We start from the raw sequence: 144,179 nt of genomic DNA, 5'->3' as shown, positions 1-144,179 counted from the left end.
TGAATGGCTTATTTTCCTCATGAGATTTATTTGATCTAATAGAAGTTTCTTAATGCCAAAATTGTTACGAGTGTACTGATGTGTGTATGTGCAGTACCGGTCAAAAGTTTGGACACACCTACTCATTCTAGGGTTTTTCTTTATTTTTACTATTTTATACATTGTAGAATAATAGTGAAGACATCACAACCAAGAAATAACACATATGGAATCATGTAGTAACCAAAAAAGTGTTAAACAAATAAAAATGTAGCCACCCTTTGCCTTGATGACAGCTTTGACATTCTCTTAACCAGCTTCATGAGGAATGCTTTTCCAACAGTCTTGAAGAGTACCCACATATGCTGAGCACTTCACTCTGAAGGATGCTTTTCCTTCACTCTGCGGTCCAACTCAACCCAAACCATCTCAATTGGGTTGAAGTCGGGTGATTGTGGAGGCCAGGTCATCTGATGCAGCACTCCATCACTCTCCTTCTTGGTCAAATAGCCCTTATACAGCCTGGAGATGTGTTTTGGGTCATATTGTCCTGTTGAAAAACAAATGATAGTCCCACTAAGCGCAAACCAGATGGGATGGCGTATCGCTGCAGAATGCTGTGGTTGTCATGCTGGTTAAGTGTGCCTTGAATTCTAAATAAAGCACCGACAGTGTCACCAGAAAAGCACCATCACACCTCCTCCTCCATGCTTCACAGTGGGAACCACACATGCAGAGAATATCCGTTCACCTACTCTACGTCTCACAAAGACACGGCGGTTGGAACCAAAAATCTCAAATTTGCACTCATCAGACCAAAGGACATATTTCCACCTCTCTAATGTCCATTGCTCGTGTTTCTTGGCCCAAGCAAGTCTCTTCTTATTATTGGTGTCCTTTAGTAGTGGTTTCTTTGCAGCAATTCGACCATGAAGGACTGATTCTCCCCCGAAAGATGAGTCTGTTACTTGAACTATGTGAAGCATTTATTTGGGCTGTAATCTGAGGTGCAGTTAACTGTAATGAACTTATCCTCTGCAGCAGAGGTAACTGGTTCTTCCTTTCCTGTGGCAGTCCTCATGAGAGCCAGATTCATCATAGCGCTTGATGGTTTTTGCAAAAGCACTTGAAGAAAAGTTCAAAGTTCTTGAAATTTTCCGCATTAACTGACCTTCATGTCTTAAAGTAATGACGACTGTCGTTTCTCTTTGCTTATTTGAGCTGTTCTTGCCATAATATAGACTTGGTCTTTTACCAAATAGGGCTATCTTCTGTATTCATAACACCTTGTCATAACACAACTAATTGAATGAAACGCATTAAAAGGAAAGAAATTGAACAAATTAACTTCACAAGGCACACCTGTTAATTGAAATGCATTCCAGGTGACTACCTCATGAAGCTGGTTGAGAGAATGCCAAGAGTGTGCAAAGCTGTCATCCAGGCAAAGGGTGGCTACTTTGAAGAATCTCAAATATAAATATTTTTTGATTTGTTTAACACTTTTTTGGTTATTATATGATTCCATATGTGTTATTTCATAGTTTTGATGTCGTCACTATTATTCTACAATGTAGAAAATAGTCAAAATAAAGGAAAACCCTGGAATGAGTAGGTTTGTCCAATCTTTTGACGGGCACTGTATATATATACATGTCACGCCCTGACCGTAGAGATCCTTTTTTATGTCTATTTTTGGTTGGTCAGGGCGTGAGTTTGGGTGGGCATTCTATGTCTGGTGTTCTATGTTGTCCTTGTTTTGTATTTTTATGTGTTTGGCCAGGTATGGTTCTCAATCAGAGGCAGCTGTCTATCGTTGTCTCTGATTGAGAATCATACTTAGGTAGCCTGTTCCCACCTGTGTTTGTGGGTGGTTGTTTTCTGTTTTGTGTGTTCACCTTACAGGACTGTTTGTTTATCGTTTTTTCAAGTGTTTCATATTTTAATTAAAATAATGAACACTTACCGGTTGTTTATGACTTTGTGGCTATGGTAACTAGTGACAACCCCTTTACATTTCTTTAGACTGTGCCTCTTGCCAAAATCATGTAAAAGTTATGCCCAATATTGCCGGAGATATGTTTTTTTTCTTTCTGTCGTGAATTCATGAGCATGTCGTGGGCCGTTTTAAACTAGTCGCAAGACGGTATTTTTGGGTTTGATAATAAACATTGTTTATCTAGCTAGTCATGTTACCTAGCTAGCTAGAAACCTGATAACTTGACCACTGACTAGGCTATGCACAAATTTGGATGGCACAGGAAGAACTGAAAAGGAATAGGCTACTCAACAAAAAAAAGGGGGGTGGTTTATCGGGGTGGATGTATAACGCGAATGTCTAGCAGCCCAAAGGTTGTGAGTTCGAATCTCATCACGGACAACTTTAGCATTTTAGCTGATTAGCAACTTTAACTACTTACCACTTAGCATGTTAGCTAACCCTTCCTCTAACCCTTTTACCTAACCCTTTCACCTAACTCCTAAACTTAACCCTAACCAAGCTAATGTTAGTCACCTAGCTAGAATTCGTAACATATTGTACATTTTGAGAATTTGTAATATAATTCGTAAATTATATATACATATATATAATGCGAATTGTAATATGTAACATATTATACTAAAAGGGTGATGGACAACCACAAGTGAATACAGACCATACGAAATGTAACGTGTCATACTAAATGGAGTATCTTGGATTTACTTACAGAATAATATGAAATGCTCTGACACCAGGTTGGGCTACTCAAAGAGATGCTTCAAAGGTACAGTAGGCTGCATTTTCCAGAGTGGGGTGTGTATGATTGTGTGTGTGTGGTGTGAGAGGATGTGTGTGAAAGCTAGAGTAAGTGAGAGAGCGGGTGTGGGAGGGAGAGTGTAAGATTAAAATAATCGGAACAGTACAGATTGCTACAGAGTTTTCATAATATTGTTGGACAAGTTTAAAAGCTCCTTGTTCTTTTGTATCCATAGAGCAATTTATTTTTCCCCTATAGTCACACTCATTTAGAATGCCTAAAGCTTTAACAGTACTTAAGTGCCGTGCACAAGTGTTCAACTTCAAGAACATTGATAAGAGGAAGTAGGCCTACTTAAACATTGGGAGGATTAATAGCTGTATGTTACAGTGACATTTGTGTTGTTAATTGTAAAATTACATTAACATTTAGATGTAGATAATTCAGTTGTTCCGTCCATTACAGTCAAAACATAGTATGCCTGTAACTCAATGCACTGCTTTTTTTTAATGGAAAAAAAAACATTTTTTAGGGCCAAAGTTTAGCAAATTCTAAAATTGCGACTAACTAATGCCATTAACTCGACAACCCTAATTTTCTACAAACCGATATGATCTTGATATCGACTCGGAAAAATGCAACTGATATCGTTTTTTTCCTTCTCCATATCGGTGCCCATCACTCGTAAATACTTTACCCACTGAAGTTTTTTTCTTCAGAAAAATACTATCACTGGTATGTGCCTTGGTACCCAGGTGTACACACTAACCAACAGGTTTCTGTGCCTTTGCCTAAGGCTTAGGGCATACAAATGTTACTATGTAATGTTCAAGCTAATTCCATCGCTAAGGGCATACAAATGTTACTATGTAATGTACAAGCTAACTCCATCGCTTAGGGCATACAAATGTTACTATGTAATGTACAAGCTAACTCCATCACTGAGAGTAGGGAACTACCCTGAATTACACAACTACTAGGAATTTGACTCGTTCATTGTCGTGTCAACAAGAAGACCGAAGAGGTTGCAAACAACGAGAAAACCAACAACAACAAAAATCACCCACTTATTTAAGACTAAAGTATCTCTGATCTTTCCACTCAGCTCCTGTGATTCTGGAACCCAACACTGCCCACTCACAAATTGTCCTGTCTGATGATCTTCCCATTGGCACACACTTGGAGCACAGCATGCAGCTTCCTGACAAGCCAGAGAGGTTTGATAAATGGCCCTCGGTCCTGGGCTCTGAGGGCTTTGACTCAGGCTTACACACTTAGGATGTTGTGGTTGGGGAAAATGAAGAGTGGATGGTGGGTGTTCTATCAGAGTCTGCCCTGAGGAAGGTAGAAATAAAGACTAGAGACCAGTCCTGGGGTTTAACACACTTGTATGATACATACAAAGCTTTTTCCCCACCAAATGACCAAATCCTACTGTAGACTATACCAGGACAATTAGAGTGCAGCTGGACTGGGACAAAGGAACACTCATTCTCTAACCTTGATAATGCATATACACACGTCCACACACACTTTTACTGAGAGAGTCTCCGCATCTTGGTAATAACAGCAAATACCCTCTGACGATCTTACCTGGGGAGGTCACGTTAGTGATATCACCTGTCAAGTGTAAAGCCGATCCAGACTCTGACAATGAAAATGAATAGAAGAATGCTTCTTTGTCATTTTTAGATCACGAAAACTGGTGTCTTTTGATGTTTTTCAGTGGAACTGCAGTCAGAACCAGCTGATACCAGTGGCATTTGTTGTAAGCAAAATGCTCTGTTCATTTGGATTTTAGTTGATGTTTCATGTTGATATGTCACCAAGATAGATTTTCATTGTGCCATTTTTTTTGTCTTGAGAGAAGAGAATATTTTATGTAAAGGTTAATGAGTCCATTAAGACATGATTAAAACAATTCATTTTTAACTGGACACAAGTCACTCTTTATTAATATTATTCTGATAAATCTCTTCACGCTGCCATCTGGATCTGAGCTCAGCATAATACTGTTTGACTGTTTCATCAATGAAACTGTTTGTTTCCTGAAGAATGTCTGTTACGGTAGATGGCAGCAATGGACCAGTATTTGATTAGGCATGACTGCAAACTGCTGACTTAATTTGACTGTGAAATAGAAGCCATTCAGCCAGCCATGTTCACCAACATCAGCAAAAGGAGAACAGAAGATACTGACCCTACCGTTATGCTTTTTTAATGAGCTGCACTGTGGTCAGAATGCAATCATGGTTACATTATTAAGACACCGTGAAGCCTGGCGTGAGATATGGGTCGGAAAACGTACTTCAGTGTAGGAATGGGATATGCCTGTGTACTCAATGTTACCTTTATCCACACTGATACATCGAGAAGCTTGAAATACTGCTGGTTTTCCCGGAAACTGCCCTTTTTGTCCTTATGCTGGCTAACAGTAGCCACCTCAACCATTTTGGAACATTGTTCATTGCGACGTGCTATTCCATAATGGCTGCTGTGGCTACTGCTAGCTAGCAGTATTTCAATCTTCTGGATGGAGCAGTGTGGATACAGGGATAATTTTTTCGGAACATATCTGGTGCCGGCTCCACAGTGTCTTAATGTAACCATGATTGCGCTACGACCCAGTGCAGCTCAGTAAACAAGCATACTGGTAGGGTCGGTATCTTCTGTGCTGTAACATTTGGATACTCATTGATTTACCCATTTTATTTCTCTTCAGTTTTCTCTTGCTTGAGGCTATTTAGAACTTTCTTGGCGATAGCCTGTGGTCACCCTCCTCTTGTGACCAGGCTGCATCTAGATAGATTGGAAATCGCTTCCTTGTCTCCTTCTGAGAGAACTGAACAGATAAAGGTAAATTCATATTGGACTTCCTGTCCCATGTTTCCAGATCAGTGCAGATGAAGGAAATTAGAAAAGAAATGGTATTGGGATTGCGTCATCAAAGTAACAGTACATTGCTCATATAGAGATGACTATTTTGTTATATTTCATTGCCACTGTCTAATGCATTTAATAATTCCCCAAAGAATACTCCATGTAGCCCTCAAAATAACCCTACAATTATGATTCATTGATTAGCTGGCCAGTGATTGAGTATGTTTACATGCACACTAATAATTCAATATTAAACTGATTATGGCAGTAGGCAGAGCATGGCAATAGTCATTAAACCACTTTACTCTGCTTATCTTAATCGGCGTAAAAGGTCAGAAACAAAGCAAGCATACGCTGATTAAAACACCTGGTTTTCTGAGCAATCTTTAGAATTATTAGGACATGTAAACAGATGAATCAGCATTCTAGCTGTGTATTTGATCTGCGCATGTGCCAGCACCGGTAGTGCAAGCCTCCCTCTTATTAGCCTAAGCAGCCAGTAGTGGAGCTGCACTATTGTCTAGGATTTATTACCGGTATTAAATGTCCCCAGCACAAGGTGTACCTGTGTGATGATCATGCTGTTTAATCAGCTTCTTGATATGCCACACCTGTCAGGTGGATAGATTATATTGGCAAAGGAGAAACGCTCATTAATAGGGATGTAAACACATTTGTGAGAAATAAGCTTTTTGTGCCTATGGAAAATGGGGGAAAAAATTCAGCACATGAAACATGGAACCAACACTTTTATATTTTTGTTCCATGCATGTAATGAAGAATTTATCAAAATACAAAAGTACAATTAAAGGGCAAACAATTCACAAAATGAATGTGCAAGTGTCAGGGCTCTGTGCTGGCCAGTCAAGTTCTTCCAAACCGATCTGAACAAACCATTAACTTGTTTCTGTATGGACCTTGCTTTGTGCATGGGGGCATTGTCATCCATCTGAAACTGGAAAGGGCCTTCCCCAAACTGTTGCCACAAAGTTGAAAGCACGGAATCGTCTAGAATGTCATTGTATGCTGTAGCGTTAAGATTTCCCTTCACTGGAACTAAGGGGCCTAGCCCGAACCATGAAAAACAGCCCCAGTTGAACGTCACTTAGCTCTTCATTAAGGCCATTCTACTGCCAATGTTTGTTTGTGGATATTGTATGGCTGTGTGCGCGATTTTATACACCTGTCAGCAATGGGTGTGGCTGAAATAGCCAAATCCACTAATTTGAAGGGGTGTCCGACCTCCGAATCAAATAGGCTTTGCAAAAAATAGTCGCTGTGGTGGAATGTTTATTTTGATCAAGTGGTCTGATTTCAGATGTGTCCATGTAAACAGCACTATTAATAGGGAAATCCGTCTTCTTGCAAATCATGTACACGAACTATTATTTTAATCTGACAATCCAAAATAATTATATTATTCTGTACATGTAACCGTACGCATTGATGTTGATCACATTTTACAGGGGCAAGCAAAGCACACATCACTTCCGAGATCCTGCCATTTTGCTGCTGATGCTCAAAGCAAGCAGCGTCCAGACTAGCTGGTGCTGGCTGCAGCCATTGTTTTGAAGTACAGCTGATTTTTTTTTTTTAACGAGACTAAATCAGTTTTTAACAATTGAAGACGTCATCAAAGTAGAATGTCAGATTTCGACCACAACCCGTTCGCGGACCCTGAATTCAATAACCCTTTTCAGGTAAGTGAAATAACTAACTCACCGGTCTGTCATTTGGCTATGCTAATTTGTTAGCCTGCTAATGTCAGTTATGTTTAATTGAATTTAGCTAGCTTTCTAGCGATGACAGTGTCAAGTCGTTTCCTTTGGCATGACAGCAGTTACGCCAGCTGTGTAATCATTTGTCTAAACAGTTGTTTTTGCATTTAAAACGAGAGTTTATATTGAGATAATGCAGATAGATCCCTCCCGGTTTCGTTTACTTCGAAACGTTTTGTAACAGAAGCGGCGTAATGAATAACTTATGCCCCAACTAACTAGCTAACGTTCTTTATAAACTGCGTGGTTCGAGCCCTGAATGCTGATTGGCTGACAGCCGTGGTATATCCGACTGTATGACAAGTATTTTTACTGCTATAATTACGTTGGAAAGAAGTTTATGATAGCAGTAAGGCACATCGGGGGTTGGTGGTATATGGCAAATATACCACACCCCCCTCGTGCATTATTGCTTAACTGTAGCACTTGCGAACAAAGGTTTAACGTCAGCAAGTCGTTACTTTGAACAAAGAGAAAGTTGTATCAAGCAATTTATTTACAAACTATAGCTAACTAGCAAGCAAGCTAGATGATGACGTCGCTTATTGCCATTCAATTGTGGGTTATCACTTTGTGTCCTGTTCAGCCAGACATCATTTTTCTAGTTGCTACCTCTAGCAAACGTTAGCTATTTTATGACTTGCTACCCATCTCTTGGGGTGCGTCTTGACACCTGAAGTTTTTTAACATCTGATAGTTAACTAGGTAGACAGAGGCAGCGTATAGGGTTTGACATTACTCACACAAAGGTAACATTAACTGTTGCCTCATCTCTTGATGATTAATTCACTAATGTTTACATGTGAGTTTTTCCATTTAAGGAGTTCATTGACATTAAGGTTGGTAGGCAGCTAGCCCAGGGCCTACATGATGAGACTTCATCAGACCGAATTGTTGCTTGTAGTGAGTGGATTGTGTGGCACTGACAAATTGTATAGTTATGGGGCAACAATGTAGCTTTATACATGTCCAAAATACACCCTTTCCCGACTGACACAATGCAATGTAATCTTTAAAATCAAATTGTCACATGTTTTGTAAACAACAGGTGTAGACTAACAGTGGAATTCTTACTTACGGGCCCTTCCCATCAATGCATGGAGAAGAAAAATAGAAAAAATAATAACACAATTATTACACAATGAGTAAATATAACTTGGCTATAAACACGGTGTACCAGTACCGAGTTGATGTGCAGGGGTACAAGGTAATTGAGGTAGATATGTGCATATGGGTAGGGATAAAGTGACTGGGCAAGAGGATAGATAATAAACAGTAGCAGTATTGTATGTGATGAGTCAAAAGAGTTAAAAAAAGGATCAATGCAGATAGTTAAATAGTGTCACTGGACAGCTCGCGGCTGGGTTTCCCTTTGTAATACGTGATAGTTTGCAAGCCCTGCTACATCCGACGAGCGCCAGAGCCAGTGTAGTAGGATGCGTTCTTGGTCCTGTATTGACGCTTTGCATTTTTTTGTCGGAGGGCATAGCTGGATTTCTTATAAGCATCTGGATTAGTGTCCAGTTCCTTGAAAGCGGAAGCTCTAGCCTTTAGTTCAGTGCGGATGTTGCCTGTAATCCATGGCTTCTGGTTGGGATGTGTACGTACGGTCACTGTGGGGACGATGTCATTGATGCACTTATTAATGAAGCCGGTGACTGATGTGGTAAACTCCTCAAAGCCATCGGATGAATCCCAGAACATATTCCAGTCTGTGCTACCGAAAAAGTCCTGTAGCTTAGCATCTGCTTCATCGGACCACTTCCGTATTGAGCACGTCACTGGTACTTCCTGTTTTGAGTTTTTGAATGTAAGCAAGAATAAGAGCTATGGTCAGATTTACCAAATGGAGGGCGAGGGAAAGCTTTGTATGCATCTCTGTGTTTGGGTCTAGAGTTTTTTTCACCTCTAGAAATTCGGTAAAAACAGATTTCAATTTTCCTGTGTTAAAGTCACTGGCCACTAGGAGCGCCGCACCTTCGTGAGCGTTTTCTTGGTCGCTTGTGACCCTATACAGCTTGTTGAGTGCGGCCTCAGTGCCAGCATCGGTTTGTGGTAGTAAATAGACTGCTTCGAAAAATGTTGATAACTTTCTTGGTAAGTAGTATGGTCTACAGTTTATCATGAGGTATTCTAACTCAGGCATGCAGAACCTCAAGACTTCCTTAATATTAGAGTTCACTCACAATGTGGCCTGTCTGGGTCCCCGACGCCACCGTTCTGTGCTACGGATTCATATAGACAAACCAGCTAGATTTTTTATCTTTACCATGTTCATTTACCCTGTAAACAAGTTTACAGATTAGAAGTCTGAGCACAATCCTCATGCTATGGCAATGTGTGTGTGATTTATTTGAAATAAATAATCCAAGGGATTTGAAGAGCGGGTGAATGGAAGCATTGCGGGGAGGGGGGCTTTTGTTGTCAGTGGTTCTGGGAATGATAATCCCACTCTTTGGGACATCCATCGTCCCAGCTGTTGTCTTGGAATCCAGGACAGGCCACATTGTGATTGACAGGTGAAATACTCTATTCCAGTCTCAGCCATTTCTTCACATGGTGTGACGGATGCCTACAGTCATTTGATGTTCTGTCATAATGCCACATCATATTCTGTGATCCCACCACATTGTCTTTCCAGGAAATCACGCTTTGATACCGGCTGCTGTGGCGGTTGTAAGATGACATGATGCATTGCTTTCATTATGAAAATGGTATTACTTAGATGTGTCTTTGGAGACAGTGGCTCACCAGGGAGAAGCTATCTTTGATCCTCATAAGTTAAGCTCACCCCGTTTTGCTTTCTTTTGTTTAGGTTAAGCTACTTTCCAGGCTCGTTGGTGTTCCTTGTTTTAGACACAAGCTTCTTCCTTCCTTCATTCTCTCTTTATCCTTTATCTCTTTCTCGCTCTGTCTCTCTCTATATCAATTCAATTATAGTTCACTCACTGCAAGGTTGCTCGCTGGCTCTCGCCCTCTGACATGCACACTTTTGCCCTTTCTGGTCCTTTAATCATTGCTCTGTCACTCCAGGAAGCTGCAGAGTTGCCCTCAGGAAAATAGGTCCCCTCCTTGCTGTTTGGATGACGTGGCTCAGTCTGTAGGTTGATGTTTATGTGTAAGGAGTATCGATAATTGATTGTAAGCATGGGTTTTATTGTTAGTGAAGGAATGAATGGTGCACTTCCCACAGCTAGCCTAACTGTGCTGTATAGAAATGTGTGTGTAACTCAACATTAGAGCTGCCGCTGACCACCGCACCACGTAAACAGTAAATTATTTATCGGGCTATACATGATTAGTCCCTCTCTGTTATGTCTGTACTGCTGCAGGTCTCCGAGGAATCCTACGTGCGTGTGAACAAACAAGATTGGTCAGATATTAGAACAGTCAGGTTTCAGAGTTTGAAGGCTGTAGTGTAACCCTCTCAAGTCGTTCAGTCTGTTACTTCAGTCTCTTGAAAAAGGACATGGGTGTCTGCCTGACTCCGGTCCTAGTGGGTTGCTGTCCTGTTGTTTTTTTGGTTCCTCCCTGTCACTTCATGGATCAATGAATTACAGAGTGCACAGCGCACACCTAGTTTCTCTGAAAGTGATTGGAAGGCATGTATGAAAACCAGCAGGCACTGCAGTCCTCAATGACCGGATCTGTGTATCCCCTGTATTAGCCCTAGGCTAACCTATCAGGGGCAAAAATATATTTCTGAAACTGTCTGTTAAGTAGAGCCCTATAAAATCTGCAATGTGGACGGGGTCATGGAATCCAGACATTCAACAATATTCAAAAATGTATTGAACTTAGTAGGAAATCAACTAAATGTATTGAAGTTATTAGAAAATGAATATGCCCAAGATTATCATAAGACATTAACCAAATGCATCAGTGAATTGTATTTTTCTTAAACTTTCTGAAGACGCAACGCAGGAATGCCCATGTCTGTGTGTGAGCGATTGTCTACCACTTTGTGTAACCTAGCCGTTAGCGATGATGCTAATAATGATAAGCATCTTCCGGTAGTTTGAAAGGCTTTCCCAAATACCTTCTGAATGAAATGTTAACTACAAAGTAGCCTATGCCTACCTGGTATCATGATTATTTGCATAAATCCAGTGGCAATTTGTTTAGCAAACTGCTACATGTGTGCTACAGAAACACTGCTAACCAAACAAGTCTATTGCTAGTGCTCATGTGAATTGAATGGTATCTACACCAGAAAATGTATTACATTTTTTCCCCCAGACCGCAAACTTGGTCTCCTGATGTGGTTTAAGCATTTTTGGGACTTAGAACATCCAACTCTTGTTTTTCTTGTGTGATTTATGAGAGCGTAAACCTGAAAAAACGAACGAAATTTGGTAGATTTTTTTTATATATTTTTTTTAGGGCCCTAGTTATGGCATTGTTAGTTGACTCCCGGTTTCAGCCCTGCGGCCAGTAGCCTAATGATTCATGCCTTGCAACTCTGGGCTCTCTTCAATAGTTCATGAAATCATATGGTGCTGTCATGGCGACAGCTGGTGCTTAGTGTTACATTAGCCTCTTTCCCCTGACTTACTTTCTGTTCCTTCCTGGTAGTCTCTTATCAAATCAATTGCGCTCATAAAACCTACCGGACATTCAGTACATACAGAAGTGTCTGTGCCACAGTGGAATTGATGTGAAGGGAGAGAACTTGTAGGCCTATCTAACACACACACACACACACGTTTGTCTGTCAACGTTGCTGCTTTCGCTTTGCGAGACGCTTTTTCCCCCTCGAGAGCAATAGGCATACTAACAGCTTCTAGTGGAGGCCCCTCCTTTTATCTCTAATATTTAGAATTTTGTTGTGTTCACATAAATTCAACAGGTAGGCCTAGCGCATTTTTGGCCCAATTTATATTGTAATGTAGCCTGTGAACAGCAGTTGCCAATCCTGTAGTTGTGTAGTTCCGTGGGGTGTACTGAGCTTGTACGTGAGCACTGTGTGTCAATCTGGCTGTGCATCAGGACCATATTAAAGATGTATCACGATGCACTCTGAAGTATTGATGACATGCCTGTCCTCGAGACAAGGCACAGCCTGCCTCCTGTTACACACAGACATGAGACTCTCAGTCAGAACAGAACCTCACAGCCAAGGAGAGGAGAAGGGTTGGACTGGGACGGACTGACTGATACTGGAGCGTACTGGCTGTAACTGGACTATACTGGAGTTATTGGACAGGCCTTGGGCTGCACTGAACTGAAGTACCGTCTGAATTGACGCTGCATGCGCGAACTTGCCATGGTGAGCTAGCCACCTGAAATGCACCCTACACACACACACGTATCCATGTGCACAGTACCGCACACACAGCGATGATGGGCTACACCACTGCAAGCCGCACCGTATTCTCTGTTTCAGAGAGAACGGCATCACACACCTGAGACACCGTGGACACACACTAGTTAAACAATGCGTCAGTCCCGGAAGGTGCAGCTTTAGGTCTATACTTTCATGACTTTCAAATAGCTTACTCGTAGCCTCCCGGATTCACATGGAGATTGGAAAGTGGCCAATGAAACTGAGATTTGAACTCGCTGATACCAACCTAGAATCTGCATAGCTTGACTAAAGGTTGATTAAATAAAACAATTAGCCTAGACTGTGTCGGTTTCTGCACTACAGCACAGCATGCCAGTAACGTCAGCATACCGAGTCCTTCGTCTTAGCAGAGGAAAGTGTTCTCTTCTCGAACTCGTGGGCTCTGCTCTATTTATAGCTGTCTGTGTGGTGGGGAAAATGATTGGAATCATCTCGTCTTTGCCAGTTTCAGAGTATTAGGGCCTAATAAAATCCACGAAGCAGAGAACGCGGACGGAATCATGGGATCCAGACATTAATACGCATTTTAACAATATTAAGAAATGTATTGTACTTAGTAGAAAAACAACTAAATGTATTGAACTGATTAGAAAATGTATTAATATGCCCAAGATTATCATAAGACATTAACAAAATACATCAGTGATTCATATTTTCCTTCAACTCTGTAACTAAGGTCTAGCCATTAGCGATAATCAAATCAAACGTTATTTGTCACATGTGCCGAATACAACAGGTCTAGACCTTAAAGTGAGAAGCTTACTTACAAGCCATTAACCAACAATGCTATAAGACATTATGAAAAACGTGTTAGGTATAAAAAAAATTAAAGTAACAATTAAACAGCAGCAGTAAAATAGCAATAGTGAGTCGATATACAGGGGGTACCAGTACAGAGCCAATTTGCGGGGGCACCGGTTAGTCGAGGTAATTGTACATATAGGTAGAGTTATAAACAGAGAGTAGCAGCAGTGTAAAAGAGGGGTCTGGGTAGCCCTTTGATTAGCTGTTCAGGAGTCTTATGGCTTGACTTGGCGCTCCGGTACCGCTAGCCATGCGGTAGCAGAGAGAACAGTCTATGGGTAGGGTGGCTGGAGTCTTTGACAATTTTTAGGGCCTTCCTCTGACACCGCCTGGTATAGAGTTCCTGGATGGAAGGAAGCTTGGCCCAGTGATGTACTGCGCCGTACGCACTGCCGCCTGTAGTGCCTTGCAGTCGGAGGCCGGGCAGTTGCCATACCAGGCAGTGACGAAACCAGTCAGGATGCTCTCGATGGTTCAGCTGTAGAACCTTTTGAGTATCTGAGGACCCATGCCAAATCTTTTCAGTCTCCTGAGGGGGAATAGGCTTTGTTGTGCCCTCTTTACGACTGTCATGTTGTGCTTGGACCATGTTAGTTTGTTGGTGATGTGGACACCAAGGCACTTGAAGCTCTCAACCTGCTCCACTGCAGCCCTGTTGATGATAATGGGGGCGTGCTCCGTCTTTCTGTAGTCCACAATCATCTCCTTTGTCTTGATCACGTTGAGGGAGAGGTTGTCCTGGCACCACACAGCCAGGTCTCTGACCTCCCTATAGGATGCTAATAATGTTAAGTCTTCTGGTAGATGGAAAAGCTCTCCCAAAAATATTCTCAATTAAATGTTAACTACAAAGTATGCCTACCTGATATCATGATTATTTGCATCAATACATTGGCGATTTGTTTAGCAAACTGCAATAACATGTGTGCTACAGAAAGGCCCCGAACCAAATAAGTCTCTTGGTGGTGCTCAGTTCAACTTTTTTTTCCCTTTTCCCTTGTTGTGGACGTTTTGAAAAACAAAAAAAATCTGATGTTATAAAAAAATACAAAAGTTGTTTTTGAGAGTGAAAACCTGAAAAAACAGAAACCTTGGAAAACGGAATTCAGGGGAAAAAACACATTTTATCGGGCCCTAGATGACTGTGAAGGGTAGCCTGCTGTTAGGGTCTTTCTGTCTGTGGTATTCTCTTCTTCAGATGGAAAGTACTTGTCTGACTTCGTGTTGGCTTTTGAAAACCAGAGGCCGGGTTAGGCAAATGAGTCTCGTAGTGGTGCTGCCCTTGACTTTTGTTGCGCTTGATTCGTAAGCAGACGTCATAGAATGGCTTGAAAGAACTTGCTATATGCATGGAGGCTAGGCTAGCATTCACTACAGATCCGTTCAGGTCACACTGGACTGGCTTCCGAGTGCATTCATCACCGCGGCAACGCAGCATATAGGCTAGTCAATTTGAGTGTCTATTATTTTGACTTGGGTTACTACATTGGAGTGAAGCCTGTTGACGGACTCCCTTAAGGCTCCTCATCCTTACTGTAGAACGGTGTGGCATATGTGATGAAGACTGAGTTTCTCTCGTTCCCTCTCCTCTCAGGATCCGTCGGTGACCCAAGTAACACAGAATGCTCCTCCAGGGTTGGAAGAGTACAACCCCTTCACAGATGCCAAGCCGGTGAGTACAGTGTAGTAATATTTGGCGTGTGTGTATATAGGATACTGTAAAACCTCACATGCGACTCGTAATTAGCCTACTAAAATGTGTATCTGACGCCATAAAGAGGATTTTAGCAATATGGAAGAACACTAGGGTTGCGTTACAGTAATAGGCAATGGAAAAAATGTCTGAGAATGGAAGTCTAAATACAAGTGTATTTAATTACTTTGCTAAATGAATGGATTCGCATACAAGGCATAAAGCTTAACTTGCAAATCATTACAAGGCGTTATTCTAAGCATGATCAGAGAACGAATGCGAGGGACGACAAAACCCTGGCTTGAGAGCATTGGGCCAGTAACCGAAAGGTTGCTGGATCGAATCCCTGAGCTGACAAGGTAAAAATCTGTTAACCCACTGTTCCCCGGTAGGCCGTCCCACCCACCACCCACCACCACCACCAACACACATAAGAATTTGTTCTTAACTGACCTGCCTAGTTAAATAAAGGGTTAAATCAAATTTTAAAAAATTCTCATGGGAGAGAAAGGGATCTTACCACAGCAAGTCAGGAACATGTAATAGAAAGAACAATGAATCTAAGACCCTTTTTATAAGCATTTGAGTTGTTTGGATTCAATCTGAGTTATTGACCAGTAGCATTACTGTAAAGTTAACCTCCAATCAGATATCAGACCTACAGGCTGTAACCGCTGCTTCTCAGAGGTGAGACAATGGGGGTTGGTGAGATCAACACAGTGGAAAATCCTGCATACAGTTGATAAGTCACTTCGAGGGCTGCCCTACAACTGCACTGCACAGTGTGAGAGGAGAGGTGGCGTGTAGGTGTGAGAGACACCATTGATGAGAGCAGTCTATGTACAGACTCAGTGAGCATAGCCTTGCTATTGAGAAAGGCTGCCGTAGGCAGACCTGGCTCTCAAGAGAAGACACGCTATGTGCACACTGCTGACAAAATGAGGTGGAAACTGAGCTGCACTCCCTAACATCCTGCCAAATGTATGACCATATTAGAGACACATATTTCCCTCAGATTACACAGATCCACAAAGAATTAAAAAACAAACATGATTTTGATAAACTCCCATATGTACCGGCTGAAATACCACAGTGTGCCATCACAGCAGCAAGATTTGTGACCTGTTGCCACAAGGGCAACCAGTGAAGAACAAACAAATAAATATATATAAATAAATATAACCCATATTTATGCTTATTTATTTTCCCTTTTGTACTTTAACCATTTGTACATCATTACAACACCGTATATATACATAATATTCTTCTTTATTCTTGTGGAACTTCTGTGAGTGTAATGTTTACTGTTCATTTTTATTGTTTATTTCACTTTTGTAAATGATCTAGCTCACTTGCTTTGGCAATGTGAACACATGTTTCCCATGCCAATAAAGCCCCTTGAATTGAGAACAAAACAGAAGCACCGATAAGGACTGATGGTGACGTGGTTCCAGATGACAGGTGTTAATTCTGTTTTTACGTCCCGCCTCAAAAGCTTCTGTCCCGGAAGAACGGTTGAAGATGCTGATTCCGGGCAGTGTCTGCTTCGCTGTTGACACCCTATTCCCCCTTCAGTACACTACGTTGTTTTGACCCAAGCTACACATGTTTCTTGTCAAAAGTAGTGCACTACATAGGGAATAGGGTATGGTTTGAGACATTGCCAGTGTGGGATTGTTAAAAGATGTAGCTATTTTTGTCCCCCCCCTCCCAGGTCCACCCTGGCCCAGCGCCTAAAGTACCACCCCCACCCACCACCACCACCAACACACAACCAGCCATCATGAAGCCTACTGAAGAACCTCCTGCATACTCACAGTCACAGGTACCTCACACGTGCCTCACATCCTGTTCTACCCTTTCACTCCTTGCTATTCCACCCCTCTGAAGAAAGAGGGCTCAATGTAGCGTTGCATTTCCATAGAAACACTATGCACGCGCACGCACACGCACACACCCACACACACACACACACACACACCATGCTCTGGTGGGTTTGTCAGCAGCCTCTCCCACAGAGCGTGGCGTGCTCTAATAAAAGCTGTTTGTGACAGTGTGGAGATGCTTCTAAGCCACAGAGACACTTGATAAACATGAATGTGGGCTCCACGCCTCAGCTTTCCGAGGGACATGTGTAACTTCGTGTTTGCAGCTGAAAAGAGAGCGATAGAGAGACCTCAGCAGACAGGTAGCACAGGAAGACAATTCCTTATTCTACTTCCTCTTTTTCTACCTCTACTGACGCATATACCTTCTTTTATGTTTTGGCATACACACACACACACACACACACACAGATTATATCAGGATGCTGCAACCTAGATCAGATATACAGCTTAAGACGACGTCGTCACAAAGCAACGACGCCAGTCCCAGATAACTACCAGAGCCGCTGCGAGCTAGCATAGTTCCATTGTTGCAAAGAGTTATGGGATATTAGAATCGCGTTGTCTCAACCGTTGTCATCTTCAACCTAGGCTGCAACTAGGAAGTTGGCAATAAGGCATGTGACTACTATCTTGTCCCTTGCCCTATTGAAAAATCTTCCCGCCTTTTAACGATTGGGGCCTCCCGAGTGGCGGAGCGGTCTAAGCCACTGCAGGTCAGTGCTAGAGGCGTCACTGCAGACCCTGGTTCAATTCCAGGCTGTATCACAACTGGCCGTGATTGGGAGTCCCATAGGGCGACGCACAATTGGCCCAGCGTCGTCCGGGTTTGACCGGGGTAGGCCGTTGTTGTAAATAAGAATTTGTTCTTAACTGACTTTATTTATTTATTTACCGTTATTTTACCAGGTAAGTTGACTGAGAACACGTTCTCATTTGCAGCAACGACCTGGGGAATAGTTACAGTTAAATTGCCTAGTTAAATAAAATTAATGAATAAAAAAGTTGCATTGGGCAGCATTTTGTCAGTAGTTTGGCTAGTGACATCAAATACAGCCATTGCTTCCTGCAGTTGTTGCTTGCTAGAGTTGGGGCACACACACTAGCGAAGCCTGCATAGCGATTTGCCTTTAGTCGAATTAAAAGCGGAGTGTAAATTATTCTGAATCGCATGGAAAGAGAGGAGGTGGAGACGACTACTGGGACTGTGCTGTGTGCTGATACAGTAGTCTGCCGAACACACACACACACACACACACACACACACACACACACACACATTACTAAAACAAAAAGTCAGCTGCCTCGATGTCAGTTTCAAGTTGACTTGAAGTTCAATGTTTTCGGTCAAATCCAACTTGTCAGCCATGTGGAGTGTGATCTAGCCTGGATAACATCTCTCTGTACTGTATATCGCTTGTTTGTGTAGTGTTAGTGGGCACTGTTTGATGTGTGTGTGTGTGTGTGTGTGTGTGTGTAGGAGCAGGCGTGGGCGGCTACAGAGCTGCTGAGGAGACAGGAAGAGCTGGAGAGGAAGGCCGCCGAGCTAGATCGCCGCGAGAGAGAGATGCAGTCGCTCAGCACATCAGGAGGTTGGCACCAACCTTCACACAACATTCAACCAAGGGTCTTGCGCGCAAACTACCTAGAAGCTTTGTCAGGCCCAAACCTTCAGGCAACGTTTGGCAGAATCATTCAAGCGTTGCTCCTTTCTCTCTGGCTCAGGTAGGAAAAACAACTGGCCTCCTCTCCCGGAGAAGTTCCCCGTGGGCCCCTGTTTCTACCACGACATCACAGTGGACATCCCTGTGGAGTTCCAGAAGACTGTCAAGATCATGTACTACATCTGGATGTGTGAGTGACCTCTGCCCTCTTGTCAAGTCATCTGCCCCCCACCCTCACCCATCCCGCTCAGTGCTTGTAACGTCGGGAAACGAACACTAGTATGGTAAATGTAGAATTCTTTAGAATTGTTCTTTCAATATGCCTGAACCTCTGTCTGAGTTTTGTCGTCAGCTTCGGAAAAAAACTTATCTCCATTTTTATTTTATTTTTTAATATATATATTTTTTTTTGTTTGCTTGACAGCCAGTCTGTTAAATATGAAAAGGCCATTGAGCGGGATTATAAAAGAAAAGTATTAGACATGGGCCAATAGCACAGCTTGGAATTCCATCACCACATGGTTAGGTCATGTGGTTGGTTATGTGACTGGGTCAGGTGACCCGGGGGGGGGACACGGGGAGTTCCAACCTGTCTTGACGCCCTACCTTCTTTCTCTCTTATCTCTCACTCGTCCTCGCTCTACCCTCTTTGTGGCTCTCACTCACCCTCTCCTCTACCTACACGTTATGTATTCTCTCTCACCCAGAGTGTGAGTGTTAGATGCCTCAGCATGGTGCAGAGTCCTGCCGCTGTAGCTATATGCCAATGTGACTGTAGACTGCAGCACACCAGGCTCTCCACAATGCCCAGAGGCCTGGCATTATTATAGCCCCAAGGTAGAGTTCTGCTCAGTGTGTGAATTATTTAATTGACTGCGTACGCGCACCACCAGGCTCCGTAGTGTTCAATTATTGAGCAGCCATCTTTCCTTGTCCTCCTTTTCCTAACCTCCTGTTCTTCGTTAGCGTGACTTGGCAGGACCCTGACGTAGCCTATCAGGGCCTCCCTTTCAGATAGAGATGGAATGGGATGCGGCAGTGGACCTGTATCAAGTACTCTCTCTCTCACTTTCACATAGAAATGTAACAGAGAGCTGATGCACATCTCTATTCTACACAACTGGCATTTCTTTCTGCTCTGTTACATTTCTATCTGCAACGTTTTAATTTAAACTAATCAGAGGTATTGTGTTTGTCGTTCCCCTCAAGTCCACACGGGGACGCTGTTCGCCAACATGTTGGGCTGTCTGGCCTGGTTCTGTGTGGATGCGACCAAGGGAGTGGACTTTGGTCTGGCCATGCTCTGGTTCATGATCTTCACCCCCTGCTCCTTCGTCTGCTGGTACAGACCCCTCTATGGAGCTTTCAGGTGGGTGTAGAAACAAGCGCGCGCACACACACAGAGACACACAGACATACACACATGTACCCAAAATGCCCATATGTACACACACTCCGATGTCGTTCATTAAACGGCAGTGTCTTTCTCTCTCTCCAGGAGTGACAGCTCGTTCCGTTTCTTTGTATTCTTCTTCGTGTACATCTGTCAGTTTGGCGTTCACGTGATGCAGTCCATCGGCATCACCGGCTGGGGCGCCAGGTGAGGACAGTCACTGTCACAGACATTAACAGGAAGTGACATGGCCACACGGTTCTCTGACATCACCTGGAATGGATGTTATTCACCCTGTTTATGGATAGAGATTCAGTACCTAGTATCCTCTGGTTGTCCTTCTCTCCAACAGTGGGTGGATCTCTGCTCTGACTGGTCTGAATAAGAGCATCCCTGTTGGCATCATCATGATCCTCATCGCTGCTCTTTTCACCGCCCTGGCTGCAATGTCGCTCATCATGTTCAAAAAGGTACCCCCCCCCCCCCCCCCCCCCCCACACACACACACACACACACACACACACACAATCCCTCATCGTAATCATAAAGGTGTGAATGTGACTCGGCTGTTCACCAGGTTTGTGAAGATTAGACTCAACGGCATCAGAACATCCCGCACGTTCTTTGAGATGACGAACACTTGGGGTATTCATAGACCTCATTTCAATAATCGCCTCTCCTCCTCTCTCTTCGTTGCTCTCCCTCGTTCCCTCTCCTCTCCCTCTTATCCCTCCAGGTCCATGGCATGTACCGTACCACAGGGGCCAGCTTTGAGAAGGCCCAGGCCGAGTTTGCCACGGGCGTCATGGCCAACAAGACGGTCCAGACCGCCGCTGCCACCGCCGCCTCCAACGCCGCCAGCGGAGCCTTCAAGCAACAGATCTGATTGGCCCCTGGAGCCCGTCCTATTTCTTCACTCCGTCCAATCCAGCCCCGCCCCCCCTCGAGCCGAGCTCAAGCTTCCCTGCCCTCCTAACCTAGCTCTACTCGCATGACTAGGATGAGACCATAGAGAGAGGTAGAGGGCTCGTCTCTGCATCTGTGGCGTTTTAGTCGTCTGTGACAGCATGGGGCAGCGCCATTGAGGCTACAACCCATGAAAAACATACTGACCCAGTTGACTACTTTTTGATTTCTTTAACCCCCTTATGTCGATGTCCGCGCCCCCATGGAAATCTAATTAGCATTAACATAATAAGCATAACAAAACAATCCCCGTAACAATGTGTCAGTTTAAGCTCGGGAGATGGTGTATTGGATGCGTCTCAGTCCACCGCATGCGCCCATGCCACACTTCCTCATCCCAGTGAAAGGTGACGGAGCTAGAGCGGTGTTTGTCACACCAAGAGACGTTCTGCTCACAAAATCATCCGTAGCGTCCGAATGGTTTGACCTAGAAAACTGTCTATGGAAAGCTGGGACTCTCACGAACACAATGGTGTTTTGCTCTACGACCCCCCCCCACACACACACACACACACACAACCATCTTGGGACTCGTCTGAGGTCGGTACAGCCGATCTGTAAACTTCTGTCTGTAGTTTCCGACCAGTTTGGGCTACACACTAATACCTCTCTGTGGGAAAGCAGTAATCTCATGATCACAAACATGTTGGTTGTTTTTCTCTAGGACGCCCACAGGCCTCACAAGACTCATATAAAAGGTCCCCCGGTACAAGTTTAAAACATTTATGAAAGTATATATGGAGACTGTTTAGTGCCAGAAATAAGGGGTTAAATGCATGTAATGAAAAATAACATATGTCCTGATCTTTCTAATTTCTCTGATATAGGACAGACACAACAAACTTCCTTTAGATTTTTGGGGGGGGGGTACTGTTGTTCCATGTAGTGAATGATATTCAATGCGTTTGTATGGGCTAAGAGCACTAAGGCTCAATTTTTTTAAAATAAACATTATACTTCAAGGGGTCTTAAAAATCAAATAGCAAAATCATCCTTAGTATGACCTCTTAAAACAATTCCATATAGCTTAGTAAAACCCCTCTCCCCTGGCTTAAAATGGCGGAAGTACTCAATGGCGCTGCCCATGCTAAAATGGTCTTTTGGCCAATAGAGTTCTCTATCATTCTCTATGGATGACACCTAGAAGGATGAGCCCAATGATGTCATAGTAGATGAAAGCAGGAAGTAGACATGAGAGGCTTGTGTTTAAGTCGTTTCATTCAGTTCCGTCCAGCTCCCAGTGCAGATCTACATCCTGTGGAATCTAGAGGTTTATGACATCACCGTCTTATCCTTCTCGTCTCATCCACCAATCCCTGCCTCTCATCTTGCCCTGAGGGCTGTAACTCCGCTCACCGTAGTGGCTTTATTAAAACACTCCTGTCCTGTGTCTGTCTGACCCCACACCACTTAGTCATGTCACTATACAAGTGTTTGCAAACTTTCCTTGAAGTGTGTGTGTGTGTGTGTGCATATGAATATTAGTGTCTCTATATGTTAATGCCGAGGCCTATACATTGTGTACGTTCCACATCCAGTTTCTGTCACTCCCTCTGATGCAAGTCAATTCCCTTCACCAAGACTCTAATGGCTGTAGCTATCCATAAACGTACACGACTCATTTATTCACTGGATTTAACTAAGTACCTTTAGAAATGTTTAACACTTAATGAAAACGAAACACTTGTTTTGAACCCTGCGCCAGTCAGGCGGATATGGCCACCAGTTAGTGGTCAGTCTGCCCTCTGTTGGTGAGACCTGGTAGTGTTGATGAGTGCTGCGCATTCCACAGCGTTGTCACCTCGGGAATCGTCTAGACTGATTCATCTCAAGAAGCGAGTGTAAACCCATCAGTTTTCTAAACGAGGAAGTGTCTCTGAAATCAGGTTTGGTGTCTTGGTTAGATTTTTTTCACGTTCTGTCTCAGCCTTGTCGTATTAGTTTTTAAGCCTTGCCTTTTGATAAGATCTTTTGTTCTCAATAACACTTTATAATATAAACAAAGAGCCAGATGACAGCGACCTAAATGTCATAGCCTCTATCCTTGTCCCTTTGCTTTAGTGGTAACGTTGCACTTCACGTAGACATCGCATCACACACGCACGTCTGTATACATATCCACCCACACCCCCAAAAGCCCGATGCTTTCAAACCTGCAAATGTATGCTAGCTGAGCTGTATGCTAACAACTGACTCCAGTGAGAGAGAGCTAGCTCGTCTCCAGCCTTGGTTTTCTAGCGGGGATATATACAGTACCTCAGTTAGTGCTCTTTACGTGCATGACCAAGCTTGCTGATCTACAGGACACCGCTCTGGTCTAGGCCTCTCTGTATTATAGAAGTCTATGGTTTGTGAGTGAACTGAACTGTCTTGTTTTGAAGTTAAAATGCTGTGCATTAAGCTGAACCGGTCCAGGAATCCCTGTTTCTCCAAACGCTCCAAGAACAGGCGAAATCTCCCAGTAATATCATTTGTCTATGCTGCACGGATGTGTCGACGCTGATAGCCTAGTATTCATTGTATGATTGAGTGAAAGGAGCAGTTCCCCCACCCACCAACAAGTGTTTTAGGCCAGCAATTTTTTTATGCTCCTTTTTAAATATATATATATATATATCTTCCTGTTTTCCTTTTAGACTGATAGTCAGTCATCTCTCTGTGGTTTGTTAGTGTCTTGAGTTTATGCCTGTGAATGTTTGTGTGCCTGCGTGTGAGAGAATGTTTGTGTGCTGAGCTACTTTGTTGTTCTTCCTCTTAAATCTAAACAAATGGCACCTGAATGTTCCTGTTAGTAATTTGTTGGCTTGAAAACAATGGGGAGAAAAAATGCATCAACTGCTAAATGTGAGAGTCAGTCGGTGGAATTAAGCGACGTGAACTGTGCGTGTTTTGAGATAGACTGTGGCTTTAACTTGTACTTTTTGAATCAATGACACAAGTATGAAGTAGAAAACACTGAGAATGAAAATGAAATTGGTCTTGCTCATTTCTGACAATGGAATAAATTGAAGTTATTTAAAAGAAAGTGAGCAGTCTTTAAGGGATGTTTGTATATTTTGTAAAGTTTGACGACTGGTCGGCTGGTACCCTGAATTTCATTTTACTGTACAGAAGCTCTGTCTCTCCTTCAAGTTGCATGTTGAGTAGTTTGTTTTGTATATTGTATTAATGCTAAATAAAATTCTGAAGTCAACTCCACAGCCACCTTTGTTTGAATGGTGTTTCTCTGTAAAGGTGAACTGGAGGAGAGTTCTGAACGCAGTTTGTTGTGGATCATAATCCCAGAGTTTTATGGACATCTTTTTGATTGGCCGATTTATTTTTTTGTAATTTTTTGGGGTCTTTAACAGATGAGAGGTACAGACTTGTGGAAACAAGCAAAAGGACAGAGCGAGACTGGGACAGAGAATGACAAGCAAAAGGACAGAGCCAGACTGGGACAGAGAATGACAAGCAAAAGGGACAGAGCCAGACTGGGACAGAGAATGACAAGCAAAAGGACAGAGGCAGACTGGGACAGAGAATGACAAGCAAAAGGACAGAGCCAGACTGGGACAGAGAATGACAAGCATCTCAACTCTTCCACAGAGTTGATCGCAGACTGAACCAGTATCATCTGTACGTTAGAGACCTCTCTTAACGCCCAGAAAGCTGAGTCAATCTCACTCGCCAGCTCGGCCAGCGTTATAACAAAATACGTTAGTTGATCACCAAATATGGAGTTTCCCTAGGCAACTATCTTCATTTGTAATCCTGTTAGGGACTGAGCCTTATAATAAAGGATACCTGGAGAAAACCAGATTTTCTATTCAGTAAAATATATTTTTACCCGACCCTCCCCTATACCCAAAATAATAATGAAATCAAAGTGGATAGCAGAGAACCTACCGTTTTTACTTACTCCTAGGACAGACACTAGATATGCCGTTTTAGAAACTGTTATTCCTTTTATAAGCATTACAAGCCAAAGTAGCCAGAAAGTTGTGGATTTACAGACCACCACAGACAAGGGTAGAGGTGAAAAAAAATATGCATTATCATATACTGAATTGAAATAAATTCATTAGGCCCTAAGCTATGGATTTCACATGACTGGTAATACAGATATGCATCTGTTGGTAACAGATATCTTAAAATAAAAAAGAAGAAAGGTAGGGGTGTGGATCAGAGAGCCAGTCAGTATCTGGTGTGTGTGACCACCATTTGCCTCATGCAGCGCCGCACATTTCCTTCACATAGTTGATCCGGTTGTTGATTGTGGCCTGTGGATTGTTGTCCCACTCCTCTTCAAAGGCAGCACAACGTTGCTGGATATTGCCGAGAACTGGAACACGTCGTTGTACATGTCGATTCAGAGCATCCCAACATGCTCAATGTGTGGCATGGCCTGCATACTCACCAGACATCGAATTGTGTACAGATCCTTGCGACATGGGGCAGTGCATTATCATGCTGAAACATGAGGTGATGGAGGTGGATGAATGGCACGACAATGGACTTCAGGATCTCGTCACGGTGTCTCTGCATTCAAATTGCCATCGATAAAATGCAATCGTGTTAAATTGTGTTCATTGTCCGTAGCTTATGCCTGCCCATACCATAATACCACAGGCACCATGGGGCACTCTGTTCACAACATTGACATCAGAAAACCGATCGCCCCGCACAACGCAATGCATGTGGTCTGCGGTTGTGAGGCCGGTTAGACATACTGCCAAATTCTCTAAAATGACTTTGCAAGCAGCTTAGGGTAGAGAAATTAACATTACATTCTATTGCAACAGCTCTGGGGGACATCCCTGCAGTCAGCATGCCAACTGTACACTCCCTCAAAACTTGAGGTATCTGTGGCATTGTGTTGTGACAAAACTGAACATTTAAGACTGGCCTTTAATTGTCCCCAGCACGAGGTGCACCTGTGTAATGATTACGCTGTTTCATCAGCTTCTTGATATGCCACACCTGTCAGGTGGATGGATTATCGTGGCAAAGGAGAAATGCTCACTAACAGGGATGTAAACAAATTTTGTGCACAACATTTAAGAGAAATAAGCTTTTTGTGCGTATGTAACATTTCTCTGATCTTTTATTTCTGCTCATGAAACTTGGGACCAACACTTTACATGTTGCGTTTATAACATACTTCACAATAGGTTTCTTAAATTGCAGGCTACAGCCTTGAAATAATAATAATTCATTTTTGTTCCTTCTTGGCTACCTGGCTTGCTGATTTAAAGTTCGTATGCTGTTTAATAGCCTTTTGAAACATCTAACATCAATTGATTGTGACAGAATCCCACATTAGGCTACTTCCCAAGCAAAGTCAATGTTGTGTCCAAAGAAGGTCCAAAGAAGGCGCAGCCTCTGAATATCATACACATTTGCAGCTTGTTTTTAGCATGAAGCATTATGGACTAAAGCCTTGTTATAGATCAAAATCCTAAACTAACAAGGGGCCTATGACTTTATCCATGTTCTGTAACAAAATCCACACTACCCTCACATACCCCTTCAATTCGAGCTCTGATTTTTATCATAACACACCGAGCTCTTCACTGACACTGAGATATTTAAGGAGTGCATGGAGATTAGGGTTGAGTAGCGGAACTGGGTTACAGAGATTTACCAAGATTTCCCTCCCAAACCCACTCCCCTTTCCAGGGAAAAAAACAACTGAGAAACCGGTAAGTTATGATACATTATTTACATGAACAGCATGATATAAAACGGAACTGTTTAAATGATATGCATGTCTAAATCTGGCTCTTCTATGTCCTCCGCTATCTGCATGATCAATCATCAATGATCAGGCTGGGGACAGACGGAACATCTCAGTATGGAGCGCAGTTCACAATGCATGTTGACCTATCTCGTCATTGTAACTGTTTTTCTAGTGACAGGTAGGTCTACATTTTCTGCAGCATAGCCCATGACACAGTCGTATAAGGACTGAATGCAAGTCTAATTTACATACTGTATATCCATCTGGCTTTCGGGGGTCTCCTTATTTTTTAATTGTGATGATTATTATTTTAAATTGCAGCTGCAGAGTTTAAAAAAAAAACTTAGCGCTCAAATGTCATTGCTTTAAATCAGTGCACTTTCTCACAGCATTTCTTTCTCACCATCAATTCCACTCAAATGGCACCCTACTACAGTAGGTAATCCTGTTCAATTTTAATATATATATATATACACACAGTATATGTCCTCGACAACCTCTTTCAGGTAATAAATTCAATGCCGTATTAGCCTTATATTTAGCTAACGTAGTACAAAAGGGTAGCAAGAGGAGAGCAGGCCAAGGTTCATGGTTGAGAACGCCATTGCAGTGTGTAATGCAGTGTAGCCTATATATACCAAGTATTTTAGGGGGTAGATCAGCTTTAATAGTGCAGATAGATTGTAGCTTCCATCAATGTAATTGTCTGTATCATTTCCAATCCCCCATATTTTTGGGGTAAATATCTATATTTATTTATATACATACATACACACATACATAAAGTATGTGAACCCTTTGTAATTACCTGGATTTCTGCATTGGTCATCAAATTGTATCTGATCTTCATCTAAGTCACAACAATAGACAAACATAGTGTGCTTAAACTAATAACACACAAATGATTGTATTTTCCTTGTCTATATTGAATACATCATTTAAACATTCACAGTGTAGGTTGGGAAAAGTATGTGAACCCCGAGGCTAATGACTTCTTCAAAAGCTAATTGGAGTCAGGAGTCAGAAAACCTGGAGTCCAATCAATGAGACGAGATTGAAGATGATGGTTAGAGCTGCCTTGCCCTAGAAAAAACACTCACAAAATTTGAGTTTGCTATTCACAAGAAGCATTGCCTGATGTGAACCATGCCTCGAACAAAAGAGATCCCAGGAGACCTACGATTAAGAATTGTTGACTGGCATAAAGCTGGAAAGTGTTACAAAAGTATCTCTAAAGGCCTTGATGTTCATCAGTCCACATTAAGACAAACTGTCTATAAATGGAGAAAGTTCAGCACTGTTGCTACTCTCCCTAGGAGTGGCCATCCTGCAAAGATGACTGCAAGAGCACAGAGCAATGAGGTTAAGAAGAATCCTAGTGTCAGCTAAAATCTCTGGCCCAATGGCAAAAAGTGTAGAATTGCAGGAAATTAGCTTTAAAACTGCAACATTTCACACAAAATGTGTAGAACAGCATTATAAAACTGATTATAACCCTTGCATAGCTGGTGAATATGAATCAGCTTTCAGGGCGTTAGAGAGTTTTCTAACGCACAGATAATGGTTTAAGCCCGGACTAGAGTTTAAAGAAAAAAATGTTTTATGATCCTCGACTCATTTGACTTACTGTGCACAGATACTTCAAAAATCTCAAATCTTAAACACTCGCCGTGTAGTTGTGTTTGTCCTCTGTTGTTGCATTGCGTTGGTTGCTGAGATCCATACCTAAAACGGTAATCAAATAATGAAATACAACCACCAACTGTTTGCTCATTGCTGCTGCTCTAAAATGGCAACTCGGCGTTAAGGCGCACATGCCAATTTAATCTCAACAAGGAAACAGTCGGTGGTTGTATTTGATTAACGTTGTAAAAGTATTGATTTCAGCAAACAAAGAAAGGCACACAATGACAGAGCTACATGGTAAGGGTTTAAGAATTGACATTTTTTAAGTATTGACGCATATTGCCTTGAAGGGGTCAGAGGTTCATTAAAAAAAATTTAAGCGGTAGTCTGCACTCAACTCCTTGGAGGAGTTGAGGTACTTGGCAATGACAGCGATGAGAGAGAGACAAAGATGACCAGAGAGATCACATTGCCTCGTGCCAAACTGCATACAGGATTCCTGTTCCACCTCACAGTGATCATCTTGTGCTCCGTTTCTAACCAGTGGATGAATAAAGGTCATCTGGAGCCCATTAGGATGTGTGTCCTCTCTGTAAGCTATACACACATATACACACAGACACTCAAACATTCATGGCTCCTCTTTTACGGTTCTCGGGACCAGTTGTGCAAACACATCTTGTGTGGGAAGATAATCCGGGTAGAGAGTTTTATGTTTGTATGCCGTCTAACCTGTGCGCCTAGAAACAGAAATGTTACTTTATGTTCCTTTGGCGCCGCACGTGTGCGTTCTGTGACTCCTATCTCTGTCTGTAATTCTCTGAGTCTTAGAAGGCCTGATTTGACCTCCTAAACCACACCTACTGACCTACAGTACTGCGTCAGCAACACTCTGGGGTCAGGGGTCACCTAGTGTTACACTCATTATGGCTTATTAAGGAAGCAGAGCTGCCTTCACAAAACACACACACACACAATGTTGTTCAATTGCTTACAGCAGGTAACAGTTACGTTTAGACTGGGGATCTATGATCAAAGTTTGATCCTCAGTTGAGTTGGTCATTTTACCATTATCATGCACTTTGGAACTAGAATGTTCAGAGCCAAGCCTCAAGAACCAATCAGACTTTAATATCCAATAGTAATAAACTGGACTGAATGTTGCTGAATTGCTCAGAGTTGTTCAACAGTGTGATAATGCGGTTATAAATGATAATTACAGGAGTTCCATTGATAACTGTCTTCGTGTTATCTACACTTCTCTATTGGACATGCATGGAGGAGAGAGGCGTGATACAGAAGAGAACAATGACTTTATTTGAGGCTGTATCGGGTTTAGGTGAAAGTCTGTAGATTTCCTGTATAGGCCTGAGCTGCAGAGTATTCAACAAAAAGGTTGTGAATATATGTCTGTAAAATGTGTTTGTGTACAGTATATTTTTCATGAATAGTGAGGCAGTGTTGGATTTAAATCAACTATTTTTTATTCGGAAGTGGAGGACGTGAAGACCTGTAAAGGTCTGGAGAGATCTCAGTATATTCTAGTCTAAACTAGACACAACAACACTCCTGTTTTAAAACCATTAGGACTGGATGGTATAAAGGATTAGATGTGTGTATCTTTTTTGCTTGAGAACAATACATATAAAGTATCTGACGAATAAATGGTGGAACTGTGTAAATATAAATGCTTTCTCTTTTTATTGCTGGTAAAATGTTCAGAGTAAATAGTAAGACCATGCTAGAATTCATTTTGAGCTTTTTGTACACATTTCTTTGACAAATACTGAACCAATTATGTAAAGTGAAATGAGTTTGAGGTTTAATTTCTCTTTTATGTGTAAAAATGTCGTTGGATGAAATGTGCTTGTAAGGTCAGGAGTTGATGCTGCGTGCTCCACAGTGACCTTTCCCTCCAAACATTTACTTTCAATTCCCGTAGTAGTATTCACGTTCTGCTATCCTGTATTTATAATTTCCCTCAGATAAATATGTCTGCCTGGGATAGTGTGTTTGTTGTATTTTAGAGGTTAATATTGTCCCTGTCATTTTATGCCTTTTTTTTTTTGTTGCATGAATGTACTGATTATTTGTGTACCTGACAAAGATGATGACATTAAGCCAGAAATGTTTTCTCTCTCTCTCTGAACAGATGACTTTAAACTTACCACCGCTGGAGACAGTGAGAGGGTTGGTCCTGGTCATGATGTCACCCTCCACTGTCACCTCTCCCCCAAAACCAGTGCGGTTGTCATGACGATCCGGTGGTTTAAGGGGACAGAGTGTATTTACCTGTATAAGAATGGACAGGTGACAAAGAGCATTGGCTACAAGGGCAGAGTCAGTCTGATCACGCCGGAGCTGGAGAGAGGCAACGTGTCCCTGAGGCTGAGAGACTTCAGGAGGTCAGAAGTAGGACGGTACAGATGTCAGGTCATCCATGGAGAACAGAAGGAGGAGGCTGCAGTGGGTTTAGAGGTTGCTAGTGGTAAGGGCTCTGTAACTACAGTACATGTTAATATACACCTAAGCAACAATAACAACCAGTCTGTTTCCCTGTACAGCACACGGCTACTTCCTCATGTAGTTAGGAGTTCGTAGTAGGAGTTGGAGATTGGAGGGACTTGATGTCCTAACCCTAAAGCGTTTGAACCATTCCAGCGTAACTGGTCACGTCCCTTGATTCTGATTAGTAATGAATGTGATGAACACTCATAACCAATTTGATGCGTTTCACATCATCCTGGAATTTGATTGGATAATCAATGATTTGAAGGTACTGATAATAACTAATACGTTCACATTTTTTCATTATCATTACTCATGGCTCTCCATCTTGGATAATGAAGGATCACGATTGGACTTTGGTGAGTGATTACTTATTTGGCTGCTTTGATTATTGACAACCAATAAGACAAAACCGATAGTAGACCAGAGTGTTTCAATCTGATACCATACAAAAGTAGTGGCCTTGTAAACAGCAGTGAGTGCATAAATTCTTCAGGACTCCTGAGTACTCTACACTTATCAGCACTCTTCCCAATTGTTCCATTTGTGATCCATATCTAGATAAAGTGTCCTGCATTTACATAGCCCTGCCTCCTCCAACACAATCTCTGCCCTAGAACTCAACATTAAACACTTCAAAATGAATATAGAATCAGCTTGAATTTAGCTTGATGTCCTAGTATGAAGCATTTCAGTCACTCTAAGACTCCTCACCGTCGCACTGCTTACATCCCTTTCCCTTGATGCAAATTAGTAGTGAATTTGATGAACAGTCATTCCAATTTTATGCATGGTATTTGATCGAATGATGTAATACATCAGAAATTGAATTTAACGAGTGTAACAATGATAACTAATAGCCTGCATTCTGTTTTACATGATCATGTATTCATGGATCTCCATCTTGGATAACGGAATGATTAGCTAGGTTATATGGTGAGTAATAACGTATATATGTCTGTTCTGATTATTGATAACCATTAACACAAGACAAAGAACAGACCAGCGTTGCAGTATGATGCCATAGAGAAGTAGAGGCTTTGTGAAACATTCAGTCATTCTAAGACTGCTCACATCCCTTTCCCTTGATGTACACTATTAATAAACGTGATGAACACATTCCAATATGATGCAGGAGCGGCTTTGGGACAGGTCTCTGAAGTGGCCCAGCCAGAGCCCGGACTTGAACCCGATCCAACATCTCTGCAGGGACCTGAAAATAGCTGTGCAGCAACACTCCCCATCCAACCTGACAGAGCTTGAGAGAATCTGCAGAGAAGAATGGGAGAGACTCCCCAAATACAGGTGTGCCAAGCTTGTAGCGTCATTCCCAAGGAGACTCGAGGCTGTAATCGCTGCCAAAAGGTGGTTCAACAAAGTACCGAGTAAAGGGTCTGAATGCTTATGTAAATGTGATATTTCAGTTTTTTATTTTAATACATTTGCTAAAAATTCAAACAACCTGTTTTTGCTTTGTCGTTATGGGGTATTGTGTGTAGATTGATGAGGGGGGGGAAAAAACAATTTAATACATTTTAGAACAAGGCTGTAATATAACAACATTTTGAAAAAGTCAAGGGGTCTGAGTACTTTCTGAATGGACTGTAACCCAGCAAGTCAGAGAGAAAGAGAGACTACTGGAGGACAATACCAAAGAGGTGGAGAAGAGTAAGAGACAAGTGGATGCATTGGGAAAGGACCTGCAGGACTCCAACAGCCATTATTCCCTTCTATTTGCTTCCCTTCATCCCAGAGAGATGAAGGGACTGAGACCGACTGAGTGATCTTAGTGGGGATTTCTTTAGAAGAGGGCTACATAACTAGTCTGAGAAGTAGCTCACATTTATAGGGAAAGGTAGCAGGAGAAGAAGGAAGAGAGGGAGGGGAGGGTAACAGGAGGAAGGGTAGATTGGAAAAGACAACTCCTTTGTTAAAGGGGTTAAAGGAGAGACAATTTAGAGAGAATCACGTTGTATTTATCCCACGATGTTCATTGTAGATGTCTTACTGACCAGAGTCCTCCCATTGTTTTCAGTTAGTATATTTTCAGTAAAGGATTCATAAGTAATGCATGTTTATTGTACAGTGTTTGTTATGTGGAACCATTTGTAGTAAGAGATGTGAATGAAACGGTTGTCTTGTCTTTTGTTCATTCAAATGATAGGTCCAGTGCCATTTCCTGTCCCACCCAGTTGATTTGAATAATTTTCCTGCTGTTATTTATCCAGACGGCCAGAAGATGGCAGTGTTTATTCATCTGAACTGATTTAAACAAACTCAACGTTGTACAAATCCTCTTACAGATTTTGTGTGTGTGTGTGTGTGTGTGTGCGCGCGCGTGCGTGCGAACACGATGAGCGACATGGCAGCCAATAGGGATGCTCTTATTCAGACTACACACACACAGCTCCTCTTTCACTGTTCTCCTATCAAGACCAGTAGGGCAAACACATGATGTGTGGGAAGATCATTCGGGAAGAGAGTTTGTTTGTATGTTGTTGGCCTGTGTGTGTGTGTCATTTTGTTATTCTTATCGGTCTGCGATTCTCCAGGTCTTAGAAGGCCGTTTCTAAAGCTCCTATTCTAAACCCCACCTTCTGACCTACAGTACTGCGTCAGCAACACTCTGGGGTCAGGGGTCACCTTGTGTTACACTCATTATGGCTTAATAAGGAAGCAGAGCTGCCTTCATAACTCTGTTATCAGGTTACCTCCCCCACACAAAATTAAATAAGTATCGACTCTCTCGTTCTCTTTGTCTCAGTCAATAGAGGGGTAAGACCAGGCTAAGCTGACTTGCTGACAGTAGACGAGGGGCTTGGAGTCTCATACTGCAGCCCTCTGGAGGAACAGGGAAATTTGTCAAGTGACATGGAAACGCTGCCCAATCTGGAAGTCATCAACTGCTCTGTCTGTGTGTGTGTGTGTGTGTGTGTGTGTGTGTGTGTGTGTGTGTGTGTGTGTGTGTGTGTGTGTGTGTGTGTGTGTGCGTGCGGGGTGACTCATGCACATACACACTGGCGGTCTGGAGTGTGGTGAGGGGTAGGTTAGAGCTGGCGATAGTGAGTGAAGACTCTCACCACTTCTTTCCCTCCCTCCCTCCCTCCCTCCCTCCCTCCCTCCACACATTACATTAGAGAGAGCCCCACAGTAATGAACTTTGCTGGAGAAAAACTCATACCCAGAACACCTTTTCTTTTTCTTTCTGTTTTTATTGGTTTGGCAGAGAGACAGACTGAGGAGCTGTGAAAGTGGGATGAGCATACAACAACACACGTTTCAACAGTTTCTCTCCAGCGCTGTGGCTGGTGTTGCAGGAGTAACAGTCCTCCCCTGGTGTTGCAGGAATAACAGTCCTCCCCTGGTGTTGCCGGAATAACAGTCCTCCCTTGGTGTCGCAGGAATAAGTGTCCTCCCTGAAACAAGACACTCATATGAATACTTGTGTGTTGTTGTCCAAGTCTTTGTCCATAGATTATAGGGAGTCGACTGAGGAGGACCTCAACGAGAGCAGGCTAGGGTCATCAGAGATGGGGGGGGGGGTCCAGGCAAAATCATCTCAATATTTGAAAAAAAACACCAAGCACAGTCTCTCACACACGATAACAAACACACACACACACACACACACACACACACACACAAACACACCACAGCTCTCTCTTAGCAAGCTCATGCAGTCCGTGTGAACCATGGCTGGTGTAGCTGTCCCATCAATACATTTCAAGGGTCCAAGAAGACATACATTGGTCATTTCAATTGACAGTACATTCTGTAAGCTTTAAGGACATCATGATTCCATGCTAAACTAAGGCCATGTCTGAGAGTAGTTTACTGGTTCCCTTGTAGAGTTACTCACACCTGGCTTAAGTTGGCGCTGGTAGAAGTTCTCTCTAACCGCTGGTCCAGGGTCAGATATGATTTGATCCTCCCCATTAGGTTCAGGTTATGATTTGGGGTTGGGAAATCTGATCCTAGATCTGTGGCCAGGGGCAACTTCTATCTGGAATTTTAAGTTATTACAGAAGACTAGCACCAGGTAGGCGGATCTTCAGGTAGTGACATAATCACGCCAGGATTCAAGGCGAGAGTGACATCATTTAAAACACAGCCTGAACAGAGCTGAGAGGACCATCATTCTCAGATCATCATCACTATGTACAGTATATGCACACTTATTTACAATACAAACTTACTGGTGTCAGGGTAGCTGGTACTGGCACACATTACAAATAATAACACAGAACACAGACAGCACCTCTGGTGGCGGAGAGAGGAAATACACTGAAACACACGTTTGTGAAAAGCTTGGCACTGTAGATTTCTCCCAGATCAACAATAACAACAATACAGGGTCAAAGGTCAGAGAGTCAGTCTTAGTGGTAAACAATAGGGGGGGGGGGGCTCCATTTGATTGACAGCTGGGCCCCAGAGTGGCGACGAGGGGGGTAGGACATGACATTCCTCCCCGTCAGCCTCAGAGCAGGCAGATAAGGCTCTTGCCCTCCTCAATCTCCTCCTGCACCTTGTCTGAGGACGTGGCAATCTCGGCCTGGGCGGAGAACACAGCACAGACGAAGGTGAGCACGGTGCCCCCCATGGCTGTGTAGAAGGCCCAGCCCATGGTGCACAGCCCCGACCGGTAGGGAGCCGCGTCCTGACCACAGTACAGCTGCACCTTGTCTGAACCCCAGCCTGCAGGGTATAGCATCAGACCCAGGATCAGAAACAGACCTGGACCAGAGAGAGAGCCAGCGTTAGTTCATCAGTAACAATATAAAGCATTAAATAGACCTAGAACTAGCAAACATATGTGTGTGACTGATTAAATGTGTGCTTTAAATGTAGCTGCAGAGAAGCGTGGAATGACAACAGCACATTCTCCAAAGTCCATCCACAGAACAGCTAACAGCTACATTCTCTGGTATCAAAACACTTCCTGTTTCAATAACACGTTAGCATTCTGATTTCCCGTTGGTCAAAAATATATATATACTGGGCTAAAATGATTTCCTTCACCATCCCTTTCAGATGGGACTCCTACTCCATTCTAACAGTACACCTGGCCAGTGTCAACTCTCATTGCAACAAAAAGGCCTGATGCCCATCTTTCCCCAAACATGCCCCCCGCATCGCGACCCTGAGGTTACAGCACAATGTAACCCTGGAGTTATGGCACAATATGACCCTGCTGTCTGCTCTGGTTCCCCGGGGGGGGGGGTATGTTTGGGTTTACAGCAGGAACAACAGGAAAAGGTAGCCAGAGGGGTTTCCTCCCGCCAAGTCACAGAAGTGACCGACCGACTAACCCTGTCTCAGATTCCTGTATCTCTCGCTGCTGGAGGATGGAGCCACTTCCTGTGGGGGCGGGACCTACTTCTAACACCACACCGATTCGGTTACAATACCCCTGCACTGTACAATATTCCACTGTTAACAGAACATGGATTCTGTTACAACACCCCTGTACAACACCAGAACCTAGAGGAGAGCCTAAGAGAAGCCTGGTCTGAAGTAGCAGTTGAAACGTTTGCCCAAATCCCACACTTGACCGGTGAAGTTGAGACAGTGCAGGCCCCTGTAGTGTCTTGTGTTCAATATCTCTGTATCCTAGCGCAGACCATCTCCATACTCCAGAATGACGTTGTAGGAAAAGACAGTGATCCTGTTACTGGCTCCCCGGCTTTGACACACACCAGGAGATGTTCCGTCACGCTGTTGGCAGCTGGGACTGGAACTACAATATCAGAAGTCTACTACTGGAAGTCTACTACTAGAAGTCTACTACTGGGAGTCTACTACTGGGAGTCTACTACTGGGAGTCTACTACTGGGAGTCTACTACTGGGAGTCTACTACTGGGAGTCTACTACTGGGAGTCTACTACTGGGAGTCTACTACTAGAAGTCTACTACTGGGAGTCTACTACTGGGAGTCTACTACTGGGAGTCTACTACTGGGAGTCTACTACTGGGAGTCTACTACTGGGAGTCTACTACTAGAAGTCTACTACTGGGAGTCTACTACTGGGAGTCTACTACTGGGAGTCTACTACTGGGAATCTACTACTGGGAGTCTACTACTGGGAGTCTACTACTGGGAGTCTACTACTTGGAGTCTACTACTAGAAGTCTACTACTGGAAGTCTACTACTAGGAGTCTACTACTGGGAGTCTACTACTGGGAGTCTACTACTGGGAGTCTACTACTGGGAGTCTACTACCGGGAGTCTACTACCGGGAGTCTACTACCGGAAGTCTACTACCGGAAGTCTACTACCGGAAGTCTACTACCGGAAGTCTACTACCGGAAGTCTACTACCGGAAGTCTACTACCGGAAGTCTACTACCGGAAGTCTACTACCGGAAGTCTACTACCGGAAGTCTACTACCGGAAGTCTACTACCGGAAGTCTACTACTGGAAGTCTACTACTGGAAGTCTACTACTGGGAGCTTTGTTAATAGAACTGCAATAGTAATGCTGGATGTCCACTCGAGTCTAGATTGGGAACGATGTAACTACGATATGTCTACAGGCACATATCACTACCGTACGGCCACTAGTGCAGAGATTTTAAGACTTGTCCTGCATGCCTCTTCTGCTCCTCTCCCTTCCCTACCGTGGGAGTGGATCACTCAGGCAGCCTGAGGGTTCTGCAGCCGTCTGCATCTCAGTAGGAAACAGTTAGAATAATACGATTAAAATGAAAGGCCAGAGAGAGAGTGATGGAGAGAGAAGGGTATGGAGAGAGATAAAAAGAGAGAGGGGCCATAAATGGACCTCTATATCAGACCAGCACTCTAAGCCTCCTTCTCTGCCTCACTCCCTCCCTCTGTCTGCCCCAGTCACTCGCTTCGCCAGGAGATGAAAAAAAGTGCATTGCCGACACCAGCTTTCCTCTGTCTCTCTTTCTCCATCTCCCTCAGAGCAGACCGAAATCGTATTAAATGCGGAAATGAAAAGTAGGTCATAAATTGCTTCCACATGTTGCTGCGTTGCCTTGACAGCCAGAGCAGCTCTGGTGACGGACTGGAGGTATGGTTTCAATTCTACTACCCCCTAACCCCACACTACCCCCCTAACCCCACACTACCCCCCCCTAACCCCACACTACCCCCCCTAACCCCACACTACCCCCCTAACCCCACACTACCCCCCTAACCCCACACTACCCCCCCTACCCCCACACTACCCCACACTACCCCACACTACCCCACACTACCCCCACACTACCCCCTAACCCCACACTACCCCCCCTAACCTCACACTACCCCCCTACCCCCACACTACCCCCTAACCCCACACTACCCCCCCTAACCCCACACTACCCCCCCTAACCCCACACTACCCCCCCTAACCCCACACTACCCCCCCTAACCCCACACTACCCCCCCTAACCCCACACTACCCCCACACTACCCCCACACTACCCCCCTAACCCCACACTACCCCCCTAACCCCACACTACCCCCCTAACCCCACACTACCCCCCTAACCCCACACTACCCCCCTAACCCCACACTACCCCCCTACCCCCAACCCCACACTACCCCCCTAACCCCACACTACCCCCCTAACCCCACACTACCCCCACACTACCCCCTAACCCCACACTACCCCCCTAAGGGAGAGATGCAAGAGTTTGTGTAGTCTTTCTCATATTTCTTGCCTCTCCACACATTTAACTCTCCACAGATATTAGAGTGTAGCTTTCCAGGAAAAAGGGAAGAAAAGGGAGAGAGGGAAGGAGGAGTTCGGGACTCTTACTGGAAACTTCCAGGCTGCTGTGATTGCCAGGTAGAACTGTGAGCCAAGAGTGTGAAGAGCTGGGTCTCCTCACTCTCCTAAAGACACTCTCTTCAATAACTACACTGACTTTACTCATCCGCTGCTCCTCGGGAACCTTCGTCAGCTGAATCAGGTGTCTTAGAGCAGTGCTGGATCAAAAGCCTGCATACCTAGTATCCCCTGCAGGAGGACGGTTGGCCACCGTTGCCTGCTAGAGTTAAGAAAATGGTTTCAGCAGTTAGACATGTGTTTTTTCTGTGGGAAACCTGGGGGAGTTTTGTGTTTCTCTGTGTTTTCGCTCCACTGCTCCACTGAGGACTGTAGTGTAATAGGAGAACAGGCAATAATAGGGACAGATATGATATCCTGATTCTTTCCACACAGTCATACTAGAGCTGTTACTGTTCCGTTGGTAGGAAGGCCTGATTCAGGATTACAGTCATATGCACCGTGACCGTCAACCGGACCTTCCATTCATGTCTATCAGCCTTTATCTACAACACACTTCCTTTCACCTGACTCTCCCCCTCTATCTCGTTCCCCCTCCCTCTCGCTTCCTCTCGCCCACACGTCTGTTGTAAACTCGCTCTCTATCTCCCTCCCCCTCCCCCTCCCCCTCTCTTCCTCGCACCCAAACAGCTCTTTTGTAAACACTGCTCGTGATCGATCGACATCTCAGACATTTGATTGGGTAATGAGATTTAAGTTCCAGCCAGTCCGGGCCAGTATTGTACTTTGGCTTTCTCTGTTTGCTCAACAGTAGAAACATCTAGACTAGTCGTCATGATCAGCCTGTTCCAATACAGTCATTATCATCTGACCTGAAACAGTCAGTCACACTGTACCATGTTGTATTTCCTCGTTCGTTTACAAGGGGTCAACGTCACAATTCCCATCAGCCATCACTCAGACCAACCCAGGTCAAAGGTCACCTGTGTGACAGTACTATACCGTTGAAAGTATTTCTTAGAATTAAAACTTTTAAAACTTTTTAAGCAAATACCTGCAGTCAACTTGTGCAATACGTTAGGAGATAAAGAAGATCACGTTCCTCATTTCACTGGATTTCCCCAAGTCACATGGTGTTTGTTTACAAGCACACAACTACAGGAGCCTTGTGAGTCCCTCACTGTAGTGCAGCACACGCCAAGTGATCTAGTTATAGTGTGGAATTCACAACTAAATGTTTACCAGCTAGATATTTTATAACTATTAAGTGAACTGTCTAAAATGTGCTACATGCTCTGCATTTGTGCATTTGGTTTCCTAATTTAGTAGCTAGTTAGTTAGCTATCTAGCTAAATGGTTAGCTTCTTCCAAAATCAAGCTTCGCTAGGTAACGGCAGAGAATCCCCTCCTGGATCAATAACTTTGCTGTCTAATATTTGTTTTCTGCGTGCAGCAAACTGCGAGTAGCATTTTCCTGTTACTTGTATACCTTTATGAGCTGGGATGTCTGTCCTGCAAGGACTTTCATTTTTGCTAGCATTGCTAACCTTCGAAATACAGAGGATCAGTGGGGTTTGAAAATAGCGCCCCCTTGTGTTCAGTGCCAGTATTACTGAACATCCCGTTATGGAACAAGGTCGGTATGAAGGTCTGACAATCTCGGCCAAGCCTTTCTAGTTATGTTGCATCTCCAATAGATTTCGATCAGAGACACACAACCTTCCCAGGATGACATCAGTGTGTGTGTAAATGAGGTGAGTAGAGTCAGGACCAGTCTAGTGACTCCAGGTGGGATGACGTGACCACCGCTGGCTACACAACCACAATCTCACAATCTGAGGTCAAGCCTTTCATCAAAAAACATCTGCCACCTGATCCCAGTCTTAGTCACATTACGGTACGGTCGGTCTGCACACTTAGTGGAAATAATGATTGGAGGAAAGTCAAACTGGTGGAAAGGAGAGACAGAGAGAGAGATATATATAGAGAGAGTGAGAGAGAGAGATACAGAGAGAGAGATACAGAGAGAGAGATATACAGAGAGAGATATACAGAGAGAGAGAGATATGTCTATATATATAGAGAGAGATATATCTATATATATATAGAGAGAGAGAGAGATATACAGAGAGGGATATACAGAGAGAGAGAGATATCTCTCTATATATAGAGAGAGAGATATACAGAGAGAGAGAGATAGATACAGAGAGAGATATACAGAGAGAGAGATATCTATATATATAGAGACAGAGATATACAGAGAGAGATATACAGAGAGAGATATATCTATATATATATATAGAGAGAGATATACAGAGAGAGATATACAGAGAGAGATATATCTATATATATATATAGAGAGAGAGATATACAGAGAGAGAGAGAGAGAGAAGTCAAACTGGTGGAAAGGAGAGACAGAGATATATATATATATATATATAGAGAGAGTGAGAGAGAGAGATACAGAGATATCCAGAGAGAGATACAGAGATAGAGATACAGAGATATTGAGAGAGAGAGATACAGAGAGAGACAGAGAGAGAGAGATACAGAGAGATATATATACAGAGAGAGAAAGAGAGAGAGAGATAATGAGAGAGAGATACAGAGAGATACACAGAGAGAGATATATATACAGAGAGAGAGAGAGAGATATACACAGAGAGAGAGAGAGAGATATACACAGAGAGAGAGAGACGATAAAGTGATATCACAGAATGCTGGCTGGCTGAGAAATTACAGAGTTTTCCATCCCTCTGGTCTAAAACACATGTGGAGGTATCACTGTCAATAGGAAAGACATCTGAAGGAAAAACACCAACAGAAAAACACCATCTTCCACAGCCACGTCAACACAGACCGACTGCTTGATATGGTGTTGCTGTGTGTTTTGGTCCTTATCTCTTCCTGTAGCCAGGGCATTAAAGGAAAAATCCACCCAAAACCACCTATAATTTACAGTGTTAAATAACACTAACATGTGATAACAATATTTTCGGTGAATATATGTTTCATTTTGTCGTTATAATAATAAGGTTTGTAGCAACATGTTAAAATCATTGGGGAACTCTGTTGCAGCTCAAAACCCACAATGCAATGCTCTCTCTATGGGCTATCTAGCGCGGTAGAACACTTAGCTACACACAATAATACCAAAGACAACATCAACATGTGAAGTAGCTAGTTGGCTGTAAAATCCCCTAAACAAACTGTACTATCAATTTAGCAGTCTACAATCTCACCATGTTCAACCTGCAGACCGAATGGGGTGTTACGTTCACAACGACCATGCAATGGCACTATGTAATGCACCCTGGACTGTCGAGGCAGACAAATAGGAGAAATGTAGTGGACCCTCTGCTTAATTACACATTTCTCAATGTAGGAGTATCGCAAAAATATGATCAATGGCTCATTCGAGAGAAGATGACATTGGCCAGTATTGAAATCTGACATGTATGATGGACGTTTTCCTAAACTAAAGGCTGTATTTCCTTTTCACTTCCAGTGTAGTGAGCAATTCTAGCTCACACTGGCTGTATTTCTACCTGCTTGAACAGCAATAACTCAGATACACATGAAAACATGAAATGACCCCGGGAATCGATAGAACATCACTCAGAGATGCACAAAAACAATATAACCTTCAAAATGGATTCATCTTTCCTTTGTGTTAATGACCTATAGTCAACTCAGACAGCGGGCTGAGGGCTGGGGGCATGAAGGAAACGTCTCCCTGTTATTTCTGGTTTTCCCCATCGCCCCCTTTCCTCTTCCTTATCCTCTTCCTCCCAAGCGACCCACAGACCCATGACGAGCAGCTCTGCTTTTCTAATCAGTCCAGCTGTGGAAGTCCTCTGACTACGGCTCAATAACAACTATTTGACACTTTCACGAGGTCTGAATGTGGGCTACATTGTTAGGTGGTAACCGTCCACCGGTGTAGCAATCAGCTCAATTAATTTCGTGCCAGATTGTTGTCATCATACCCAAATTCTAACCTTAACAAATAGTGGGGAAACGACATCAAATTGATCTTACAGTAGTGTCTGTAGGGCGACTTCACCCTGACCTACTCGGTCCCCTGTCATCACACCGTCCCTGACCGTCTAAGGAACAAGTACAGAGGAGGATAGGAGAGAGGGATGAACGCTCAGAGAGATCCAGTCGGAATGACCTCACTCTCTCCTATGACTGCCTCCCATAATTCACCGCAGCAGGTCACAGTGACTCCGAGATTCATACAGATACAAACACACACACACACACAGGTCACATGACGTCACCCCCAGCTAACTCAAGATGACAAATATTTGGTTTTGTCGCTCATGGCAACGACCTCAAGAGGGGTTCGGTTGCTGTGGTTCCCGGATACCCGGATACCCGACCTATAGGGTTAATGGTCACCTAGAGCACACAGAGAGCCAGCTGGGAGTAATAGTTAATACACTCTCGGGGGCCTGTGTGTGTGTGTGTGTACGCGTGGGTGTGTGTGTGTGGTCAGCGGGGTCTGATTGCTCTAGTAAATGTTTCAACTCTGAAGGTTAGAGACGGGGACAGCAGCACTAAAGGTTAAATAGATGGGGCTGAATGTTGGCTGGTCAAACGGCACCCACCCCTTCACAAGCCCCTCTCTCCCTACATTCCAGGGGTTCAACAGTCAGCCAGCTGTGTCTAACTACTACACTGCCCAGTGATAACTACAACCAACCCACAGACAATGCAGCCCCTCACACAGCAACACTGGAACAAGAGGGCCTGTGCGTTTGCTGTGTGAGGTGCATGTCAATAAGTGTCTCCCTCCGTCTCACCTGCGATGGCCTGCAGCAGTCCACACACGTTGAAGATGCTCTTCTTCATGATGCTCTGGAAGCACATGGTGAAGACGGAGATGAAGGCCACGGCACACAGCAGCAGGATCCCCGCCGCCAGGAAGATGGACGCCGCCTGCCAGAACCCGCTGGCAATCTCCCCAAAGTGCACGGCGTACGGCCCGCACAGCACGCCGCGCTGCAGGTGGGGCAGCTTGATGCAGCGGCCGTAGATGCCCAGGGTGGGCCGGTAGGCCTCGCCGGCTGCAGTGGCGCCGTGAGGGCCGAAGACGGCGTCCGGTGTCCGGGGGAAGCCCACCAGCCAATCGGTGCTCATGAAGGCGATGAGCTCGCCGAAGGCGACCACGATGCTGAGTAGAGTCCACAGCATGGAGCGACAGGTCACGATCACGTGACACATGGTGGTGGGGACGTTTGCAGTGCTTCTGAAGTGTTCCTGGTGTTGTCTGTTCAGTTAAGTTCGATGGGGTTGGTTCCGGGAGAGGTGGACTGTCATCCAGGAGTCACACAGGTGGGGTCAAAGGTGAAGGTTCAATTCTTCAGGGGTCTTCAGGAAGAGGGAAAAGGGTGGAGGGAGATAGTAAAGAATGGGTTCCTGTTGTGACAGAGGTGTGGGAGAGAGTGAACAGTTCCAACACAGGGAAAGGAGGAAGGAGGAGGAGGGCGGAAGAGGCTGGTTTGGAGGCAGGGCCTGAGGTCAATGATTCACAGTGGCCCTCTCTTTCTCTGCTCTTATCTCCTCCTGCTGTTGTTCTTGTTCCTTCTTTCTGCTCTGTCACTCCATCTTTTCTTTCCGTCCTTCCCACTGTCTTACTCACCCGCTTTCACTTGCTCTCTCTCTGTCTTGTGCGTAGCGTGTAAACAGTATCACTTTCGTCTTTTTCTCTCTCTCGTTCTCTCTCTTATGGACTCTACATCGTAGTGAAGGAGTGTCTCCAGGGCCAGCCAGCTGTCTTCTCACCAACTACACACCTAGAGAGAGAGAGAGAGAGAGGGAGAGAGAGAGAGAGAGAGAGAGAGGGAGAGCAAGAGAAGGGAAAAGAACGTGAGGACGTGATCATAATTTATGACAGACCATGGTAAAACTTATAGCTGTGACAAGCTGTATTAACAATGTGTTGTGTTTACCCCCTCCCGACTCGCATAAAATGTAACTTTAATCAGAAAACACAAAACGTTGTCATTGACCAACGCAGCAGTTTTAAACAACCACCCATACTCCAAGACATGTTGTGTCAAACACAAGGCCTGCGCAACGATTTGGGTTGTCAATTCACTTTGGCCCGCTCCCATACAGCCCGCGAGGCGCTGCACTACAAGTCACAGCAAGCGCTGCCAACGTGCTGCACGCCAAACGGCAGTGTATTGCCACACACCCACCCCTCCTCCCAGACACACACACAAACACACAACTCAGGCAGTGCACTGGATAATATCATCACTAATGGCATCGACTGAATCTTCTACCAGACCGAAAGTTTAAATGTGTTGTAGGCTAATTGGCCATGCCAAATTTCAGTACCAACAGGTCATTGGTGTATTCTACAGAACATGTCATCTTGATTATCAAAACGTTTTAAGATAAAGGATTCACACGCCGGTATAAATTACTACCAAAGGACAATAGGACACACAAGCGAGTATAAAAGAGTCGACAGTTGAATCATCTACTTCATGAAATGACAGCCTGATGTGATCGCACGGGTGAATTCAACGTCAATTAAGCTGCGTTCGTGTGTGGGGTTAACCGTGCGCAGCGGAGGAGAAGTGAACACAGGCACATGCCACCGTCCTAGCTAGGACACTAAAATGTTGCGACAAATCACCATGCAAAGGAGAAGCATGTAGGCCTCTTACAGCAACATTTGATCAGTAGCCTAGGCTGGCTACTCCACTACAAGACCTTTAGATTGCACCATACAGCAACGCTGCATTCAACCGTACTGGCGATGCAGTGAGAAACTAAAATGAAAAAGAGGTTTTAAGTTTAAATGTTACAACAACCTAGCCACGTTTTTGTTATTTGGAGTTAAATACCTCTCGATTCGGGTCGCAGTATATTTTGCATACCTGCAAGCATAGCAGCAAAGGCTGGACAAAATATCATTGATCTCTTCTTTTGTTTTAATATGTATTTAAAAAATGCTACATACAGAATCCTATTGTAAAGGGATATATATTTTTTCTAATAAAACAACGGCCAGTTTGGGTCGCAGTTTGTGGACACGTTTTTTTTTTAGGCTATGTCTGGCCCACCAATTGTTTTTTTTTTCTTCCAATATGGCCCTGGCACTGATTGAGTTTGACACCCCTGCTCTAAGAGTCAGTGGCGTAGCGCAGCCATGGTGAACGAGAATAACGGTGAATAAAACTTGGGCTTGTTTTAAATGAGTCACCAACCTCCTTGTCAGGCTTAAACCGAGCCAGACCTGGAGAGGAAGAGAGGAGGAGAGGAGGAGGAAGAGACGGAGGAGGTCAAGAGAGAGGAGGCCTGGTCACACAGATGTCTAGATGCATGTCAGTGTTCGTTTGAAGTGGGGGCCTCCTCTCCTTTCTGAGTGTCTTCATGTCTGAGAGCCAGGAGGAACCCGGCTGCTCTGTTTTGGTTTCCCCCGCAGAGCTCCGTGACTCACGGGGTCAGAAAGGAGAGATGTGGAAAGAAGGGATGACGGATTCTTTGACAAATGGATGCAGACGGAGGGAAAAAACAAACGGCAGTCTCAGATGAAACAGCCCGCGCCGCTGACCTGCGGTCAGTTACCAGCTGATAGCTCCGCGGTGGTTGGAAAGCCAGGCTGCTAACACATAACAGATCTAGAGTCAGCCTGCTTGAGATAAGCCTGCTGACACAGCCATTTTATAAACACCAGCACTACAGGACTCACAAAACCCCAGTGTCACCATCACTTAAAAGCTACAAAAACACTACCAGCATATATCCCAGTGACATGAACATGTCATAAGCTCTATCAATGTCGGGAGGGGGGGGGGGGGGGGGGGGGGGGGTAACCCTATCTATCTCACAACAACACCGTCATCTCACAGAGTCTGTCACTCGCTGGAGAGTTGAAGAGATAACCTAGTGACACTCTGACTCCATCTAACAACGCACCATTCACTACCATCACTAGAAGGCTGTGGGATAACAAGCCGTGACGACATTTCACAACTCGGCCATTCCACACACCATCTCGAAACAGGAACCAGATAGCTGACCCACATGGCTTGGTTTCACAGCAAAACAAATAGACAATAAATAAAGCATGCCAATAGACTAGAGCTGATTTGTGTTTTTTGAGGTCGGTTCTGTTTTGGGTTTGATTATTTACAGCATTATGTGGGTTGAATGCTGAAACAACACTGAATAAAACAATAACAACATTAAACAAGTCCCATGATGGTAGTGACTGCCCCTTTCTGCGTATCACTTATTAACTATAATGTATTCACATTACTTTACTTTAATAAAATATAGGTTTTTATTTGATGATTTTATTAGTTCAGTCCAAGTCATCATCTCATGCCTATTGAGCTGCTGCCTGTGCTGTCTGCCAAAAATCACTATTTTAGTAGTTCTTCAAAGTAAATAAGACATACTTTTATGACTGCTGAATACAAAACTATCAATCACTTAGATCATGTATATTTCAGGCTCGTGAAGCAACTGCTCGCCATCACTCTCTCCTCAGTCTCCTTGTCTGCTCCTCACAGACCGGACAAGTTTAAGTGGGTGCGCAATGGATTATGGTCATTGTAGTTAATTACCACGTTTTCTGCAGAATATTGACCTGTTGGAAACTACAACTTCCCATTACATCACACAGTTCAGGCTTGACGTGATTTATCTCTACAGAAAAGCACACAGGGAAAAAAAAAACTGGATGGAATAAACCGACGTTGGTCAATTAGTTGTTTAAAACCGACAAATAACCAACATTTCGGTTAATCACTACAACAGACGTTGGAGAGATAACCCGGAGAAACATCAGTCAGAGGAAAAAATAAACCCAATCCCACTGGCATTACTTCAAAAGCCAGGCCTTTTCACAAACATTTATCTTCTTTTATCTAACTGTTAGTTTACCTAAAAACACATTTTAATTTACAGTCCAACATGGCACATAGACACTAACATAAGGCAGCTTAGCAGTCCATGTGAACCACCATATTCATGTAATAAAGCACAGCAAGGAGATCATGCTACAGAACACCAACGCAGCAGTAAATTACTGGAATGTAAAAGCTGCTGGCTTAGAAACCACAAGTTGTATTAAACAGTTGATGAGACCAACGGCAAGGCAGTCACGTGTTGATGGCTTCATTCTCAGGTCAGGCTGAGGTTGTGTCTCTCACTGGGTCTCTGGATCTCAATGAAGTATCTGGGTCTACTGGGAATCACTCACTCTCTCACTCTCTCATAACTCATCTGACAGCTGAGTGGATCCTTCCAGGTGACATTTCGGCCTTTCCCAGGAGCGAATATGGGAATGTTGGATCTGGAGCAAGAGCTGAGTTCACAAATTTATCTGTGTGGAACTTTTAAAGGGTCAGAGGAGGACGCACCTTATTACACACGCACACACGCACACGCGCACACACACACACACACACCTGGAAGGACAGGGATTTTTATTTTATTTTGAAGTCGTAAACTTTCCTGAGTGTGCTGAAAAGGACACCACTTACATAAGGTTCTACCTTCTCAGCAGGCTCACTAACTAGCGCTGCGTTTTCCATCAAACAACTCCAGTCATGAGTGCAGACTCCTGAGCACATCAGTGAGTAGTAAAACTGTGTCTGGTATCGTGAAGCACTGTGACCGGAGAGATGGTTACACAGCTCTTTTTCCTCTGTTCTCTGAACCACTACCTTCCCTCTCTCCCTCCCTCCCTTGCTTCCAACTTCCCTCCCTCACCAGCTCATGGGAATCCCTCAGCCCGTTCCTGGACAGTGTGTGGGGTGTGGGAGGGAGGGCCGGTGTGGGAGAGTCTGGGGGGGACATGGGGCCAGGCAGTCATCCAGTCTGGGGAGCAGGGTAAGGAGCGAGGCGGCTCGTGGAGCGGCCTGGAGCAGAGCCAGGGGCCGGTGGTAACTAGGGCTGTTGCGGTGACCGTATTACTGCCACACTCATGTAGGCAGTCAAATTCCACGTGACCGTTTAGTCATGGTAATTAAGCTTCTCCAAGCTCTGATGCTGCTGATGGTCATTAGTAGCCAACCAAACTTGCTAACTGCCTGGTACTCAGCACTCTATTGTCCCTCTAATCACTCTGGCATCAATGCAAATGTCATCTAAAATCTAATCAAACACTTCATGACAGCCCATGAGCTCATATTGCGCAACATTTCTATAGGCTATGCAATTGCGCAAGAAAATAGAGTGATGGCCTCTATTAAAAAGAGGAGGATCCCATCAGCTTTCTATAGGCTAGGCCTCCTATATTTATTTCTCAACTGAAGCAAATATTAAGCACATTGCTTATCTTTACAACAGGAGTATAGCCTACCTGGCTGGTATGAACATGAATCACGGGAAAAGCGTCCTCCATTTGCTATTTAAGTACATAGATGACAGGTTTATGATAATAGTCCATGCTAAATCCTAACAAATTTCACACATGTATTATGTAAAGACAAGATTAAATCAAGAATAGTGTGATGGGTGACAATATTAGCCTATCACTTATATATATATATATATATATATATATATATATATATATATATATATATATATATATATATATATATATATATATTATCACTTGTGAATGATGCCCAGCCAAGGCAAGAAACAATGTATTTTTCCCCTTTTTCCCCCGAATAGTCGCTCGCCTCATGTAGCCTAGCACATAGGCCTATATGTTTTGATAAGGTTTGTATCACAACTAAAGTGGCCAAATAACTAGTAGGCTATGTGTGGAAGCCAGGAGAAGCCAAGAGATGCTAAATGTGTTTATGTTAATTAACGATCAATTACCGTGAGACCGACAGTTATTTGCTTGACAATCACCGGCTGACGAAATTTCGTGACCGCCACAGCCCTAGTGGTGACGCGTGTTCTGCCGAAGCTCTCTACCTCCTGGTCGTTTCGGTCACACGGCCCCCATGGAGAGGGTTAGTCTGCTCTGCTATGAGGTCACACTCCCTTTAGGGGGGCTTAGTGTGTGTGTTTAATTCATTATGTGTGAGCTAGGGAGATGATACAATGACAGCATACTGACATTTTGACCTCTGTTATCCTGTTGAAATATCAACAGCCCCCTGCCTTTCCTCCCTCAGTTTCATTCTCCTCTCTTCTTCCACTGAAGAGACAGAACGTCCCAGATCTGTGGGTGGCTAGCGACTGTGTGTCGCGTGGTGTGTTTCCAAGTCTGGTGAGGTCATAAGAACAGGCGTAGGATTAGAATGACTTTTATTAAATCACAAATGTGCCTATTAACTAAACACATGCAAACAGGCCCGACGACCTCAACCGGACAGGATTAGTCACTGTCTTGATCCAAAACAACTTTTCCAGTAACTCTTTCTACTTTTCAACACACACACACACACGCCAGGTCGTTCTAGTTCCTAGTTGAGTCAGTCTCTTGAAACAAGAACCTGTAGATGTCCTGACACCTGTGATGTTCCACAGACTCCAGTTCAAACAGCGACAAGAGGAATGATTCTGGCTCAGTCATGTGCACCGAGACACTCTGGGACAGAGGTCAAACGTTTGCCGGCCAGTTGCAAAGACTAATTCCTCATTGACACACACACACACACACACACACACACACACACACACACACACACACACACACACACACACACACACACACACACACACACACACACACACACACACACACACACACACACACACACACACACGGATGTTGTTTAAAAACACTTAGCAAGCAGAAAGGATCTGAAGCAGCTGGAGGTAGGTACACAGAGCAGGATCAACTGACCTGCTTTGAAGCTTAGGCCACTTGGCCTTTGACTCCAACCGGCAGGGGTGCCTGATTGCAGTGTGTGCGTGTTTGTGTGTTTGTTGGAGGGGATAGATAGAAGAGACAGATAGCGCATTGAATTGACAGAGACAGGGAGACAGAGGGACAGAGAGAGAAACAGAGAGACATATGGACAGAGGGTCAGAGAGAAACAGAAACAGACAGAAAAGTGATGAGAGGAGAAGTGGACAAGTCTGGGCATGTCTAGTTTAGGGATGGGCATGAGTATGTCAAAACTCGATCTTTAACCAGAGATCAAATATTTTTCAAATACTGTCAGACTATTTGGTGGAATGTGCTTTGTGGCTGCCCGAATGGGCAATTGCAAATGTGTCCCGATTAAATTAGTAAAAAATGAAGACAACGTGAATTTGCTTCGACTCTAGTGTTCCGTTTTTCCATGTGCATTTGCGGGTCACAACAGAAAAGAAACCAAGCCAAGCGTCACACAGTTAGTTCTCCTCCCTAAGTTCCAACCGCTCCCTCTACTCACTGTTCCAAAATGTGATTTTTACGCAACAGGACAGTTAACCTGCGCTGCCCTCAAACCAAGACACATGCCTTCTGCTAATTATCTATAGGCTAATATCAACTTGTGGATTTGAAATCATTTTCAAACAAGTTTTATTTTCTAACAACAGTTTGAATTGAGGTGTGGACCGCCTCCTCATTAATTCACATAGAAGCAGCCCATTTCACTGTTGCGGACAATTTTCAGTATTCAGACCCCTTTACTTGTTCACATTTTGTTATGTTACAGCCTTATTCTGAAATGGATTACATAGTTTTTTCACCTCATCAATCTACACACAATACACCATAATGACGAAGCAAAAACAAGTTTTTAGACATTTTTGCAAGTTTATAAAAAATAAATACATTTAAATATTGACATTTACATAAGTATTCACATATTTTACGCACTACCTTTGGCAGTGATTACAGCCTTGAGTCTTCTTGGGTATGACACTACAAGCTTGGTATTTGGGGAGTCTCTCCCATTCTTCTCTGTAGATCCTCTTAAGCTCGGTCAGGTTGGATGGGGAGCGTTGCTGCACAGCTATTTTCAGGTCTCTCCAGCAATGCTCAATCGGGTTCAAATCCGGGCTCTGGCTGGGATACTCAAGGACATTCAGAGACTTGTCCCGAAGCCACTCCTACGTTGTCTTGGCTGTGTGCTTAGGGTCGTTGTCCTGTTGGAAGGTGAACCTTCGGCCCAGTCTGAGGCCCTGAGCGCTCTGGAGTAGGTTTTCATCAAGGACCTCTCTGTACTTTGCTCCGTTCACCTTTCCCTTGATCCTGGCTTGTCTCCCAGTCCCTGCCGCTGAAAAACATTGCCACAGCATGATGCTGCCACCACTATTCTTCACCGTAGGGATGGCACCAGGTTTCCTCCAGACTTTGATGCTTGGCATTCAGGCCAAAGAGTTCAAGCTTGGTTTCATCAGAGCAGAGAATCTTGTTTCTCATGGTCTGAGAGTCTTTAACCTGTTTTGGAGACTGGTTTTTGTTCGGAATTTCAGATGACTGACATGCCCAAAGTAAACTGCCTGTTACTCAGGCCCAGAAGCTAGGATATGTATATACCTAGCATTGGATAGAAAACACTCTGAAGTTTCTAAAACTGTTAAAATAATGTCTGTGAGTATAACATAACTGATATGGCAGGCGAAAACCCGAGAAAAATCCATCCGTATTTCTTTTGGAGGTCACAGGCCATTTCAGTGCTAGCCTATGGGAAATACCCAGATTGCAGTTCCTATGGCTTCCACTAAATGTCAACAGTCTTTAGAAAGGGTTTCAGGCTTGTTTTTTGAAAAATTAGCAGGTAGTTGGAAAAACTACAAGGTGTCTCATTAGAAAAGTATGTCTTGTTGGTGCGTGAATGAGGTGCGTGCTCTTCGTTATTTATCTTCCCTACTGAACATACTATTCTCCGTCTTAAATAGATTGTTTATTTAGATATTAGTACCTGAGGATTAATTAGAAACATCGTTTGACTTGTTTGGACGAACTTTACCAGTAACTTTTTGGATTTGTTTGAATGCATGTTGAATGAGTGGATTACTGAGATCATTGGCGCCAACTAAACATACTTTTTTGGATATAAAGAAGGACTTTATCGAGCAAAACGACCATTCATTGTGTAGCTGGGACCCTTGGGATTGCAACCAGAGGAAGATCTTCAAAGGTAAGTGATTTATTTAATCGCTATTTGTGATTTTGTGACGCCTGTGCTGATTGAAAAAGTATTTTGGTGTGGTGCACTGTCCTCAGATAATCACATGGTATGCTTTCGCAGTAAAGCCTTTTTGAAATCTGACAACGCGGTTGGATTAACAAGAAGTTCATCTTTTAAATGATGTATGACACTTGTATTTTTATGAATGTTTAATATTACGATTTTTGTATTTTGAATTTCGCGCTCTGCAATTTCACGGGATGTTGTCGTAATTGTCCCGCTAGTGGTTCATGTGCCAAAAGAGGTTTTAAGTAACTTTTGGCAAACTCCAAGCGGGCTGTCATGTGCCTTTTACTGAGGAGTGGCTTCCGTCTGGCCACTCTACCATACAGGCCTGATTCATGGAGTGCTGCAGAGATGGTTGTTCTTCTGGAAGGCTCTCCCATCTCCAAAGAGGAACTCTGGAGCTCTGTCAGAGTAACCATTGGGTTCTTGGTCACATCCCTGACCAAGGCCCTTCTCCACCGATTGCAAAGTTTGGCTGGGCGACCAGCTCTAGGAAGAGTCTTGGTGGTTCCAGACTTCTTTCATTTAAGGATGATGGAAGCCACTGTGTTCTTGGGGACCTGCAATGCTGCACACAGTTTTTGGACATTTTTCTCCAGATCTGTGCCTCGACATAATCCTGTCTCTGAGCTCTACGGACAATTCCTTCAACCTCATGGATTGTTTTTTGCTCTGACATGCACTGTTAACTGTGATACCTTATATGGACTCCCAAGTGGTGCAGCGATCTAAGGCACTGCATCTCAGTGCTAGAGGCGTCACTACAGACACCCTTGTTCGAATCCAGGCTGTATCACAACCGGCCGTGATTGGGAGAACCCACAGGGCAGCGCACAATTGGCCTAGCATCGTCCGGGTTTGGCCGGTGTAGGCCGTCATTGTAAATAAGGATAAGAATTTGTTCTTAACTGACTTCCCTAGCTAAATAAAGATTATATTTAGACAAAATATAGACAGGTGTGTGCCTTTCCAAATCATGTCCAATCAATTGAATTTACCACAGATGGACTCCAATGAAGTTGTAGAAATATCTCAAGGATGATCAATGGAAACAGGATGCACCTGAGCTCAATTTCAAGTTTCATAGCAAAGGGTCTGAATAGTTATGTAAATAAGGTATTTCTGTTTTTTTTATTTTATACATTTACAATTTTTTTCTAAAAACCTGTTTTCCCTTTGTCATTTTGGGGTATTGTGTGTAGATTGATAATGGAAAAAAAAGTATTAATCAATTTAGAATAAGGCTGTAACATAACAAAATGTGGAAAAAGGGAAGGGGTCTGAATACTTTCCGAATGCAATGAATGTTTGAGGCTTTACTGAACCGGACAAACTTAACTCTTCGATGAAAGCCCAACCACCCCCCCTGTGTTTCCTCAGATAAAGTATGCATATATTTGCGCAGTCTAGCACAAGCTTTTCCCCCCTGGCACATTTTCTGGCTGGCGCTTGCAAGGCCTACATTGTTGTTTTCCTGACTGTTGTTTTCCTGACTGTTGCGTCAATCGCAACTGGGTGTTCTAAATAAGCATTCTAATCACACCGGTCTGAGCGTACGCTGCAGGGACCACTGTAGAATGATCCTACCTGTGTGTTGGTACGCGTCAAAGGGTTAAGGCAAGTCTTTCAGGTCCTGAGGCAACAAAGATTCCCAGGCCATCACACTACCACCACCATGCTTGACCATTAGTATGAGGTTTTGACAGCGGAATGCAGTGTTCAGTTTTCGCCAGACATAATGTGACCAATGTCATCCAAAAAGTTGACTCAGGTTTGCCGAAAAGCACCTGGATGATCATCAAGACTCATGGAAGAATGTTCTATGGACAGATGAGTCAAAAGTAGAACTTTTTGGACGAGTGCCACTGCTGAGGTTACTGCCTTTTGAAGATTGTGTTCCATGATATAATATCACCAGTTGATTTTCCAATTTCAATAAATCAATCTTAAATATCACTTTTTTTATTGAATGAATACACACTACCGTTCAAAAGTTTGGGGTCACTTAGAAATGTCCTTGTTTTTAAAAAAAGAAGCCCATTTTGTCCATTAAAATAACAGTAAATTGATCATAAATACAGTGTAGACATTGTTAATGTTGTAAATGACTATTGTAGCTGTAAATGGCTGTTTTTTGTGGAATATCTACATAGGTGTACAGAGGCTCATTGTCTGCAACCATCACTCCTGTGTTCCAATGGCACGTTGTGTTAGCTTATCCAAGTTTATCATTTTAAAAAGCCTTAATTTCTCAGAACAAGAATAGACTGCCGAGTTTCAGAAGAAAGTTTCTGGCCATTTTGAGCCTGTAATCGAACCCACAAATGCTGATGCTCCAGATACTCAACTAGTCTAAAGAAGGTCAGTTTTTTTATTCCTTCTTTAATCAGCACGACAGCTTTCAGATGTGCTAACATAATTGCAAAAGGAGTTTCTAATGATCAATTAGCCTTTCAAAATGATAAACTTCAAATACTTAACACAAAACACAACTGGTATTTATTTTTTGTATTCGAGTACTCAAGTACTCAAAATGAAGAACATGCGAGTACTGGAATAGTCAAAATTTCAATGTCTGGTCAAGCGGAGTATCTGTAACTAAGATAAAACTGTAATATTTGCTTACAGTCGACATATCTACTAGTGTATCATAAGGCAGTGTATAGTGTGTGTAGGAAGGTAATGTTAGGAAAAAGCCTACTTCGATATTCCCCCTAGAGACAGATCAGATAAACCAGACAGGCAGAGCTTCAAGTCGTTAGCTATCATGAGCAAAACTTTCCCAGCAGTGTGACTCATGGCAGTGACTGGATTTATGATGTCTGTTACCCTCTTTCAGAAGACAGATGTAGGCTACGATTATTTAGGGATCATATTATTACACACACACACACACACACACACACACACACACACACACACACACACACACACACACACACTTGTGCTGAGCGATTAGTGCCTTTTGAGGTAGGTTCTGTTTTGGGTTGAATTCAGAATTAAACAATTAATACAATAAGTTCCATGATGGTAGTGACTGCCCATTACTGCATATCACTTATTGACCATCGTTTATTCACATTACTTTACTTTCATAAAATATTTGAATATGTGTATATTACATTGGTTTTATTTGATGACTTTTATTTAATTCCAAGTCACCAAGTCAGCTGCTGCCTACGCTGTCTGACAAAATCACTATTTTAGTTGTTCTTCAAAGTAAATAAAGCATACTTATAAGACAGCTGAATACCAACATTCAGTCACTTAGATCATGTATTTTCAGGTAGAGATACCTCGCGAAACAACTGCTCTCTATCCCTCTCCATTGTGCTTTCTTCTCTCCCTCTCCGTGTCCGCCCCACACTAACCTGACGTAGCAGACATAAAATAAATACATAGACCGGACAGATAGGCACGCAATTAATTATGGTCATTGTAGTTAATTACCACATTTTCTGTGCTAAACTATGTAGAATATTGGCCTGTTGGAAACTACAACTCCCTACTACATCGCACAGTTCAGGCTTGATCTGACTTAAACCTAAATAATTGAACAGACTTTGGTCAATTAGTTGTTTAAAAAACGGAAAATAACTGATGTTTCGGTTAATCGCTCAGCAATAACACACACATACAGATAAGACTCCCTGCAGGCTGCACTGAACCTGTGACCCTAGACTTACAAACCCTAGGGTGTGTCTGTGTGTGTGTACACAATACCACCCCCACTACACTTCATCTGCACTACAGAGGACACAAATCTGCCTGAGTCACAGTGTGACACAGTCTCAACAGCAGGGAGTCCCTCAGCACACTACCATTGACAGGAAACGATCTGCATATCTATGGAAATGCCACGGCTACGGTAAGCATCTCCCGGACGACGAAGTGGTTCATTCTGGGTGGTGGATGGTGCATGGTGGTCTCTCAATCGCATCTCTCTCCCTCCCTCCCTGTTTCTCTCTCCCTTCCTAGTCTCTCTCCCACTCCCTGGGGATAACTGTAGGTCAAACACTCATACATACACATACTGATGCTATTGATGGAAGGACTATACAGTTAGATCCACACATCAGGTTTTCATTAGGAAGACCCAGATAACGTCTTCCGTCCATCAACTCAGGGCAGGCAGGGGAACAACAGTATGTGTGTTTCTAGACATCCCCTAAATGCTGGCCCAGGGTCAGATTTCTTCAGATCCACTTAATGGTTAAGGTTATGATTTGGGGTTAGGCTTCTAACTATCCGTTCTTCTTGGACCACAGCAGGGCCTTTGGCATTGCAACTTTGGCTAGTTTATGCTTTTTGCAAATGACAGGGTCTTCACTCTCCACTCCTGTCCTGAAAACCACTTCCAGCTGCTATTGTACTGCAAAGCAACTTCTGAAACACGTGTTGCCTCTTCAAAAACATAAACCATTACAATAGTATAACATTCCCATGGCCTACTATAGACCTACTGAAAAACAACTTGGAGTCATCAGTGTGAGTCAGGATGAGGAAGAGACCCTCTTCACCTCTGGCATAAACACAAGATCAGAGGACACACACAGATGTATACACATACACACTTGCAAGCACATATTACCCCACCCCCCCACACACACACACACAACCTAGTCCTCTGGTAATAAAGTATGACTTAACAATGGTAGTAGTGTCAGTGTTTTGTGACAAATGTCTGTAGTGCTCAACATTTCCGTTGTGAGAATGCCAACCTTTGCCGGGGCTACTGTGTAACCTGCTCAACACTGCAGTTACATTACGATTCAGAAGAGGAACATAATATTTACATCCTATAGCATTTGTCACCCCCTTTGTTAGACTTGGGAAGCATTGCCAATCAGGAAAAATAACACTTGAAACTGTCTTCTAAACACTACGAGGTAGAGGTGAGTGTGGAGCGCTCTCATTGGCTAAGCTAAGCTAAACATTACAACAAGTAATGTTTGTATATACTCTGATGAGAGAACAGCTGGCACAAAACCAAACAGAAGATTCGAAAAACAAAATGGTTCAATCTGTTTGCCATATTCTCCTCCCTCAGTGCAGCTCTGCTGTAGATGTGTACTGGTGGTTCTATCACTGGTCCCCACACACAACTAACCACTCACTATCACTTGAGACGCCAGTCAGTAACTCCTCCCGTAACTCCTCCCGCTGGACTCTCAGGAGCCACAGCCTTGAGAGGGTCCACTTTAAAAGGTCTCCACAGGTCCAACAGGCCCTAAATTCCGAGATCCAACCTGGGACCTGATCGGATCCGGGTCCTAAATTCTGACTTTTGTCTCGGATCTGGGTCAGGTCTGATACAATTGCCAACTGGACCGGATTGGACCTGTCTTCTGTTAATTTACTGTTTGTGTGATGAGAACTGTGCAAGCTTGTTATCTGTGTCAGCCAATTGCAACTCAATAAAATGTATAGCTTAAATCCAGCTGAAACTGGCTCCGGTTGCTCACCACACTTGCGCCTGCTGCTGAGGTCAGAGAGAGAGAGAGAGAGAGAAAGAGAGAGAGAGAGCGAGAGAGAGTAAGAGAGAGAGAGCGAGAAAGAGTAAGAGAGAGAGAGTAAGAGAGAGAGTAAGAGAGAGAGAGAAAGAGAGAGCGCGCGAGAGAGAGAGAGCGCGAGAGAGAGAGAGCGCGAGAGAGTAAGAGAGCGAGAGAGAAAGAAAGAAAGAAAGAAAGAAAGAGAGAGAGAGAGAAAGAGAGGGTAAAGTTAAAGGAGAAAGTGTATAGTGAAAAGTAGCCGACAAGGGGAATGTCGTCGGGAATAAGTTGTAATATTGGAGTGGACAAAGATGAGAAGAATGTTGCCGAGGCCAAATGGACTGTGGTGCAACTCGCTATTCAGGTCTGATGCAATTTTCTACCTTTCATTTATTTATTTTCGTATTTCCTTTCAATTGTTTCGCCATTTATAATAACAATAATAATTATGGGCCTTTTGTAAAATAAATAGCATAATCCTATTGCTGTGATCTGTTGGGTAGCCCTATGGTAGGCAAACACTTTTCATTCTGTTGAGCCATTTTCGTTGGGCAAACGAAGTTCCAGCTGTAATGCTGTGTTTGACGATATATAATGTCATTACCGGTGGCCTACTATGCTACTTTCACTCAAACCATGACTTTTAATGCCGCAATATAATAACCTGTTCATATTTTCCCTATAAACAATGACGTGACTTACTTTTGATATTACCCTAATAAAGTTCAACAACTTGTGTGAAGGTTTGGTGTGGTATGGTTATTATTAGGCTTCGATACAGCAGCCCCGGCGTGCTCCAACTGACTCCGACAATTGAGGTGAGGAAGAATGTTTTTTACACCGACCAGAGTTACTTCTTTAATCAAAGGTATCTGGACATCCCTTCTAATTAGTGGATAAAGGTAGAACGTTGTGTGTTGGTGTCTGGTGGGCCCCTTTTCAGCCAGCCTGATGTTCCAACGGGTGGACATCAAAGCAAAAGCTTTTCCTATTGGCCAGTTTTAGAGGCGCATCCTTCATGAGGATGATGTCAGGCCAGTGGTTCTTCAAATCCACCTAAAATATTTAAACCTATCACATGAAAAAAACAGACACGTGGTTCTTTGTGAAAGGAGTGGAGAAGGGTTAGAGAAACCATGCATCGATCCACTTGAGATAGCAGAGCCGCAGAACACTTCACAATGTCTGCGACTATAATCCATCTGCTTTCATCTTCAGCCCAATATAGAGACTCCTCCGTGACCCTGGGTCTATAAATGCTACAAACAGAACTCTATCTGTCTACTGCTTGTGTGTGTGTGTGTGTGTGTGTGTGTGTGTGTGTGTGTGTGTGTGTGTGTTAAAGAGAGGTTAATGGTCTGTTTAAGGCCATACAGTGTGGTCTCAGTCTATAGTACCACACCAATGCTGATCTGGTTTTAATGCTGTTCTCAGCAGAAAAGAGATCATTCTAAAAGCCTCTTCAAATTCCTCCTCCGCTTTTTTCTTTTTAGCTTGCTGCCATTAAAATGCCCATCAAATGTTGCTGTACCGACAACCCTTATAGCTTTGTGTAGCTGCCACTTGTGTAATTTGGTTGGGGTGAGCTGAGCCTGACACTGACAGACAGCCAGACACACACACACACGTCTGACACGGTGTATCATTTTACCGATGGAGTGTGTATGGCAGGGCCACTCGGTGCTCTAAGGGTGATTCCTCTTGGCAGATTGTGGGTCTCCGACACAGAGCAGGCCTTCACATCAAAGACTGGAAGGATCAGAGGAGACAGCACAGACAGAAATACCCTTAGCTCTGAACATAGAAGCACACACACACACACACACACACACACACACACACACACACACACACACACTGCATCCCGTCTGCGCTAGCACGGAGCTCAAAGTACAGACTCACTGTACACGCGCACCCACACCCACACACACACACACAGACGGTGGGTCGTTTGTCTTCCTTGACACAGATCAATCAACAGCATACCATAGAGCTAAACAGAGTATGAGAGAGGGATGAGCTCTTAAAGAAGAGAAAGACAAAAAGAGAAAACAGGTTTGCTGACGACAGGCTGACCAGATCAATTTAGTTTGCTGACTTTGCTCCCTTGAATCAAGGTGCAGATAAAAAAAAACAGCTATTGTGACAGCAATATAGTGAATGCCTACATATACCGTACAAACAAACAAAGAAAACAGCCATTACAGACTATTGGGATGAAGGAGGAGATGAGGAGAGACCCCATATATACTATTGGGATGGAATGCACTTGAGTCCATTTTGTCTTGACTTAGGAGCCAGATCTCCAGACGTGCTTCACACAATATGATTCCAAGCAGTTAATACACGTCCATGTGTGTTTTAGATCAGTACTGTGCCTGTGTGTGTGTGTGTGTGTGTGTGTGTGTGTGTGTGTGTGTGTGTGTGTGTGTGTGTGTGTGTGTGTGTGTGTGTGTGTGTGTGTGTGTGTGTGTGTGTGTGTGTGTGTGTGTGTGTGTGTGTGTGTGTGTGTGTGTGTGTGTGTGTGTGTGTGTGTGTACGCGTTCTAAATCACCCCAGTCTCCAGCCATCGTCGAAGAGGTTATCCAGAGTCCCCTCATAAAATCCCAGTGGAAACTGATGGACGGACAAATGGAAAGAAGATGGAAAGACAACTCACTGTGATTCCTGATGAGTCTATTGAGTTTCCAGTCAGGGAAAAAAGCTACTAACGACAGGCCACTCTGCTCTGAGACTATTCCTGTTACACTGTCACAACACTGTGGTCCGGACCAGTTGAGACATCTCCAACACTTATAGAGGCAGCCTATACAGTACAGCAGTGGTTCTCAAACCTCTCCCCTGGGAGCTCCGGCCCTTCCATGTTTTTGATCTATTCCAGAGCTAGCACCTGATTGAACTAATCATCAAGCCTTTTGTCGCATTCATAACCATGTGGCGAGGTGGTAAGAAAAATCCAGTTGAACGGCCCCTCCAACTGGTAATTACTAGTGGGAAACTCGTCTATCATCCCTGAGCTCTGACTTCTTCCACATTGTGACCTCTGATGTCATCTACTAAGGAAATTGCCTTATTTTTGGCAGTTAAATGTACCAACAAAACATTAATTATAAAAAGCAATCTATCAATATGGTTTATGAATACTATAATTTGTTTACAAGCATGATTATGTTTATGGTTGACGCAGCTTGTTGGCCATTATTTATGACATCACAACTGGTAATTTCCACCATTCCACGTTCGCTCCTAGTTCAGGGCTACGACTAAACTGTGAAACATCTTGTGGTCCCCAAGGAGAGGTTTGAGAAGCACTCCAGTACAGTATACCGCAGGCCATTCCACGCCTGCATATCTGAGTCTACATACAGATGGTAAAGATACGTAATATGGTAAAGATACACACACACACTGTCATAAAGCTTACCTGACTGACCACCTTACACTATACATTCCTGCTTTACACAACGACAGCGTTGAAAAGCCACTGGAATGTCAAAACTTCCCCTGAAAAATAAACCGTCCATCCGTCCATCCATTTGGCACCTCTTAGGTGCTCTTCATTCCTGCGTGTAATGAAATGCTATTGGACTGACAAGACAAGCTGAAGCACTCTCAACTTCAGCAGTCAGCAACTCCATTAGCACCTATGTCAGAGTGAGGGGTCGTTCCACCTCAAAAAGCACAAGAAAGAGGATTTCGACATCCACCACCTCAGATTGTTCTGAAATTGTTTCTGTAGCTAGAAACAGATGAGATTATTATTCCTACAACATTATTTGTTGAAATATAATTTGATCTCTGATAAATTAAGCTAATTGATTGCATCCAAATTGTCAATTTTAATTCAAATAATATTCAATATATAGTACCTACCATCCGATTTTGACCAAACTTTTTTCTAACAATGAGTTAGACACGAAGAATCCAAAGGAATGGTCAAAGGAATGGTCAGAAGCCACTGACACCCCATACAATTCCCACCCCAACTGGCAAGTAGCATGGAGCTGCGGCTTTGAGTATTGTTTCTCTGTAATGTATCTCCAGTGAATTTGGTGATGTATTTCTCCCTGTTCAGAAAAATTAGTTATTGAAGTTAATGTCTCATCCTACATCCTGATATTACCAGGTTCTGACCACTAGATGGTGCTGTTTTGGGTGTTTTATTGACCATTTATTTGGATTTCTTATGCCTTACTCATTGTTGGAAAAAAGTTTTGTCCAAATCAGATGTTAGGTACTATATTTACTGAATATTATATGAATCCTATAAATGAAAATGCCCAATATGGATGATCAAATTATATTCCAACAAAATAATGTTGAAAGAATGCTAATCTTATCTGTTTCTAACTACAGAAACGATTACAGGACTGAGATTGTGGGTGTCATGGCTTGCTGAAATGACATGGAATGACCCTGTAGTGAATGTCTAGTACTGCTATTAGCAGATATCGTGGTTGTATACTGTATCTTTTCATGTAGTAGGGACTGAGGAGGTGTAAACACAGTGCTGTGTTGAAGGTGAGAAAAAAGAGAAAAGATAAGGAGGAAAGAGAAGGACAGCTCAGCTGAGGGGCTGTGGTTGGATCCACCCGTCACAGATGTCTCAATGCCTTTCCTTTTCTCTTCTCTTCCTCCACATTCTTTCCTTCCTCGTGTGTATGTTCGTATATGTGTTTGAATTTTGTGAGGGTGGGGGTATTGGGCCTCGATACTCAAGCCTATTACAGAAAGAGACTTGGACGGGGGTCCAGGTGTGTGTGTTAGTTTAAGTGTGTGCGTCTTCTTCTTCTTCTCACATTGATATGGCCCTTTAAAACTTGCGATGCGGAGAACACGGACGCAATCACAGAATCCAGACATTAATATTTGGAACAATATTCAGAAATGTATTGAACTTAGTAAGGATTCAAGTAAATGTATTGAAAATGAATTAATTTGCCTAAGTTTATCATAATATATGAACAGAATGCATGAGTGATTCGTATTTCCTGCAACTTTCTGAAGAGCAATGAGAATTCCCCGTCTGTGTACATCGACCACCTTGTGTAGCCGTTAGCATGATGCTAATTAAAAGTCTTCTGGTAAGATGGAAAGGCTTTCCCAAAAACCTTAATTAAATGTTAAATACAAAGCAGTGCATTCGGAAAGTATTCAGACCCCTTGACTTTTCCCACATTTTGGTACATTACAGCCTTATTCTAAAATGTACGGTATTTGTTTTGCAAACTCTACCATCACATGAACACTGCTAAACAGCCTCTGCTAGGTGGGCACTGGTATTAATTAAAGGGTAACTACACCCAAAAATGTCAATTTCTATTTTTTCCCAGACCTCAAAAGTGGTCTCCTAATGTGGTTTAAGCATTGTTGTGGACTTACATCTAATTTAGCTGTTTATTTTAATTTTAAAAAGTGTTATTTTGACAGCGAAAACCTGAAGAAACAGGGGGAAACTGAAACTTGGAGAAAAAAAACCTGGAGAAAATGAAATTTGGAGAAAAAAATTGATGGAATCAGGCAAAAAATAAAACAGATTTTATACAGACCTAAATTGACTGGCCTATGGAGCCCAGCGCCTCTGAGGTTAAGAGGATGTTGGAAAAAAAATGACCATCTGACATATCAGAGTCTGCCGTTGTCTTAGTGGGTGGCCAACCAGCAACGCCCCCAGAGAGAGACAGACCGCCAGGCCACACCAAGGGGAGTGGAGTAGGGTTGTTTTGGACAGTCATATTGTGGAAAGATCTCTGTTTGCTGTTTCAGTGGCACCGCAACAGGACGTTTTTCCCCAGTTCCTCTGTTTGTGATCTCTGAGCAGTTAGACTACACTGCTATGATGTCATGCCTCCTTGGAGATATTTGAAAGACACACACACACACACACACACACACACACACACACACACACACACACACACACACACACACACACACACACACACACACACACACACACACACACACAAAAGAAGAAAAGCAACCAAACAAACCCAGATAATATGCTCAGCAGTATACAGCAGCTCTCACAAAGACTAGGAGAAATCAGAAAACTATTCAACAACATAACAGACTGACAAGAAAAAGACTGCTTTTTCATTAAGGTCTTAAAACCCTACTTCCCACTGACCAACAGGCTCTCTAGGCCTTAACACTGGTCCCATTATACTTAACCATTTCCAGCCCTCCTTAACCCTTCACATGACCCCAGAATGAAAAGGGGGAGAGGAAAGTCCTTACACCCCCAATCCTCAGCCAAACCCTCTGTGAATGCTTCTGTTTTCCTAACAGGGAGTCAGTAATGTTCTGTAGGGGCTGTGTCCTGACCAGGGGATGACAGCAGTTTGATTTCAAACTAACTGACCGGAGGGTAACTGCAGAACCTCCCACTGAGCTCCCCAGTACAGAACACTATAGACCTGCTGCTAGCTGGAAATCTGTCTTAATGCTTTAGACCAATGACCCTCAGGGCAGACCAGGGACTGTGTGTGTGTGTGTGTGTGTGTGTGTGTGTGTGTGTGTGTGTGTGTGTGTGTGTGTGTGTGTGTGTGTGTGTGTGTGTGTGTGTGTGTTATATAGGCCCCTGATACTATGCTCCAATCAACAACAGTAAGCACTCCCTGGTCCACAGAGGTGTGGGGGAGTTGTACACTGGCTCAGAATCTCAGCCTTCCTGTAATAATAAGAGCATCAAATGATATTGCGTCTGGTACCTGCTCGCAGCTAAACAAAATAAAGGTCCAATGCAGATGTTTTTTTTCTTTTTCTTTTTCTAAAAAATATAATTTCTGGGTAATAATTAAGTACCTTACTTATTTTTTTCAATAAAAATGGTTCAAAAGAAACAACATTTCTCAAGCAAGATTTTTGCTAGGACTGTCTGTGAGTGGTCTGAGTGGTCTGAGTGGGGAGGGGAAAACTGAAAACTAGCTGTTATTGGCAGAGAGGTTTGGAACTCCCTTTCTTATTGGTCTATTAACTGATTTACCATCATCAGGCAGGCCAAAATTCCATCCCACCAAAACAGGCTGACATTTCAGGCGGTCTTTTCAAACAGCTCTTACACTAAAAGGGCATTATCATAATTTTCACAATTTCACAGTATTATTCCAACTTCATAGTGTGGAAATATAAAACACAGAAGAAACAGGTTTTTGACTGCACTGGGCCATTACGAGAGTGTGTGGGGGTGGAGATGGTGAAAGATGAGGAGAGAGGTAGACAGGGAATAGGAAACTGAGGAGAGAAAGACAAGGTGAGAAAGTGAGAGATGTGGACGTGTGTAGGTATTGTCTGGCTGGTTTCGGGGGTAAGTTAGATGTGACATGGCTTTCAACTGGAGACAAAGAGAACGGTGTTACAGACATTCACGCTCCAGGGAGAATACCTCTACTGCTCTCACTCTACTGTCTGACACACACCACACACACCACACACCACACACACACACACACACACACACACACACACACAATTTGATGTCATCGCTAAAAATCTCACAGATAATAACTGAAACTAAAAAGATAACTGCCTTCTGAACCTGAGCGATAACATTCCTCAGATCTACAGGCTGTGTGCTTAATACTGTACACAGAGAGACAGGAAGTGAGCACCAAAACAGGTTCCAGATAACAGGAACTGAACCCCTGACACCCTCAGAAACCCCCTTATCCTATCCTCTGTATTCTCTCTGCTCAGGCCGGTGACAATCAGCAGTGATTATTGTGTTTATTGTTTCAGGGGCTTTCCTCGTTGAGATGACTTTCCCAGATGGTCTCAGCCAGCCAGGCAGGCAGGCCAGAGCAGAGCAGTATCACTCACACCATTGTTTTCCCACCATATTGGAAAAACGTGGTCTTCCTCATTCCTGCCGGTTCCACATAATAAACAGACTGGACTGATCTTCTGTGTCAGGGGGGGAGATAATGGATACAGCCCGTGAACTTGGTGAGAGGATGAGGGGGGTTAGGAGGATGTCAGTGTTCCCCCTATATACATTTAGCAGAGGCGCACTGCAAAACTGTGGACACCTGCTTGTCAAACATCTCATTCCAAAATCATGGGCATTAATATGGAGCTGGTCCCCCCCTTTGCTGCTATAACAGCCTCCACTCTCTGGGAAGACTTTTCACTAGATGTTGGAACATTGTTGCGGGCACTTCCATTCAGCCACAAGAGCAATAGTGAGGTCGGGCACTGATGTTGGGTGCTTAGGCCTTGCTTGCAGTTGGCATTCCAATTCATCCCAAAGGTGTTTGATTGGGTTAAGGTCAGGGCTCTGTGCAGGCCAGTCAAGTTCTTCCACACCGATCTCCCCAATTTCATGATATCCAATTGGTAGTTACAGTCTTGTCCCATCGCTGCAACTCCTGTACTGACTCGGGAGAGGCGAATGTCAAGAGCCATGTGTCCTCCAAAAACACGACCCTGCCAAGCCGCACTGCTTCTTGACACACTGCTCACTTAACCCAGAAGCACCAATGTGTCGGAGGAAACACCGTACAACTGGCGACTGAAGTCAGCTTGCAGGCGCCCGGCCACAAGGAGTCGCTAGAGCATGATGGGACAAGGACATCCCGGCCGGCCAAACCCTCCCCTAACCCGGACGATGCTGGGCCAATTTTGCACCGCCTCATGGGTCTCCCGGTCACAGTCTGTGATCGAACCCGGGTCTGTAGTGATGCCTCAAGCACTGCGATGCAGTGCTTTAGACCGCTGCCCCACTCAGGAGGCCTTCGACAAACCATTTCTGTATGGACGTCGCTTTGTGCATAGGGGCATTGTTATGCTGAAACAGGAAAGGGCCTTCCCCAAACTGCTGCCACGAAGTTGGAATTGTCTAGAATGTCATTGTAAGCTGTAGCGTTAAGATTTCCCTTCACTGGAACTAAGGGGCCTAGCACAAACCATGAAAAACAGCCCCAGACCATTTTTCCTCCACTACCAAACTTGTCACTACATTTGGCACTATGCATTCGGGGAGGTAGTGTTCTCCTGGCATCCGCCAAACCCAGATTCATCCATTGGACTGCCAGATGGTGAAGCGTGATTCATCACTCCAGAGAACGCTTTTACACTATTCCAGAGCCCAATGGCGGCGAGCTTTACACCACTCCAGCCGACACTTGGCATTGTGCATGGTGATCTTATGCTTGTGTGCGGCTGCTCAGCCATGGAAACCCATTTTGAAAAGCTCCCGACCAACAGTTCTTGTGCTGACGTTGCTTCCAGAGGCAGTTTGGAACTCGGTAGTGAGTGTTACAACCGAGGACAGACGATTTTTATGAGCTACGTGCTTCAGCACTCAGTGGTTCCGTTCTGTGAGCTTGTGTGGCCAACTACTTCGCAGCTGAGCCGCTGTTGCTCCTAGACGTTTCCACTTCACAATAACAGCACTTACTGTAAAATTGACCAGGGCAGCTCTAGCAGGGCAGAAATTTGATGAACTGACTTGTTGGAAATCAAATCAAATTTTATTGGTCACATACACATGGTTAGCAGATGTTAATGCGAGTGTAGCAAAATGCTTGTGCTTCTAGTTCCGACCGTGCAGTAATATCCAACAAGTAATCTAACAATTTCACAACAACTACCTTATACACTCAAGTGATGAAGGAATGAATAAGAATATGTACATATAAATATATGGATGAGCGATAGCCGTGTGGTATAGGCAAGATTCAGTATATGGTATAGAGTACAGTACACACATATGAGATGAGTAATGTAGGGTATGTAAACATTATATAAAGTGGCACTGTTTAAAGTGACTAGTGACACATTTTTTATTATTAATGTGGCTAAAACTTTCCACCTTCTCCACTACTGTCCCGTCAATATGGATAGGGGGGTGCTCCCTCTGCTGTTTCCTGAAGTCCACGATCATCTCTTCTGTTTTATTGACGTTGAGTGTGAGGTTATCTTACTGACACCACACTCAGAGCAATGATCCAGAATGCTACCAGCCCGGATCGCACATTCGAAATGCTGATAAAATTTATGGATCTATGTTTCCAGATTAGCCTTGTTAAAATCCCCAGCTACAATAAATGCAGCCTTAAGACATATGGTTTCCAGTTTACATAGAGTCCAATGAAGTTCTCTCAGGGCCGTCGAGGTGTCTGCTTGGGGGAGGATATACAAGGCTGTGATTATAATCGAAGAGAATTCTCTTGGTAGATGATGCGGTCGGCATTTGATTGTAAGGAATTCTAGGTCAGGTGAACAAAAGGACTTGAGTTCCTGTATGTTGTTATGATCACACCACAACTCGTTAATCACAAGGCATACACCCCCACCGTTCTTCTTACCAGAGAGATGTTTGTTTCTGTCGGCGCGATGCATGAAGAAGCCGGGTGGCTGTACCGACTCTGACAACATATCCTGGGTGAGCCATGTTTTCGTGAAACAGATTATGTTACAATCTCTGATGTCTCTCTGGAAGGCAACCCTTGCTCGAATTTCGACTACCTTGTTGTCAAGAGACTGGACATTGGCGAGTAGTATACTCAGGAGCGGTGGGCGATGTGCCCGTCTACGGAGCCTGACCAGAAGACCGCTCCGTCTGCCCCTTCTGCGGCGCCGCTGTTTTAGGTCGCCTACTGGGACCCGATCCATTGTCCTGGGTGGTGGTCCAAACAGAGGATCCGCTTCGGGAAAGTCGTATTCCTGGTCGTAATGCTGTTAAGTTGACATTGCTCTTATATTCAATAGTTCTTCTCGGCTGTATGTAATAAGACTTAAGATTTCCTGGGGTAACAACGTAAGAAATAATACATAAAAAAACGTAATACTGCATAGTTTCCTAAGAACGCGAATCGAGGCGAACATCTCTGTCGGCGCCAGTGTCATCCTAGGACGGTACCACATTGAAAGTTGCTGAGCTCTTCAGTAAGGCCATTCTACTGCCAATGTTTGTCTATGGAGTTTGCATGGCTGTGTGTTCGATTATATACACCTGTCAGCAACGGGTGTGGCTGAAATAGCCGAATCCACTAATTTCAAGGGGTGTCCACATACTTTTGTGTATATAGTGTATGTAGAAAATATAATGGAGCAATATATTTCATAAGATCATCTATGAGAATTTACAATCACCAAAATAAAAACTAGACAGTCTGAAATTCAAAAAATGTCATGGCATGGGGTCCCCACTGATTTTATTATAATGTTTGAATTCCTCAGATAACATAAGAAAAAGGCAAAAGCCATGGCAAAATGTGAATAATTGCAAGAAATTTAATTTAAAACTGAAAATTACCTCAACCCCATGGAAAAATGTGTAGAATTGCAGGAAATTTGTTTCGAAACTAAACATTTTCTCTCAGCCCCATGGCAAATGTGTAGAATTGCAGTAAACTAGCATAAAAGGGTCAAATGTTTGCTTTGCCCCATAGTAAAATGTGTAGAATTGCAGGAAATTTGCTTTAAAACAGCAACATTTTGTCTCAGCGGTAAGACCCCACCATTGGCCAAGCCCACTAACTTTGCCACCGCTGCTGAAACAAATCCTAGGGGAAACACTGGATGTTGCTGGGGTTTGGAGGTGTCATTGTCTTTGTGTTTATGGGGGTTATGGGGGTTATAGTGGTTCAACCAGCTATCACTACAGTACTAAAGCACAGAGAACTAAAGTATTAGTATTGTAAACATACTATCCCTAGGGCTGGAGTGCATTAGGCTACAGTATGTCTTGGCTTGAAAACTGGGGTTATGATCCCCTAGCATATGTAACATTCACATGAAGATGATTCTTGTCTGAGACCTGAAGACCCCAAGTTAATGCCTATAGGTTTTAGTTCAGAGGGCTGACACAGTCCTGTGGCACTCAGACAAGCTGGGTTCAAATCAGCTGACACATGCTTACAGTTGAACAACAGGACCTTGGGGACAAGGCTGTCGTTCCATCAGGTTAGGACAGGTGCCAGGAACCCAATACAATAGCAACAAAGACAGGAAACCATGGCTCTGTTTGTTTGAGTGGACAAGGTTAGCTACGCAGTTGGGTATTATTATTATTATAATGATGATGCAACAGGTATTATTAGTTCTCCTAATCTGATTTGTTAAAAATACAATGGGAAAAGCAGCACGTGGCAGGCTATGCAAGTTATGTATGTTAAAGGGACAGTTCAGGATTTTGGCAATGAGTCAGATGAACTCATGGACACCATTTTTATGCCTCTGCGTCCAGTATGAAGGAAGTTAGCGGTAGTCATTGCACTAACGCCTCGTTAGCAACTTCCTTTGAACCGAACAGATACATAAAAATGGTATCCATGAGTTCATCTGACTCTGGGGAACTAGATAAAGGGCTTAATTGCCAAAATCCCAAACTATCCCTTTACGTTTCAGAATTAGGTTCTCCATGAGGTCAATACATCTATCCTGGAATCAGAATCGGACTCAGAATGATGTCAGATCTACTGTTTCCTATATTTCAGACCACGCCGTGTACAGAATGTACTAACCTTTTGTGTGGAGTCTTGAGGACGAGTCAGAGACAGGTTCACTTCAGACCTGGTTACGCAAGTCTTCTCTTCAGAACCTGTAGAGGCAGCAGAGATGATGCATTACAGGGTGACACACACGCTCTCGCGCTTGTGCACATGCCAACTGCTTATATTATGAAACCACTGGTTAACCAGTCAGGAGCTCCGTCAGTTTCGGCTCAGTTTTGGCTCCCTGACAAAATGAGATGCTATTTTATTTTCCACTCAACCTGAGGAGTCTGAGGAGGAGGTTTAGAGAGAGAGCCATAACACCTGGAGAGATAGGGAAACTGTTCGACAGAGCGTACCCTTTAATAAAAGGGTCTGCATCCCTCATTATCCAAAGCTGCAGCAAGATCGCATAATATAGGTTATGCTAGAAACATTAGCATAACGTTAAGCAAGGGAAGTTCCATTTCAACATATACTTGGGGCGGCAAGTAGCCTAGTGGTTAGAGCGTTGGACTGGAAACCGAAAGGTTGCAAGATCGAATCCCTGAGCTGACAAGGTAAAAATCTGTCGTTCTGCCCCTGAACAAGGCAGTCATTGAAAATAAGAACTTGTTCTTAACTGACTTGCCTAGTTAAATAAAGATAATTTTGGTTGAAGGATCTACAATCACGCCTGACAAGACCAATGAAAACCACGCTTTGCTGGAAGCCCCGCCTTCCACAGGTGATGAGTGTGGGGCTCGGATTCATTCCTTCAATTATTCCTCTCTTCACCTCGGTGTGAACAGGAACGATTCACGCTACTTCAACAAACAATTGGAACACGAGACTGTCTTACATGAGTCACCCCTTGGGACGACATGTGCTGAAGTCTGTATGGTTCTCATAAGTTTCCTAATTTACATATTTTTTTTTTCTTCAAACAATACAAAATGTACACATACAAAAGACAACATACAGAAGCACACAAACATCCACAACATCAGAACTGCCCCCCTATCTCCAGTGCCTGCACTACTCTTTTTCAAGATAATTGACGGGAAGAGTATCGTCCATCCCGGGACGTGGAGATGGTTTGGGTTTTGGTCAGGTCAAATGTCCCCCGGCTCCTGTGTGCTCTGTCGCCAGTTACGTGAGGCTACTCGAAGAGAGAAGGTGATCAGGTTTTGTTCTGAGCGCAAAAGGAGGGGGTGCAACTCGATATTAGGAAGGTGTTCTTAATGTTTGGTACACAACCATCTTCCCAAAGACAGTGCTTCTGTTTGCTTTTTGGGGTTAGTGATGAAACAGGAGGACGAAGAGCTGTATTAATAGCTTTCTCCACTCTGAATGTGAGTAGCCTACTACGAAGACATACGTTTCAGAACACACCACTTTAATTGGAGAGAACAATCAACTCTGTTAATGGCTGGTTCAATAACCTCCGCCTAACATCCGATTCAAAAGAACACTGCTGTGTTCAGCCATCAGCTACAAAATGGCCAACTTAAAGTAGGAGCACTCTACTTAATGTCCAGTTCAATAATCAATATCCTGCAATAAACCTCTCATTGGCTACAGTATATCATGATCTCAGCTTCCGGAGGAAAAGGAACGATCCATAAACAACCGTTTTTTCCCTATAGTTATTTTTTGTCCAGCTCCTGATCCCAACGAGATAATGTTTGTTGTGTGTTAGGTCTGCTATTGTGACAGTGAGGAAGTAACGTTATCTATGGGCTTTCTGAGAGGATAAGAGCCAGAGGAGAACTAGACGTTCCCAGAAAGATGACTGACATCCGACACCATGGGGGGAGTGCTTGTTTGGGGCGGTCTGAGAGCCTTATTATCCTTTACTGGATCCAGCTGCTCTTGTGATAACATCTGACCAACAACAGCTCTCAGCCAATCAGGTGAGTGAACAGCCTAATAGGTTTATCAGTGGGATATCTCCCACCCCTTTGGGTTATCAAGGTTATCAGTAGATTGCCCTCGGAGAGCACTCGGGACTTCTTAAAACACTTGACATCTGCCTTGGCCCTGGGCCACTAGAACACAGGCTACCATTGTCAGTTGGAAAGGAAGGTGCAATTCACCCCTTCAACTCAGATTTACTGAAGCAAAGTCAGGGCATCAGTCACCAACCCTACTGGCACCACCTCCACCCAGAGTACCGTATGCCAAGTAGAGTGAGACATCATGTTCTTATCATCATACCGTAATGTCTTATGTCCAGTCAGCTGGGCTGATACAGTTATGCCCGTCAGCAACTCAGGGTGTACACATACACTTCACACGTCCCCCCTGAAGGCTTTCTAGGTTTCCATTGTGTGTATGTGTCCGAGTGTGTGTTCGTGTGCGTGCGTGTGCCATTTGACATCGCTACTCAGCTGAACCCGAACAGTGTAGATTCGAGGTTCTTTCAGAGTATTTTCCAATAACAGAGCTGAACACTCAGGTTACAGTAAATGACCCTGGCCAAGGGGCTTTTCTCCACTTTTACAACCCCGTTACCCAGTCACACAGTTACTACAAGCTCGGTCAAATCGTACACTGTTTCTCTCCCGATAGTGGTGCATAGAAGTGTGTGGCTGCGTAACATAGTATAGGGAATGAGATGTCATTTGAGATTTCCTATATAATATGTCCACTGTGGCCAACCCCACCACAATGGGGTCTCTCTTACAGCCGTTAGGGGGTTCGGGGAAGAGGTGGGCTGTTTGGGGAAGTGAAGTGATGGAGTGGGGAAGGGGGGGGCTACTGGGGAACTCTCTCTGGTCCTAAACGTTTCTCAAGCTGTGATTGAATCGCTGAATGACAGAAGTGATGGTCAGTACTGCTTTACTCTCTTTCCCTCTCGCTCTCACACGCACACCTCACTTGGCTATATGTGTGTTTGAAAGACCAAGGGGGTGAGAGAGAAAGTGAAAGGAGGCGGTAGGGATCAAAATGTAGAGAAAAGGCGGAGAGTTAAAGAGCAAAATATCACAGAAACAGAACGCTTCCTCGGAAGACGCTTTCTGTATCATATCTCTCCATCTGTTACACACTGTCACTCCTCTGCTCACTCTCAGTGCTTTCCTGTGTATCAGATGAACGCTTACAGTAAACTGAACTGGAAAAACTGTGTTGTCCAACGTTTTTTCATAGCACCTTGAGAGAGCTCTGTATCTGAGTGTATAGATACACAGTACGTATTGTCACTGTAAGTAGTGTTAAATGTTCCATTAAATCTACAGGACATCACAGCTGCTGGTGACTATTTACACCAAACACCAAACACATAGTTGGTCGTCTTGACCAATAGTCACCCTTTATGTACAGTATGTGTCCATGTTTAAGTCTTGGACACACTGGCAATATCCATGGTAATTCATTGACTGTTTATTCCAAGTATGTGCTATACATTCATTGCACTGAAGACATACATACACTGTGAAGAATGTTTACACATGACTCCATTAGGGTTGTGTAAAATGTGTTGCTATCGCTAATTGCGATACGTGTGAAATGGGCTTTAAATAAAGTTTGATTCGATTTGTTTATTCTGACTACACTATAAGAAACGCCTGCAGACATTGCCAGCAGCATACCACCCTGCATCCCACTGCTGGCTTGCCTCTGAAGCTAAGCAGGGTCGGTCCTGGTCGATCTCTTGATGGGAGACCAGATGCTGTTGGAGGGCCACTAGGGGGCACTCTTCCTTCCAGTCTAAGAAGATCCTAATCCCCCAGGGCAGTGAAGGGGGCACTGCTCTGCGCAGTGTGCTGTCTTTTGGCTGGGACGTTAAATGGTTGTCCTGACTCTCTGTGGTCACAAAACATCCCATGGCACTTATCGCAAGAGTAGGGGTGTTAACCCTGGATACGACTGTATATTATAAGAGACATTTTGAAATACTGAGATGACAAACACAACCAATTCTATTTCTGCAGAATAATAACCAAGCTATAAACGCTGTTCTGTTCCTACTCTGCTGGCCAGATGTCTTACATTTAACACACATTACATTGGGAGACCAGAGAGGAGACCAGGGCCTTTGAAAGCCTTGCCAGGAGCTCTTCAAAGAGACGAGAAGAGGAAAAGGAAAAGGAAAAACCTTTGGATTTGTGGTGCCGCTGAGCTTCCGTTTGGGGTCAGGCTAGCTGCCTCAGAGAGAGAAGGAGAGAGAGAGAAGGAGAGAGAGAGAGAGAGAGAGAGAGAGAGAGAATGAGCAACTGAGGCAACATCGCTCTTTACTCTTAACTCAGGATGTGTGCTTTACATTTAGGCTACTGTACAGAAGAACATCTACTGTCGCTACCTCATAGGGCTGGGCGATGTAGCCAAATTATCACATCACAATATTTTTTACATTTTTGACGGTATGATTTTGTTTTTTAATAATAAAATGTCTAAATATTCTTCATGAGTAAAGCATGATCCTAGGGTGGCAACAGGTATATGCTAAGTGTTTTAATGGGGCTTTCTCTCTTCTAATTGATTTATAATGTTCAATCAAACTTCAACATGAAAATCATTTTCAGCATTTTCCTCAATTTCTGCATTTCCTTCACTAATTGGTTTTCATTTCCACACTGTAAAACATTTATTTTGTCTTTGTATGCCTATTCCTTTGTATCACTATTCCTTTATTAATTATGATCCTATAGAACCCTGTATTTTCAATGGATTCAATGGCAGTTCTTACTTTAGCCACAAGGGGCATTGTGCCGATTTCTAAGGTGCTTTTTGGCACCTGCACTGCCACAAAGGCAAGATTCATGGCAAAAAAAGTATATGTCCACACCTTTTGCACCAACATTGCCTTACAGGCACTATTCATGGCATAGAATGACATGTGCGCAGTACGAACCCAAAGCTCTTGCTCGCAAATTAGCATTTCTCAACCATTAGCAGTCTCTTACTGGCGGGAAGAACGGACGACTGACATACTTTTTTTTGAGTTTCATCACACAGTTATTACATATATAAAACATCTAACAAACCAAACATTGCAATACCGTTATCTAAGGTAAAGTAGACATCCAAACTGGTCAGTGCATCAATACTGGTATATAGTACAATGTGGTTTACTGTCCAGCCATACAGCCTCGCTGCCCCAACCAAGAGGCATAGACTCACATGCTGACCAGACCGGACACGTCGCGTGCGCGGCAAAATACATTTAGAAATCCATGTTATTCAATTATTGCACCCACACTGCTTGCGCGACAACGAGCGTCTGCGTTACCAAGGGCTAAAATAGAAGTCATTCCTATTTCTGACGCAGATCGCACTGAAAGTCCTGCCTCTCCCATCTCCTCATTGGTTTATAGAAGCAGGTACCCACGTGCCATCTCCTCATTGGTTATACCCACGTGGGTGATTGAAAGACGAACTTTGTTGCCGGTTGTCGTGGTAATACTATGAAAGTTTAGATGCGATCACCATATAAGTTCAATGATGAAAAAGCCTGGAAGGAGGAGAGATGACTAGAAACGATTCGGTTGGCCATTTTATGTGTGGATTAATTTGTCGGAGTAGAGGACCTTGTGCAGTTCAGGTAAAATAACAACTCAATGTTTATTGAGGACAAATTAGCTAGAAACAGCAAGCTAGCTAAATAGGACAAATTAGCTAGCAAGTGCAAGCTAACTAGCTAAATTGCTATACATGTTTAATGCTTTTCGACCTGTCCCCAAATGAATGTCATTGGTTCAGAGTTTGTTTTGATATTTTAACCTGCGTGTCGTGATCGCGTTCGGTGTAGGGGGACAAAATAAATGTATGCACGATAGCGCACGGTGGCGCATGCGCGCAGCCGGTTTGGGTTCCGTGTAAGGAACAAACTGGATGTGTGAGAGAAGTGCAACAGAAACTGAAGTACAGATCCAAGCAAAACAGTCCCTTTTTAATGACATCATCACTTCCAAGAGCATTTATTTGCAAAATCATCCTTGTTCGCCTGAATACACTCAAACTTTCCCTTCACTGCTGTGCAACTTGGGCCATTTAGACAGGACACCAACTGTAATGTTGAAATACAGTATTCTTATCGGAAGACTCAACAGCCTTTGTGCAAACCACCCTTAAAAAATATGCACGTTGTTGATTACAGACTTTGAGCAAACATAATGATTAGGCTAAACACACACTAATTTCCTCTGTCTTCATGATGGTGTGTGTATGTTGTATGTGTGTAAGTTGTATGTATGCCTTCCTTCATGTGTTGTAGGTGTGTGTATTTTGTGTATGGTGCACTGTGCTTGCATGTGTGTGTCAAATCAAATTTTTATTTGTCACATACACATGGTTAGCAGATGTTAATGCGAGTGTAGCGAAATGCTTGTGCTTCTAGTTCTGACAATGCAGTAATAACCAACGAGTAATCTAACCTAACAATTTCACAACAGCTACCTTATACACACAAGTGTAAAGGGATGAAGAATATGTACATATAAATATATGAATGAGTGATGGTACAGAACGGCATAGGCAAGATGCAGTAGATGGTATAGAGTACAGTATATACATATGAGATGAGTAATGTAGGGTATGTAAACATTATATTAAGTGGTATTGTTTAAAGTGGCTAGTGATACATGTATTACATAAAGATGGCGAGATGCAGTAGATGGTACAGAGTACAGTATATACATATGAGATGAGTAATGTAGGGTATGTAAACATTATATTAAGTGGTATTGTTTAAAGTGGCTAGTGATATATTTTTACATACATTTTTCCATTTTTAAGGTGGCTGGAGTTGAGTCAGTATGTTGGCAGCGGCCGCTAAATGTTAGTGGTGGCTGTTTAACAGTCTGATGGCCTTGAGATAAAAGCTGTTTTTCAGTCTCTCGGTCCCTGCTTTGATGCACCTGTACTGACCTCGCCTTCTGGATGATAGCGGGGTAAACAGGCAGTGGCTCGGGTGGTTGTTGTCGTTGATGATCTTTATGGCCTTCCTGTGACATTGGGTGGTGTAGGTGTCCTGGAGGGCAGGTAGTTTGCCCCCGGTGATGCGTTGCGCAGACCTCACTACCCTCTGGAGAGCCTTACGGTTGTGGGCGGAGCAGTTGCCGTACCAGGCGGTTATACAGCCCGACAGGATGCTCTCGATTGTGCATCTGTAAAAGTTTGTGAGTGCTTTTGGTGACAAGCCGAATTCCTTCAGCCTCCTGAGGTTGAAGAGGCGCTGCTGGGCCTTCTTCACCACGCTGTCTGTGTGGGTGGACCAATTCAGTTTGTCCGTGATGTGTACGCCGAGGCACTTAAAACTTACTACCCTCTCCACTACTGTCCCATCGATGTGGATAGGGGGGTGCTCCCTCTGCTGTTCCCTGAAGTCCACGATCATCTCCTTTGTTTTGTTGACGTTGAGTGTGATGTTATTTTCCTGACACCACACTCCGAGGGCCCTCACCTCCTCCCTGTAGGCCGTCTCGTCGTTGTTGGTAATCAAGCCTACCACTGTAGTGTCGTCTGCAAACTTGATGATTGAGTTGGAGGCGTGCATGGCCACGCAGTCGTGGGTGAACAGGGAGTACAAGAGAGGGCTCAGAACGCACCCTTGTGGGGCCCCAGTGTTGAGGATCAGTGGGGTGGAGATGTTGTTACCTACCCTCACCACCTGAGGGCGGCCCATTAGGAAGTCTAGTACCCAGTTGCACAGGGCGGGGTCGAGACCCAGGCTCTCGAGCTTGATGACGAGTTTGGAGGGTACTATGGTGTTAAATGCTGAGCTGTAGTCAATGAACAGCATTCTCACATAGGTATTCCTCTTGACCAGATGGGTTAGCGCAGTGTGCAGTGTGGTTGCGATTGCGTCGTCTGTGGACCTATTGGGGCGGTAAGCAAATTGGAGTGAGTCTAGGGTGTCAGGTAGGGAGGGTGGAGGTGATATGGTCCTTGACTAGTCTCTCAAAGCACTTCATGATGACGGAAGTGAGTGCTACGGGGCGGTAGTCGTTTAGCTCAGTTACCTTAGCTTTCTTGGGAACAGGAACAATGGTGGCCCTCTTGAAGCATGTGGGAACAGCAGACTGGGATAAGGATTGATTGAATATGTCCGTAAACACACCAGCCAGCTGGTCTGCGCATGGTCTGAGGACGCGGCTGGGCATGCCGTCTGGGCCTGCAGCCTTGCGAGGGTTAACACGTTTAAATGTTTTACTCACGTTGGCTGCAGTGAAGTAGAGTCCACAGGTTTTGGTAGCGGGCCATGTCAGTGGCACTGCATTGTCCTCAAAGCGAGCAAAGAAGTTGTTTAGTCTGTCTGGGAGCAAGACATCCTGGTCCGCGACGGGGCTGGTTTTCTTTTTGTAATCCGTGATTGACTGTAGACCCTGCCACATACCTCTTGTGTCTGAGCCGTTGAGTTGCGACTCTACTTTGTCTCTATACTGACGCTTAGCTTGTTTGATTGCCTTGCGGAGGGAATAGCTACACTGTTTGTATTCGGTCATGTTTCCGGTCACCTTGTCCTGGTTAAAAGCAGTGGTTCGCGCTTTCAGTTTCGCGCGAATGCTGACATCAATCCACGGTTTCTGGTTTGGGAATGTTTTAATAGTTGGTGTCGGTACGACATCGCCGATGCACTTGCTAATGAACTCGCTCACCGAATCAGCGTATTCGTCAATGTTGTTGTTTTACGCAGTGTGGAACATATCCCAATCCACGTGATCGAAGCAATCTTGAAGCGTGGAATCAGATTGGTCGGACCAGCGTTGAACAGACCTGAGCGCGGGAGCTTCCTGTTTTAGTCTCTGTCTATAGGCTGGGAGCAACAAAATGGAGTCGTGGTCAGCTTTTCCGAAAGGAGGGTGGGGGAGGGCCTTAAATGCGTCGCGGAAGTTAGAATAACAATGATCCAGGGTTTTACCAGCCCTGGTAGCACAATCGATATGCTGATAGAATTTAGGGAGTCTTGTATTCAGATTAGCCTTGTTAAAATCCCCAGCTACAATGAATGCAGCCTCAGGATATGTGGTTTCTAGTTTACATAGAGTCAAATAAAGTTTGTTCAGGGCCGTCGATGTGTCTGCTCGGGGGGGAATATATATGGCTGTGATTATAATCAAAGACAATTCTCTTGGTAGATAATGCGGTCGACATTTGATTGTGAGGAATTCTAAGTCAGGTGAACAGAAGGACTTGAGTTCCTGTATGTTGTTATGATCACACCAAGAGTGCTGTGTGTGTCTGTGCGTGCGCGTGTGTGTTGCCCACAAGCGACCACACACAGAGACAGATTACATCAGCTTGCAATGATGACTCTAATAGCTGAGCAGAGTAGAGTAGAGTAGAGGCTGTGGAGTTGCACAGATGGCTGGGCAGCATCAGCCTAACAATGAGGACCTGTCTCTCTCCCTGCTAGGCCAGCTACTGCCTGATGGAAAATATCTGACCACAAACACATCTGTAACAAAGACACAGTACCTTCCAGCAGCACACTACTCTACTTGCCAGGATAGGAGAGGAGAGGGTGGTTATGAACTCAATGACTGGGGGGCTTCTGGCTTGTGTGCTGCTTAGTTGACTTCATTGTTCCAACTGAGAGAATGAGCTGACTTTCCTGATTGCATGCAGCCAAGGCAGGAGAACAGAGCATAAATATGCAACACAATACGACAGCAGAGGCAGAGACACACACACACACACACACACACACACACACACACACACACACACACACACACCTAGTGAATACATTTGGCTTGCAGATTTAAAGAGTGCTGTGAATATGGGTCCCTGATGCCTGGAGTCAGGGAGAGACTAAAGCATGAACCAAGAATCTCACTGCCGATAGACTGCTGATAGGTTCCTATCAAAGTGGGAGGCCGTTCCTTCTCTTGCTAGAACAAAAGCGATACCTGCTGCGTGCCGATCCAGTAGCCGTTTCTACATGTAGAATTGCAATGCTTGTCTATGGCCAACAACTTGACAACAAAAAGGAAAAAAAGAGGGCATTTTCTCCGTACATCCACGGCTAAATGTCATGAGCCAGTCACATGTCATATGCAATTTGCATATACTCCAGAATGTTATGAAGAAGGACCAGATGAATTGCAATTAATTGCAAATTCCCTCTTTGCTATGCAAATGAACTGAATCCCCCAGAAACATTTCCACTGCATTTCAGCTCTGCCACAAAAGGACCAGCTGACATCATGTCAGTGATTCTTTCGTTAACACAGGTGTAAGTGTTGACGACGACAAGGCTGGAGATCACTCTGTCATGCTGATTGAGTTCGAATAACAGACTGGAAGCTTTAAAAGGAGGGTGGTGCTTGGAATTATTGTTCTTCCTCTGTCAACCATGGTTACCTGCAAGGAAACACGTGCCATCATCATTGCTTTGCACAAATAGGGCTTCACAGGCAAGGATATTGCTGCCAGTAAGATTACACCTAAATCAACGATTTATCAGATCATCAAGAACTTCAAGGAGAGTGGTTCAATTGTTGTGAAGAAGGCTTCAGGGCGCCCAAGAAAGTCCAGCAAGCGCCAGGACCGTCTCCTAAAGTTGATTCAGCTGCGGGATCGGGGCACCACCAGTACAGAGCTTGCTCAGGAATGGCAGTAGGCAGGTATGAGTGCATCTGCACGCACAGTGAGGAGAAGACTTTTGGAGGATGGCCTGGTGTCAAGAAGGGCAGCAAAGAAGCCACTTCTCTCCAGGAAAAACATCAGGGACAGACTGATATTCTGCAAAAGGTACAGGGATTGGACTGCTGAGGACTGGGGTAAAGTCATTTTCTCTGATGAATCCCCTTTCCGATTGTTTGGGGCATCCGGAAAAAAGCTTGTCCGGAGAAGACAAGATGAGCGCTACCATCAATCCTGTGTCATGCCAACAGTAAAGCATCCTGAGACCATTCATGTGTGGGGTTGCTTCTCAGCCACGGGAGTGGGCTCACTCACAATTTTGCCTAAGAACACAGAATAAATGAATAAAGTATGGTACCAACACATCCTTAGAGAGCAACTTCTCCCAACCATCCAGGAACAGTTTGGTGACGAACAATGCCTTTTCCAGCATGATGGAGCACCTTGCCATAAGGCAAAGTGATAACTAAGTGGCTCGGGGAACAAAACATCGATATTTTGGGTCCATGGCCAGGAAACTCCCCAGACCTTAATCCCATTGAGAACTTGTGGTCAATCCTCAAGAGGTGGGTGGACAAACAAAAACCCACAAATTCTGACAAACTGCATTGATTATGCAAGAATGGGCTGTCATCAGTCAGGATGTGGCCCAAAAGTTAATTGACAGCATGCCAGGGTGGATTGCAGAGGTCTTGAAAAAGAAGGGTCAACACTGCAAATATTGACTCTTTGCATCAACCTCATATAATTGTCAATAAAAGCCTTAGATAGATAATAATAAAATAAGGAAATCAATTCAAATAGTCCGGGTACCCATTTGATTAACTGTTCAGCAGTCTTACTGCTTCAAAGTAGAATCTGTTAAGGATTTTGCCTGTGCTTAACTCTATTGCGTTTAATTTCCCCTTCAAAAAAACTCCCTAGTCCTTGCCGATGACAAGCATACCCATAACATGATGCAGCCACCACCATGCTTAAAAATATGAAGAGTGGTACTCAGTGATGCGTCGTGATTTGCCCGAAACATAACGCTTTGTATTAATTTCTTTCCCAATTTCTTCCCCATTTTTTTTTTGCAGTTTTGCTTTACTGCCTTATTGCAAACAGGATGCATGTTTTGGAATATGTCACTAGTTAAATCCACTTCACGCAGTGTAGATGAAGGGGAGGAGATTAAAGAAGGATTTTTAAGCCTTGAGACATCTGAAACATTGATTGTGTATGTGTGCCATTCAGAGGGTGAATTGGCAAGACAAAATATTTAAGTGCCTTTGAACGGAGTATGGTAGTAGGTGCCATGCGCACCGGTTTGTGTCAAGAACTGCAACGCTGCTGGGTTTGTCACCCTCAACAGTTTTACAATGTGTATCAAGAATGGTCTACCACCCAAAGGACATCCAGACAACTTGATACAACTGTGGGAAGCATTAGAGTCAACATGGGCCAGCATCTCTATGGAACGCTTTCGACACCTTGTGGAGTCCATGCCCTGAAGAATTGAGGCTGTTCAGAGGGGAAAAGGGGGGGGGTGCAACTCAATATTAGGAAGGTGTCCTTAATGTTTTGTACACTCAGTGTATGTGTGGGGTACAGAGATGAGGTAGTCATTTAAAAATCATGTTAAACACTATGAGTTCATGCAACTTATGAGGCCTGTTAAGCAAATGTGTACTTCTTAATTTATTTAGGCTTGCCATAACAAAGGGTTTGAATACTCATTGACTCAAGACATTTCAGCTTTTCATTTTTTGTAAACTTTTAAAAAATTTCAAAAACATAATTCACCTTTATGGGATACTGTGTGTAGGCCAGTGACACAAAATCACAATTTAATCAATTTTAAATTCAGGCTGTAACACAACAAAATGTGGAAAAAGTTAAGGGGTGTGAATACTTTCTGAAGGCACTGTACTACTGTAGCCTCACAGGACAGGAGACATTTTGTCATTTTTATTAGGATCCCCATTAGCTAACGCCGTAATGCTAGCTAATCTTCCTGGGGTCCAACACCAAATAACAAGACATTACAAACGACCACAAATCAAGACTTCACAAACATTCAACAAGTAGACAATACAGATAATTAAAATACCTGACAGGAAACACATTTAACATTCAGTTGATACTTTCTATTTCCTGTCCAGTCATATGGTCTATCACATTAGATGTTCTTTTATTTTTTTCTTGAAGGTGGATTTACTTTTTGCCTGAGAAATATTGATTGGTAAAAAGTTCCATTCAGCTATGGCTCTATATAAAACTGTAGATTTAAGGAGATTTGTCCTTGGCTTGGGTTGTCTTAGCTGCCCTGAATTTGCCTGTCTGGTTTGGTGGTTATGCGTGTTGCTAGTATGTACTAACTGGCCTGAAAAGTTACTGTGTTTTTTGGAAAAATATAAAATTCCTAAAGAAAATCAGAAGACTGGATAGTAATTTGTTTTCAACGTGAGGCCATGAGAGATTCTGATGCATTTGGATAATATTCATATGGCTAGAGCAATGGACAGCTAATCTGGCTGCCCTGTTTAGAACCATTTGGAGCTTTTTAACTGGACAGTACTCCAGTTAAAAAGTGTGATAGGACCAGTGATTGAATCAAAGTAGAGTAGAGCATTGCAGGTTTACAGACAATGGAAGGAGGGAGGGGTTAACAGGGAATGAGGGAGGAGAGAGAGGAAGATGAGCTTGAGGTGAAGCTGAAACTGTGTCAGTTCCTTCTGTGTTTGTTTAGTAACTGAAAGTGTGTCAGTGCCCGGCTGTCCTTTACAGCACCTGAGATTTCACCAAACAGGATGCATCTGTTGATTAGGAGAGGAGAGGCTGTACAGTGGTGATATAATTGCTTTGGCTAATTCCAGCTAAATTCAATTAGTCCTGTATTCATGAGACAGAGGGATATGAGTTCTGGGGCCTTGGGACACTGTGCTGTTTTATGTGGGTTTAACTGGACGTACGGTCAGTGCCAAACAATCAGACTGAACCTGTCTCTGTCGGTTATTGGTTCAGAACTCACAGTTTGTCCTTGGCCAGTCTAACATGAACAATTGGAGGCATGTGCATGGGTGAGTGTGTGTGTGCGCGCCTGCATTTGTCTATAGTCCCCTAGGTGCTGTATCATTATATCCCGCCCCCTGTCCGGTCCGGTGTGACAGCTCTCCAGTCACCTGCAGCAGCAGCAGCTAACCCTGGAGCCTCTTTCTTGCTGTAACAAATGCGTTCCCAGCTGCACACACCATTAATCCTGCACTATTCATTACATGCATTACACAGAGAGACCTGGTACACACCATTAACCTGGCCTATACACAGTGACCGGGGCCCTTGACTTCCATTTAAACAGTGGGCCTTATTCACTCAAAATACAATATCAAAACACTAGCTTTCCATGCTTCTTGCACTGAGAATATGATTATATTTGGATTGATTAGCCATAAAAGGAAATCAATAGAAAAATATGAGCTATGTGAAACTATACAAAACTCAACTACTTTAATTCAATATAAGACTGTTGGTTGGTTAACCTTAGCCCTGACACTTCCACATCGACCCTTTGATTAAATAGTGCCCAATGTGTGTAAGTCATTATCACCTATTGAGTCAGATACCCTTCAGCACCTAACTAGCAGACCCTGGTTTACAGTTGGAACTAACTCATAGACTTAGATCTCTCGCACCTCACTGAAACACCGTACGGCTTGAAAAATCATCTAACACTAGTCTGAAGGAGGACAGCCTGTTTTTAGCACAACTTAGTGGGCCAAGAGGAGAGAGAGAAAGAGACAGATCCCCCAACCAAGGATGGCCTATAGCAGCACCTAGATATTCTGCACAGATTCTGTCAGATCTGGGCCCTGACATTAAATCTCAGTAAGACTGGTGTTCCAAAAAAGGTCCAGTTGCTAGTACCACAAATACAAATTCCATCTAGACACCGTTGGCCTAGAGCACACAAAAAACGATACCTACCTCGGCCTAAACATCAGCACCACAGGTAACTCCCACAAAGCTGTGAACGATCTAAAAGACAAGGCAAGAAGGGCCTTCTACGCCATCAAAAGGAACATAAAATTAGAATTTGGCTAAAAATACTTTTGGGTTGTGAGGTCCGGGCTCCGCTCACACATCAATAATTCACAAAATGGAACGAACACCAAATGGAGACTATGAATTCTGCAAAAACATCCTCCGTGTACAATGTAAAATACCAAATAATGCATGCAGAGCAGAATTTGACCAATCCCCGCTAATTATCAAAATCCAAAAAAGAGACGTTAAATTCTACAACCACCTAAAAGGAAGCGATTCCCTAACCTTACATAACAAAGCCATCACCTACAGAGAGATGAATGTAGAGAACAGTCCCCTAAGCAAGCTGGTCCTGGGGCTCTGTTCACAAACACAAACAGACCTCACAGAGCCCCAGGACAGCAACAGCAACACAATTAGACCCAACCAAATCAGAGAAAACAAAAAGATAATTACTTTACACATTGGAAAGAATTTACCAAAAAACAGAGTAAACTGGAATGCTATTTGGCCCTAAACAGAGAGTAAACAATGGAAGAATACCTGACCACTGTGACTACGTACAGACTCAGTGAGCATAGCCTTGCTATTGAGAGAGGCCGCTGTAGGCAGCCTGGCTCTCAAGAGAAGACACTGCCCAAAAAACGAGGTGGAAACTGAGCTGCACTTGTATGCTAAATGTATGACCATATTAGAGACACAATATTTCCCTCAAATTACACAGAACCACAAATAATTTGAAAACAAACACAATTCTGATCAACTACACTGTGGGTAAAATACCACAGTGTACAATCACAGCAGCAAGATTTGTGACCTGTTGCCACAAGAAAACAAACACCAGTGTAAATACAACCCATATTTCTGTTTTTTTATTTTCCTTTTTGCACTTGAACTATTTGCACATTGTTATAACACTGTATATATACATAATATGACATTTGAAATGTCTCTATTCCTTTGGAACTTCTGTGAGCGTAATGTTTACTCTTAATTTTTTATTGTTTATTTCACTTTTGTATGATCTATTTCTATCTCGCTTTGGCAATGTTAACATATATTTCCCATGCTAACAAAGCCATTTGAATTGAACAGAGAGAGAGGGGGGGGGGGGGGGGGGAAGACAGAGACCGCTATGGCACTTGGTTTGCGACTGTGGCGTTACGATGGCCCTAGCTGCTGGTGATAATGACTGCTGAAGGCTTGCCAATCCAAACTGAAGTGGAGTAGTCATGGTAACAGGGAAAGCCAGGTCCTAAACAGAAGAGGACAGTTCAGTCATAAACTAACTGTTAGCTAGAAAAGAGTTTGGTCAGCGCTTGGTTAGACTTCTTGTGTCACGTCCTGACCATAGAGAGTCCTTATTTTCTATGGTGGAGTAGGTCAGGGCGTGACTGGGAGGTCAGTCTAGTTTATATTTTCTATGTGGGGTTCTAGTTTCATTTGTCTACGTTGGTGATTTGTATGATTCCCCAATTAGAGGCAGCTGGCAATCGTTGTCTCTAATTGGGGATCATATTTAAGTAGCATTTTTTCCCCCCTGTGTTTTGTGGGATATTGTTTATGGGTAGTTGTATGTCAGCACTCCATTGTCGTCACGTTTCGTTCTTGCTTTATTGTTTTGTGTGTTTCACTAAATAAAGATGTGGAACCCAGATCACGCTGCAGTTTGGTCTGAGTATGCTTCCAACGATCGTGACAGAATATCCCACCACAACAGGACCAAGCAGCGTGCCCAAGAGGAGAGTGTAACATGGACTTGGGAAGAGATCCTGGATGGGAAGGGATCCTGGACTTGGGAGGAAATCCTTGCAGGACAGGATCGCCTTCCTTGGCAGGAGACGCAAGGAGAGAAGGGAGGACAGTGACAATGCCGGGGTTTGCGGCCACAGAGATAGGCCAAAGGACAGCCCAATGTTTTTGTTGGGGGGGGGGGGGGGGGGGGGGGGGGGGCACATGGGGTGGTCGGTGGAACCGGGGAGTGAGCCAGAGCCTGTGTGGGAGTCGATAGAAGAAGGTAATGAGAGATACCGGAGAGAGGTTGTGGAAAGGAGTATGCTGCAGCGCAGGCGCGTTTGAAAAGGGCCTTCTCAACCCGGCACCATCTGTGCCAGCTCTACGCACCAAGTCTCCAGTACGCCTTCACAGCCCACTACGTCCTGTGCCAACTCCTTGTTAAAGTTCCAGAACAATTGATGCCGGCTATACTCACCAGGTCTCCAGTGCGCCTTCACAGCCCAGTACGTCCTGTGCCAGCTCCTTGCACTTGCCGTGCGAAGTGTGTTAAAGTTCCGGTACAATTGATGCCGGCTATACGCATCAGGTCTCCAGTACGCCTCCACAGCCCAGTACGTCCTGTGCCAGCTCCACGCACCAGGCCTCAAGTGCGCCTCCCTTGTCCGGTGCGTCCTGTGCCTGTTCCCCGCACTCGCCCTGAGGTGTGTGTCACCAGTCCGGTGCTACCTGTGCCGGCCCCACGCATCAGGCCTCCAGTGCGTCTCCCCAGTCCAGAGCATCCGGCGACGATTCCCAGTCCAGAGCTTCCGGTGACATTTCACAGTCCGGAACCTCCAGAGAGACGGTCCACGGTCCGGAACCTCCAGAGAGACGGTCCACGGTCCGGAACCTCCAGAGAGACGGTCCACGGTCCGGAACCTCCAGAGAGACGGTCCACGGTCCGGAACCTCCAGAGAGACGGTCCACGGTCCGGAACCTCCAGAGAGACGGTCCACGGTCCGGAACCTCCAGAGAGACGGTCCACGGTCCGGAACCTCCAGAGAGACGGTCCACGGTCCGGAACCTCCAGAGAGACGGTCCACGGTCCGGAACCTCCAGAGAGACGGTCCACGGTCCGGAACCTCCTGAGACGGTCCACGGCCCGGAACCTCCTGAGACGGTCCAAGGTCCAGAACCTCCAGCTCCAGGGCAGGGGCCTTCCACTGCGCCAATGCCCAGTCCAGACACGGCGTCCAGTCCCACTCCATGGCAGGAGTCTTCCTCTGCACCGATGTCCAGGCCAGGGCTGGTGTCCAGTCCCGCTCCATGGCAGGAGCCTTCCTCGGCATCTAGGTCCAGTCCAGGCACAGTGTTCAGCCTGGGTCCATGGCTGGATCCGCAAGATCAGCGGGTTCTTCGGCCTGCACCAGAGCCGCCCCCGATGCTGGCGGATCCGCGGGATGAGCGGGTTCTTCGTCCCGCACAAGAGCCGCCACCGATGCTGGCAGATCCGCGGGATGAGCGGGTTCTTCGTCCCGCACCAGAGCCGCCTCCAATGCTGGCAGATCCGCGGGATAAGAGGGTTCTTCGTCCTGCACCAGAGCCGCCACCGTCACTAGACCCCCCCCCCCCCCCAACCCTCCCTTTTGGTTTCAGGTTCTGCGGCCAGAGTCCGCACCTTTGGGGTGGGGGGGGGGGTACTGTCACGTCCTGACCATAGAGAGTCCTTATTTTCTATGGTGGAGTAGGTTAGGGCGTGACTGGGGTGTTAGTCTAGTTTATATTTTCTATGTGGGGTTCTAGTTTCATGTTTCTATGTTAGTGATTTGTATGATTCCCAATTAGAGGCAGCTGGTAATCGTTGTCTGTGTTTTGTGGGATATTGTTTATGGGTAGTTGTATGTCAGCACTCCATTGTCATCACGTTCGCTTGGTCTTTTTTGTTTTGTTTCGCTAAGTTTCATTTTCTAATAAATTATGTGGAACTCTACATCCGTTGCACCTTGGTCTGATAATTATTCTAGCGAACGTGACATCTTGACCTCTACTGGAGGGGGGAGTTGATTTCTGTACCACAGTGAACAGTTCTATCTTTCAGATGTTAACCAGCTCCGAACGAAAACACATAACATTCATATCACAAAGCCTGCCGAACCACTACAATCATGTAGCCTGTCCTCTTCAACACCAGTACCAAACCCAACTCAAGGCACGTTGTTCATAAACAGACGCACACCATATGATAATCTCCTTATCACCAGGCGCAGAGGGCCAGGTGTTTCTGATTGGCTGTAATCCCTCTCTTCATTAGCATACAGCTGCGAGGCCGAGGCCCGGGTAACTTGAGTTCCAGCCAATCAATATCCATAAACCCCGGACAGAACGTCTGCTGCCACGGCAACCTAAGGATGGCTGAAAGGATCCTTCTACAAGGAACTCAGAATCCATAAAGGAAAGAATGTCCATTGTCCTCAAGTGTCATATCGGCAAAAAGGGAACCAGTTTTAGTGGATCACCGGACTAGTATGTTACATGTTGGCTACACTGAGCATGTTACATGCAGAAATAAGAGATCGGCACATTACTTCCCGCACAAAGTGGAAATACAAACAGCTAATCTGAATCTAATTTCTATGATAGACCAGCTGGGAACTGATGTCCGTCTGTCCCTAGTTCCATGAGACTGACCCATTGACAGACACAATGGGACAAAACCCCAACTCGCCTCTGCTTGTTCAGCCAGACAGACTGGAACCTCCCCGGTCCTGCCCTCTAACCTCCTCCCTCACCCACCTCCCCACCCACCCTCCCTCCTGTCAGTCAGTCTCCGGATATCTTATTCTTAGAGAGAGAGAGAGAGAGAGAGAGAGAGAGAGAGAGAGAGAGAGAGAGAGAGAGAGGAGAGAGAGAGGAGAGAGAGAAAGAGAGCGAGAGAGAGAGGAGAGAGAGAAAGAGAGTGAGAGAGAAAGAGAGAGAGAGGAGAGGAGAGAGAGAAAGAGAGCGAGAGAGAGAGAGGAGAGAGAGAGAGGAGAGAGAGAGGAGAGAGAGAAAGAGAGCGAGAGAGAAAGAGAGAGAGAGGAGAGAGGAGAGAGAGGAGAGAGAGAAAGAGAGCGAGAGAGAGAGAGGAGAGAGAGAGGAGAGAGGAGAGGGAGAAAGAGAGCGAGAGAGAAAGAGAGAGAGAGAGGAGAGAGAGAGAGGAGAGAGGAGAGAGAGAAAGAGAGCGAGAGAGACTTGAAATGTTTTTATCTTGTTCAAACCTTTGTGATGTAATGTTTACTGTTAATTTCCAACAGTTTTTTGTTGATATTATTTTGTGTCTTCTCACTTTTGTTTATTGTGTATTTCACTTGCTTTGGCAATGTAAACATATGTTTCTCATGCCAATAAAGCCCCTTTGAATTGAATTGAAAGAGAGAGACAGAGAGACAGAGAGAGAGACAGAGAGAGAGACAGAGAGAGAGACAGAGAGAGAGACAGAGAGAGAGACAGAGAGAGAGACAGAGAGAGAGACAGAGAGAGAGACAGAGAGAGAGACAGAGAGAGAGAGAGAGAGAGAGAGAGAGAGAGAGAGAGAGAGAGGGAGGGGGTAGTTCTTTGTTATTGTGTGAGCCCCTCCCTGCTGGTTTCCCAGTAAAGGGACCAGGCTGGGGGCCGGTAGGCGCCAAGAGGGGGTCGGGAGTGTCTGATGTACCCCCAGCAGAGCCTCATCTCCGGGAGCCACATGAGCCCAAAGGACGGTGGGAGAAGAGGGAGAATGTGTCAGAGAATGAAAGAGTGTAAAGCAAAGTACACTCAGGGAAAGGGAGAGAAATAGAGGAGAGAAGACAGATTCACTCCGACGCTGCCTAATCTTAACAGTGTGCATGACTGAGAGAGAGAGAGAGAGAGCAGAGGAGAAAGAGAGCGAGAGAGAGAGAGCGGAAGAGAGACTGAGCGGCTGAGACAGAGAAAGAATGTGGTATTCACTATTCTATACAGTTCTACACATTACTATGATCTGTGGAAGACGGCTCTGAGGAGGATGAATTCTACAAAGAAACTCTTTACTTCTTTCGCCCGTCATGGAAAGACTCCATCACCTTAACTGCTTCCACTCCTTTGGCCCTTTACACAGCAATGATCCGGTATACAACCACTGTAAAGCATTTACACAGTGTGTCCACACACACACCCACTTTAGGCAGAAACAAAAAGACATCCTACCGCCCTACTTTTCCACTGTGCTCTGCTGACTAAAATCGTGTGACACTTTTCCATCCAGAGCCTACTGTAGGAGAGCATCTCTCAACCCTCCCAACTCTCTGTGGGTCTATAAAAGCCCTCGGACAGACAGGCGGCTGCTTTTAATTCAATCCCAAAGTCTCCTTTCGGGAGGCTGTGACGGAAAACCTCCTAACGTAATGTGACCTAGTTAGTCAGTCAGTAGGTCCGCCTGCCCGTGTTCCAACGCAGCCCTCCTCAAAGTCACTACGGTGGTTTCACTGTCAATTAACTGATCTTCGGGAAACAAAAGGACGTTGAAAAAAATCTTCCTTTTGCATGTTGGATTGCTTAGAGGGTTCCTGGGGGTTGTTGTTGAAAGGCTTCTAGCCCACTGACTTGCACACAAACATCAAAGAATATCGTAGAGTGGGTCAAAGAAAAAAACAAAGACTATGTCAAAACCAGATGCTGCAGTGAATCAGTGAAAGTGAAACTTCTCTTCTTTTACTCAGTCCCCCTCCTGCATCTGTAACATGTTAGTTTGAAGCAGTATGATGCAAACAGTGGTTGAAGTGGCTGACCAGTACTGAAAAAAACAGAAACTCTAACCTACTGCTTGAGTAACAGCATCTCTTATAGAACACCAGCTCTAAACCACAAACCCTGGTATGGTAAAATAAGAATTAAAGTCGAGTACGACGTATTACTGCAACCCTTTTCATTCCCCTCCAGGCAATCTGATGCAAACCAAACAGCCATGTTATAAGGCCTATCTCCTCTAGTAGTGAGTAGTGGGGTCCTGTTGTGCCAAACTGTACACCAGATGTGGATCCCTGCCTCCACACTACAGCCTGACCCCTGACCCCACAGATTCCATTTAATCAGCCAATTTCACAGGCCTGTCACACCGAGCCTGTGGTCCAGCCTCGGGTTTCACACACACACTGATAGAGAAAGGATCTGATTTCAGCTAAGAACCGCCTCCAAATACTCTGTACCGGTACCCCATGTAAATAGCCGCACTATTGTTATTTACTGCTGCTCTTTAATTATTTGTTACTTTTCTTTTTTTGTATTCTTCTTAAAACTGCATTGTTGGTTAAGGGCTTGTAAGTAAGCATTTCAGTGCTGTATTTGGCGCATGTGACAAATAAAATTGGATTTGAAATATTGATGTTAACTTAATCATTAGAGCAAATGTTTATATTTGGAAAAGGCCGGACCACTGGGGGCATTAAAAAGGTGTGCACCAAACCCTCAAATTGAAAGTCGCTTTAAGTGTCGCCGTGCCAAAGGGGAACATATTGACGAAAGCTATAAACTGAGGTCAGGGGCCTGGACTGATGACACACACATGTAGACAATGTCATCAAAGAGCAGAAAAGCTGAAGTTTGGAGAGCAGACTATGTGGTCTGTATGAACTGGTTGCCAGTCGAAGTCCGCAGAGTTTTTTTATATGACGTTAAAAGAATTGCCAACTGCACTCACATCACCAGGCAGGCCACAAAAAAAGCAGAGGTTGGTAAGATTTTTTCCACTCTTTGATAATTCACCATTCTGTTTAGGCAAAGGGGAGAAGAAGAAAAAAACAACAACATTAAAGAACTTTCCCGAAGCAACTGCTGCACTCCTAGCCTGCCAAGGCAGCCAGCAGGAGGAAGCGGCTATTTTCCCCTTTTCCTGAGGCCAGAGCTGAACCGAGCAGAACAGTGGAGCCTTCTCCAGCAGGCCTATAATGATTGAAGCCTGTTTGATTCCAGGTTTTTTTATTGGTCCAAACATGGAGCTCTGAGGGACACCACGTGCTTCGTCTCTCCAGCATTAACTACAGCCAGTCTTCCACTCCACAGCCGGTCTTCCAATGGCTGCCATCTTTATTCTTAGACACAGGTGAGTCCCCATTCAATGATGTGGCAACTTCTGACCAAGACCACACAATGACTGTGCTGCAGCATGCCACAGCCACGCATTCAGGGGTGGCTATAGCGTGACAATGAATGGTAGCATATTTAGCGATTTACTTTAAAGGTCCGGTCTTTCTAAATGTGTCTTGGGTATTTCATGCAAGTACTGTGACGGGAAACATAGAAAAGTAACAGAGACACCCTTCACACTAGGACTAGAACTGCTGCTACTCTATTATTATCTATGCGTTGTCACTTTAATAACTCTACCTATATGTACATATTACCTCGACTAACCGGTGCCCCCGGACATTGACTCTGTACCGGTACCCACTAGCCTCGCTATTGTTATTTTACTGCTGCTCTTTAATTACTTGTTCCTTTTATTTCTTATTTGTGTTTTTTTAAACTGCATTGTTGGTTGGGGGCTTGTAAGTAAGCATTTCAGTGTAAGGTTGTATTTGGCGCATGTGACTAATACAATTTGATTTGATTTGTTCTTAGGTGAATAGTTATTGATTCCCTACCGACTGCTGCTATAGACACTCCTTGAATGGCTGGAGCCTTGGGACAACAACAAGCATTCTCATCCAACACAGTGCCACATCCACTATTCACACAAATCAATATTTTACTGCAGCATTTCAGTTTGGATTCTTTAGACAATTGTATTGGCAGCCAACTCCCCCTGTAGAGCTATGGGCTGGCTAACTAAGGAAAGAGGAGAGGGCCAGGCTGGCCTATATAGCAGATCTCATATATGAGATGGTTTTCATGGGACACAATCTCTATATCACTGCTATTATGAGGTTGACAATACAGGGGTCCAATGGCTTCACCTTAGCCAGTAATATAATATTTCTTCCCCCCCAGGGCTCTCCCACACTTAGGCTTACAGAAGTGCACGCGCGCGCACACAGGTGGGATATGTTCTCAGGTTGTTGCTTTGAAGGGGGGAAGGGGGAGTAGGGTCAGAAACAACAACAAAAAACTTTAGCAAGTTGCCTATTTATGACCACTTCAGTCTCAAAAGCCCCTCTAGGAAAGATATGTCCTCTCCTTTTTTGACTTTTTTTTAGTTTGGCATGAATTAGTCCATCAGTTTGACAGGTCAGCATTCTAGTTGGGATATTCCACCAAAATCACAGTTCAGGGAGTTCCCTCTGAACCATTTAAGATCAGCCAAACTGGCCAGCCACTAGGTCAGAGAGAAAAGAGCTCCTTCTGACTCAGTGACAACTCCCCCGTCTGCATTTGTTTACATTATGAGTTGGATGTTTGCCAGGTATAAATAGGCTGTGTTTTTTTAATCAAATGTCGTTCATTCCCTTAGGAAAAAAGATTAGAGCGCAGTATACAACTGCAGTATGCTGCAAATACTGCCTTCAAAATAACACGTGTTTCTACTGCAGTCATTTTGCAGTGTAACTGCAGTTAAAGCGCAGTATAACTTCAGATCAACTGCATCTAAAATACAACAGTCCACTGCAGTTACTGCACTTTTACTGCAGTTTCAAACTGCTATCTTTTCTATTTCAAACTGCTATCTTTTCTTTGTAAGGGCAATATTTTTTGTTGTGCAGGCATATACCTTTTCTGTGTGTCCTATTATTGACGTGCAATTTGTTCAAAGTACATTTGACAGTTAATTTGACGGAAACCGCTGAAATAGCTCTCAGGCATACATACACAGGCATAATAACATTATGAAAACAGGCACCGCGCTGATTAGATCCGTATACAGAAAAATAATGGGAGAGTAGAATGTGAAACGTTGCCTGACAAACTATTCGTCAATCTGGTTTCCCCACAACGCCGAACCAGCAGCTCCCAGACAAATGAAAACAATTACATTTACTATGACATTTTCTCTAAAGTAATCTAACCATTGTTGAAAATACATTGTATATGAAATCAGTGTAAGTGAATAACGGGAATAGGCTATAGATGAAAAACGGATTGAATGGCAAAAGCAAAATAAATCATTCTCCCTACTTACGGGTAGGTTTTCCAAGTTTTGCAAAACGTCCAGCGATGAATATGGGCGCTTTCAATAAAAAAATCCAACTGGCGAAAAAACTTTTTTAAAAACACTATTTTTGCGTTACACGTTTCTTTGTGGATAATGCCGAGTGCTGCCTCTACCCACACGATTCCTTGGTCCAAGTGTATTTCTACTCCACGCGTTCTCTCTTTGACCACGAATGAGTGAGGCGCAAGCGGTTTTCTCCGGACCAGTCTGCTTACATCTGAGAGCGAGTGACGTTATTCTCGTGTTACCGTTTAATCTCTCTCTCTCTCTCTCGCTCTCTCTCTCTCTCTCTCTCTCTCATTACGTTTCATTAAAACTTTCTAGATTTACTGGAGGATGTTTGAGGGGAGGTATGCCCTGTTCTGTGTGCCCATATGTTTTAACCCTGCTCCATTCCTACATGATCTTATGCCATGCACACTCATGTCGCAGTTGTGTGGTCAACACAAGCCAATGTCATTCAGGTTGAACACTTCACATTCTTCAGAGGAGCCAGAGTATTTAGAGGTCATAGCCATATTACATGTATTACGGCAGTGAAAAAGGAAACACTGAAATCCTTGTTGAACCTAATTGACTTATGTGAAAGGTTGTACTGTGCCATCTCCCATTCACACATAGTCTCTAGTGTTTGTTGTCTGGTGGTCTGGTGTGTTTTAGTCCGAATGAATGGAGAGATGGAGCCCATTCATAGCAGATATCTCAGTTCAGATTTTGTGTATTAGTTGACATTGTGTGAAGTTTACAGGGCAGAGGAGTAGGGAGAATGGGCTGCTGTGACTGGAGAAAGGGACAACTGGTGCCAGGAACTCTCAAACTTATAATTGTGCTTCTTGAAATTTGAATGAAGCTGGGAAACAGTTACTGGTACAGGGACTTACTACTAAGCGCATTCAACCAAGGAGGTTTGAGGAAACCACATCCTAAAACCATCATCACAAGATTAAAATGGTTGACAGGTTTTTATAGTTAGCTACTTTGAGTAGTTTCCTTTAAAAAAAAAAATCTTCTTTTGATGAAAAAAACCAACACCCTCAAAATAGCTTGAAATAAAACCACCAAAAAGTGGCACTTTTGATGTAACTTTTGATGAAGAAGTTAACACACACACACACGCACGCACACACACACATCAAGGGCATTCTTGACACAGTCCTTGTGACAGCCGAGAGATAAGGGCAGTGGGCTGTCTCCAGCTCGGTTTGTTTACAGTGGAGCAGAGCTCTGTGTCTTTGTTATGACTACACACACACACACACACACACACACACACACACACATACACACCTGGAGGGCTTGGACGACCTAGCACTGAGCAAGTTCCTCTTCCTAAAAAAGCCTTACTGCTGGTAATTACTATTGTTTTACACAATGATGTGTGTGTGTGTGTGTGTGTGTGTGTTTGTGCATGTGTGTGTGCAGGGTTGTGTAGGTTACTTTCTAAATGTAATCCGTTACAGTTACTAGTTACCTGTACAAAACTGAAATCAGCTATGGAATTTTTAGATTACCCAAATTTAGTGACATAATCTGATTACTTCCAGTTACTTTTGGATTACTTTCCATTTAAGAGGCATTAGAAGAAGACAAAAATAATCCATCAAATGTGTTTGGTGTGTCATCATAGTGGTCTCTGACTTGTGCTCAGACTTGCTCATGTGGAACAAACTTAAACTTGTGCCTTTTTTCAATGTTTAACTGAATGTTAATTGAGAAAACAGAAAAGTGTCAATGTATTTTTTTGCAAACATCCTTTCTGAATTGAATAGTAATCCAAGAAGTAATAATCTAGTGTTTCAAAAGTATCTGTAATCTAATTACAATATTTTTTTTACTGGTAATGTCACTGATTTGTTTTTTGTAACCAGATTGCATGTAACTGATTACATGTAATCAGTTACTCCCCAACCCTGTTTGTGTGAGAACCAGATTACATGTTATCAGTTACTCCCCAACCCTGTGTGTGTGTGTGAGTGCGTGCGTGTAAACCAGTTGATGGATCTGTAGGATAATGTTTTCTGAGCGTTGGGTGTGATGAGCGCTTGGCCTGCGAGCGAGTGAGGCTCAAGGTCCAACACATTCCTGCCTGCATTGGTCAGTAAAGGATTTCTAATCTGTTTTCACAGGCAGGCAGGCTGCACAGACACACACACACACAAATACTCTTTGGAATCCCTCTCCCAGTCTGACTTCGCTATATGAGAGCTGAGAACTTCCCCAGGCTGGTGGATTTCAACCTTGTGGACATTCCAGAACAGAATCAAGGTGCGGCACACATTCTACTCCGCATGAAGTCATCGTGGAAACATCTGAGTCTGACACTGGCGAGGCCAACGAAGGCCACTGTCATATCTATCAGGGGCATCGGGGCCGAGGGGGATCTGATCTCTGGCTTAGCGTTACCACAGCTGATAAAACAAACGTGAGTGGTGGGCCTACATCAGAGAGAGAGAGTGTGTGTGCCAGGGTGAATCAGATGGGGTTGATTCAGCAAGGCCACATTGGAGAGACGTGTGTTTATCACACCCTAAGGCAGCCAGCAGCACAGTGTGAAACAAAGACACTGAGGGGAGGAGACCGACTATGACGACACTGTGGAGAAACACTTGTTCATAATGACGAGGAGAAGAGGGAGGGGCTTTGTGTTTTTGTTTAGGGGATAGCTAGTTCCTGTATAACAAGGGTGTCAAACTTAATCAGCTCAAGGGCCATATTGAAAAAAAAAAAATATTCACGGCCCAGATATAGCATATTGTGTTTATTTTTTTAAACAAAAAACAGTGCATACAACTGCCACCCAAACTGTCCATTGTTTTATTCTGAAAAATATGTCCCTTTATAATGTCCACTGAACAAAAATATAAACCCAAAATCTAAAGTGTTGGTCCCATGTTTCTCAAGCTGAAATCAAAGATCCCAGACATTTTTCACAGAAAAACCCTGTTAGTGAGCATTTCTCCTTTGCCGAGATAATCCATGTTATCTTGACATATCAAGAAGCTGATTAACAGAATGATCATTACACAGGTGCACCTTGTGCTGAGGACAAAAGTCCACTCTAAAATGTGCAGTTATAACAAAACACAATGTCACAGACGTCTCAAGTTTTGAGGGAGTGTGCAACTGGCATGCTGACTATAGGAATGTCCACCAGAGCTATTGCCAGATAATTTAATGTCATTTCCATACAAATCATTGCGTGCGCCGGATAGAAATGTGTCACGGGCCAGATTCTGCCTTGTTTGACACGTGTCATATAAAGTGTCAAATGTTTTCCTACCTGTGGTTTGAAGTTCACCTGAACAAAAAATGTATGTCATAAACTTCAATGAACTACTCTCTTCACATCAGAAAACAGAGCAAACGTTGAGTCAAATGTACAATTAATGCTGCAAAAGATTTAGGTAGACTAATGTTATTCGCTGCAGTATGGTTATTAGTGAATTTCCAGGAATTGGAAAACTTACTAACTGTATGTAAAATACGATGTGAAATCAGACCAAACTACTGAGGAACTCTTTGTAACAATATTCACAAGTGAGTCTGGGACGAGCAAAGACTCTACTTTCAAATGTCATGTCCCACCTCAACTCTTCAGTCCAAAGCTATTAGCTTCAGTATGGTGGTTTGTAATGAGAGGAACCATGAAGATGACCTGTAACCTTTGTGAGAGCAGCAGACAGAATCCCGCGCCGGTCTTGTAAAATCCCAAGCATGCAGAACGCGACAACGGTCTTGTCTTGCTACATTCTTAATCTTTGTTATTTTTTGTTGTTGTACTTTTTGCTACCTTTTCTCCCTAATTTCATGATCTCCAATTGGTAGTTACAGTCTTGTCCCATCGCTGCAACTCCCGTACGGACAATGACATTCCGGCTGGCTGGGACACAGCCCGGGATCAAACCCAGGTCTGTAGTGACACCTCTAGCACTGCGATGCAGTGCCTTACTTGCTGACTAGACTGGGTGTGCGCACGTTGATTTTGTCTATCCACACCAGATGCGATCAAGACACGCAGGTTGAAACATCAAAACAAACTCGGAACCAACTATATTAATTTGAGGACAGGTCGAAAATCAATAAACATTCATGGCAATTTAACTAGCTAGCTTGCTGTTGCTAGCTAATTTTTCCTGGGATAAACATTTGGTTGTTATTAATCCACAGATAAAAGGGTAAACCGAGTTCATTTTCAGTAATCTCTCCGTCAGACTTCTTATTTGGACTTTATATGACAGTGGGCAACCAACTTTAAGGTGCATTACCACCGCCAACTGGACTGGAGTGTGGACCTCAGTTCATCTTTCAATCCCCAACGTGGGTATATGCCCATAAAAACCAATGAGGAGGAGATGGGAGAGGTGGGACTTGCAGCGCGTCAAGTGTCACAAATAGAACCAAGTTCTATTTTAGTTCTAAGTAGACATGCGCGAGCGAGCAGTTTGTATGCAATGATTGAATAACATGTACAGTTGAAGTCGGAAGTTTACATACACCTTAGCCAAATACATTTAAACTCAGTTTTTAACAATTCCTGACATTTAACCCTGGTAAAAATTCCCTGTCTTAGGTCAGTTAGGATCACCACTTTATTTTAAGAATGTGAAATGTCAGAATAATATTAGAGAATGATTTATTTCAGCTTTTATTTCTTTCATCACATTCCCAGTGGGTCAGAAGTTTACATACACGCAATTCGTATTTGGTAGCATTGCCTTTAAATTGTTTAACTTGGGTCAAACGTTTTGGGTAGCCTTCCACGAGCTTCCCACAATAAGTTGGGTGAATTTTGGCCCATTCCTTCTGACAGTGGTGTAACTGAGTCAGGTTTGTAGGCCTCCTTGCTCGCACACACTTTATCAGTTCTGCCCATTCATTTTCTATAGGATTGAGGTCAGGGTTTTGTGATGGCCACTCCAATAACTTGACTTTGTTGTCCTTAAGCCATTTTGCCACAACTTTGGAAGTATGCATGGGGTCATTGTCCATTTAGAAGATCCATTTGCGACCAAGCTTAACTTCCTGGCTGATGTATTGAGATGTTGCTTCAATATATCCAAATAATTTTCCTCCTCATGATGCCATCTGTTTTGTGAAGTGCACCAGTCCCTCCTGCAGCAAACCACCGCCACAACATGATGCTGCCACCACGTGCGGAGGTCTTGGCTGATTTCTTTTGATTTTCCCATAATGTCAAGCAAAGAGGCACTGAGTTTGAAGGTAGGCCTTGAAATACATCCACAGATAAACCTCCAATTGACTCAAATGATGTCAATTAGCCTATCAGAAGCGTCTAAAGCCATGACATCATTTTCTGGAATTTTACAATCTGTTTAAAGGCACAGTCAACTTAGTGTATGTAAACTTCTGACCCACTGGAATTGTGATCCAGTGAATTATAAGTGAAATAATCTGTCTGTAAACAATTGTTGGAAAAATTACTTGCCAAAACTATAGTTTGTTAACAAGACATTTGTGGAGTGGATAAAAAAACAAGTTTTAAATGACTCCAACCTAAGCGTATGTAAAGTTCCCGACTTCAACTGTGTGTACATTTATTTTTGTAATGCGAGCGGTGTGGTCATTATGTTAGACCGCTGCACTACAGGAGACCTTCACCTTTATTCTGCCAGTTGTTCGCAGTAATGAGTGTCGGCTGTGAAAAGCAGACACACACTCAAGCGCTATACCCCATTTTCACTCTCACACACACACAATGGCAGGTAGAGTTACAGTTAAAAAGGCGCTTAATGAATGAAGGGAGAAAGGGATGAAAGAAGTGAGGAGTAAACAGCACAGTTAGGAGTGAGATGTGTGTGAGAGAGAAAAGGTAGTGGTGGTTAGTGGTGTAGTTAGTGATATCACAGGCCTGCTGCTGCTGTGTCAAATTGGAGTAATGGGAATGTTGAGGAGATACGTGGGAGGACTACACTCAAAACTAAACCAATGTTTAGCCACCAAAAGTGCTGTGCGTCTCCCTTCTGACATACAGAATATTTGAGGACGTCTTTCTTCCGTTTACTCTTTGACAAAGGATATATTGATGTGGTAAAAATCCGGGCCATGCAACTGTCATCTTTTGTGATTCCTAAACGTCACAGTTTGTCCCTCTCCTGCGGTCAATCAGCTCACATGACAGGCCAAGTGTCAACGGTCACGGTGGTGACCAGGCCGTCGGCCCTCTGCAGGCGGCGTTTCCTGTAACTACCCAGCATGCTGCTGGCCGGAGGGAGGTCAAAGGGCGGGGTCATAAAGTGTCTGTAGAGGAAATGCGTTTCTTAGAGATGGAAATGGTCACTGGGGGGAATGTGTGTACATCGGTTTGTCCTTCTGCACTAACAAGTGTACTACATAATAACACGATATTACGCTGAGAGGGTCTCACATGTTAATATATCATTGGCTCGTTGAACCATATTCTCTTTAGACACCTAGTAGCACAGAGTTAGAACGTCAAGTGAATCCAAACATCACACACACAAGGCCGCTCCCCGATAGTGAGACAGACAGTGTGTGTGTGATTGGGGCGTGGATGTTATGTCTCTGGCCATACTAGCAGGATCTGGGACATTCCTCATGTTTCTAACCTCTGACCCCTAAAATACTCCTAACCCCTTTAGCACCTATTTATAAACTCCTAAGACAACCACAGCAGGAGTTAACTGACCCCAATCATATGCTTGTTATTACACGAAGCTAAGTTATACAACTAGCGAAAGGATCTTACTGTTACCACATACCAGTATTTATATCCAAACCCACTTACACGAAACACATTCACACGATAAATCATACATTCAGGGATAAGTCAAAGTGGGAACCAAACCCACAACCCAGCTGTTGCTGATACCATGATCTCACCATCTAAGTATGGGGCTGAACAAGCCCGTGGGTTTCTTCCTGTTGACGGCCCTGTTTGACACCAACACAGGAGGGGACTGGAGCTTTGGTGGTAATACCTGAAGCATTAGGAGGGTTCTGACGAATCAGCGACATGTGGTAGCTAAGCCCTGTTGACGTAACGACTCACGACTCAACTTACCTAATGAACTACAGGGACAGTAAACACGTCACATTCATTCAGGCACTAATGAAGTGTTACAAAATATTTATTAACCCTTTTTTTTTTTTACTGCACACATAATGGAGTAGTTATTGTACATGAAAAGGTTTCTTTGATGTAAGAAGTGCACAGTCAGATGTAACGTTTGAAACATCTTCACTTTGAAGGGTACCGTGTATTCCCTGCTTGGACCACCCATGAAATACATCAAAACTAGCTTCTAATCGGCAGGCAGCCTAGTAGTTAAGAGCGTTGGGCCAGTAACCGAAAGGTTGCTGGTTCGAATCCCCGGAGCCGACTAGGTGACAAATCTGGCGATGTGCCCTTGAGGCACTTAACCCTAATTCCTACCGTAAATCACTCTGGATAAGAGCGTCTGGTAAAACAACAAAAAGGGAAATGTATTTAAGGAACATCATGACCTGATTTGAGTTTTGTTGCACCATAAAACATCAAATGGTACCTTTTAACGTGACTCAATAAAAACACCAGACAGGCTCTCTCACACAGACAACAGCACACGCATATACGGATGCAGCATACCCACCCTCCCACCCACCCTCCCAGAGGAAAAGTGATCATTGAAATCTTGAATACTCTTCATGTGTCTCTTCATAGCTGGAATCTGGCACTTTACACTTCATCGTCATCATCATCCCCACCATTGTGTCTATTCCCAGGGCCCCCAGGCTCCAGTGCCAGGGTCACACCTGGGGTCGTCATCGGGGAAGGTGATTGGCTGAGACCTCTGCAGGTAGTGGCCTAGTCTTCTGAGGAGGTTGTCCACCACGTCGGGGTGTTGGTCAGACACCTCATCCCTTTCTTCTGGGTCGGCCTCCACATCAAACAGCATCACAGGCTTCAGAGGATTAACAGAACCAGAACTGTTGGTTCCAGAACTGTTCTCCAAGCCTGGACGGGTGAACCATCGGTCACAGCCTGGAGGAGGGACGGTGGAGAAATATGAAATATAGCAGGGACGTGTGTGTGTGACTGTGCGTGTGTCTGTGCGCATACAATCTGTAAATATACTACCCTCATGCTATAGTGCTACATGCTACAGAGATCGAAACTAATAAAAACCCAGTCAGGCGTCACACTTCACTTCCTCCGCCGACTAAACACACCCAGCAGTTATGATGTGTCAGTTATGAGGTGTCATAACTGACAGAGACAAGCTAGTTACCTGGGTAGCCAGTCAGCAGCTTCCACTGCATGCTGCGGATGGCAGCATGGATAGACACGTTGAAGCCTGAGTTGGACCAGGACCAAAGGTTGGAGGTGGAGCCTCCACCCCTCACTGGAGCATTATACACAGGCAACCCCTGGGAAGCACTGCCTGGACCTGGGAAGAGGGAGGACGGAGCGGGAGGAAGGGGAAAGGAGAGAGAGAGGGGAAAGGAGAGAGAGAGGGCAGGGGAGAGAGAGATGTTGGAGAGGAGGGAGAGAGAATCAACAGAAGTGAAATAGGGGATGGACGATAACAGAAGCCAATCTATATTTCCCAAACACTCTAGTATAATAATAAGAGAAAGTGGAAATTGCTGAAAAACGTAGTCGTGGTCGACCGCTGGACACAAAACGTTCACTGTAGAGAGACTAAATAGGAAGTGAAGTAGAGAGGCCGAGACACTGAGCCCTGCAGCATACCTGAGAATGGGCTAGACGAGGGCTAGGCAGGCCGTATAGAAAGATGTGTGAAAATAAACAGAGCAATGAGAAAGAGCTCTTTCTTCCTCGCAGGCCAAACAATGAAGCAGCAGGACTGGAGAAGGGTTTTGTACTTGAACGTTGGCTAAAATGTGGAATTCAAGGTGTGAGATCTCTCTGGACTTGCACAATTTCTGGGGTCGGACTGGGAAGAATTCGCCCTTCCCTTTGATGCCAAGGTCAGCTACTGGGTAGAGCAGAGTGGGCAGTCGGAGTACCAGCTTTGCTCACTTAAAACAGAAACGGCAACTTGGTTTGATTAAAATGAGAGAAGACTGATGATTAGAAGGATTGAGACCAGAGTCCTTATATTACACAGATAACGGATTCACTGCTCCTCAAGTTAAGATCAAACGTCCCTCGGTTTGCCTCATCAGATTCACCACATCAGCAGTACTTCCCCACTCCTGAGGTAAATCCACATTAGGCTGGTAGCGAGCTCTGTTGTAGTCTATGTACCAGTTATTTTTTAGCTAACACTCCACTACTTAGAAAAGAATGCCTGTCGGTTGAATGGTGTTAAAAACAACCCTCCCAACATTCATTTTGTATGTGTAGCTACCCACAAGCCCTTGTTCTCCTCTCTCTGAGATGCAACAAGCACAAACTCATTTCTTATTTCATGGCTCCCTCGCTGCTGTAACATGACAGCCATTTAAAACACGTCCCATCTCAGACCACGACTAGCATTGCGACGTTCAAATCTATTGATCCGCTTATGAATGATGTGTGGGTTTTCCTCATAAGCTAATTGTTATCACATGCATTCAGTTATACAACTGCTGAATCCCCCACCCAGATTCTTAAGTGGGCTGAATTGCAGATTTGATTGGATCCAGCCAAGCGGAGGTTGAGTGAATGTGAAAGGGTTTGGGGTGATTTTGAGGTAGAGTTTCACGGTTTGGTGCCAGAATGCCAGTGCTTCACAGGCAGACAGAGGCCCGGAAAGTCCCAAATCATCCCAGCTATATCCATTATCTCCAACCCAAAGGATAGGATGGATTTAAGCAATATGGTGGAAACTGAACATGTAGCCTATCACCATGTTAGAAGTGAAGGTGAAAGTTGGTGAGAAGGTCAAGGGTCATAGGAGTAATGGGCTTGTATGATAGAAGACATGAATATGAAGGATTAGCCTGAATCATATATAGGGAGAACATTTAGAATACTAAGGAGACCAGAGCAGCCTGTTCCAGACGTTTCTGTTCCCTCCTCACACTCTGTTCTCTCCCCCCACATACTCTTTCAGTCTTATTTTCCCTCTCTCCGCAGGAACGACAGAGTGCAGCAGACAGCCAGGGCCTCTACATCTGGATCCAACTGCACAGCGGGACCAGTCCCAAATTGGACGGGGGAAGGAAGGAGGAGAGGGGGTGGAGAAGAGGTAGGAGGAGAGGAAGAAAGGAGGCTGAAGAGGTAGGGAGAGAAGGAGAGCAGGCGGAGAGGGAGAGAAGGAGGGAAGAGAAGGAGAGGATGTTAGGGAGAGATATGGAGAGAGTAGGGGGGAGAGAGAAGATGGGAAAGAGGAGAGCGGGGGGGGAGAGGAGAGCAAGGGGAGAAAGAGGGCGTAAGGAAGGTGGTGGACAGGGGGAGAGAGGGGAGAGGAGGAGAGGGAATAGAGGGGAAGTCAGAGGGACTTGGGGTTTGGACGGAGTCCAGGATCTCGCTCTCTTTCTCTGCCTAGACATTTAGAGAACCCCCTCACTCTTTCTGCCCCACTTAAGGACGGAATCCCTCGGTCAGATAGGAATAGGGAGGGGAGTGAGGGATTGAAAGAAAGACTGAGAAGAGGGGATTCGACAGAGGAAAAGTGGGAGAAAGAGGAAGATGTAATCTGCCTTGTCAGATAGAGAAAGAGAGGGGAAATATGAATTAGAGGAAGTGAGGGGGAGAGGGGGAGAGAGAAAGAGGGGGTGGGAGATTGACAGAGGAATGAGAGAGTGAAAACGGGACACAGAATCCCTCATCAAATAGAGCAAGAAAGAGAAGGATGTGGAATGAAAGACAGGAAAGAAATCCATAGAATGTGATGAATAAAAGGAGAGTGGGGTCTCCTGCTAGAGACAGCACAGGGAGAAGTGTGCTGGTCACTGTGGTTACAGTTAACAAGGGATCCAACTTCCCACTCACTAATGAATGAATACATTAAGACATGAATGTATGGGGCAGATAGTTATTATAGTTAGAGTTAGAGACGTTTCATACTATAATTAGAGTTATTATAGTATGAGACGTTCAAACCTTCAAGAAGTGTTTAAGTGTTTGATAGCTTTGGGGCACAACATCGGGAGGGTGTGTATTGGTTGGACTCCCCGAGTTGTGCATCGTTCTGGTGGGTGGCGACCGAAAAGAACCCTACCACAATATAGCCGGCTTCACTCCCCAAAAAACGTTTCCTGTCAACAAAAGCATATGTAGAATCTCTAGGAACTCTACTTACCAGACGTGAAGTGAAACATGTACCTTCGCTGTCAAATAAACATTTGAATCCAACTTTTGTCCAAACCGCACCATATTCCTGTTGTGGAAACAGTGGTAGATTGTGGTAGGACGTCTCAAAGTGAAATGTGTGGTCTAACTTTTCAGGAATATGGTGCGCCTCGGATTATACGTATGCCTTTGTCGACAAGAAACTAGCTTGCTCCCCTCACTCCAAAGCCCTAGGAGATCAACGACCAAAATGGAGACGAAAAAGTTCAAGCTCAAACTCCCTGATGAAGGACCAGCCTGATCTGCTGTTTTAGATTTATTTTTACGCCGCATACGTTTTGATTGACGAGGCAACTGACGGAGCTATAGCTTGTCACTCTGTGAGCGACTTTAGATCTCAGGCAAGGTGACGCAACTGCACCATGGTGGCTACTAGCTCGTTTATATCTGCTACCTGCGTTGACATGACTCTTCTGAACAAGTCGTAGGATCAGTCTGAATTGTTGCGGTGTGAAGGCTTTCCTCTCTGTATCATAAACTCCATCATTTCCTTCAGGATCAGTCAGCGAGGAAGCCAAAAACACCAGAAAGTCAATTGGTTTATGTCAGTATAGCTGTTCTTATGTCAGTATGGCTGCTACCTCCCAGGCACCTCAGTGTTGTAATTTCTAGACTCAAGGCAGGTATAAACCAATCATGTGCCAATTGCTTGAGGCCTTGCCTGGCTGGCTGGGACACCCTGGGCCAAGGAAAGCAGCGCTAGCCTTGAACCGGTGGCCATTCAACAGATCTCTGTTCTGAAAACAATAAAAGCCTCTTAATAACAATCAGGGGTTTGAAAGTTGGCTGGTTTCCTGTAGAACCTCCAAGAACCAATGAGCTGAGACGCTAAATCTCCACGGAAACACCAGAAAGGGGGTCAACTCCAATGATGTCATACATACACATACAGTACAGTCAAATAAGGATGTTTCTGGTTAACTCACACTCTCCTGTGAAAGCGATGACCTAAGTTGACAAAGTAGATCAAAGCGCTGATGTACTGTAACATACAGCAGATTGTTGTATATCCTATCAGTTTGGCGATTGAAACATTTATGCTTGAATGACAGACAGACAAAAATAGTCTGGGGTATTTAAGGGAGTTAAGCCAAGGTAGCCTCCCTTGTTGTCTAACTAGGTGTAGAAGAAGAGAATACGATCTCTACTCCACTGCACAGCCCTTTGTTCAACACAGTCAAACACCCTGACCTCTGACCAGGGGCCCCACACCCCTCTGAGAAGGAAGTGGTTAGCGCCACCTAATGTTAAGTGGTTTAAGATGAGAATGAGAGTGCTCCATTGTGGTTCAAGGCGGGGTGGCGGGTCCGGCAATCACAAGACCCATTTCCTAGAATCCCCCCTACAAATCACACACACACACCTTCCCAAACATCAAGTATCTCAAGTTTCCACATTGTTTTGGTGATTTCATTGTTAACCTGTGTGTTTGTGTACATTGATGTGTGTGTACATTGATTGATCAAATCAAATCACATTTTATTTGTCACATGTGCCGAATGCAACTGGTGTAGACTTTACCGTTAAATGCTTACTTATAAACACTTTCCCAACAATACAGAGTTAAAAAGGAAAAAGAAAAAAAGGAAATAGTATCATAATAAAATACTTATAACAAGACTCTATTCGGAGTACCGGGACCGAGTCAATGTGCAGGAGTATGAGGTAATTGAAGTAATATGTACATGTAGGCCGGGTTAAAAATGACTAGGCAATCAGGATAGATAATAAACAGAGTAGCAGCAGCGCATGTGAAGAGTGTATGTGTGAGTCATCAATATGCATGCATGTGTGTGTGTGTGTATATGTGTGAGCGAATATAGTGTGAGCGTATATAGTGTGTGTGTGTGTGTGTGTGTGTGTAGAGCAAGAGTGTCAGTGACATTAAAAAGGGGGATCAATGCAAATAGTCCAGGTAGACATTTAATTAAATGTTCAGCAGTCTAATTGGTTGCGGTAGAAGCTGTTCAGAAGCTTTTTGGTCCCAGACTTGGCGCTGCGATACGCTTGCAGTGCGGCAGCAGAGAGAGCTGTCTATGATTTGGGTGGCTGGAGTCAGACAATTTTTAGGGCCCTCTGACACCGCCTGGTATAGAGTTACTGGATGGCAGGGAGCTCGGAACCAGTAATATACTGGGCCGTACGCACTACCCTCTGTAGCGCCTGATGGCCGGATGCCAAGCAGTTGCAATAACAAACGGTGATGCAGCCAGTCAGGATGCTCTCAATGGTGCAGCTGTAGAACTTTTTGAGGATCTGAGGGCCCATACCAAATCTTGTCAGCCTTCTGAGGAGAAAGAGGCATTATCGTGCCCACTTCATGACTGTGCTGATATGTTTGGACCATGATAGATCCTTAGTGACGTGGACACCGAGTAACTTGAAGCTCTCAACCCGTTTCACTACAGCCCATCGATGTGAATGGGGGCGTGCTCGACCCTCCGTTTCTTGTAGTACAAGATCAGCTCCTTTGTCTTGCTGACATTGAGGGAGAGGTTGTTGTCTTGGCACCACACAGCCAGATCTCTGACCTCCTCCCTATAGGCTGTCATCAACATCGGGATCTGGCCAACCACCATCATGTCGTCGGCAAACTTAACGAATGTGTTAAGCGGCCACGAAGTCATGGGTGAACAGGGAGTACAGGATGGGACTAAGCACGCACCCCTGAGAGGCCCGCGTGTTGAGGGACAGTGTGACAGATGCGTTGTTACCTACCCTCAACACCTGGGGGCGGCCCGTCAGGAAGTACAGGATCGAGTTAAAGAGCGAGGTTTTCAGTCCCAGGGTTGCGTCATCTGTGGATCTGTTGGGGCGGTATGCGAATTGGAGTGGGTCCAGGGTGTCTGGGATGATGGTGTTGATGTGAGCCATGACCAGCCCTTCAAAACATTTAATGGCCACAGATGTGAGTGCTACGGGGCAATAGTCATTTACACAAGTTATCTTCGTGTTCTTGGGCACAGAACCTATGGTGGTCTGCTTCAAACATGTAGGTATTACAGACTGGGTCAGGGAGAAAATGTCAGTGAAGACACTTGCCCACTGATCAGCGCATACTTGGGATTACGCTTCCTGGTAATCCGTCTGGCCCTGCGTCCTTGTGAACGTTAACTTGTTTAAAGGTTTTACTCACATCAGCTACGGAGAGCGTGATCACACAGTTGTCCGGAACAGCTGGTGCTCACATGCCTGGTTCAGTGTTGCTAGCCTCGAAGCAAGCATAAATGCATTTAGCTCATCTGGTAGGTTCACATCAATGAGCAGCTCACTGAGCAGCTCCAACGAGCGTCAGAGCCAGTGTAGAAGGATTCTATCTTAGTCCTGTATTGAAGCTTTGCCTGTTTGATGGTTCGTCTGAAGGCATAGCGGGATTTCTTATAAGTGTCCGGATGAATGTCCCGCTCCTTGAAATTGGCAGCTCTAGCCTTTAGCTCAGTGCGGATGTTGCCTGTAACTTTATATGTGTCTCTGTGTGTGGAGTAAAGGTGATCTAGAGTTGTTTCACCTCTAGTTGCACAGGTGACATGCTGGTAGAAATGAGGTAAGACGGATTTCAGTTTTCCTGTATTAAAATCACCGGCCACTAGGAGTGCCGCCTCTGGGTGAGCATTTTCTTGTTTGCACATGACTCTATACAGCTCATTGAGTGCAGTCTTGATGCTAGCATTGGCTTGTGGTCGTAAGTAGACAGCTATGAAAAATACAGATAAACTCTTGGTAAATAGTATGGTCTACAGCTTATCATGAGGCATAGACAACAAACTCAAAGACAGAAGCAGAAACTGGAACAACTAGGAATAGGACTAGATGTAATATTCATGCATCCAAAACAAAGTAAACAATAAAAAAACTAGGTGGTACTGGTGGTGACTGGGTACTAGGTGGTACTGGTGGTGACTGGGTACTAGGTGGTACTGGTGGTGACTGGGTACTAGGTGGTACTGGTGGTGACTGGGTACTAGGTGGTACTGGTGGTGACTGGGTACTAAGGGGTACTGGTGGTGACTGGGCACTAGGTGGTATTGGTGGTGACTGCGTACTGGGTGGTACTGGTGGTGACTGCGTACTGGGTGGTACTGGTGGTGACTGGGTACTGGGTGGTACTGGTGGTGACTGGGTACTGGGTGGTACTGGTGGTGACTGGGTACTAGGTGGTACTGGTGGTGACTGCGTACTGGGTGGTACTGGTGGTGACTGCGTACTGGGTGGTACTGGTGGTGACTGCGTACTGGGTGGTACTGGTGGTGACTGCGTACTGGGTGGTACTGGTGGTGACTGCGTACTGGGTGGTACTGGTGGTGACTGCGTACTGGGTGGTACTGGTGGTGACTGCGTACTGGGTGGTACTGGTGGTGACTGCGTACTGGGTGGTACTGGTGGTGACTGCGTACTGGGTGGTACTGGTGGTGACTGCGTATTGGGTGGTACTGGTGGTGACTGGGTACTAGGTGGTACTGGTGGTGACTGGGTACTAGGTGGTACTGGTGGTGACTGGGTACTAGGTGGTACTGGTGGTGACTGCGTACTGGGTGGTACTGGTGGTGACTGCGTACTGGGTGGTACTGGTGGTGACTGGGTACTGGGTGGTACTGGTGGTGACTGGGTACTAGGTGGTACTGGTGGTGACTGGGTACTAGGTGGTACTGGTGGTGACTGCGTACTGGGTGGTACTGGTGGTGACTGCGTACTGGGTGGTACTGGTGGTGACTGGGTACTGGGTGGTACTGGTGGTGACTGGGTACTGGGTGGTACTGGTGGTGACTGGGCACTAAGGGGTACTGGTGGTGACTGGGCACTAAGGGGTACTGGTGGTGACTGGGTACTGTGTGGTACTGGTGGTGACTGGGTACTGAGTGGTACTGGTGGTGACTGGGCACTAAGGGGTACTGGTGGTGACTGGGCACTAAGGGGTACTGGTGGTGACTGGGTACTGTGTGGTACTGGTGGTGACTGGGTACTAGGTGGTACTGGTGGTGACTGCGTACTGGGTGGTACTGGTGGTGACTGCGTACTGGGTGGTACTGGTGGTGACTGGGTACTGGGTGGTACTGGTGGTGACTGGGTACTGGGTGGTACTGGTGGTGACTGGGTACTAGGTGGTACTGGTGGTGACTGGGTACTGGGTGGTACTGGTGGTGACTGCGTACTGGGTGGTACTGGTGGTGACTGCGTACTGGGTGGTACTGGTGGTGACTGGGTACTGGGTGGTAGTGGTGGTGACTGGGTACTAGGTGGTAGTGGTGGTGACTGGGTACTAGGTGGTAGTGGTGGTGTTATTGGTGACTGGGTACTAGGTGGTACTGGTGGTGTTATTGGTGACTGGGTACTTGGTGTTATTGGTGACTGGGTACTAGGTGGTACTTGTGGTGTTATTGGTGACTGGGTACTAGGTGGTACTGGTGATGTTATTGGTGACTGGGTACTAGGTGGTACTGGTGGTGACTGGGTACTAGGTGGTACTGGTGGTGACTGGGTACTAGGTGGTACTGGTGGTGAGTGAGTGGAAAACACACAAAAGGGCAACAATGATAAACACACACTAACGTGATGCTGACCAGACCCGGACTAAACAGAAGTCTATATCCCTTCACATAGACACAGAACACACACACTGACCAATCTCCAACACATACTCAAACACACTAAAGAGGGAGAGGTGGACAGAGAGAGAGACACAGAAAGAGAGAGAGAGACACAGAAAGAGAGACACAGAAAGAGAGAGAGATTGACAGCGGCAACGAGAGACAACGGCAGAGAGAGAGAGAAAGGGAGCAGAAAGCGAGATACAGAAAGGGAAAGGGGGGGATACCTAGTCAGTTGTTCAACAATGTGTTCTACTGAAATGTGCCTTCCGCATTTAACCCAACCCCTCTGAATCAGAGAGAGAGAGAGGGGGCCAGTCAGAGAGAGAGAGGGCAGTTAAGTTCCCAGGTGATACATCAGTCTGAACATGTTTTATCTTCTTGTTCCTGTCAGAGTCGGTATAACTTGCCCTCAGGCACAGATTAAGGACCAGCTGTCCCTCCCACACCCCAACTTCTACCATGAGGAGGAGTAAACACAAAACCGACCCTAGATCAGCATCTATTCAACTTCCTAGTCCTGCGTATGGGACTCTGTCTCCTTCAGAAGAGAGTGAGACTGAGACTCTAAAGGCTGTCACTCCTCCCATGTCCAGTCACTTATTCACTCAGTCAGTCAGCCACCTGATCACTCACTGATGCTCAACACATCCTCTACAGATCTGAGCAGCAGAGTCGAGATGTGGCTACCCTAGTGATCAATCCCCCCCCGATGATATGTTCATTTGATTCCAGTGTTGGGAAATAGGAAGACGGCTGTCACTAATGATGTGGACGGATACATCATGTATTAGTCAGAGTGGAAGCAGACCAGAGGTTAGGGTAGACTGAATCAGACACATAACGAACATGAAATCACACACGCACACACACGTTCTGGCTCGGAGGGAATGTATTGTGTCACTTCTCTGCCCCCCCCCCCCCCCCATCTGGAGCGGAGCCTTTTCATCACTGCATTAATCAAAACTTTTATAGATATCACACACACACCGAAGGGGATTTGGGCTTTGTGTTCGGGAATCAGGCAGCCATACAGGAGAATGACATCATCTCTCTATGAACCAAGCAGACCTTAATGATTGAAAGAGTCCAGTGGCGTGTGTGTGTGTGTGTGTGTGTGTGTGTGTTTTGTGTGGAATATGAAATCATAATGTAACGGTCCAATATGAATCATTTGAAACTAAACAAAGTAGTGCTGACGACTTCATTACCAGTAAATATCCAACTGTCATACTTGAGTAAAAGTAACGATACCTTAATAGAAAATGACTCAAGTGAAAGTGAAAGTCACCCAGTAAAATACTACTTGAGTAAAAGTCTAAATGTATTTGGTTTTACATATCCTTAAGTATCAAAAGTCAAATGTAATTGCTCAAATATACTTAAGTATCAGAAGTAAAAGTATAAATAATTTCCAATTCCTTACATTAAGCAAACCAGACGGCACCATTTTCTTGTTTTTTTTTTTAAGTTACGGATAGCCAGGGGCGCACTCCAACACTCAGATATCATTTAGAAACTAAGCACGTGTTTAGTGAGTCTGACAGATCAGAGGCAGTAGGGATGTTTTCATGATAAGTGTGTGATTTTGAATATTTTTCTGTCCTGCTAAGCATTCAAAATGTAACGAGCACTTTTGGGTGTCAGGAAAAATGTATGGAGTAAAAAGTACACCATTTTCTTTCGGAATGTGATAAAGTAGAAGCAAAAGTTGTCAAATATAAATAGTAAAGTAAAGTACAGAAACCCCCAAAAACGACTTAATTAAGTAAAAAATACTTGAAGGTACTACCTAAGTACTTTACACTACTGCAACGGACGCTGAAACAGTACTCAGAGGAATTCAGTGTTCTGTGCCTGTAGTTGCGTTGTCCAGTCAATATGAACCACTGTGGACTGGATGAAGGTGACCATAATGACCGTAAAAGTAAAACATATGGTACGTGGTGGTGATGGAGCAGGTGACTCACATGGCGCGATGTCAACGTAGAGAGGGTCAATGTTGTGTAGCAGCTCCAGTCTGGGTGACGCGTGACCTTTACTGGAAGACAAAGAAACAACAGTCACTACACACGTTCAGTCCTTCTCTCGACTACCCCAGAAGGGTCTGTGAATCTAAAGCAGACATCTACGTTCATAAAGCGGTCACGGGCTTTGACCACACTGGACCACAGAGTGACCGCGGCGTCTGCTAATACACAGCAAGAATAACTTTCTCAATTCACATGTTGCTATGCTTTTTGGGAGGGTAAAATGTTTTCAGTGTAAACTTAAATGACCCCCCCCCCCCAAAAAAAATGATATAAAAGTATGTAGAAAAGATAATGGCTCTGCAGTGCATTGGGAAAGTATTCCAACCCCTTCACTTGTTCCACATTTTGTTACGTTACAGCCTTACTCTAAAATAATTCAATAAGATCATCTTTGAGAACCAAAATAAAAGCCAGTCAGGGAGATTTAAAAATTCCAAAAACAAGCAGTATGTATTTTGCTACTCCGTTTGAGCAAAAGAACACAGGATTAGCCATTGCAAAATGTATAGAATTGCAGGAAATTAGCTTTAAAACTGCTAAATGTTCTCTCAGCTCCATTGTACAACATGTAGAATGGCATGAAATATGCAACAACCTCACAGTTCCACGGAGAAACTTGACCACACCCCCTGCTACGCCCACCACCTAAGCCCCTTTTTAGATCCAGACCCCCCCCCACACACACACACACAAACAAACAAACACAATCACACAGCATTCAAAGCAGACTGGGACCATAAAAGAGAAACAAACAAGCAGGAGTGTGTTTCAGTAGCCAATAGGGCCAAGGACACACTACGACACGTACACAGTCAAAACACACCAGACAAAAGGTAATGAGACAGTCAGGTGGCCAGCCACAGCCAATAGGAGAGAGGGCTGGACTCAGAGCAGTTGTTTGTGGGTAACCCCAGGCTGTGGGTTTCTGCTGCAGGCCTCAATTTAACCCACTTCATTGTGTCTGCTTTTAGTTTACGAATCTAATGTGTCACTCATGCAGAATGAAGGCAATGATAGCCTTAGTGATTTTGAAAGCTTCTGGCTAGCTTATGTAAGTCTTGTCCTGGACACCGCCCCCTTTAAGTGGTCAATGACTTTATCTCTAAAGAGTCACTTGAAAACACTTAATGTACCAGCAATCAGCTAATACAAGGGAGAAAAATTGAGAAGTCACAGTTGATTTCAAGACGGTCGTCAAAACTTGTACGATAAGTCAGGAGTGACAGAGTAAGAGAGGGACAGGCACTATAGAGGGAGGGAGGTGGGGGAGAGAGAGAGCGAGAAAAAGAGCGACTCCAAATTTGCGTGAAAGTGAGTGATGGAATTTCCTTCTATTTGAAGTCCCATCGTCCTGGTAACAAAGAGCTTATTGAAAGACCAGAGAGAGACAGATCGGTCGGGGGAGGGGGAGGAAAGGGGAGAGGAGAGAGGAGGGGGAGGCTGTCAAACACAAGGAAATATTTGACCTGATCTGAGACGTATGAAACTCCTGAAGTGTCTCACATAAACAACTCAGAAATGATGACAAGGTGCGCGCACCCCCCCCCCCCCCCCCCCCCCCACTCCAGGCTTACCTGATAGCGTTCCACACATTATAGCCGTCCAGTGGCTTCGTCCCATTTGTCGATCCCCCGGCCAGGCCCACCAGTGTCGGCAGCCAATCAGAGATGTGTATGAGTTGGCGGCTGACGGTCCCAGGTTGTTTCAGCAGCGGGCTAGTCACGAATCCAACGCCCCTAACCCCACCCTCCCACAGTGACCACTTCCTGCCTCTCAGAGGCCAGTTAGAACCCCCTGCCAGAGTCTGACCCCCGTTATCTAGAGAGAGAGAGCGAGACAGACAGACAGACAGACAGACAGACAGACAGAGAAAGGAAGAGAGGGACGTCATTTTACTGAAAAGTGTATTATAGTGTTTACGTAAATGCATTTTATAGAAAGTTTGCATATCACTGACTAGAGCAATGCCAGCAGCATACCCCCCTGCATACCACTACTGGCTTGCTTCTGAAGCTAAGCAGGGTTGGTCCTGGTCAGTCCGTGGATGGGAGACCAGATGCTGCTGGAAGTGGTGTTGGAGGGCCAGTAGGAGGCACTCTTTCCTCTGGTCTAAAAAATACCCCAATGCCCCAGGGCAGTGATTGGGGACACTGCCCTGTGTAGGGTGCCGTCTTTCGGATGGGACGTTAAACGGGTGTCCTGACTCTCTGAGGTCATTAAAGATCCCATGGCACTTATCGTAAGAGTAGGGGTGTTAACCCCGGTGTCCTGGCTAAATTCCCAATCTGGCCCTCAAACCATCATGGTCACCTAATAATCCCCAGTTTACAATTGGCTCATTCATCCCCCTCCTCTCCCCTGTAACTATTCCCCAGGTCGTTGCTGCAAATGAGAACGTGTTCTCAGTCAACTTACCTGGTAAATAACAGAGGGTAAGAAAGAATCGCTCTCCACTGACTAGAGCAAGGCAGCCATTTTATTACTGATGACACGTGAGGGGAACAGATTACGGGTGTCATTGTCAAGTAACTGGAGAGCCAAACCAAAGATACCTTTCAACTCCTCCTCATAAAAACACTGTTTGTTCTTCCCCTTTCCACTAACTGATGCACAACTGACACATCAATTCAAGACGATACATTCAATTCACCATGAGAGTACAGCATGCTTGATAAGCACTACTTACCACCATGACTAGATCTAGGAGTTCTGAGGGGATTCGTATATTGAGGCTTAACAGTGATGCCAAGTGGATTCATCCCATGAACAACACAGTGGTTAGACCTCCGAAGCACAGCGCTCATAGAGGAACTCCCTCAAGGCAGAGAGACAGGAGGGAGGTGGAGATGAAACATGGCCACCGTTTCTTAGATTGAGGAACTTCCTGGAAGCTGCGAGTTATGGTGGGTTGCTCGACCAATGGCCATGGCTCTTGGGGTTAATGGAACTGATCCATTCACAAAAGGTTGTTTAAAAAAAACCACATTTCTCTCCCTCTTCCTGTGTCTTTTCATTTGTCTATGCTTCTCAGACAGACAGACAGTCATCCTCCCTGGAGGCTAGTCCAGTATAAACAAAATAGACCATTCACCCTGGGCTCTCCCTGCGCTAGGGAAGAGAGGGGGAGGAAAGGAGGGGAAGAAAAAGAGAGGAGTGCCATGTGAGTTCAGGAAGTAGTCTCTGCAGCTTCCAGGCCGTTCTCGAAAGAGGGCCCTCTCTTCACTAATTCATTATCAAACTGTTTCTGCTCCTTCTCTATGCCAGCTCTCTCCCGCTTTCCTTCTCTCTCCCCAGCTCTTACTCACACACCCTCTCATATCCTTTCTCTCTCACACCCTCTCCCGGTCTCTCACAGACTCTCGCTCCTATCCTTTCTCTCTCCCAAGCTCTCTCTTACAGTAAGACCCCAGTGCGCCAGTTAGCTAACAGAGAGTTTCATCGCTAAGGAATCTCTGAGTGCTCATCCAAACGTTTCTAAACTGTGTGTTTATGTCTGAACAGGGCTGGGGTGAGACGTACTGTGTAGGCCGTTAGTTAGCTCACACACTGTGACTCAGCATGCAGCAAGCCTTGATGGGGCATGAAATAGTAATGATTCATTCACAGTATATTCTAGACTAAAGAGCAGACCCATGAATATACAGGTTTTATCACCTTGACTCCCTCACAAACGTCATTCTCTATATGTAAAAGCTTTTGGGGGGGAAACAGAGAAGACAGTCACAATCTTTGCCCAACAAGCAGAGTTTAATGGTAAGGGTTAAGATGCGAAGTAGTGAAGCAGGCCACATACCTGAGCCCACCACAGACACAAACCACTAACAGGCCCAGATTTAGAGGAAACCAGCCAGCATCTCTGCTGTATCACACACTCAAATGGCAACATAGAATCAATGGGTGACAAGCATCTATTGATTGTTATATGGATCCATCTTCCTATTAACCAGAACCCAGTGCTGGGAACAGTGGTATGTATTGACAAGTGCTCCTCCTACATAATGTTAAAGGGGGCCTGTACAATGGTAAATTAGGTCAATGTTGGTGTTTTTTTGATTACACACCATTGCCTTTAACAGTAGGCCCCCACAGCACATCTTGACTTCCCCCTGCTCACACTTGTCTGAGGGTCTGCGGCTGCTGGGAGCCACTCAACTCAGGACTGTTTCCGTTTCCTAATGGCTCCCAGCTGCGTGATAAGGCTCTTCTACAGAAAGGAGATGGGGCTGACAGAACAAACCACGGTCAGATACAAGGACATGCTGACCTCTAGTGGATACTCTGGAAATGACTGAAATTGTTCAGACTATCAGCATGGTATGAGTTTAGGGTGCGAGTCACCTGAAGCGATGAAAATAATACCTGCTGGAACTCTAGAAATATTACACACCACAGATGATGGTGCCAAGTCCGCTCTGGTGAATCAAAAAGCACTATGTATTGTGGCTAGTTCAACTGGCTAGAGAGTAAACGTAGGCTTTATCCACTGTCATATTAAAGCCAAACTTCCCAGCCACTTCTGTCCCTCCGTGTGAACAGGCTCTGTGGTGCTGATGGAAAACTCTGTGTCCTGCCCGGAAACATTAAGGGTGATTACTCCGTCTTTAACTGCTCAGAGTTGGGGATCTGTTCACATCTGACACTTCATAAAAACCCAATGTTCCACAACCACATGTAAACTACAGAGAGTGGACACACACACACACACACACACACACACACACACACACACACACACACACACACACACACACACACACACACACACACACACACACACACGAAGCAGAAGAAATCAGCCTAAAAGATAAACGGTACACACTGGGGGAAAACAACAACTGGCATTCAGGAGGAACGATTAACACTCACACCCCAGCAACACAACATGTTACAGTCCATGGGGAAAGAGAGAGGGCCAGAATAAGTGAGACGTCAGCAGACCTATAAACATTCATTCACAGGATATGCGGCAGATAATCCTAATCGTTCTAACTCTGTCCTCCTGGGTCCTGGATTAATCCTGCTTTTACACCATAGGGTTTTTCAAGGTATGCACAAAGCACTGTTTGCTGTTGACTCAAGTGTGCTCTATAAAATGTCTCTGTCTGAACTCAACCGTACACACACAAACTGCTGTTATGTACCTGTAGAGAAGACCAGTACAGTGTTGTCCCAGAGGCCGGTCTCCTGCAGTGCCAGCGTGATGTTGCCCACAGCCTCGTCCATAGCGGACACCATACCAGCATACAGCCTGCGGTTCGGGTCCTTTATGAAACTGTAGGGGGCGACGTAGCGCTCTGGAACCTGGAGAGGGGCGTGGACCGCTTGAAGAGCCACGTAGAGGAAGAGGGGCTGCAAGACAGGACAGGAGGAGAACATACACCGGCCATGAACATTATTCTAGTCTCGGTTTGTTTTTCTTGGCTACACAGAGGAAGAAGGACAGAAAGAGTGTGTGGGCCTGCGTGTGTGTGTGTACTGTTACCTTTTTGGAGTTGTGTTTAGCGATGATGCTGGTAACCCGGTCAGTAAACAGCTGAGTGGAGTAGGTCCCTGTGTATCCCGTAGCAACCTCCTCCCCCTCTCTCAGGTCCAGGGCACAGCGGGTCACGTTCAGGAGAGGGACATGACTGCAGCGCTGGTGACTGAAGTAGTCTTCACTGCCTGTCAGATAGCCTGGTGGGGACGGAGAGACAGATACAGGGGGGAGAGGGGGACAGAAGTGGAACAGACAGGTTTAGTCCGATATCTGAAATACTGTAAGACAATAAATACCCTATATTGAGTACATGGTTCGATCTTGATGTACCTGAACAGTTCTCAGTGCTTTCAAGTGTGTATGGTGTGAATCTGATGTTACACACAGACGTGTAGCAAGCCCTAGCCACATCCTGATGAAGACATAACAGATCATGAGATGTAAGTGAAGAGAAATGGAGGATGACTCACACGACTGTGTGCAAAAGTGAACGTGTGCGCAAGAGTAATTTTCATCACTGATGACCAACCGGTGTTTCTTATTCCCAGTAGCATACCTAAGAGAGGCAACATGGTCTGTGTGTGTGTGTGTGTGTGTGTGTGTTTGTGTGTGGGTGTGTGAGCTGACGACCTACCGAAATAGGAGTCGAACCCTCTGCGTGTTGGCAGGCAGTCTTTGCGGTACATGCCCAGGTGCCACTTTCCCACCATGTGGGTGGCATAGCCTGCCTCTCTCATCAGCTGTGGCAGCAGCTTCTCATCCAGAGGAACACAGTAGGGCTGGCACGGCCAGATGATCTGGTGCTGCATGCCTGTGTGGATCTGACAATCAAAGCCACAGACTTATATAGACATCACATTATTGTATCTGTTCTATTATGGCGTCTGCGAGAGCTTGGCAAGCGCCATTGAGGCCATCTCCATTTTGAAGTAGTCCATTTTATTATTTTACTACTTCTATGAGTTGGCAAACAAAATCAAAGGGCGCATACTGCCACTTGTAGTGTGTTGTTTGCAGTGGCGTAAAGTACTTAAGTAGTACTTTAAAGTATTTTTACCTAAGTCGTTTTTTGGGGTAACATTTACTTCACTACATTCCTAAAGAATTCCTACTTGTTACATTTTGAATGCCTAGCAGGACAGGAAATGGTCCAATTCACTCACTTATCAAGAGAACATCCCTGGTCATCCCTACTGCCTCTGATCTGGCGGACTCACTAAACACACATGCTTCGTTTGTAAATGATGTTCGAGTGTTCCCCTGGATATACGCAAAATAAAAAAACAAGAAAATGGTGCCGTCTGGTTTGCATAATATAAGGAAATTGAAAACATTTATACTTTTACTTTTGATACTTAAGTATTTGAGCAATTGCATTTACTTTGATACTTACGTACATTTTACACCAAATAGTATTTGAAGTAGACTTTCACTTGAGCCATTTTACTCAAGTATGAGAATTGGGTGCTTTCTCCACCACTGGTTGTTCATAAAGGTTGGCGATTTACTGCCGCCTGCAGTTATGGAATGTTTGCACGCGAGTAGAATTCATTGGCTGATCCCTCCTGATGACCCGGATAAAATCATGTGATCCTTCCTTAACCAGTGGCGTCCTGTCATTCAGGGCACCTGTTTTGAGCCACACATTTTTAGCCCTGTTTTGCATGTTATTTTGGCATTAATACGTGTCACATATCAGTCGTGAGTAAGGCAGCTGCAAAATGCAAGTGTTTCAGCCTAGTTCTTTCTGTGTGGGTGGGGCAGCCAGCGGAAAATACGGAGAGTAGGTGTTGGTAATGTTCTCTAGTTGTGCTGTGATTGGCTCAGTGCTCTGTCACTCATGGGGACACTACGTCACCACCAAGTCTAACGGTAGAGCTCAAAAATCAAGCCCCTTGGGTGCTGCCATAGAGTTACATTAGAAATGTCCATCCAAGAAGGCTCAAGGTAAAATAACATCAAATCACGTTATATTTACAGTAGCTTTGATTGGACTGATCATGTCAACATCATACTTTCAAAATCTTAGCTAGCAGTCATCTACTGGCAAATTCTTTTTAATCCTTGTCATATGAAGGGAAATTATAGATAAAATGTATCGTTGCTCATCGGCCATTGGAATTAAACATTACACAACAAGTTGGAAATCGCAAATTCAACAATGAGTGGTTTGGAAGGAATCAGTGGCTAACTGCAAGCACTGAAAAGCAATCACTAGCCTACTATTCAGTGGAGTGTCTGTGTGGTCCCAAGTCTGGGTTTAAGGGTCTCTTTACCAAGTTTAAAATGATAAACATTCAACATTGGCCATGCTGTCAAATAAGCATGACTTGTGCTGCGCTCAAAACAACTGGAAACTCGGAACTGGGAAATCTGACTTCAGTGAGTTCAAGACAACTGGGAACTAGGGTAAAATGAGCTCCGACTGGGAAAATATGTTTTGAACGGTCATACAACTCAGAATTGTAAAACCAGAACTCGGGCCCGTTTCTAGAGCTTCGACCTGAGATCACTGACGTCATCATGATTCAACCTTGTTTTTCTTCCAGAGTTCCCAGTTGTCTTGAAAGCACCCTAAATCCAGAGAATGCCAGACTTTGATGACAAAGTTTGCCCACGAAGGACCGCCGCACCACCTTCCTGTTCAAGTGAGCACAGCACAAGGTGAGTCCAAAAATGTATTGTATGTTGCTGCATAAATGATATAATATGCCAGGGAGATACGCATACAGTTTGATGGATACGTTAGATACATCCAATGAATGCACCACACAGAAAGCACTGCAACTGCCTCTGCAACGCAATGCTGCAAGGCAAACGCAGCGTTCCATTGGAAATTAATGTACTTCTGGTGCACCAAAATGCAATGACGCTGTCGGTGTGATTGAGGCGTAAGGATGGTTTTGGGAAACAGCTCAGAGATGTAACAACAATGCTCCTACACTCAAAAAATTAGGAGTTCAAGTGTTCTTCTAAGATCCTCAAAGTTCTTCGAAGAACCTTCGGGTTCTTGGCACTGAAAAGGGCCCCCACAAGGTTCTTCCAAGAACCCCATAGGAGGTGGGGTTCATCGAGGAACTTTTGTTGCTGGGGGTTCTTACAGGAACCTAACTGCCCAACTGAAACATTTGGATTTGGATTTGATAGGACAGCAGGTGCAGGTACTTAACTGAAAAATGTAAAGATCTCCTCAATTTAAGGTAAGGTTGTTCCTTGTATGATCTAAATTGATATTGTTTTGTGATGATACCATCTATATTTTCATATTTGTGCAAATCTTTCTAAAACAGAAAATGGACACAATTCAATCGATAATCAATCAACAAAGAGGTAAGAATATGTAGTCTATAAGAATATGTTGAAGACTGGCTGTATTGGGTGCAGATGACTGAACTGCTCACTTTTGTGTCTGCAGGTATCCAGACAAGTAGGCATACAAAGGTATGTCAATTGGTATGTTATGCAGATCACATTTACCATCCTCCTCCCTTACCTCATCAATGAATATCCCATAGGCCTTTTTTAAATTCACATTTACCATAAAAACCAAGGTATGAATACTGTTGTGTGCGTGTTTTGTTAATCATCTGTATAATTACTATTTTTTGGATTCACAGACTTCACCCTCCCTACAACTCTGAATATAACAGGAAACCTGTTTGATCACCATGCACTGCAAAATCATTCTGGCTATGGATACGGAGAACATCAACACATTAACATCAACACGCCAGAGGATATACCCATAGGACTTGGGGTTTTGCTGGGAGTTTACCTCATATTTGGATTTTTTAATTCTGCTTTGCCACTAAAATCATAATAAACAATGAGAACTAAAATATTGTGTTATTGTTGTTGTGCGTATTATTATTAATAACAATAATCAGGGGAGGGGAGGGTATTTCAAAAATGTACCTCAAAAGGTTATTCGATGATCCATTAAAAGGGTTCTGCAAATAACTTATAGGGCTTCCCCCACAGTTCAATTTGAATAACCCCTAAAGGATACTCCAGGAACCTTTTTAGAACGTACCAAGGTTCTAACAATAAACGTAGTATTAAGATGTTTTTGAGAATCCGGGCCCTGTTGTTTACGAAGCGTGTGACGAATACAATTGTATTTTATGTGAATAGCTCAACCTTTCCAACATAGTATAGCCTACAAACAGTGGTGGAAAAAGTACCCAATTGTCATACCCGAGTAAAATAAAAGATACCTTAATATAAAATGTCTCACGTAAGTGCATTTTTATTTACGGAAAGGTAGGGGCACACTCCAACACTCAGACATAATTTACAAACGAAGCGTTTGTGTTTACTGGGTCCATCAGAGGCAGTAGGGATGACCAGGGATTCACCAAGTGCGTGAATTGGACCATTTTCCTGTTCTGATAAGCATTCAAAATGTAACGTGTAGGACTACTTTTCGATGTCAGGGGAAACGTATGGAGTAAAAATTACTTTTATACATTTTTAGGAATGTTTTGGAGTAAAAAAGTTTTTAGTTAAGTACTTTACACCACTGCCTACACACAGGGATGTCTCACCTGATATCTTCCGGTCATAAATTGGTTCCTGGAAGGTGTACATAAAGGTTGAACGTAGTAATTCTCCAGCCGGACACCTTTAGCCGACAGTTTGTCCAGATTCGGCGTCTTGATCTCTGAACCGTGGTATCCAACATCGTTCCAGCCGAAGTCGTCAGCTAGGATGAATACTATGTGCGGCGGCTGTTTACCCTCTAAAAACAGAGGGCATGACAGCAAGATAATTGCAGTGACAATCATACAACTCAATGTTACAGGAAACATTGTCCCCTTTCCTCAAATCGAAGAACTTCTAAAGAAATTATAATATTCGTGTAAACAAGGAAGTACTAGTGCAGTACATATCTACAGTATCTGCAACGCCTGAACGGCACTCGAAAGCATGATTCAGAAAGGTAATGTAGTAAGTTTATTTAATGAAAAAGCAACTAATCACAAGATGTGTTGATGAGGAAATGCACGCGCAATATTGTTTCGCTGTCTTCCAGGTTGAATTTGTTTAACTTCCTAGACAGTAACCAATCAGATGACTGCCGGTCACATGAGTAAATGTCTTTATATGGGCATATGAGTCACACGCCTCAATGTATTGTCTAGCTAGCACACTAAAAAGAAAAGGTCCCTGGAGTATCAAATTGAAACTGTGGGGGAACCCCTATAAGTTATTTGAATAACCCTATTTTAATAATAATAATAATATGCATTACAATAACAAAAATAACAATATTTTAGTTCTCAGTGTTTATTATGGTTTTAGTGCAAAGCAGATAAAAAACAAACAAAACAAGAGGTAAACTCCCATAGAGCCCCAAGTCCAATGGGTATATCCTCTTGCGTCAATAATGTTGAGGCCTATGGGATATTCATTGACGAGGTAAGGAAGGAGGATGGTAAATGTGATCTGCATAACATACCAATTGACCTAATTTTGAATGCCTCCTTGTCTACATACCTACAGACACAAAAGTGAGCAGTTCAGTCATCTGCACCCAATACAGCTAGCCTTCAACATATTCTTACAGCCTACATATTCTTACCTCTTTGTTGATTGATATCCATTGAATTGTGTCCATTTTCTGTTTTCAAAAGATTTGCACAAATATGAAAGATAGATGGTATCATCATAAAACATCAATTTAGATCATACAAGGAACAAATCTTACCTTAACTGAAAAATGTAACAATCTCCTCAATTGAAGTACCGCACCTGCTGCCAAATTCAAATGTTTCGGTTGGGCAGTTAGGTTCCTGCAAGAACCCCCACCAACTAAGGAGGTTCCTTGATGAACCACACCTCTTATGGGGTTCTTGGAAGAACCTTTTGGGGGCCATGTTCAGTGCCAAGAACCCTAAGGTTCTTCGAAGAACTTTGAGGATCTTAGTAGAACCCTTGTTGAACCCCACATTTTTAGAGTGTAGGACTTTCTGGGAGTGGTCTGAGTGGGGAGGGGTAAACTGAAAACTAGCTGGCAGAAAACTGGCAGAGAGGTTTGGAACTCTGTTTCAAGTAATTTACCGCCTGGTGATGTCACCAAGCAGGCCAAAACTCCATCCCACCACAACAGGCTGGAAGTCTTTTCAAGAAGCTCTTTACGCTTCAATTTTATTTATTTTTTAAATTCACTTTGTTTCTGGAGGTTATAGCTTGCAAGTAAATAAGGACTTGCTAAAGTGCCAAAATTCAGCACGTTGTCCCACTGTGGACCCTCTGTGAATTGTCGAAAGATTTTAACCCACTTAATCCCCAAATTTCTCAAATTTAAAATAAAATCAAAATAAAATGCTATTTTATTTGTCACATGGTTAGTAAACTACAGATGTAGGCCAACAGTGAAATGCTTGCTTACGGGTCCTTAAGGTAAAAATGTTTTAATAATAATAATTTTGAAATGGTGACACAAGGAATAAATACACGGTGAATAACGAGTAAAAGTATCATGGCTATATAGAGGGAGTATCAGTACCGAGTCGATGTGTTGATGGTATGAGGTAATTAGGTAGCTATGTATATAGAAAGTATTGCCTTTTTCCACATTTTGTTGTGTAACAAAGTGAAATTGATTAAATTGTAATTTTCTGTCATAGATCTCCACGAAATACTCTGTCAAAGTGGAAGAAAAATTCTAATTTGTAAAACATGAATGAAAAATTAAACACTAATACAGTGCATTCGGAAAGTATTCAGACCCCTTCCGTTTTTCCATATTTTGTTATGTTACAGCCTTATTCTAAAATGTATTAAAATAATGTTTTTCCTCATCAATCTATACACAATACCCCATAATGACAAAGTGAAAACAGGTTTTTAGAATTTTAATTAAAAATCAAATAAATACCTTATTTACGTAACTATTCATACCCTTTGCTATGAGACTCGAAATTGAGCTCAGATGCAACTCGTTTCCATTGATCATCATTGAAATGTTTCTACAACTTGATTGGAGTACACCTGTGGTAGAGTCAATTGATTGGACATGATTTGGAAAGGCACACACCTGTCAATATAAGGTCCCACAGTGGACAGTGCATGTCAGAGCAAAAACCAAGCCATGAGGTCGAAGGAATTGTCTGCGAGCTCCGAGACAAGATTGTGTCAAGGAACAGATCTGGGGAATGGTACTAAATAAATTCTGCAGCATTGATGGTCCCCAAGAACACAGTGGCTTCCATCATTCTTACGTTGAAGAAGTTGGGAACCAACAAGACTCTTCCTAAAGCTGGTGGCCGGCCAAACTGAGCAATCGGGGGAGAAGGGCCTTGGTCAGGGATATGACCAAAAACCCGATGGTCACTCTGACAGAGCTCCAGAGTTCCTCTGTGGAGATAGGAGAACCTTCCAGAAGGACAACCATCTCTGCAGCACTCCACCAATCAGGCATTTATGGTAGAGTGGCCAGACGGAAGCCACTCCTCAGTAAATGGCACGACAGCCGTCTTGGAGTTTGCCAAAAGGTACCTAAAGCACTCTCCTGAATGCCAAGCATCCCGTCTGGAGGAAACCTGGCACCATCCCTACAATAAAGCATGGTGGTGGCAGCATCATACAGTGGGGATGTTTTTCATTGGCAGGGACTGGGAGACTGGTCAGGATGGAGGGAAAGATGAACAGAGAAAAGTACAGAGAGATCCTTGATGAAAACCTGCTCCAGAGTGCTATGTGTATGTTACACCTCGTTTACTTGCCCGCAAGAGAACCATGCTTGAGAATGACAAGTGGGCCAGTCGCTGTGGGATTGGTTCTTCAAGCCCAGTGATCTGCCAAGGGAATCCCAATGTGAGACTTCTCACTCATATTATCATAGGACCAGGGTTAAACAAGTAACTCTAAGTTATGTTATAGTGGAGAGACACTTGTAATACTCAGCCAAGTTAATGTAACCAATGTGCTTGATGTTGCTCCATACAGCGAGAGGGATGAAGTATAGTGTTTGAAATATGCAGAATCATTATAAAACACATGACAGCACAGGACCAAGCTTACCATTGGCTTTAATTAACCAAAGTTAAAATGTACAGACAATTTGACAAAATAATGTAAACACATTAATCACAATTTATTTTACATAGTGTTCTTAAAATACTGTTCCTTTTGGTTATCACTGTCCGTTAGTAGTTAGCTTGTCCTACCTTGTGCTAAGGTTATTACGTCTACCATATGCCCGCCTTGGTTTTAAGACGGAGGTTTGTGCAAAGCATTATAAAAGTTCACTGTCTCTTCTATATAATGTACAAAACGACTACAGTAGACAGCATTTATTTGGCCGGTTCTTGTTGCGATAAGACAGCTGCAATAACACTTCTACTTAGTCTCTGATTTTCAACCCCATAACCATTAACACCTGTAATTAAAAAGCCATTTAATTCCTTCATATAAAAACACATAACACCGCAATACTGAGAGATTAAAATGCCACCTATCGGTAATGATTGTCTCTGTTGCTAAGCAGTTATGGGTTGGATGGTTTCAAGACTCCAACCAAACAATCTGTCCATGCTAGTATGGACATTGGAACCTAGAGTTGAGCTCTTATGCACATTCTGGGTTACTTTAGTTGTTCCTGCTTCTTCCTAACCAGGTGACCAAATAGGAAAGAGGAAGTCATTTTTTATTTTATTTTTACATCACTGTCAAAGTCTCCATCTCAAATTATACCATATTCCCTGTATAGTGTGCACTACTTTGGGCCACACAGGGTATAGGGTGTCATTTGAGTATTGTTCATCACATGTCAGTTGTTTTCATCATAAGTCACCATAATCATAACAGTAACACTGTCAACCAGCATAGTTCACATCACAGTGTGAGTGGTTGGTGTCAGTTCTTCTGTTTGGAGATTCTAAATGGACCTGGGTCGTAGTTAGCACCAGAAGGTAGCTAAATAAAGCACACCCTTCTGTAAATACTTGAAAGAAAAAAGGATCCAGGATCCTATTTGGTTCCAGCTCTGGTACTCTGGTTCTAAGCTGGGTTCTCCGTCCGTCCCCGGTGTGTAGGCCTTGCTCTAGCCTTCTGCTGCAGCTGGTTCCTGGTGGGTTAAGTGAGGACCAGTGGCTCCTAGACTACCATGGCAGGGTATTTCCTCCCCAACACCTCCACCCTCTGCCCCACAGAACACAGCTCCACTGGCAGATAGGCAAATGCCAGGCTCCTCTGGGTTGTGTAGCTGTAGGCCCCTGATGTAGTGTTGCCAACCACCTAGGAAAGAGAAGAGAGCAATAAGCTATATGCTTTTCTATAGGATGGTTGCAGGTACTGTAGGAAAATGCTGGGTGGTGTAGAGTTTAGAAACAATTATTAAAGTGTCACTCCACAATGATACAATTATTGACAATACATATTGCACATTAAAAGAACACATTGTGGAACATCTATAATGCATTACATCATCTACATTGTTGGTAACACCGTTGGTGTAAGTGTATGCCTCTTGTGTTGCCTCTTTATCACCGCGCGCACACACACAGCTCACCTTGCCGTTGAGATGGTCCCGTCGACAGCTTCCTCTTCAGACCTTTAGCTTTGATCTCCTGCAGTGCTGTCTTACCGATGAAGTCTGCAGGCTGGGGACAGGGAGAGAGATGTTTGTGTGTGTGTGTGTACTGTATTTAAACATAGCATTTATTAAAGAATACAGGTGTGTAGGAGACTTGGGATACTGGCTACATGGCCACAATTTCTTAACATCTAAACATAACCCACCTGGTTTGAATATGAACACCTCTACTTGAACACACAGACAGTGGCTGACTGGTGAGAGAGCAGTAGCTAGTAACAATGTCTACCTTGTTGAGATTGATGAAGTAGTCCAGACCAGCTTCCAGAGGGTCGGTGTCAAAGTTCATCTGATAAAAAAAAGTCAATCTATACCGCATGAGAGTGCGTGTGTGTGTGTACCTCTGCGCCCCAGCCTCTGAACCCTTCTCCAGTCATAGTGATGACATGGCGTAGGTACCAAAGTTGTCGATGCCCTCATCCTGTCTTGCTTCCATGATAGCCTGGTACACCGCTGCCATGTCCTTCTGAGGTAGATACAGCTCCCAGCCCAACTCACCTGAAACACACGCAGTCAGTTACACTGTACATGCTTCACATGTACTCTTAAACAGTTGTAAGCTTACACACACACACACACACACACACACACACATCTGTGTAGGAGATCCTGATAGCTCTGAGGTTGATGCCAGCCAGTTGAAGGCGTTTGCAGTGGAGTAACTTGAGGCCTGTATCGCGCATGAAAAATAAAATAGCAACATTTAATTTGACCTTTTATTTAACTAAGCAAGTCAGTTCAGAACAAATTCTTATTTACAATGACGGCCTACCCTGGCCAAAACAGGACGACTCTGGGCCAATTGTGCGCTGCCCTATGGGACTCCCAATCACGGCTGGATGTGATACAGCCTAGATTTGAACCAGGGACTGTAGTGACGCCTCTTGCACTGAGTTGCAGTGCCTTAAACCACTGCGCCACTCGGGAGCCGCTCATGTCCTCCTGAGGGACTTTCTGTAGAACGTCTCTCGTCTTTGGTCCAGCCACAGCCAACACCCCAATGTCCTCTGTCACGTTAGAGATGTCTACATTATCCCTCCTTCTGTCTCCTAACCACCTGGGGTTAGAGAGGGATCCATATGGTTATACTTACAACTTCAAGGAATAGAAACGCCTGCACAATGTCGATTCAATTAATCCACCAATCAAAGTCTTCATTAAGGACTTGATCAGTTGAATCCGGTGTTCTACTGCAGGGCTGGAGCAAAACCCTGGACCCACATGGCCCTTGGTGGAGAAGATTGGCCACCTCTGCCTGCCCTGCCGTAAGGCTGCAGTGCAGATTTCCTGACTGTCAGTGTTCTCCTGATACCACTAGGGGTCAATATACAATACTAAGCTGTCTCGGGGGGTGTGAGAGCTGAATGAATAGGACATTAATTTGTTTTTAATGTGCTGTTCCCTATTGGAGCAGAGAGAGGGGGTGTCACAGTAACAGCTGCTGTGAGGAGTTGGAGTACAGAGTTATACTACCAGTGTTTTCTATGTGGGTTAGAATAATGTTATATAATGGAATATTGAATAATGTTATATGGGATGGTTTGACTCTACACCTGGCCTGAGCTGCTTAGAGTATGAGGTTTTCAAATCTGTCTGTCTGTGTGTGTGTGTGTGTGTGTGTGTGTGTGTGTGTGTGTGTTACCTGAGGTCGTGCAGTTCTGATCCGGTCCTGTGATGAGGAGGAACTCTCCAGGTGCAAGCTGGGTAATGGTGACCTCAGTGTAGACTCTCCGAGTGGGGGTCGACATATGGCTGATGTTAATTAGGCCCACCTGACAGGGGAGAGAGAGGAACATAAATATACTTCCTAAGCCCAACAACCTCAAACATACCAGCATGTTCAAACTCAAGACTGCCACCTGTTGGCAATAGCGAGATTCATAGGGACTGGGAGTCATGCAGTGAGTTGTCTATGAGAGTGAATGAGTTTAGCCTGGTGTGTTGCAGTGGCACATTCAGTTTCTCTCACCTTGGGCATAGTGTTGGTGAGATACAGTAAGATGTGATTTAAGAGCACAGTGAGTACTAATACAGTGAGTTGTATATAGTGTTTTCCTTACCTTGGGCATAGTGTTTTCCTTACCTTGGGCATAGTGTTTTCCTTACCTTGGGCATAGTGTTTTCCTTACCTTGGGCATAGTGTTTTCCTTACCTTGGGCATAGTGTTTTCCTTACCTTGGGCATAGTGTTTTCCTTACCTTGGGCATAGTGTTTTCCTTACCTTGGGCATGGTGGTTTCCTTACCTTGGGCATAGTGTTTTCCTTACCTTGGGCATAGTGTTTTCCTTACCTTGGGCATAGTGTTTTCCTTACCTTGGGCATAGTGTTTTCCTTACCTTGGGCATAGTGTTTTCCTTACCTTGGGCATAGTGTTTTCCTTACCTTGGGCATAGTGTTTTCCTTACCTTGGGCATAGTGTTAGCGAACAGTCTGTCCAGTTGTTTCTGGGAGTCCTTCCCTTCAACCATGAACTTGCCGAAGGGTGTAAGGTCCACGACCTCAACCTTCTCCATCACCAGGTTAGACTCCCTCCCCACTGGACCGAACCAGTTGGTACACCCGAAACTCGGCCTGGGGAGAACAGACAGACACTTGGGGGTTAGTTACTTGGTTTATTTCAAATGTAATGACTGAAAGTATTAACTGAGACAGCGCTTAGTTACTTCATATATTTAACAATTATATTTGAATAAGTAAGTTGACTGAAAGTGAAAACACATTCACAGTAATGACTTGAGAGGAGGTGCAGGGGAGAGGAGATGCTTACGGACTAGCGTTTCTTGATAAACTTAACGTTGTGTTATAATAAAACAGTCATACAAAGATGGCTCTAGAAAGGAGACTATTCACTGCAAGTACGTACATAATGTTACGTCACTGGGCCCTTATACGGTAGGTTTCATAGTTTTACATATGGAAAAACTGTATTTTAATATACCATGGGCATCATTTCAGAAAGAAATCCCACAGATGGTGCTAAATTCTCAGAGGCAATTAAAGGCTTAGTCAGCCACCAGTAGATGGCCAACTGAAAGCTAACTGTCAGTTGGATTGGAAAACTAGATCCTAACCCAGAGTTTGAACATGTCAATTGGAACCTAACCCTGAGTTCGATCTCTCAATCACCTCCAGCTCTTAATTAAATCAATAGTGGTTTCAGACCAACACATGATGATGACGTGGGACTGATATTATCAGACTATATAGAGTATTGAACAGTAAGTATAGAGCAGTTATTTCCCCAGGCATTACATGTGAATAAAAACTGGAAGATGTCCAGCCTTTCCCCACCCTCCATCCCAAAAAGAAAGAACACACAGTCTAACATACACACAGGAACACACAGCTGCACTGGGACAAAACACACACATACAACTTTGCTACAATGTGTGTGCGTGTAGTGTCTTCACACTCAAGGATGCAGAGAGTTCCAGGCACAAAGGAGATAGTGATGTGCCAGACAGACAGCTTTGGAATGGAACATTCCTAAAGCCACACTATGCTTTCCATATGTGTACACACCATAAAACACCTCACGGCCAACTTCCTTCACTACTGTCCACTGGCATGATGGTCCAGCAGTAGTAGTAGTGTAACATGATGGTCCAGTAGTAGTAGTAGTGTAACATGATGGTCCAGTAGTAGTAGTAGTGTAACATGATGGTCCAGTAGTAGTGTAACATGATGGTCCAGTAGTAGTGTAACATGATGGTCCTGTAGTAGTGTAACACGATGGTCCAGTAGCAGTAGTAGTAGTGTAACATGATGGTCCAGTAGTAGTGTAACATGATGGTCCAGTAGTAGTGTAACATGATGGTCCTGTAGTAGTGTAACATGATGGTCCAGCAGCAGTAGTGTAACATGATGGTCCAGCAGTAGTAGTAGTAGTGTAACATGATGGTCCAGTAGTAGCAGTAGTGTAACATGATGGTCCAGTAGTAGTAGTAGTGTAACATGATGGTCCAGTAGTAGTAGTAGTGTAACATGATGGTCCAGTAGTAGTAGTAGTGTAACATGATGGTCCAGTAGTAGTGTAACATGATGGTCCAGTAGCAGTAGTAGTAGTGTAACATGATGGTCCAGTAGTAGTGTAACATGATGGTCCAGTAGTAGTGTAACATGATGGTCCAGTAGTAGTGTAACATGATGGTCCAGCAGCAGTAGTGTAACATGATGGTCCAGTAGTAGTAGTAGTGTAACATGATGGTCCAGTAGTAGTGTAACATGATGGTCCAGTAGTAGTAGTAGTGTAACATGATGGTCCTGTAGTAGTGTAACATGATGGTCCAGTAGTAGCAGTAGTGTAACATGATGGTCCAGTAGTAGTGTAACATGATGGTCCAGTAGTAGTGTAACATGATGGTCCTGTAGTAGTGTAACACGATGGTCCAGTAGCAGTAGTGTAACATGATGGTCCTGTAGTAGTGTAACATGATGGTCCAGCAGCAGTAGTGTAACATGATGGTCCAGCAGTAGTAGTAGTAGTGTAACATGATGGTCCAGTAGTAGTGTAACATGATGGTCCAGTAGTAGTGTAACATGATGGTCCAGTAGTTGTGTAACATGATGGTCCAGTAGTTGTGTAACATGATGGTCCAGTAGTAGCAGTAGTGTAACATGATGGTCCAGTAGTAGTAGTGTAACATGATGGTCCAGTAGTAGTAGTGTAACATGATGGTCCAGTAGTAGTAGTAGTGTAACATGATGGTCCAGTAGTAGTAGTAGTGTAACATGATGGTCCAGTAGTAGTGTAACATGATGGTCCAGTAGTAGTGTAACACGATGGTCCTGTAGTAGTGTAACACGATGGTCCAGTAGCAGTGTAACATGATGGTCCTGTAGTAGTGTAACACGATGGTCCAGTAGTAGTGTAACATGATGGTCCAGTAGTAGTGTAACATGATGGTCCTGTAGTAGTGTAACATGATGGTCCTGTAGTAGTGTAACACGATGGTCCAGTAGTAGTGTAACATGATGGTCCAGTAGTAGTGTAACATGATGGTCCAGTAGTAGTGTAACATGATGGTCCAGTAGTAGTGTAACATGATGATCCAGTAGTAGTGTAACATGATGGTCCAGTAGTAGTGTAACATGATGGTCCAGTAGTAGTGTAACATGATGGTCCAGTAGCAGTAGTAGTAGTGTAACATGATGGTCCAGTAGTAGTGTAACATGATGGTCCAGTAGTAGTAGTAGTGTAACATGATGGTCCAGTAGTAGTGTAACATGATGGTCCAGTAGTAGTAGTAGTGTAACATGATGGTCCTGTAGTAGTGTAACATGATGGTCCAGTAGTAGCAGTAGTGTAACATGATGGTCCAGTAGTAGTGTAACATGATGGTCCAGTAGTAGTGTAACATGATGGTCCTGTAGTAGTGTAACACGATGGTCCAGTAGCAGTAGTAGTAGTGTAACATGATGGTCCAGTAGTAGTGTAACATGATGGTCCTGTAGTAGTGTAACATGATGGTCCAGCAGCAGTAGTGTAACATGATGGTCCAGCAGTAGTAGTAGTAGTGTAACATGATGGTCCAGTAGTAGTGTAACATGATGGTCCAGTAGTAGTAGTAGTGTAACATGATGGTCCAGCAGTAGTAGTAGTGTAACATGATGGTCCAGCAGTAGTGTAACATGATGGTCCAGTAGTAGTGTAACATGATGGTCCAGTAGTAGTAGTAGTGTAACATGATGGTCCAGTAGTAGTAGTAGTGTAACATGATGGTCCAGTAGTAGTAGTAGTGTAACATGATGGTCCAGTAGTAGTGTAACATGATGGTCCAGCAGTAGTGTAACATGATGGTCCAGTAGTAGTGTAACATGATGGTCCAGTAGCAACAGTAGTGTAACATGATGGTCCAGTAGTTGTGTAACATGATGGTCCAGTAGCAGTAGTTGTGTAACATGATGGTCCAGTAACAGTAGTAGTGTAACATGATGGTCCAGTAGTAGCAGTAGTTGTGTAACATGATGGTCCAGCAGTAGTAGTAGTGTAACATGATGGTCCAGCAGTAGTGTAACATGATAGTCCAGCAGTAGTGTAACATGATGGTCCAGTAGCAGTAGTGTAACATGATGGTCCAGTAGCAGTAGTTGTGTAACATGATGGTCCAGCAGTAGCAGTAGTTGTGTAACATGATGGTCCAGCAGTAGTAGTAGTGTAACATGATGGTTGAAATTAGGTAAACTAATTAGGCCACTAGAAGCGCTGCCTCTGGATGAGCGTTTTCCTGTTTGCTTATGACCATATACAGCTCATTGAGTGCCAGCATCGGTTTGTGGTGGTAAATAGACAGCTATGAAAAATATAGATAAACTCTCTTGGTAAATAGTGTGGTCTACAGCTTATCATGAAATACTCTACCTCAGGCGAGGTTTATGGTTTTGGGATGGAGTGAAAGGAGTCCGCAACCTGCACTAATAAATTGGGAAACGATGCTTAACACTCAGTGGTAATGTCATACTTGTATTGATTGACTGATTGACCGGGTATCTTACTTGTATCCTGCAATGTATCCAGGCTTATAGAACCAGTGTGGTCTTTCCCAGCCAGCATGGAAGCCCATGGAAGCCTTCCCCTTTAGTAGCTCATACACACCCCTGATCCTGTGGGTCGGATGGCCCGCAAAACGCTCCTCTTTAGAGTAGCCCGCTGAGGGAGGGAGATAGAAATTAAAACTTTCATTTTCAACATTCTTGAGTAAACATGCCTTTACTTCAACCAGTAAAGATATCCCATTCATTGAAAACCCACTCACCCATTGTACAAAATCCTTCTCTACTATAGGCCAGCCAGGGTAGTGAGTACTCACCTACGTTGTTTAATCCATAGGACTCTCTGGCCTTGGCACACATATAGGGTACCGTGGTCCATTTGCCGTAGCGGTTGGGGTCATCCCCTGTCATGATCCAATCACTGAGGAACTTCCCGATGCCACCGGCGTGGATCACCCCATACCTGGGACATCACACACAGTCCGACCATGCGGTAATGCCTTTGACCTTCAACCTCCCCCTCCCAGTCAGCCAAACGTAACAAGGCTTACCTAGTTTTTACAGCAGGGAAGATAGTAAGACCTTCAGCATGAAGAACTTTCACACTACACCATCCAGTCACATCGATTTACTTCAGCATCCACCCCTGACATCAACCCATTGCTCAGAGCTCCTCCCCAAATAAACACTGGCACACAATCCCACTCCTATGTTTACCCGAAGCCGATGGCGGTCCAGTGGTTGCGTGCGCCCTGGTGCTGTCCGACCATGGGCAGGAGGTCAGGGGTGGAGGTCATTGGTCCAGACACAATGTTGATGATGTCAGCATTCTTCAGCACAGCTACCATCTCCATGGCCATCTCAACATGGTCTATGATACGGTCCTGGTCTGACTCAAACAGCTCCTTACCAACACACACACACACACCACACCACACCACACCACACCACACCACACCACACACACACACACACAGGAGTACAACTGAGGTTAGGCATACAGAGAGGGAGAGTCTGTGGGACAGAGAGAAATCGAGAGCAAGATCAACAGATAGACAGACCTGGTGGTACTCCATTTGTAACCCAGGAGTCCTGCAGCACCATCTTCTCCTCTCTCTCATAGCGTCTAAACAGCAGTCTGTCTCTCTCTCCTGTCTGAGGTAGTAGGAGCCCTCCAGGTCCCTGATCACTGGCAGCTCTGTCTTCAGGGCCTTCACCTAGGCACAACAAAACTCATCAAAATGTATTAAACATCTAATCAAACTTTAATAAACATCACATGTTACTTTAAAATAGACACACATTCAACAATTGAATTAAATGAGTGCTGTCCCATGCTGTCCCAGGCACTGTTGCTGGGACAGCACGCTGGTGATGGACAGGGATAGTGGGGTGCTCAATGCCAATCAGCTGGCCAACTTCCCGGGCCCAGATTCCTGTAGACCAATCAAAGAACAGTAATTATTTAATCGTCTGAAAAGGTGCACCTTCAGTGGGGTCAATAGAAACCAGAAACATCCAGGTTTTCTTCAGGGGAAAGGAAGAGAGCCTGTGACGCGACTTCCGCTTTTGGACGTGCGCTTTTCTGTTTACAGTCCCCACCCCAGTGAAACATATCAGATACCTAAAAATAGCGCCCGTCTTTCTTCGAGATGAAGAGACTACATACCACTTTTGTTGATGTCATTATTGCTAGATAAAGCTAGCTAGTATTTGGCTAGCAGCTAGCCACGGCACGTGTTTGCTTGCTCTCTGAAGTTGTTTCCATGCGGAATATAAACAAGGCAACATTCCATCTTAACTCCTCCTCCTTTCCCCCCCTCGTCATGACCAGAATGTGGGGTGTCCTGCTCAGGTGTTTATTTTACACCTTCTCGGTTAGGTTAGCATAGATGTTTTGAGGAGACCAGGAAGCAGACACCGGAGTAGGGAGAAAGACGCCAGTAGGGTGTAAAGAGCCATCCCTGAACTGCCCCAGTCTCCACAACAAGGAAAGCAAAACATGTTAAAGAACAGAGCCTTACACACCGACTCTCTCTGCCTTCTACTAACCCAGCCTTCACATCCTCAGATCAAAATAGTGCAAAGCCAGCTCGGTCCCACAGATTGTGCAAGGATAATGACAGAAATGGAGCAGAAAATGGCCGTAAAATTGTAGAGTAGTAGAATCTCAGATGCAGAGTATGAAAGCCGGTAGATAGGTAGAGTAAAAACATGACTGTTATTACAGCACTATGGTGTACTCTGACACTTAGACATGGTTGTGTCTGAAATGATACCATATTCCCCAGATAGTGCACTACTTTTGGCAAAAACCATGGGGCTCTGGCCAAAAGTAGTGCCCTATATAGAGAAGAGGATACCATTTCAAACTGTGGTATGGTGTTAAGGGCCCGTCACATTAACACTAACACAATTATCTGTCTGTGGCTCTAACACTATGACTCCACATCTTAAGACAAAGATAGGAGACCCCCTGTTCTACCAGCTGATTCACTTTAGAGTGAACGTCGAGTCACACTGCATAGAAGGTTATTCTTGTTTTAAACTTCATCAAAGGCTTCATCTACAAAGGATTTCATTTTCTAGGAGCTATTTCAGGTGGTCAGCTGAGATTCTAACCCTGGCTGTTGGTGATCTGATCTGATCTGATGTTTGGTATAACGTCAGACGACTGGGTTTTATAACAGCTCTTTCTAAGGCCTTCTTCTCTTGGGGTTTAATGGCAGCGTGCAAACCAACTTTTTTCGTTGCGTTGCCGCTTTTCTTGGGAGTATTTAACCGTCTCCCTGCTTGTTAGCTTCCCCACCAAAACACTGGCCCAAACACGAATGTTCCTTCTCCGTAACATTCTGAAAGAGAAGGAAACAGACCAGCCAGAGCCACTACATCCACAGGGACATGGATACACCCCTAAATCGGAACATTTACTCACTACAGTACCTGTGTAAGTCACAGAACTATTGCTTGACCATGACAAGCGCAAACCCAGTGTCACGCCCTGGCCTTAATATCTTTGTTTTCATTATTATTTTAGTTAGGTCAGGGTGTGACATGGGGAAGTTTGTGTGTTTTTGTATTGTCTAGGGTGTTGTATGGTTTAGAGGGTTAAGGTGTATAGATGGTTTAATGTTGTGTGTAGTTGTCTAGGAAAGTCTATGGTTGCCTGAATGGGTTCCCAATTAGAGACAGCTGGTTTCTGTTGTCTCTGATTGGGAGCCATATTTAGGGTAGCCATAGGCTTTAGTTTGTTGTGGGTAATTGTCTATGTCGTTGTTCTATGTTGCATGTATGCAGTAGTTCATTCTTAGCTTCACGTTCGTCAGTTTTGTTATTTTGTTATTTTGTTAAAGTGGTTTCGTTTTGTGTTGGTTCTCTTCTAAATAAAAGAAGATGTTCTTTTCACGCGCTGCGCCTTGGTCCTCACTCTCTACCTATGACGATCGTGACACCCAGTCAACACATAGTACTACATAAAATGTATATACTGTACATGTATTAATTTACTATAACACAAAGATTTAAAAATAGACGCCTACACAATTTTACAAATGAAATAAAAGATTCAGTAAAATAATGTATAGCATAGCCTCTGTGTACAGTAGACTGACCACTAACCAGTATAGGAAGCCTGTTGCTACGAGCCTCTTGCCAGGTCAATATTCTGATTTCTGGGGCAAAAGTCAGCTGCCCTACCCTCTACACACAGACAAACACACACACACCATTACCCCTGCTGACACTACAGCTGTTTGTCCCTACAGAGCACAGACTGGTAACGGCCTGCAGGAACCAGTTGTCGTGACAGCTGGAAAAAAATGTCACATAACCCCACTTGTTGACTTCTGCCGCTTTCTGCGGAGTTGCAACTGTTCCACACCAGACCCTGCGTCAAGTACATAAATACATGACATAAATACATGACATAAATACATGACATAAATACATGACATAAATAATTGAGGTACAACTAAGGCAAAGAGTAATGGTAGAGTATTCAAGTCTGATATAATCACTCATTTTAGATACTGCTTTACAGTATATCTCTCAAATTGAACAGAGTTTTGCGGCATTATAACTTCAGCTTTGTTAAAAAAATGAGCTCAGAGGGATACATACTCTCTCCACTTTTTTTAAAGGTTGCCTTTCCCTACTTCTGTAGGCTATGGCCAGTTAGGGCCAGAGCTAAGCTGCTGGGGGAATCCGAGTAGATAACACACATGTTTACCAGCACACTGTAGCAGGATACACACAAGGTCATTCACAAACACCTCCCAGGAATAACCTCCAATGAATTGACTCTGTGATCCATTTCCAATGGTGCTTTACATCTGGGCTTACCCATATCTACAGTGCACCCTCCGCACATTTAACTAACGAAATCAAATGTTTATTTGTCGCATGCACCGAATATAACACGTGTAGACCTTACAGTGAAATGCTCACTTACAAGCCCTTAACCGACAATGCAGTTTAATGAAAAATAAGTTAAGTAAAAAAAATAAAAGTAACAAAAAATTAAAGAGCAGCAGTAAAATAACAGTAACTCACTCACTCCTTTTCCTCCTTATTTATGAGCACCAGTGATTAGCGTGATAAGCTAAATAATTTCTAAAGGCCAGAGACTCCGATAAAGACTGTTTCTCTCTCTCTCTGTGAAACAGTACTGTCCAGTTTCTGTTCACAGTACTTATAGCTCCCACTTAGGAATGAAAGGTAAACGGAATAACTGGTTTCACCCGTGGTTTGAGGAGGTCCTGTGTGAAGACCTTTCACTGGTTGTCTCAGTGGCCCGTTCTCCTTTTGGTTCCATTAGTAGGTCACGGCCCACATGGTGAAACCGATCCTTCAGGGGGAGACACATTCCTAGAACCGCAACCCCTGACCTTACTCTGGGGATTCTCATTGGTCAAGGTGCCAAACGGTGGTTTCAGGAAGAGGGAGTGTCATGTTTTGAAGTGGGGGAGGGGAAGATAAAAAGACGGGATACAGGAATTTACTCCAGCCCTGGAACAGCTGCTCCTGGGGACATTGATTTGTTCAATCCACTGTGTTCGAGCAGGGTTGGGGCATAAGCAACAGCCTGTACACCCAGTAGCTCTCCGTGAGCAGGCTTGGTCACCAGCGACCAAGAAGAAAGAGAGAAGAGATGGGCAGCAAAAGAGGAAACGTTTGGGATGACGAGGCCTGGCAAGTGGGGTTGGGAGAGAAGATGAGAGTAAATGAGAGGGAAGAAAAATTGAAGGGTTTAGAAAAAGGTGTATGAGAGAGGAGGGCAAGCAGGGAGTTTGAAGTTGGAGGAAAGAAGAGTTGATAGAGAGGGAGGGAAGGAGCCGAGGAGAGAGTAAAGGGAAGGAGCCGAGGAGAGCGTAAATGGAGGGATTAGGGTATGTGGGGGAGGTAAAGATGGGGAGGTAGAGGTGGTTGGGAGTCAAACAAGGGAATGGGGCGAGTGTGAGAGTGGAAGGAGAGAGAGATGGAATGGGGTGAGAGTAAAGAGAGGGAGCGTTGGAGAGAATGGAGTCTGTGAGGAATGCTGCAGCAGCACTTTAGGATCTGCTTTCACATGGAGTTATTTCTGCAGACCACAGCTCCAGCAAATGTAAATCACATACCCTTCCCTAACCTGCATGTCAAGGGGTAAACCCCCAAATCCCACCACACTTAGGGCTCCCAAGTGGCGCAGCGGTCAGTACAGACACCCTGCGTCACTACAGACACCCTGGTTCAAATCCAGGCTGTATCACAACCTGCTGTGATTGGGAGTCCCATAGGGCGGCGCACAATTGGCCCAGTGTCATCTGGGTTTGGCCGGTGTAGGCCGTCATTTGTAAATAAGAATTTGTTCTTAACTGACTTGCCTAGTGAAATAAAGGTTAAATAAAAAATAAATAAATAATAACTTTACACAACTCACCCACCCACTACAGGAGAGATGAGGTTGGCCTGAGGGTTAGAGAGAGTTTTGTGTTGTAATGAAAGATATGAACTCCCCAAGGTTATGTATAGAGAGGGAGGTTTTGCTGGAAACAACAGAAAACCTGACAGTGAGCGCTATGACATTCCCATCATAATTATCATACCAGGGTTTTTCCCACATATCCAAACAATGCTCTCAGAATGTAAAAAACTCAACCGCAAACCAGTGGGCCCATTTCACAGTTAAAAGATTTAACTCCTGGTGGAGTGATTTTAAAAGGGGTGTAGTAGCTACTGTTTACGAGCACAACCAATGCTGTTCTGAGAGAAAGAGGCCCACAAAACCAAAACTGAACACCCAGATAGACTCTCAGACGGCAGGGTGTGTGTGTGTGACTGCTAGTGCAAACAAACACAGCAACTTACACAGTCACCACACAAACCTCCACTCCTGGACCTGTATGCACTTTACTGGACCATATGGAGACGGTAGTCTTTACTGCATTGGTCAAACACTACAAATCTACAGTGTCTGGTGGGGTTTCAAGTTACATTTTTTAGCTCCACTATGGGATGTTTCCATTGTACCCCTAACAAAGTGGACTTAATTTCCCCCTAGCAGCTATACGTGTAGCTAGCTATATGTTTCTCTCTCCATGTTGATTGTACGCCAAGTACAATGTATAGGACATAGACTGTAATGCTCTCACCTGCTGTGACTTACACGAGTTACATTTGTGAAGGGCAGTGAGAGAGAGAAAGAGAAAGGGGAAGATGGAGAGAGATTTTGAGGTGAATTCTTGGACTTGGATAAACAGCAGTGGAAGGAAAGGAAAAAAGGAGCCATATTTGCCAACTGAATCGTCCCAGAACTGGTATGATCCAGTTCAAACCACGTGACCCCATTTCCCCTGAACCCAGGTACCTAATAAGCCTGCCAGGCAGATTTAACTCCTCTGAATTCAGACACGAGAAAGAGAAACTAAGACCAAATAGGCTCAGTACTGGTCCAAACCAAACAAGAACTACAGCTGAACTCAACCTTAAAGCATTTGGCTAATCAACTGCTTTTGTATTCAGAACTGGGGGTACAAAGACCTCAACTGTGCTCCTTAGTCTGTTCTACTCTTTCCGCTATAGGCTTTGATAGGCTTTGTTGGCATTGACCAAAACAGCTGAACTGAAAATAAGTTCATGACAAGAGACTGGTTTGATTGACTTGAGAGACATGGGGTTCTGCTATCCAATCCAAACTGTGGGATACGTCTCCAACAACCTGGGAGAGGGATACATGGGATGGGTATCAACTTGTTCAGATATCAGCTTACTCAAACTTTAGAGACATTACGACTAGAAAAATGTTAATCACCTGAAGTGTGTTTGTTTGTTCAAACCTTTCGTCTGGTCATAGTTTCTCAATCACATTTTCCAGTGAGAATTCAATGTGACCCCAGACCTGTGTATAACAGGACTGTGTTTTTGAATGGCCAAACTACTTGAGTACGAGTCAAACATCACGACAACCTCTTCCATAGCCCTAAAAAAACACTATAACACAACTAATATATCTACAAGATACTATAGTGCTTAATGCAATGTATTGATATTCAATTGATGTAAAAATCAATAATCAATGCATGTTCTGTTGCTGAGTGGTATGGTTCGTACAATGTTTGTTTGAACATACTGACTTGTGCGAGGAGCGATCAATCATGGTTTGCAGCGCAAACACTCTCTGCACAATATCCCAGTCCCTGGTTGCTCAACTTCCAACTACACCAACCCCCCTCTGGCTCTTTTTCAAAACACATTCTAGCACGAAGCTCACTCTCCCAGTCTGCCAAAGGCTCTTGTTTCTGTTTTCCACGTTTGCAACAAGAGGTACATGTTGTGCGTATATTGTCTTTGTGCATGTATTTGTGTCACTTTTAATCAGAGGACGGACTGGAATGGAATAAATGGAACCCATTCCAGCCATTACAATGAGCCTGTCCACCAATTTCTCCCTCCACCAGCCTCCATTGGCGTTTACATAGAGACAGATATTTTGCCTCTGACAGATATTGGACCTGTGGCGTTGACTATGCGGTTAGATCTGATGGTCCCGTGTGGGGTCTGGACGTCTCACTTCCAGTCGCTGGTGGGTGTGAGACCAGAGACCGGAGCTGGTTTGTAGATCTGGGCTCCGTACATACAGGGCCCCAGCAGCCAGTGCCATGGTCAATGAGTAGGGGTCAATATGGCCATCTCCTGGGTTATACAGACCCATTAGCACCTGGGGGAGGTGGCGATAAAATGTTACTGTTACTCTCATGTCTATGTTCTGCACTGGTTCAAACCTGGTCTATAATCATGTTTCTATCCACAGTTTATATGAGAGTAAAGTCATACAGCAAAAAAAACAAAAAAAACACGACAGCTGTAATGGAAACAGGAAGTTTCAGTAGAATTTTATAAATGGAGACAGATCATTTGTTTGTTCGACATGGTGGGATCTTTTTGTGTCGGTAAAATTCATTATGCGAGAAATGGCGGTGGAAACGCCTTGATGTGCAAATATTGATATAATAACCATCATATCGAAGTAAACTTAGAATCACAGGATGATATGGTGTGTGGTCCTCT

The 144,179-nt window shown here is 44.2% G+C and overlaps 4 protein-coding genes across 5 annotated transcripts; 1 reads left to right on the top strand and 3 right to left on the bottom strand.

Moving 5' to 3' along the window:
- The first annotated feature begins 7,058 nt into the window (after positions 1-7,058).
- Positions 7,059-24,332, top strand: LOC129863806 (secretory carrier-associated membrane protein 1-like). Of its 2 annotated transcripts, none has more exons than XM_055936072.1 (9): positions 7,059-7,297; positions 15,121-15,198; positions 16,934-17,044; positions 18,586-18,697; positions 18,831-18,959; positions 19,979-20,138; positions 20,268-20,369; positions 20,515-20,632; positions 20,899-24,332. In XM_055936072.1, exons 1-9 carry the CDS (start codon positions 7,241-7,243, stop codon positions 21,046-21,048), a joined length of 1,017 nt encoding a protein of 338 aa, XP_055792047.1. In that variant the 5' UTR covers positions 7,059-7,240; the 3' UTR covers positions 21,049-24,332. The 2 variants fall into 2 exon arrangements, with proteins under 2 accessions (XP_055792047.1, XP_055792048.1); XM_055936073.1 differs by lacking the exon at positions 7,059-7,297 and adding an exon at positions 12,456-12,644.
- A 9,850-nt stretch (positions 24,333-34,182) lies between these two features.
- LOC129863804 (LHFPL tetraspan subfamily member 2a protein) lies at positions 34,183-95,566 on the bottom strand. The gene is made up of 4 exons (XM_055936069.1): positions 95,153-95,566; positions 70,762-70,838; positions 43,533-44,525; positions 34,183-35,718 (listed from the first exon to the last, which is right to left on the bottom strand). Exons 3-4 carry the CDS (start codon positions 43,951-43,953, stop codon positions 35,462-35,464), a joined length of 678 nt encoding a protein of 225 aa, XP_055792044.1. The 5' UTR covers positions 43,954-44,525; positions 70,762-70,838; positions 95,153-95,566; the 3' UTR covers positions 34,183-35,461.
- A 7,242-nt stretch (positions 95,567-102,808) lies between these two features.
- On the bottom strand, positions 102,809-124,602 carry arsb (arylsulfatase B). The gene is made up of 8 exons (XM_055936058.1): positions 124,090-124,602; positions 120,177-120,363; positions 119,549-119,739; positions 119,208-119,415; positions 115,641-115,884; positions 114,004-114,074; positions 103,435-103,593; positions 102,809-103,187 (listed from the first exon to the last, which is right to left on the bottom strand). The coding sequence occupies exons 1-8, from the start codon at positions 124,351-124,353 to the stop codon at positions 102,919-102,921; spliced, it is 1,593 nt and encodes a 530-aa protein (XP_055792033.1). The 5' UTR covers positions 124,354-124,602; the 3' UTR covers positions 102,809-102,918.
- A 3,010-nt stretch (positions 124,603-127,612) lies between these two features.
- Positions 127,613-135,911, bottom strand: LOC129863805 (dimethylglycine dehydrogenase, mitochondrial-like). The gene is made up of 6 exons (XM_055936071.1): positions 135,639-135,911; positions 131,549-131,714; positions 130,786-130,915; positions 129,485-129,641; positions 129,060-129,150; positions 127,613-128,785 (listed from the first exon to the last, which is right to left on the bottom strand). Exons 1-4 carry the CDS (start codon positions 135,881-135,883, stop codon positions 129,517-129,519), a joined length of 666 nt encoding a protein of 221 aa, XP_055792046.1. The 5' UTR covers positions 135,884-135,911; the 3' UTR covers positions 127,613-128,785; positions 129,060-129,150; positions 129,485-129,516.
- Between the last annotated feature and the right edge of the window lie 8,268 nt (positions 135,912-144,179).

The sequence above is a fragment of the Salvelinus fontinalis genome, chromosome 10 (assembly GCF_029448725.1).
Source record: "Salvelinus fontinalis isolate EN_2023a chromosome 10, ASM2944872v1, whole genome shotgun sequence".
Taxonomy (NCBI): Eukaryota; Metazoa; Chordata; class Actinopteri; order Salmoniformes; family Salmonidae; genus Salvelinus; species Salvelinus fontinalis.
The sequence above is the reverse complement of the archived record's forward strand: the minus strand, read 5'-3'. Positions and strand labels throughout refer to the sequence as shown.

What these genes read in the sequence shown, in the direction of transcription:
- arsb (XM_055936058.1), bottom strand. Translation starts at nt 124,353, where the DNA reads ATGTTTCCTGTAACATTGAGTTGTATGATTGTCACTGCAATTATCTTG. An exon ending in TTATGACCGGAAGATATCAG is followed by an intron (nt 120,364 to 124,089) that starts GTGAGACATCCC and finishes TTTGATTGTCAG; the next exon opens with ATCCACACAGGCATGCAGCA. An exon ending in CTACGTTGACATCGCGCCAT is followed by an intron (nt 103,594 to 114,003) that starts GTGAGTCACCTG and finishes CCCTCTTCCCAG; the next exon opens with GTCCAGGCAGTGCTTCCCAG.
- LOC129863805 (XM_055936071.1), bottom strand. Translation starts at nt 135,883, where the DNA reads ATGAATGGGATATCTTTACTGGTTGAAGTAAAGGCATGTTTACTCAAG. An exon ending in GGATACATTGCAGGATACAA is followed by an intron (nt 131,715 to 135,638) that starts GTAAGATACCCG and finishes TGTTCTCCCCAG; the next exon opens with GCCGAGTTTCGGGTGTACCA. An exon ending in TCGCTAACACTATGCCCAAG is followed by an intron (nt 130,916 to 131,548) that starts GTAAGGAAAACA and finishes CTCCCCTGTCAG; the next exon opens with GTGGGCCTAATTAACATCAG.
- LOC129863806 (XM_055936072.1), top strand. Translation starts at nt 7,241, where the DNA reads ATGTCAGATTTCGACCACAACCCGTTCGCGGACCCTGAATTCAATAAC. An exon ending in CTGCATACTCACAGTCACAG is followed by an intron (nt 17,045 to 18,585) that starts GTACCTCACACG and finishes GTGTGTGTGTAG; the next exon opens with GAGCAGGCGTGGGCGGCTAC. An exon ending in CATGTACTACATCTGGATGT is followed by an intron (nt 18,960 to 19,978) that starts GTGAGTGACCTC and finishes GTTCCCCTCAAG; the next exon opens with TCCACACGGGGACGCTGTTC.
- LOC129863804 (XM_055936069.1), bottom strand. Translation starts at nt 43,953, where the DNA reads ATGTGTCACGTGATCGTGACCTGTCGCTCCATGCTGTGGACTCTACTC. An exon ending in ACTGCTGCAGGCCATCGCAG is followed by an intron (nt 35,719 to 43,532) that starts GTGAGACGGAGG and finishes TCTCTGGTCCAG; the next exon opens with GTCTGTTTCTGATCCTGGGT.